Source organism: Meriones unguiculatus, chromosome 10, assembly GCF_030254825.1.
Source record: "Meriones unguiculatus strain TT.TT164.6M chromosome 10, Bangor_MerUng_6.1, whole genome shotgun sequence".
In the NCBI taxonomy this organism is placed as follows: domain Eukaryota; kingdom Metazoa; phylum Chordata; class Mammalia; order Rodentia; family Muridae; genus Meriones; species Meriones unguiculatus.
In genome coordinates this window covers 108,388,433-108,505,539 of record NC_083358.1, presented here as the reverse complement: position 1 = coordinate 108,505,539, position 117,107 = coordinate 108,388,433, and the positions used below count along the sequence as shown (strand labels likewise).

The 117,107-nt window shown below is 47.4% G+C and overlaps 3 protein-coding genes and 1 pseudogene across 4 annotated transcripts; 2 read left to right on the top strand and 2 right to left on the bottom strand.

Moving 5' to 3' along the window:
• The first annotated feature begins 7,162 nt into the window (after positions 1-7,162).
• Pdzk1 (PDZ domain containing 1) lies at positions 7,163-34,716 on the top strand. 2 transcript variants are annotated; one of them, XM_021656139.2, is made up of 9 exons: positions 7,163-7,320; positions 23,467-23,678; positions 24,718-24,964; positions 27,192-27,328; positions 27,542-27,737; positions 28,276-28,472; positions 32,388-32,615; positions 32,983-33,267; positions 34,142-34,716. In XM_021656139.2, the coding sequence occupies exons 2-9, from the start codon at positions 23,469-23,471 to the stop codon at positions 34,193-34,195; spliced, it is 1,554 nt and encodes a 517-aa protein (XP_021511814.1). In that variant the 5' UTR covers positions 7,163-7,320; positions 23,467-23,468; the 3' UTR covers positions 34,196-34,716. The 2 variants fall into 2 exon arrangements, with proteins under 2 accessions (XP_021511814.1, XP_060249026.1); XM_060393043.1 differs by lacking the exon at positions 7,163-7,320 and adding an exon at positions 10,598-11,004.
• Gpr89a (G protein-coupled receptor 89A) lies at positions 34,717-73,989 on the bottom strand. The gene is made up of 14 exons (XM_021656140.2): positions 73,817-73,989; positions 63,286-63,345; positions 62,045-62,148; positions 57,487-57,593; positions 56,850-56,951; positions 55,216-55,336; positions 54,069-54,149; positions 47,910-48,019; positions 45,903-45,991; positions 45,104-45,196; positions 39,053-39,148; positions 37,166-37,255; positions 36,418-36,483; positions 34,717-35,532 (listed from the first exon to the last, which is right to left on the bottom strand). Exons 1-14 carry the CDS (start codon positions 73,856-73,858, stop codon positions 35,326-35,328), a joined length of 1,368 nt encoding a protein of 455 aa, XP_021511815.1. The 5' UTR covers positions 73,859-73,989; the 3' UTR covers positions 34,717-35,325.
• Positions 73,990-86,525: 12,536 nt separating this feature from the next.
• Gja8 (gap junction protein alpha 8) lies at positions 86,526-87,848 on the bottom strand. Its single transcript, XM_021656147.2, has one exon. The coding sequence runs from the start codon at positions 87,846-87,848 to the stop codon at positions 86,526-86,528; it is 1,323 nt and encodes a 440-aa protein (XP_021511822.1).
• A 16,958-nt stretch (positions 87,849-104,806) lies between these two features.
• On the top strand, positions 104,807-105,801 carry LOC110560316 (glyceraldehyde-3-phosphate dehydrogenase-like; annotated as a pseudogene).
• The last annotated feature ends 11,306 nt before the right edge of the window (positions 105,802-117,107 follow it).

Genomic DNA, 117,107 nt, shown 5'->3' with positions numbered 1-117,107 from the left:
AGGTGTGTAAGTGGCAAGTGAGCATTTGAAAAAATAATGCTAATCAGCATCCACCGTTAGGGAAATGCAAATGAGATGTTACAGCCATTCGGATGATGACTGTCAAAATAATAAACAAAGGGACAAACCAAGTGAGGATGTGTAGAAACTGGAGCCTTTGTGGGCTACTGGTGAAAAAAAATGGCGTGGCCATTACGGAAAACAGCATGGGGCTGGTGAGCCGGCTCGGTGGTTGAAGGTGTTTGCGTTCTGTAGCAGAAGAAGATGGAAGAAACTGACTCCCACACGTTATCCTCTGACCTCCACACACGCATTGTGGTGTGTTTGCGTGTGTATGCACACGCTCATAAATACATGCAATAAGTAATTTCAAAAGAAAACAGTATGATGGTTCCCTAAAAAAAAAAATCTTAAACATATGACCCAGCTCCCACTTCTGAGCATACACCCAAGAAAATGGAAGTCAGGGCCGGCGACGCCTCAGCAGGTAAAGATGCTTGTAAGCAAGCATTAGGACCCGAGTTGATGCAGTGAACCCACATGATGGAAGGAGAGGGTTGAGCCCCCAAAAGCTGTCCTCTGACTGCACATGCCAGCCCACACGTACATACAAGGAAGTAAAAGTGAGTGAATGCAGTAAAAGCCTTACAAGAAGGGGAAGTGGGCTTCGGCAGATCCCTGCAAGCAATCTGCTGACTGCCCAATGGGTGAGGAAAATTCCATCTACGCATATGGTGGGGCATTGTTCCCAAAGGAATCCTGACACTACAAGGATGCACGCTGAGAACGTCAAATCACGAAAGGCCAGGGACCCCCTAGTCTGTTTGTAGGAGGAACCCAGAGAAGCCACAGCTAGAGACAGAGACGGATGGCAAGGCCTAGGGAAAGAGAAATGGAGGGTGCTGTGCAGAGCCACCGAGCTTCAGTTTGGGAGAATAACAGCACTATGGAAAATGAATGCTGATGACAGCTGCCCAGCAGTGCAGAAGCACACGATGTCACTCAGTTCTACACTCAAATATCATTACATTATGTATTACATTATTTAAAGATTCTAAAACGTGAGGGCATGAGGTCAAAGGCCCTCATTAAAGTACTCGTGTATGCCATGCCCTTGTTGCTGGGTTGCCAACGTAGGTCCTTTCTACTTTAGAGTAAGGCCAGACAAGGTCCTAAGAAAGCTGGAGCCGGGCACAGGAAGCCTAGGGAGGGTCTTCTGTTATTCCAGCATACTCTGAAATGTTTGAAACTTCCTGCCTCTGACTAGAGAGACCTCTCAGAGGCTAAGAACGATTAACTGGCCAGTGACACACACCTTTAATCCCAGGGTGGTTTTCAGAGTTCCTGACTACCCTGATTGGGGGAGGGGCAAGTTCCAGAACATACAGGACTACACAGAGAAACCCTGTGTAAAAACTAAGACGAACAAACAAACAAAAAGCCCAAAAACAGGTGTGCACAATAGTGCGCACCTGAAATCCCAGCACTGGGGAGGCAGAGGATGTGAATCACTATGAGTTCGAGGCCAGCCTGGTCTATAAAGTGAGTTCCAAGACAGCCAAATCTACACTGAGAAACCCTGTCTCAGAAAACAAAAACAAAACAAAAACAGAAAATCAACAAGAACATGCACTGCTCTTGCAGAGAACCTGAATTCAGTTCCCAGCACCCACACCAGGTGGCTCATGACTCCCTGTGTGATGCCAGTTCACGGGACCCTCAGAGACCACCAGGAGACGACTCGATGCAATTGCAAGAGAGCTTTATTACGAGAGCGATCGAGCTCGGGACCCAAGTCTCACTGGTGCAGCAGTAGAGAAGTGGGACCCCAAGCTCTGAGTGAACAGGATTTTTAAAGGGAAAGTCTGTGAGCAGGGGGTTTCCATGGCAGCAAGCAGGGGGGCACAAGTCTTGGAGTTACAGAATTGGGTGAAGTTTAGCAGGGCAGGGTGACCTTTTCCGAGGCACACAATCACAATGGCTAAGGCATATAATCACAGTGGGTAAAGCATATAGTCACAATGGCTATTTTTCTAAACCACATCTGAAACATTGGGGAGAATTTTCCCACCCGATTCTCAACTGATTCCCATTGATTATTGCCAGGGAATTTGTCTCTATTTTCTATGAAGCATTTATTCTGTATTATTTCCTGGAGGCTGTTGCTAGGAGAGTTAACTTTGTTCTCTGCCAAGTGTACATTCTGCGATATTTCCTGGTACCTGAATTCAGCTCCCAGTCAAGATGGTTCTTTACTCAGGGTAACTACCCAGGCTAACTTAAACTCTTCACCTGTAATTCCAGCTCCAGGGATTCAACACCTTCTTCTGGTCTCCTCAAGCACCTTCACTCATGTATACAAACCTACACACGCACACACATACACATAATTAAAAATAACAAAATAAATCTTTTAAAAAAAATCATCTTTTTGCTGGGCGTCATGGCACACACCTTTAATCCCAGCACTCAGGAGGGAGGAGGCAGGCCCTGTAAGTTTGAGGCCAGCCTGGTCTTCAAAGCCAGTCCAGGACAGTCAAGGCTACACAGGGAAATCCTGTCTTGAATAACAAAACAAAAATCATATTTTCTTATAAGGCATGATGGCACACAGCTTTAATCCCTGTACTCAGAAGGCAAAGGCAGGCAGATCTCTGTGAGTTCAAGGCTCTGTGAGTTCTCTCTCTGGTCTACAGAGAGAGAGACTGTCTCAAACAACAACAAAAGGACAAAATGACTCCACAAACCTCTTTCCTAACCTCATGTCACATACATATTCAGAGAAGAGAAGCAATCCTCAGCCAGGAAATCACCACACAGCTAAGGAGCCTGAATCGCAGCCGAATCCCAGAAATCAGCTGAGCATCCTAACCACTCGTTTGCCCACAATACGCTGCCCTGTATTCAGATACTATGTAAATGGATGGTTATAATATCATTAAATATTAATATTAAAAGGAAAGCAAAGTATGCATGTCAACATGGCTGAATCTCACCAGTGTTTGATCGAAAGAAATAAAACACACACTTTTGTGTGAAAAAAGCCTAGCTAGCTTTTTTGACTATTTTTTTTTTTTTTGGTCAAGAATCTATATGGATATGTGTAGGTTGGTTTTGGGCTTTCTAACATACTCCATTGACTCATTTGCCTGTCTGATCCCAAAGCCATATTGTAGTAAAAGCTCCCAGAGCATAGCTTTGACGCAGAAACTCCTTCCTTAGTTGACGTTGAAAAACAACTGTGTGCACATTCACACTGGAGCGTGTGTGTGTGTGTGTGTGTGTGTGTGTGTGTGTGTGTGTGCGCCACGCATGCTCACGGAGGTCAGAGGACCCTGGAGTTGGCTCTCTCCTTCCACCTCTCTCTTTAAGGAGTTGGAACGCTGGCCGTCAGGCTTGAAGAGCAGCTGCCTTAACTAGCGGAACCATCTCACTGCCCTCCTTCCTTATGCCCCTTTTGATTTTTAAAGCTAGCTTGTCCAGGTTCAACTGAAAATGAGGGAAATTTCAGTGAAAATACCAATGTCTGTCTGTCTGTCTGTCTGTCTGCCATCTATCTGATAGGTTTGGAGAGAACTGACATCTTTCCACTATTCAGGGACTTCCAGCTCAATGATATTCTATAGTTTTGGAAGGATGCTAGAATATGGATCCCTCCAGCTTCCGAGAGTCTGGGCAGCGTCAGGAGATCTGGCCCCAGGCAAGTTGCTCCAGACGGGAGAAGCCTCACTTGCCCACCCTAATGGCCTGCTCGGCTGTTGCCAACCTCCGCCTGAGCCTCAGTGACGAAAGTATTAGGAAATGGTAGGATTTACTTTTCTGCTTCTGACCAGTTGCGTAGGATACCTCATCGCCAGTGGGCAGAATGTCATTCACAGTGCCCCAAACATCTGAAAGCCCGGCTTACCAGGATGATGAGCTATGAGCTATTCTAGAAGCTCTTCTCCGTTGGGATTTCCTGGGTTGCTTTCAGCTCCAAGATTCAGTGATCCTAAACTTGCTGGGTTTTAAGGCACACACACACACACTGCCTGCTCATTCATTTTCATGTAGGTACACTGTGTGCTTAGAAGAGAGCTGAGTCTTGTAACCATGAGGTAATGTTATTCACTGAACATTTGCTAGATCTGAATGTCTGGACGGCTACACCGGTCTTCTGGAAGTTGGAGAGATGGCTCGGTTCTCAGGAGCATGCAGTGCTTTTGTGGGAGACTGGAGTTGGTTCCTAGCACCCCCAGGGGGTGCTTACAAGCGTATGTGACTCCAGCTCTAGGAGTGCCCTCTGGATACTGCACAAACCCACATACGGACTTGCACACACATCACATAAAAAGGAAGAATAAAATCTTAAGTCTTCTTAACCTTCTGAGCAGTGCTCACTGCTTAACAATATTATCCATTTTTTGCAGATGAAAAAAGCTGGATCTTTAAGGAGGAGGAGTAACTCTGAAATGATAAGATAATTTTTATTCTAGAATAGACTTGAAGACCTTCCCTTGTTAAGTTCATAGAAAATACTGGAGACAATAATCAAATTTTTTTTTCCAAGTTGATAATAGAACTTCGAGAGAAACGAAACTCTATAGATTCCATAAATGAAGAGAAAGATGAGAAGCAGTGACTCTAGGGAGCTGAGACCTGAAGCCTGACGCTGTAGAGAACTGAGGCCTCAGGGTTACACAGCGAGTGTGAGGGGGATGAGCCAGGTCACTGGTAAGATTGATTCAGTGCTCCACTCACACTTGAAACGCAGTACATGGTAGGCTTACATTCTGGGCATTTAAGACAAAGTGAGAATACTATAAACCTTAGGAGCTGGAGAGATGGCTGAACAGTTAGGAGCACTGGTTGCTCTTCCAGAGGACCCAAGTTCGAGTCCCAGAACCCAGATGGCAGCTTACAACCATCTCTAACTCCTGTTCCAGGGGATCTGCTGCCTTCTTCTGGACACCCTGAACATCAGGCATGCATGTGGTGTACAGACATACACGCAGGCAAAACATAAATAAAATAAATCTAAAAGAAAATACAAACGTCTGTCCTTGAGGAAATGTATTCTGGTAGGAGAAGGAAAGATAACGACACAATGTGTGTGCTGAAACATGGAGAGTTGGTAGACAAAATGGAACACGAACAAAGAGATCAGTAAGGCAACAAGAAAGTGGCCATCTTGGCTCAGATTCTGGGAAGAAAAAGAAATTTCTTTGGCAAATTCCTAGTCACAGACAGGCTTGGATGATGGGTGGAGAGTAGAGGTGCTGGGGCTGGGCCATGGCTGTCATGCATTCTCTCCTTAATGAAAACACCAAGGTAAGCAATTAACACACAGAAAGAGGTTGTTAAGCATTTCTTTACTATCCTAGGTGCTGCCTAACCAAAGGTGAAGCCCCCAACCTGAACCGAACAAACAAACTAAAGAAGCCATTAACGATGGCGTTAGGAATCATTTTGATGCTTGCCAGGGCTGGGCCGTGGCTCTTGGGAAGAGCTTTAGGCCAGCAGAGTAAGGCCTTCAGTTACATGCTCCACTTTGAGAAGCAAATCACCTCCCACGCCCCAGGTTACAGCCTGTGCTCACAGCTCTCTATCTGTAGGACTCTACAAACCAGACCTTCCACTGCTCACCCTCAAAGGTGTGTGTGTGTGTGTGTGTGTGTGTGTGTGTGTTAAAACCCAGCAAATTTAGGACCACTGAATCTTGGTGTTGGAAGTGACTCAGGGAATCCCAACCCTGTCTCCCTAACAACGGAGACTGCCTTCTAGAAGAGCTGGAAGCGCATCAGCTTTGAGATGATGAGCCCCAGGAACTCACCAGCCCCTGCTCAATACACCTGGAGAAGGCAGAGGAGGCTGAAGAGACACACGCTATTCCAGACAGCAGCAGACCTTATCACAGCTGTAAACTCATCTAAGAAGACAGGGCGGAGTCCAAGGCTGGGTCCTCTGTCCTCCTGGTCAGGTGATCCTTGGCAGGGTGATTAAGGAGATGATCTAAGCTTTCTTATCTAGAAGATGAATATCAGGTCACAAGAAGAGGGCTGAAGAGAGTAATGGACGCAAGCTCACACAGGGCACATAAGAGAGAAACCTCCCAGTAGGTCTCTATACTCAATGGAGGAGATTGCTCAGCTCAGACTCACTTATAGGTTCCATACTAACATTTTATATACTTAGTGTGTGGGGGCAGGGCCTGTGTTTCACCCATAGTGCTGTAAGAAAGATAATACACCCAGATCAAACACCTGGAAATTGAAAGTCAGAATCTGAACTCAGGTCTTCTCTGGAGTGGCCCAGTCTACTCTGATGCTGTGAAAGTTATATAAGAGGCCAAGAGAATACAGCCTAAAGATGGAAGGCAGTCAGATGTGCTATGGCAGCTCTGACATCAGTTAAAACTTCTTAACCACGGGCTTAGGTTACACCTGGGTTGAGGGCGTAAGCCAGGACCCAGGGAAGACAAATGGCGGGCTCTTCCTGAGTAGAAGATAAGGCCACCCAGTCGGCATAGCCTGGGGCTTGCCTCCTCTCACAACTGTGGGAAAGACTCCTGCCCTGAATTAGGAGTGTGGGCTGAATCCAGGTGAGGATGGTTTGTGTGGGTGTGGCTGATAGAGATCAGCTGGCCACAGAGGACCTTCTGAAAATGCCTTCCACTGGCCAGCTGGCGTCTGGAGAGACCGAAGAGTGTGTGAGGAGGAAGGCAGGTTGGAGAGCAGAGGCAGCCATCCGGAGAGGCGGAGAGGGGAGGCAGCACTAAAGAAGCCAGGACTTCTGTGCTGCTGACCCCGGCGAGCTGGTAAGTGAGAGCTCCCGTGGCAGGGGGAGGTAGGACCTGTCCGGCTTTGTTAGGCTCTTGGTGGCTTTCTGGGTAGGAGTTGCTCTCAGGGCTGCCTGACTGTGGAAGATGGCTGGAGATTAACTCAGCCAGAGCCTGGCTAGGGAGGCTCCTACTGGGACTGGGGATTGGTTGGGTGTGACCCAGTCCTCTGTTCACTGGACAGAACTGGAAAGGCTTAGGCGCCGCCTCTCCAGCTGCTGTTCCCCCCCCCCCCCCAAAAAAAAAAAAGCCCTCCCATTCCCACATTGTTAGGCCAGGCTGGGGCTGGGCTTGTTTTTGCTGAGGGCCCTTGAAGGTTTCTAGCTCAGGACCGTGCCACCTAGTAGGGAGCAGGACAGAGGTCACTTGAACTCAGACCACAAGTCCCTGTTAAATACATCAGCTTTTAAATCAATCTTTGTTCAAAGTCCAGTGAGTTCTAAGACTAGCGGTGTTCACAGCAGGGAGAACTCCCGGTGGCCGAGTGGATCCTTCTCCCGTAGGTATGGAATGGCTTCTGTGATTGCTACCTGGGCCGGAACCACTCTTTCTCTTTTCTTTTCTTCTAGCAAGGGGTTTGGGGGAGGGGTGAGGCCTTTGGTAGTGGCAGCTAAGGGTGGTGAGGACTGTCTTCCAGAGGTTCTGCAGTCATTCTGCTGGAGATGGGTGGGCTCTACTTCATGAAGGCCTTGGTGAGCTGCTGGCTTCCCTCCAGGAATCATAGGAGATGGGGCAGGAGAGGTGCGGGGGTGTTGTATGGAAAGAGAGAGGTCACAGACCTCACAGGCCACCAGGAAGTTTCTCCGGAGACCTTACTACCCAAGCATTTTGGGGGAGATTCTTCCAAAGGCAGCCAGCCCCTAAAACATACAGCCTAACCTAACTCCTCAGACTTAGCCATGAGGAAAGCCGTGGATTCTTGGGCTGCTGGAGTGGATTTTGAGGTCCTCCAGGCTCCCTTTGGGGGGGCGTCTCTCTACCTCTGTCATGTGTGAAGCTGAAATGCCTGTTACTCTGAAGTTTTTCCCCAGATGGTTCTATGTGTAGGCATGTTTGGGAAGAGCTCGTTTCCCTGGCATCAGGACCTAAGGGCCCGTCAGTTCTGCAGACTCCTGGCCTGGGTTGTTTACGGGTATGAAGACTCTCAGGGTAGCTTTGGTGCAGAAAGCATCCTCCTGCATCTGTAAGCCCCAGGGCCCTCACTGCCTCAGGCCACTGTCCTCCAGTCACACATAGAGACATGCATTCTTTCAGTGTTCACACAACTCAGCGGCGCTGGATGTGTGTGCTATGGCTGAGCAGACTGTTCTCATCTTTGAGTCTATTAAGGTCTCCGCCTTGAGAGCTTGATGCTGCTGCTGTGTTTGTAAACCACTTGGTAGGCAGCTGCTGGGCACCCCAAGGAGAGGGCACGGGTCTGGGCAACCAGTGCCCAAGTGAGGTCTCGAATCATTTATGACAAGATATGTTCCTTAGCTCAATCTTGTTATTTGTCGAAGGAAAGCCAGACATCATTTCCCAGAGCTTGTTCTGGAAGAGAAATTATAAACGGGAATGTGTCTGAGGGAACTGAAAGTACAGATCTAAGATGCTTGCTGTTCAGATGAGTGAATCCAAACGTGCCACAGAGTAGCGGTCGGGAGTGGCAGCCACAAAGTTAGCAGGAGACCGTGTCGTCGAGCCTCTATTCTCTCCCCTACAACTAAAGGGAGCTGAGATTTGATGTCCACCAGGGCCCTTTCACATCAGGTGAATCTGGGCTTTGAGGAGGGCTTCTTTTGACTTGAGGATTAATGGAGATGTTTCCCTTCAAGGAGGACTTCCTAAATCAAGCCTCCCTCCATCCCATCACCATCTCTTATCCCTCCATGGTACATGTTACCAGGAATCCTCGTTCATCTTGTCAGGTGTTAAGTTTCAAGCTTCTTGCCGAGTTCCTGGGTCTCCGTGCCTGGCTCAGAATAGGTGCCTCGATGTTCAGGTGGATGGAATTGGTGTGGAGGGAAAGGAGCTGGGACAGGAGGCTGAGGAACTCGGATACTCCATCAGCTTGTCCGGATGTAGAAATGGACTTCTCTGCTCACATCTTGATTAAATGACTCATAATTTCGCATGGAAGATGGGTAAGAGTGGTAAGATGGGAGACAGGCAATTTCCCTTCAAGCTCTCAGCCACTCCTTTCCTTGGTTCTTCTGGAGAGACTGCTAAACTTTTTTGTTTCTGGTTTTTAGAGACAGGTTTTCCCTGTGTAGCCTTGGCTGTCCTGGACTTGTTTTGTAGACCAGGCTGGCCTTGAACTCACAGATCCGCCTGCCTCTGCCTCCCCGAGTGCTGGGATTACAGGTGTGCTCCGCCATGCCTGGCTCACCCAGCTCTGCTTAGTCTCCTTGCCTGGTAGGCCTCCTAGTAAGTTCAGTGTGCACGGTGCTCTCGGAGCCTGTTTCTTTCCCACACGAGGAGGGACTCGGGTCTCGCTGTTGGGAAGGTTAAATGCTTACGAATCGTACATGCCAAGTCACGATGGTCTTTAGTTCTCTGCAATCACGAACATCACAAAGGAGAATGTAGGAGGCCTGGCACTGGCAAGAGGTGTGCAGTGGGAAGGATGACATCTTGCCTACTTCATAGCTGCTCTAGGTTTGAAACAGACACTGTATTTATAGGGCTGGGTGGAGCCACGGGAACACAAAAGTAAAAAACAAAACAAAAAACAAACAAAAACCAGGAGTAGCTCATGGAATCCCCACTAGCCGTACAGCATACTCGTGTAGCTTGAACATACCACAGGGAGCTCTGGCGCCCACTCTGAGAGAAACAGCCAAAACGTCATCTGTAATTTTCAGGTCTGACTCCAAGGCGATTCACTGTCTAACTGACCCATTTCCTTTCTCTCATCCTGTTTATACGTTGAGGTGATTCTGAGCCATTCACTGTTCATGAAGATAATGTGCGCTCCTCTGCCTTGGGTGGGTCTCCTCCTGCCATTCTGTGTCGGTCCACAGCACAGTGTTCTCCTGGGGGCTGGGGAAGGAACCCAGACCTCACATTAGAATCTACGCTCTGCATACCTGGACAGGTGAAACCAACTTAAGCCTCCATTCTGGAACCCTCCCCTGCCCCATGAAATCCCTCACTAAGTCTAATTCCGTACTCGGAAATAGTGCGCAGCCTAGGAAGGACTGTATGCGTTTAATGGAAAGATAGCACAATTTAACTAAGCCGCTGTGTCAGTGCTGGTAGCTGCGTTTCGTAACTCTGTCCACTGGATTCTGGGTTCTCCAGAGGCAGGGCAGTGTCTTGCTTGATCTGGGTTGAGCCTGACACCTGCCTCCTAGGTGCTCAATATGCCTCCTAGGTGCTCAATATGCCTTGATGGGCATGAAAAGGTGCTTAAAGATGGCGTGATACGGACAGAGTGTGTTAGTGGCGTAAGGATGGGAATGTTGGCTTGGACCTGGGGAGGCCTGGAATTCACTCATGTGGAAAAAAATCTTTAGTCAGCACCTCCTGTGAATAAGTAGTCAGCATCATCGGGGAAGGCGGATCGCGTGGCATGAGCAAAGGGCAGACTGGGCGTGGGTGGTCATGCAGAGCTCGGCGTAGTCTCCTGAGGAGCAGCACTGGGTACTGAGGGAAACGGAGCCCGGTCCTCTGCAAGCCCAAGTGCCGCATGCCTGAGCAGGGATCTATGCTTATGTTTTTTTGATTAATGTTTTAGATGCTGACCAGTAAGACAGCTTATCTAGAGGCAGGAGGACTCTGCTAATAGACTAGGCGTGCGAAGAATGGGAGTAGGTAGAAATACATGCTCAGGGACTGGGTAGAATGCCAACCCAGCATTTACAAGCCCCTGGGCCTGACCCCTGGGCTCCGTTCCCAGCACCACTTAACCCAGCTGTGCTGGTACATGCCTGCAATTTCTACTCAGGAGGCACGGCAAGAGAATGTAAGGTTGAAGGGGAGTTTTCAGCCCGGGCTACAGGAGATTCTGCATTAGAAAAGAAAAACCTTTAAGTACCGTATAAAACAAGGTGCTGATTTGGGGGAAAACCCCCATTATAGCTGACCTTCAAGAGGGTTTAGCTATTTGGGGTACCAGTGCCATCGGCAGCGTGAGGGTGTCCTCGAGGGGTGCCTCTGCTTTCACACCTTTTGTCTCCATCTCTCTCGCAGCTCCTGAAACTTAGGTAAGCAATAAAGTGTGGAGGGCATTGAGTCAGAGTATAGTCCAGAACATCATTTATGGAGCCTGGGGTAGCGAGGATTCCAGGCTCCAGCAGATCAAATGACCTTTGGTATAAGAAATTCTATTCTTTATCAGAAAAGTGAAATAAAAATTACTCACGGGGCCTTGCCATCGCAACTCTCTAGATAATTCTCAGTGGCATGCCTCCATGAATTCCTGCATTTTGAATCTATCCCCGGCTAAGACCAAATAGCTGCTGTCACAGTGGGGAGGTTGAGTTCGTAAATCTGTATTTTAGGATCTTGCTTTTCCTTCCGTTTTGGTATTAGCCACTTACATACACTTGATTGGTTGAATTCACATAGATATTGCTTTTCAGAGGAGGAGCCCGAGTGGCCCAAGATCTGACCCCCGCACCAAAATTGTGAGCCGTGCTCTGGGTAAGCTATTTTTGAAGCATGAAATCAAAGTGGGTTTGTGTCTTGCTGGCCACAGATTCTATGTCAGAATCAGCTGAGCTACAGTAGAGTCCCTTTCTTTCCTGTTCTTTCTTTCAGTTTTTGTTGTGGGTATGAGTGGTCTGTCAGTATGTAGGTACATGCTTCAGAATACAGTAGTTCAATTATAGATCGTGGTGAGCCATCATGCGGGGGGGGGGGGGGGAGGCTGAACCCGGGTCCTCTGCAAGCAAGAGCAGCGAGTGCTCTTAACTGCTGAGCCATCTCTCCAGCCGTACAACTTGATGTCTTCAGTGCCCTTCGCAGAACCAGCCCCGCTGGGCCCTGGCAGAGACGGCTGTGCCCGTCTCAGTAGGAAGCCCTTCGCCGGGGTTGGCTGCACAGGGCATGCACAGCCTGTCTACGATTTTGGACTCGACCCCCACACACTCTACCAACTGCATTTTTTTCCTAACAGGAGCCTGGCAACGTCTGTTCTTTCAGGTCACATAGGTGTCAATGCAGGAGGAGCAGCCTTCCTGTCAGGCACATGTGGGCAGACCTCCTGGGAGTGTTGCTCTTGTGGAAGTGCTCAGGTTTTCTAGCAAGCATGGAGGCCAGCGAAGGCGGATTAGGTCCAGACTGGATGTTTCCGTATAGACGCTGCTCCCCCCACCCCCTTCTGCCTTCTGAGGCTCTGCCCTGGGTTATATAACCGAGGACCCTTCCGCGGGCTCAGTGACTAGGTTAAACATTAGTCATGAGCTGTCCTGTGAGCCTTTACCTTTCATTGAAGCCGTTTCCTGGAGCAGGCATTTATGTGGGAGCCTGTGGGGAGAGGCTCGCAATCCCCGTCGTTCTGTTCACACAATCCATCTCTAATTATTACCAGATAAGATTAGGGTGAGTCTAGGTACTTCTGTCTATTGGTGGTGGATTACCATGCTTGCCTAAAGGTCCTGCTACATCCAGACTGTCACACAGGTACAGACTGCAACACTCAGGCTGTCGTTTCTGGGGCCAAGGCTGACCACATTTTCCTGCTGTGGGTGGAGTCCTTGTTTCTCCTCCTTCCTTTATAAAATCTCTAAACTTCCATGATGCTCTCCAGTTCAGCGGACCTGTTCCCTAAGCGCTCCCAGGTGGCCAAGGTCCACACACAGGCCAGATGTCAGCGTGTAAAGTAGTGCTCTGCTCGCTCCAGCTTCTCCATCCTCACGTGTTCTTCAGGCCCCTCTTGCTGGCTTCCGCTTAGGGCTCTGTTGGAGCCTGTTGACCCACAGCACTCCCAGGTACTCCTGCGTCAGGGAAAGTCTCGGTCTGGTCTGAGCAGCTCACCAGGACAGAGGCACCTGTTCTTCCCAGTGGCTGAAGTGGGAACAACAGTTCTCGAGCCTGTGGGCCGTGACCCCTTTGGGGATCAAACGACCCTTTCACAAGGTTCACATCTTAAATATGTATCAGATATTTACATTATGATTCATAACAATAGCAAAATTACAGTTTATGAAGTAGCAATGACAATAATTTGGTGCTTGAGGGTCGCCACAACATGAGGAAGCATATTAAAGGGGCACAGCGTTAGGAAGGCTGAGGACAGGGCTGCAGCAGGCCATTGCGTCGGGTCACGGCTCTCACAGAGGGGCATTGGCTCCTCAGACACTCTGGATTTCAACATTCCCCGTGGAGTGTCACTGTCTCCATCTTCATCCTCGCAGTTCGCAAGGCGTTCCCCGGGACTCAAAGCTAGGTAGACCTAGGCCTAACTGTGGTCCTTCCTGATGTGCCCCACTCAGAGTAGGAGCTGTGGGGAAGTGGACATAAAGCCACGCACTGCAATAAATGACTGTGGCTACAGGATTCCATTGCTGGAACCACGCTGTTCTAAGGAACTCGCATGACTCCTTACCTTCTCCGACCCCAAGTCTGGTATCTTTGTTGGGCAGTTCTGGCTTGCTCTTTGGTTGCCCAAATGGGTACAAATAATGAGTTTCCTGTTGCAGCTGGGTGCTGTAGGAGTCTTTAAGCAATTGGAATCTGATACTGGTGGATCCCTATGTCCAAGCCAGCCAGGTCTACACAGTGAGACCCTGCCTCCAGAAAAGTTTCCTGTGGAAATGAAAATGCACCCAAACCTTTCTTCCCACTAACCGCTAACAGAAAGAAAAAGTTGGATTGCTTTAAATATCCAACAGCAGGTAGATTCCTTGGAAAAGACAGAATGATGGAGCTGGGATTTAGGGAATGGTCATCCCCCGCTTCCTTCCCTCAATCCTTCAGGCACAGGATGGTGGCTTTTCAGTTTCCACAATCCTTCAGGGAAGAGGATTTGGCCGTTTGCCCTGGACCTCTCCTTCATTTACTTTGAGAGTACCTCCTTAGGCCCTCCTTGCTCCCCAAACCCCGACTTCCCAGCTGCTCTTCCGGCTCTTCCTCACTCTTTCTAGTTCACATTGGCCCCCAGTACCACCCGGCTCTGGGCTGATCACCACCAACCAGTGTTCCATTTCTAAAAGGCAAACCTCAGCCAGGGTAAAAGCTACTTTTACTCCTTCATCTTTTTTTCCTTTGCGCTGGTGGTCAGGTCCAAGACCTCAGCATGCCAAGCGCACGCTGCACCCCTGGTCTGCACTCCCCCCAATCCCTTTCCTGCTCCTGGTGCCCATCGTGGTGAAAATACCTAGCATGATAAGTCATGCTGACCGAGCTACGTTTTCCATGGAAGCTACATAACCATTTAAACCTAAATTTTCTGCAGATTCCTGACTCCCTGAGGTGGTGTAGCAGGAGTAAGTAGTGATGTAATATGACTTGTAATACCTCCAGACGAGGCTGCACACAGACTGCCGACACGGGCGCTCAGGTCTGTTCGGGTTTACATGCAGTTCTTCAAAAGTGTGAAATGGATGCAAATTCTTTTAGAAGATGGGAGCATTTTATACAAATCTAGACTTTCAGATTCCTCCAAGAGCTGGGCAGGCTTCGTCGTATGGGATGTCGTCTTCCCTTGTGGTGGTAGGCGGCTGTGGGTGTCCCCAACATCCAGCAACAGTGGCCCCTTGTCCCAGGTACCATCACTGACTCATCTATGTGACGCTTTGTTTCCACAAAGTTCCTAATTTTCTCCATCTCCAGCTGCTTTTCAGGAAGGACTGAACCCGACCCTGTTTCCTTCTTTATCCGATTTCCCTCCATTTCTCCCTGCTCATCATTTCCTGTGTTTACCATCTCATCCCACATCCTGACAGTTTCCTTAGGGTTAAAATGAAAACATCTGGCTAGGCATGGTGGTACACACCTTTAATCTCAGCACTTGGGAGGCAGACGAAGGCGGATCTCTGAGTTCAAGGCCAGCCTGGTCTAAAAGGTGAGTTCAGGACAGCCAAGGCTACACAGAAAAACCCCGTCTAGGTGTCTGCATTTTCTGCTGCTGTTCAGTATCTTCTTGCTTCTCTGGACTTCTGTTTCCTCAGCCTGGTGGCCTTTCCTGTTTTTGTTTCTCTCTAGATGGCACTGTAAACTGGGCTTTCTGCTCATGATTCCTCTCTGCTAGGAATTCCTCAAGGCTCTATCCTCATCTCTCTTCCTGTCACACTGTCACCAGGGGCTTCACTTGGCACATCCATTGCCCTGGACCAAGACTCCAGGCTCCAGTCCACCATCACTGGAGCTGCCAGAGAATGTGTGCTGTGGCCCCTGGTTCAAGCCCACCACACACCGACTTTGTCACCCGGCTCCTCAGTTGTACCGTTGCGCTTCTCTGAAACAAGGTTTCACTTGTCCTCCAGGCTGGCCTCATACCCATGCTCTTCCTGATAAGCCTCCCAAATGTGGGGATTACAAGCGTGTGTCCCCACGCCTATGGAAAGCTCTGCCATGCTGGCGTCCTTTGAGTCCTTCTTCGTGAGGCAGCAGGTGATAGGGCTGCCATCATGGAATTCTACAGGCAGGTGTAATTCTACAGACTGCCATTTTCTCGCAGGTCGAGAGGCCAGAGTACAAGATAGAGACATCTTTAGGACTGGGCCTCTCGGGCATTTTCCCTCGGCTTTCATGATGGTGACTTCTTGTGACCTCCCATTGTATGTGTGTGTGTTTCGTTCTGTGTTTCTTTCTGTGTGAGGACATGCCTGGTGTCTTGCCGCCTTTCATAAGGGACATCAGCCCTCCTGGATTTGGTCTCGTCCTCATGATCTAATTTTACTTTAGTGGCCGCCTTAAAGTTCCTATCTCTAACTGTGGTCACATTAGGGATATGGTCAATGTTGGGGTTCAGAGGCAGGGCTGCCAGTCAGTCCATACCAGAAAGGGAGTCCTCAGCTGGCAGGTGGGAACAGACACCAGAGTTGATGAGTAGAATAAACCGAGTAGGGTAGGACATTCCAGGGGAGTTATCAAAACTGGCCTTTGTGGCGAAGCAGACAGGCTAAGGGAGTGTCTGGGGAGTACCTGTGTGGGAGTGAGCAGGGCCTAGGGGAGGGAGCCGTGTGTTACCCTGACAGATATACTGCTACCCTGTTGCATTCCTGCGGCAACCCCGTTCCTGCAAGCCGGGCCTGGCAGTGTGCACGTGGCAACACCTGTGTTTTTTGCACCTGCTCTGCCTGGTGCTGTCTCTGAGTGGAGAAATCTGAAGGGCCAGGGCTGAACAAATGCAGGGTTAGCTTAGTGCCCTGTTCAGGTCCTCTGCCTGCCCTCGCCCTCTTCATCCTGCTGTCTCAGTTTCTAGGCCAAGGCCCTAATTGCCTGCCAGTTGACTGCAATAGCCTTTTCTCTGGCCTGCCTCTGTTCTAGGCCAGTCCACCCACCATTCCTGAACCCAACTCTGATGGTACTGTTCCTCTGTTTAAATGTGCTGAGAGCTCCCCATGCACCATCCCGCTGCAGCCAGATACCCTGGGCTGGAAATAAAACTCTGCCATGCCTGCCACCTGCAGACTGATACAGTTGGTGCAAACACGTGAATTGGGTGTGGGGTGAAAAGTCCTAGCGAAAAATCGAAAAAGTTACCTTTGTGATTCTTTGTTTTTGCTTTGTTTTTCAAGATAGGGTTTCTCTATGCAGCTTTGGCTGGCCTGGACTCACTTTGTAGACCAGGCTGGCCTTGAACTCAGAGATCTGCCTGCCTCTGCCTCCCTGAGTACTGGGATTACAGGCATGTGCCACAGGCCCAAACTGTGTTTGGGATCCTAGAAGTGATCAGTTCTCCTCAGGGTTTCTTAGACTTGAGTGCAGCTGGGTGAGGGGAGGGGGCGTGGCATTAACTTTTCTTTCTTTTTTTTTCCTTTCTTTCTTTCTTCCTCTCTCCTTTCTCTTTCTCTTTTTTTCTTCTCTTTTCTTTTCTTTTTTCTTTTCTTTTCTTCTCAGCCTCAGTGCCAGGATTAAAGGTGTGTACCACCAAGTCTGGCTAGCTTTTAAGGCAGTTAGTTTTTGGGCTGGCATCAAAGCTCTCTTAAAACCTGTAGTGTAAATAGTTTTCATCTGCTCAATTCTATGTCTGTCTGGCTCATAACTGCTTGGAACTAGTGCGTGGGGAGGAAGATGACAGGACCAGACCTTAGGTTGCTGTGTTCCTGTACAGGGCACTGTGGTCAGCCGCCCACTGTAGGCACAGCTGGACCCTGAGGGCTGCACAGGGTGACCAAGGGCCTCTGCTAGCCAGGCCTTCACCTTGGCTTACAGGAGCACAGGTGAGCTCTGGGTAACTGTTAATAGTTCATCCAACCATGACATTTCTTCCGTGACCCGTGAGAGTTGTGCCTGAGTGGGGAAAAGAGGAGCTAAATAATGTGGGGCGATCTCAAAGGTCAGTTCCTTTACTTGTGCCTGGAGATTCTGTGCCTGAAGATGTGGGGTGGAGACCAAGTGTGTGTTTTTAAGGTTCTGTGTAGGTGATTCCGAGGAACAACCAGGATCGAGATCCAGTTTGTGGGTGACCATGAGCATTGAGATGATACCCTCACCTAACACTGAGGTCACTTATTTTATGTTTTAACTTTACGAGTATGAGCCTTTTGCCTGCATGCATGTATTGTCTATGTACCACCTGCCTGCCTGGTTTCCTTGGAGGCCGGAAGAGGACAATGGATCCCCTGGAACTGGAGTTACAGACGGTTGCGAGCTGCCATGTGGGTGCTGGACACTGAACCCGGGTCCTCTTGGAGAGCAGCCGGTGCTCTTCACCACCAAGGCCCCTCTCCAGCCCATGCACTAAGCTTTCACATGTATGACTTACTGCTGTGAGCGGTGCCTGACGGTCACTGGGTTTTTGCAGTTTAGACCGGCCTATGTGCTCACACTGAAGGAGGCAGCTGCAAGTTTGGCAGGGCCTGACAACTCCTGGGGGTGAGGACAGGGTGCTGGGATTCCTGATGATCTTACATCTCTAAGAATTGCTAGTTATGTTCCTTCCGTGGGGGAAGGATTTGCCTGGGACAAGTGCCAGTGTTAGAGTACAGGCCAAAGCGAGAACAAACTCCAAATGAAAATCAAAACAAGCTCACAGAGGTAGCACAGGACTGTGTCCCGGTGCTTGGGAGAAAGAGGCAGGTGGGTTTCTGTGAGTTTGAGTCCATTCTGGTCTTGAGAGTGAGTTCCCAGGACACTGAGGACTACATGGGGAGACCTTATCAAGCAATCTGTCTGTCTTTCTATCAGCATATCAGTATAGAGATGCTCACAGGAGTTAGGCAAAAAAACTGTTTGTTTACGTGTGCCTGTGCACGTGACAGTGGGGTCAACCCTCAGTGATGCTTTTCAGACCCCGTGCCTGGAGCAGGCTGGCCGGCCAATGGACCCCAGGAAACCGCCCGTTTCCACCTTCCCAGCTCTGGGGGTTACACGTATTTACCACCACACCAACAGTTTTCGGGGATCAAACTCGGGTCCTCATATTTGTAAGGCAAGAGCCAGCACTCATAACTGATTGCTTCTGTGTCCTGGCTTTTGCTGTGTAGACCAGGCTGGCCTTGAACTTGGAGATCCCCCTTCCTCGGCCTCCCAAGGGCTGGGATCAAAGGCGTGCACCATCACCCCTGGCTCCTGTGTTTTTGAGCAGGAAATGTTGGGGGACCTCATGTTCACATTTGTGTCTGGAGCACAGCTGTTGCTCCTGCCAGGCTCCCATTGAGGTTGAGATTTCCAGATCCTTTCCGGAGGTCACGGAGCTGATGTTCAAACGGCTCTGAACAGCTCTCTGCCCCACTTCTGTCTGGGTTGTGGCTCATGAGCATTCTTGCTTGTGACATTTCCACCTACGATAGAGGTTTTTTTTTTTTTTTTTTTTTTTTTTTTTGCACAGAGCAGGCTGGCAGGACAGGCAGGCCTTCCCACAGGCCCCACTGTATCAGGAACAAAGAGATTTCCTCCACATAGCTGTGTGAGGGGAGCTCTGCAGCTTCCAGCCCCAGACACACAAACTGAGGCCGAAGCAAGACTTCCTTTTATCCATTGCCAACTAAGCTGGACCTCGTGACCTTGACCTCTATAGGCACAGCTCTGACTTCCTGCTTGCCCGTGCAGGAGCTGGGGAAGGGGAATATTACCTGAGGCTGTGCAGTCACTGTGTGGATGGTGAGCAGAGAGGCCTCGGCCTGCCTTGGCCTTGGCTGTTTTCTGGCCCTGTAAGTTATTTCTTTTCTGTGGGAAGAGCCTAGTAGTTTGGATCCTTTCTACTCTGGCACCTGGCAGAGGAGCCTCTTAATGCTCTGTGTTCCTAACCTCATCTTCCTCACTTGCAAAATGCACTGAGCTTTTCTTCCAGACCCAGGTATATCATTCTTTCTTGCTAGCAAGAATCCCATTGTTTTGGAAAAAAAATGGAGTCTAAAGGTGAGAGTCTAAAGAGTGAGGAACAAATGCCTCTGAGTGTCTGCTTGGCCAGGGCCTTGGTTTGTTTTCCCATAGACAAATAACTTTCTTGCCAAGAATTCACTTTTCCAGCCAGGCGTGGTAGCACAGGCCTTGAATCCCAGCATTCAGGAAGGCAGAGGCAGGAGGATCTCTGTCAGTTCTAGGCCAGATCTACAAAGTGAGTCTAGGACAGCCAAGACTACACAGAGAAACCCTGCCTTGAAAACAAACAAAAAAATATTGATTTTTTTTTTCCATGTCAGTTCAGACAGGGGTCATGGCTTCCTTTTTACCTTCAGTATTTTGATGGTGGGGAATAGAGCCACTTTGGGATGCCCTAGGATCTCCAAGTCTTCACTGATTACCTGTACACCCACCATGGAGGCCTGGCCCTCAGATTTCCTCAAGGAGTAGATGGACTGGGGGCTGAAGAAAGAGGAAACAGATCCTTAAGCACAATGTCCTGCTGCTTAGGCCAAAGCTCGGCGTTCAGAAAAGCCCTCGTGCAGCAGTGACACAGGCATGCTAAAGTGGACACCCTGTCTGATGTAGGAGCCACATAAAACCAGGATGTGGTGTAGACAGAACCAGGAGTGGAGGGGGCTGGGGCAGGGCCCCTCACGTCAGAGCGAATCGGCTTGGCGTAAGCCTGCGGCAGGAAGAGTTTTATGCACCGGGTTCCACGTGAGACCGGGCTCTGGAGTTTGAGGTGGCCTGGCTGGGGCGAGGCGCCTGCGGCTGGACGGTCCGGTGTTGGTCCGTCAGCGGCCGGATCACGGTAACGCTGGGCAGAGGTGCAGGCAGCAGCCCCTCCCTGCGGGCATGCTTGCCATGAGCTGGCTCTAACCGAGTCCAGCCACGGCCGTGGGAAGGGACGGTGACCTCATGTACCCACCTCAGGTGCAGGTCTCGCCCTTCTCAGTCTGGCTGTTGAGAAACTTTGAGCAGAGCCACCCAGACAAGACGCGGCTCGAGACTGCCTAGAGAGAGTGAACTCGGCTCTCCTCGGCCTGCTGGGCTTGGAGATCTCCCATGAGAGGGGAGATCGTACCCCGTACAGCCCCCTCTGGGGAAGGGAGGGTGCATTTCATCTTTGGACTGCAGAGGAGGAGAGGAGAATCCTATGACAGTTGCCATAGGGTGTGAGGCAGCTGAGTTTTAAGGCGGGTTCCTTAAAGCTGAACATTGATCTGTTGACCAAAGCCAGCCCCTTCTCCTGAGCACACAGACCCCAGCAGCCTTTGTTCTGGTTGCAAAGGCACACTTTGAGTTGGAAGCATTTGCACAAGGTTGCCCAGTGTTTGCCGGAAGGCACCTGGAGGCTTTGACGGCCACCTTCCAGGCTTCTCGGCCCCGTGGAGTTGAGAACTGACAGGGGTCTAGAGAGAGGACCCCTGTCCTCTTGAATGTGGTGGGAAGCGGAGATGATGGGTGCAGGCTGAGCAGAAAAGAGCAGCTAAGAAGTTGAAGTCGGAACAGCCTGGAAGTGGGTGCCTGCAGGCGAGGAGACCTGGCTGGCGATGTCTGCCCTTGGCCCCTTCCTCCCCAAGGGACCTTTACTGACCTGTGCCTTTTGATGTGGGAGAGCTGCTGTGCTCTTTTAAGGTGTAGGTGACAGACACTGGAGTAGGTGCTTTACTTCTCTCTCCTCTTGATGGGGTCTGTTTTTTTTTTTTGGGGGGGGGAGGGTTGACTGCATGCATCTTCACACCCAGCTTCACAGAGAGCACTTGAGGAGGCCGAGTGACAGGTGGAGAGGGCCCTCCTTGCCTGCTCCTGCTGCCCGTCTCTGTGGGCACCAAGGTCAAAGGTCTTGAATTGCCACAGCAAGCCTCTAGGGAGCCTGCAGCATATTCTTCATTTTGCTTCTCCCGTGTCTTTATACTCACCTCTTCCTGTTCTCCTTGAGCAAAGGGACATGTCCCCAGGTAGGAGCAGGGATGAGGGGAACATGCACAGGGCTTACCCTGAAGACACCGGAAGACACTGGCTGCAGCCATATCGGCCCTTTGTTTCATGTGTGGGCCTCTTGCTGGTCTGGCCCCCTTCCTCCCCACCCACCTGTCGTGGGTCAACAGGAAGGGCAGGATGGGCGCCTTGGGGAGGAAAGCCCTTACCTGCCATTGGAATGTTTTTGTGGGCATCCTTACTTTAATCTGACTGGACACTCCTGGATGACCTACAGCCACTTCCTTTCTCCCCACCTCAGTTGTTATTTCACAGTTTCGTGCACGGAAGTCACGTATTTTGATTGTATCTCCTGGTTACCCTTCTCCCCTCCACGGCTGAGCCTCTTCCTTCTAGTCCGCCACCTACTTTCACCTATCTTTTGTTACTCCACTTAAGGTTGCTCACATGAGCCCGAGCGCATCCATCTTTCCTAGAGGTTGCCTAGTGTTTACCGGAAGGCACCTGGAGGCTTATCAGCCAGCTCTGAAGCCTGCCTTTGTTTTTTGTTTCTTTAGCTGTTTGAAGCCTGCCTTGCCCTGCCCTGCCCTGCCTCCCCCTAGTCCTGTGCTTCTTGGAAAATCATTTCTCCAGGGAGCCATCCGTAGTTCTCCCAGTCCATCCCTTCTTCCCAGAGACCCTTCACCGTGTCATCTTGTGCCGCTCAGTTCTTCTGCAGCATGACACACACTGCATTTTGTTTTACAAATATGATTACAAAAAAAATTATTCTGCCAAGTTTGAAAGACAGCCTGAGGTTACACTTAATCATGGATCTATCCTCAACATCTAGAACCTGAAAGGCTCATCAGGTATCTGAGCGCAGGTGCGCAGCTTGGAGGTGGATGTGGGCAGCGCTCTTGTGAGAATGTCTTTTCCTAAAACTTATCTATTCACTTTACATCCTGATTGAAGCCCCCCTCCTCTCCTTCTAGTTTTCCCCTCGCACACCCCGCCCCCATTCTCCCCTCTTCTTCTCCTCAGAGAAGAGGGAGGTCCCCTCTGGGTTCCAGCCTGCCCTGGTGCATCAAGTGGCTGCAGAACTAGGTGCATCCTCTCCCACTAAGGCCAGACAAAGCAGCCTGGTTAGGGGAACGGGATCCAAAGGCAGGCATCAGAGTCAGAGACAGCCCCCGCTCCAATTGCTGGCGGATCCACATGAAGAGCAAGTTGTGTATCTGCTACATATGTGTAGGGGTCTAGGTTCAGCCCATGCTTGCTCTCTGGTTGGTGGGTCAGTCTCTGTGAGCCCCACGGGCCCAGGTTAGTAGACTCTGTAGGTCTTCTTGTGGAGTCCTTGGCCTCTTGGCTCCCTCAGTTGTTCCCCCTGAATTCCATAGGACTCCCTGAGCTCTGTGCAATGTTTGGCTGTAGGTGTCTGCATCTGCTTCCATCAGCTGTTGGGTGAAGCCTCTCAGAGGAGTTATGCTAGGCTCCTGTCTATAAGCATAGCAGAGTATCATTAATAGTGTCAGGGGTTGGCTCTCTCCCATGGAGTGGGGTGTGAGAATGTCTTAATGGGGGCTGGGAAGGTGGAATCATTCCTCAGAGTGCTTGGGACCTCATAAGGCCTGAAAAAAGCTAGGCATGGTGATGCGTGTCTGCAGCCTCATTAAAGAGGCAGAGATAAGGGCTGCTGGACCTGCTGGCAGCTCTGTGTGCCGACACGACCTCTGATTTCTTTCTTTTTCAAGATAGGGTTTCTCTGTGTAGCCTTGGCTGTCCTAGACTTGCTTCATAGACCAGGCTGGTCTTGAACTCAGATCTGCCTGCCTCTGCCTCCCGGAGTGCTGGGTGCCACCATGCCCAGCTATAACTTCTGATTTGTAAGCACATGCGTGAGCACACGCACACGCGCACACACACACACCAGCTCATGCCCAAATGAAACCTATTATTTTGTATGGTAATTAAAGGAAGGTGGATTGGTTTCTTAAACATTCCGGATCCCTCTTTAGGAGGGCAAAGTTGAGTTTGGTTGGGGCTAGTGAAGCTAGAGCATCTGTGTTGAGTTCCCGGCTGAACACTAGGGTCTGAGGGTGAGGTAAAGAGGCCAGCCTTGAGGGATGGACCCGGAAATCGTGAGTATGGTCTATACAACGCTCCCTGGAACGGAACCGGACGGAACCGGACGAGCAGAGGCGTGGGCTCTGTCTGCAGGTGCTCCGGGTTTCATGCTGCAACTCGGATTCCTTGCCCGTGGATTTATTCACTTGTCTTTGCCACAGAAATGGCCTCCACCTACAACCCCAGAGAGTGCAAACTGTCCAAACAGGAGGGGCAGAACTATGGCTTCTTCCTGCGCATCGAGAAGGACACGGAGGGCCACCTGGTGCGAGTCATCGAGTCGGGGAGCCCAGCAGAGAAGGCGGGGCTCCTGGATGGGGACCGGGTCCTCAGAATCAACGGTGTCTTTGTCGACAAGGAAGAGCACGCGCAGGTGAGTGGACCGCCGGAGTTGTCCGAGCATCTCCCCAGCCTCCATATCCCATTAGACTTTTGGGGAGCTGAGCCTCTTCTGGCCGCCCCCAGCAAGAATTCATGATATTTTGTGTCGGACAGCCTATTTGCTTATAAGTAACCGAGAACTGTAAAAATCACTGCCACCATGGCTCAGTGGACAAAGGTGCTTGCTGCTAAGCCTGGTGGCCTGAGTTCAGTCCCTGGCACCTACCTGGTGGAAGAAGAGAACCGATTTCCACAGGTTTCCACATGCATGTGCCGTGGCACGGGCCCTCTTACGGAACCGATCAAGCAATAGATTGAGGTTATACTAGTGTCGGGCCGGAACATTGCCCGTTTGCTGTGTGCTAGAAATTGTGCCAGACGGTTTTATCCTGGAAACCTATTAGGCCCTCGGCGTAGGCCTGTCCTGTGAGGCATGTGTGATTGCTCAGATGAGGCAGCCATGTGTAAGCGACCTACTTGTTAGCCTTCACGTAGTGAATGTGGGGGAGGCTGGCCTTGTCCCATTCCGTTCTCCTTTGGCTGCACCACGCTGCTCCCCTAGACCTGGGGCGCACGGCCCGCTGGGCTCCCCAGAACAGCGGTTCTCAGCCTTCCCGATGCTGCGACCTCTTAATACAGTTCCTCAGGTTGTGGTGACCCTCAACCATAAAATCATTTCTGTCGCTACTTCATAACTGTAAGTTCGCTACTGTCATGAACTGTAACGTGACTATTTGTGCAGGATATCTGATATGTGACACAAGAGGTTGGGACCCACAGGTTGAGAACAGCTGCTCCAGAGCATTCATCTCTGGGACAGACCAGCCCTCATAAGGGCTTCCTGGATCCCCACAGTGCCTGGGGCCCAGTGTGACCCTCCTAGATCCTGGGAGTGTTAGGGTGACAGCGTCGGGTACCCCTCTGCCTAGGGTATCTTCAGGGACACAGGATGAGCATCCTCCTCCTGCAGTTGATGGGGTGGGGGGTGCGATCAGGGCAGCGTATCCCTACCACTTCCCCTCTCTTGCCAGGTGGTGGACCTGGTCAGACAGAGTGGGAATTCGGTGACTTTGCTGGTTCTGGATGGAGACTCCTATGAGAAGGCTGTAAAAAATCAGGTGGACTTGAAAGGATTGGACCAAGGCCAGAAGGAGCCGGCTTTGAACGACGGGACAGCAGGCCCCGTGATGAACGGCGCGCTGAAGAACACCCAGCCTCGGCTCTGCTACCTGGTGAAGGAGGGCAGCGGCTTTGGCTTCTCTCTGAAAACTGTCCAAGGTGAGCTTGGGTGGGGCTGACCAGTCGCCTTCCGGAAGACGGATGTTGGTTAGTGGCTGCTTCTCTGCAGTTGCTATGAATGCCCGCAGCGACGTCACTCTCTCCCTTCTTCTCCAGCACGAATCTTTTCTCTGTAGTTCTACAAAGAGAGAACGACAGCAGCAAGGGCTGAGTCGGGGATGGGTCCTCTCTCCCTGGTGTGTGTCAGGCTGGTCCTTTGAGTTCAAGGGCTGATGCCTCCTCATTGTGCTCGCTTTTGTGGTTTTTCGAGACAGGGCTTCTCCGTGTCGCCTCGGTGGTCCTGCATCTCGGGCTCTAGATCAGGCTGGCCTCAAACTCAGAGGCCCACCTGCCCCTGCCTCACACGTGCTGGGATTAAAGGCGTGAGTCACCACTGCTGGCTTCATTGTTCTTCTCTAGCTCACACAGAAGATGGAGGGGAGGCAGGGAGGTTGTTTCTGATGAGTAAGACTGATATCTCCTCTCACAGCCCAGAGAGGCCACGTGCTGATTCACTTCTTCAACAACACGTTGAGCTTCTTGCCATGTTCCGACCCCGGAGTTGCTGAGGCCGAGGTCTAAACCCCATCCTCCCGTGACAGTATAGTAGTCTCAGCTGAGGTCCAGTCTCAGCTTTCCTCAGATGTGTCCCTGTGAGGGGGGAGTCCCAGAGGTCCTGTTTCTGTGGTTTCAGAGGAGCACACCAGGCTGCCCTGTTGGCTGGAATATGGGGCCAGGCTAGCTGGCTGGCTCCATCATTTATTGTTAAACAGACAGGTAGAAGAGGCTGGTAGGCTCAGAAAAGATGCTGGCACCTAATTAATCGCCTTTCAGGAATTAGCTCTGTTATGAGAAGGGGCCAGGAGGTGAGTTAAATCGTCAGCTGATCCAAGTGTTGCCCCGCCCACATCTCTTTCTGCTACTGGGGAGGCTGATGGTAGGCGCAGGCATCATAAGTCAAGAGCTGGCAAGGCCCATCACAGAGGGAGCGGCAGGGAGGTGTGATCGGATCCTTAGCCTGAACGTGTCATCCTTGTGTTTTAATGGGCAACTGGAGGACTGTTCAGCATTCACGGAGGTGGAGTAGAAGGTCCTCCTACTCCATACAAGTAACGGATGTGGCTGTAGAAAGCTAGCTTCGGTCTAGATGGAAATGTCTAGTCTAGTGTCTAGAAAGACTTACTAGCACTCCTACAGCTGGACACCCAATCCACACCACACCCATGCTCGTGCTCCTCCTCTTCCCCCCCTCCTCTCTCTGATCTTGGTACCCTGTGACAATGAGGCTTATGGACTCCTGTGTGTGGTGCTTGGTGAGAACCATTTAAAGGGGAAGGAAGGGAGCAGATGACTTCTCACTCTACACAGGAAGGCAGAAGGACAGGCTGATGCCGGGTGGGGATGGATCAGTACTTTCTGGTTCAAGAGGCCAAAGGCAGATATAGTTATTTTTAAAGCTTATGTTGGCTGTATGAGTTTGTGTTTGTGTGTGTGCTTCTCCTCCTGCCTGGGGGACTGTTTCCCAGCAGCCCACGAAGGCAGGAGGGGCAGGAGGCGCAGAGCTTGAAAGACCAGCCAGCACAGTGGAGATGAAACCCTCTGGGAAGCACTTGATGGAGCTAGTTCAGCTTTAATCCCAGAGAACAAAGGCCGTGTACCCACTGGGGGAGGGGCTCCACGGAGAGGTGCCGGTTAAAGCTGGACACTTCAAGGACGCTTGATCTGCGGGAAACAGTACGCTCCAATCATATGAATGGGAACACGGTACCTAAGTCTCCTACGGGTGCAGGGAGGGGAGAGCTAGCAGGGAGCTGTGTCAAAGGCCATGTATGTCATCAGGCCCTTCTGGGGAGAGGGATCCTGCATCTTAATGCCGAGCTCAGAAAGGCTATCCTGACTGGGAGGACCGCCACAAGTCCTCCAACAAGCGTGAATACATGCGTACCGTGCTGAACGCATGGGGTCCCGGGGACACCCTGCAGAATCAGTTATGCTCCACTGTGAGGACACGGGACTTGAACCTAGGCAGTCAGGCTCGGCATCAGGTACCATCACCCTCCGAGCCGTCTCACCGGCCTGTCACCGCGAGTCTTGCTCTCCCTTCAGACTGAGACACTCTCTTCAGCCCAGCAGATAAGCGCCGAGCAGCAGCTGAGGCCGACTGGCAGCTCTTCCCTGCGAGACGGGCAGCATTGCTGCGCAGTAGACTCTCGCTCTCTCCTTCCAGGGAAAAAGGGTGTGTACCTGACGGACCTAACGCCCCAGGGCGTGGCCAAGAGAGCCGGCGTCCTGGAGGAGGATCGCTTGATGGAGGTGAACGGAGAGAACGTGGAGGAGGCCAGTCACGAGGAGGTGGTGGACAAGGTACGCAGGAGACCGCGCGCCTCCCACCTGCCTCCCCCTGCACCCACCGGAGGCGACAGGAGGGTGGGGGCAGGGAGGGGTGCGTGCGTGCTGGGTGGGGAGCCGAGTCGGGGGCGTGGGCAGCGCTGGTGCCCAGGCCGCGTGCCCGCGAGAGCCTTCCCCGCAGCGTTGTCTGGGGAGGCCGCTGCCCCTCATCCCGGTGTCCCGCCGCAGGTGAAGAAGGCAGGAAAGCGCATTGTGTTCCTCCTGGTGGACAAAGACACCGCCAGGCGCCAGTGCGAGGAGAAGACGCAATTCAGGAGGGAGACGGCCAGTCTGGAACTGCTGCCCCACCAGCCCCGGGTGGTGGTCATCAAGAAGGGAAGCGACGGCTACGGGTTCTCTCTGAAGGTGGCCCCTGAACAGAGAGGTGAGGCACCGGGACAGCAGCCTGTGGGTCCCTCGTCCGAGGCCCTGCATCAGCTTGTGGAGCAGTAGGGGCTGGGCCTTGCTTGTTGGGGCACAGGCTGTGACCCCCCAGACCGGGCAGTGCTTCAGAGGCCGCAGCCTTTGTGTTCTTCACTCCCTCCCTGCCTTCTGCATCAGGGTCTCACTGAGTATGGACTGACCTTGAACCTGAGACCCCTGCCTCCACTTCTCTAGTGCTGGCCCCTGTCCCTTCTGTGGCTTACCTGCCTGGTAAGATGGATGGCTGCGAATATGCCACAAACATGCCAGGAACCTGCTAGGACCTTGCTCAGCCTGCCACTTTGTCAGAAGCGAGCGTCAGATGCTTTAGCGGCCCGGTGGGCTCCGAGAGCAGGCCACAGGGTATCTGTAGGCCCTGGGGTGCAGAGGTTGGGGGTGGGCCTTTATAGCTATCTCGTCAAGGTCCGGGAGCCAGCAGAAATCCCGGAGCTTATTTTGGGGGGCTTTTCTGGTGACTTCTCTTTGTGGCGGGAGAGCAGGTCAAATCGTCAAGGACGTAGAATCTGGAAGCCCAGCAGAGGCAGCCGGCCTGAAGAACGATGACTTGGTAGTCGCGGTCAACGGCCAGTCTGTGGAAGCCCTTAGTCATGACGGTGTGGTGGAGATGATTAGAAAGGGCGGGGACCAGACGGTGCTCTTGGTGGTGGACAAGGAGGCGGACAGCCTCTACAGGCTGGTAAGTGCTTCCAGCAGCGCACGCATTCATGCACTGGGGCTGGGTCCCTTCACCCACTCATGCATTAGGGCTGGGTCCCTTCACCCACGCCCGCCAGCTTTGGGCTCAGTTACTTTGTTCCTCAACCTGAAAGAGGTCGTAACAGCCATTAAGGCCAAATCATGGCTCAAACTGGTAGTGGCAGGAGAGTGGCAGGAATTCCGCACTGAAGGATTTGGATGTGTAGGTTAGCTGAGTTACTCTTGCTGATTCTGGGATCAGCTATGAAGAACAGGAATTTGAAACTGGAAAGAGGTGGCCTGGGCTTCTCCAAGCTGGCACAGGCGTAAACTGATTGAGTTTTAGCTTCGTGTGTGTGTGTGTGGGGGGGGAGGTCTGAACGCATGAATATGTGTGTGCATGCAGGTGCCGAGGTTCTCCTGGAGCCGGAGTCCCAGGAGGCTGTGAACCACCTGCTGTGAGTACTGGGAACCGAACTCCGGTCCTCTGCAAGGGCTGCGTGCTCTTAACCGCTGAGCCATTTCTCCAGCCCTGATAAAAGGATGTGATGTTGTTGGCCCCAGGCTTCTTCAATCTTGAGTAAAGATCCACAAAAGTTTATTAGCTTGTTGTTGATGCCAAACCAAGCTCTCACCTCAGAGTGATTAAGGATTATTTTGGATTTACTAGTTTAGGCAGTCATGGTCCAAGACCATAGATTTACCTCATAGGTTACCTCAGGTCCACATTCCAACGTGGAAGCCGTTCAGTGGATTTTTTTTTTTTAATAGTAACAGAACAAAGAAAGGTATAAATCAAGGCTTGAAAAATACATTTGTGGAAACATCAGAGAGGCAGGTTAGTCAGGCAGATACCTTAGACACTGTGACAGCATTTAGCCCGTGGTTGGCAGGGTTACCTTTTAGGTTGGTACCTTCCAACTGTTTATCAGGATGTTGAGGTGGGCAAGGAGCGGGTCTTTAGGCCTGGGCCTGTCGCAGCCTCACCCCATCAGTCATGGAAGCTCTAGTCCTTGGAGACACTGCGGTGGGCCGGGAATCCGCCGCCACGCTGTCCCCAGTGAGCACGGTAGAAACAGGCTTAGGGAGAGCGAGCCGATCAAGAGCTGCACTCCCTCCACACTCTGTGACAGCCGTTTGCCTGTGTCGAGGCTTTAAAAAACTTTATTTTTAAGTTATGTGCATACGTGTGGTTGTGTGGGCGTGTGCGTCCACAAGAGCAGGTATCCACATCCAGAGGAGGGTGTTGGGTGCCCTGGAGACGGAGGGAGAGGTAACAGTAAACATCTCATGTGGGCGCCGGGAACCGAACCTGGGTCCTCTGGGAGAGGTGGGCGCTCTGTAACTGACATGTCCAGCCCCAACATTAAGGCTGTTTTATCAGAACTGGGATTCAGTGCAGTTTAACAGATGTCTGGGGCCCCTCGGGCTGTTGGCCACACAGACAGACGGCCGTCTCCTATGTGCTGCATAGTAATGGAAGCTCCTGGGTGCGGCAGGGAGGAAGGTGGTGACACCGGGGCCACGCGTAGACATCAGGTGACCTGCTGAGGCACCCAGCCTAGCAGAGGCTCAGATCAGTATTTGAACCCAAGTTCTCAGGCTTGATTCATTAGACCATACGTGTTCTCCCAAATCTTGATTAGATCTTTCAAGATACTTTTGTACACGAGATTAAAGGATTAATTGGAAAACAGAGACTGCCTTTGTTATCTAGTCGAGTAACCATACCCAGAGAATACTAGCCCGAACAGAAGTCTGTGATGGCGCACATGCACACAGACACACTTCTTACTTGTTTCTCTCCTGGCTTACCACATTGAGGAAGAGACGCGTACATAATGAATGTATTTTCAGAGGCTTTAAAGGAATGACGGATACCTGATAGGACGATGTAAACAAGGGGGCTGGGACTAGAGCTCCGTCAGGAAACTTCTTGTATGAGTTTGATCTCAGCGCCTTCATGTGGTGGTGTGTGTGCTGTAATCCTAGTGCTGGACAGAAGGGTTCCTGGGGCCCAGGCTAGTGACGATACAAGGTAGGAGGACACCCAAGGTGGTCCCCTGCATACACACGTGTACAGGTACCCACGAACACACACCCTCCTAGTCAGATGAGGAGGAACGAAAGCAAACAAGAACACGATGCTTTAAAAATCCCATTCTGACTTGAAAGGAAGTTGTTGGAACAGGAAATGTTGAACATATTTGATAACTCAAAATGATTTAAGGTTATGTAATCGGCTGTTGGAGGTAGCCACCTTACTGCACTGGGTCTGAAGAGCCACGGAGGCACTGGTCCTGAAACCGTGGGTGAGCTGCCCTGACAGGACTAAATTAGTTACTACTTAGAGCACGTGGGTTATGCTGTACGGTGATGCTGGCCTTGAGGGCTTTGCTGTAATTCCTGAAAATAAAGCCTGATAGAGTATTCACTGAATGACGTCAGTGTAGCCTGCCCCGTTAGGCTAACACACGGGGAGAGCCTGCCCGCTCACAGGCTCTCTTCACAGGTGGCTGTGGGTGGGCTGTGGTGGGGTGGATCTCTGAGATACAGCAGCGAATAGCCAACCACTCCCCTCAGGGGCTAGATGCTAGAGTACTCAAAAGGACGGATAAAAGGCCTTCCTGCTGCTCCTTCCATGCTGGTGTGCTTTGACACCAGCAGCTGGTCCCAGGCGCAGACAGCTGCTGTGCCTGCCAGGGACAGCGAGTCTAGCCTGCGTTTGTGAGCATATTACCGAGGGCCATCCAAGCGTCGAGCCGCTGCTGCTCTCCATGGGGAGCAAGGCAGACGAACTGCACGGCTCATTTCTGCTGAGCTGCTAGAGCGACAAGGCAGGCAGTGTTCCTCCCCCCTGCTCCAGGTCCTGTTTTCTAACAAATGTCCTGGACACCTGTTGATCTCAGCTTAACTGCCGAGCAGGTCCACAGCTCCACAGCACACCCAAGTCTAGCCTCTAACTCAAGCAAAATCCTCACCCAGCTGAGTTTCACTCTATTAAAGTGATAACTTAAACAGTCAGGGCTAGGGATTTAGCTTAGCTGATAAGGTGCTTGTCTCAAGAGGGAGGGCTTGAGTTTGCTCCCCGGGGCGTGTGCTGAAACGCTGAGTGTGGAGGCAGCAACCTGGAGTCTCAGTGCTGGGGAAGCAGAGAAGGGCATCCTTGGGGTGTGCTTGGCAGGCCAGGGTGAAGTCCTGGACGAGCCTCCGGCCATGGAGACCTGTCCCCGGAGCTGGAAGTGTTCCAGAGGATAACTGCACAAGGCAAAAAGCAGGGAAGTAGGACAAGCACAGATGTCAAGGATGGCACGCACAAGCACAAGAATAAAACGAGTTACATTTCCTGTTCTAGTTCTGTCTTCACGGCCATCATTGCTCTCCTCACAGCCATGAAAGTAAGAGGGACCGGAAGTACTTACAGACGGGGGTTTTGTGAGAGAGGTGCCGGAGATCGTTACAGTAAACAGAGAAAGCTGAGCAGCCCTGGGGGTGGTAGGTGGCTGGGGGTCCACTTCTGCTACCGAATGTGGGCACCTCCTGAATTATCAGGGTGTGGAGTCTTCGCTAGTCTCCAAAATGTTTAGTTTCTGTAACGTGCTTGGAGACCATCTCGCTCAGGGGCAGAAGAGCAAGGCTGCCGTGGGCCAGCCACTCGGAGGCGTCTCCCCAGGGTGGGGGAGTGTGGAGTGTTCGGTGATTTGCCTGCTTCTGTGGAGTTAAGCTAGTAACGTCAGATAGCGGTGGGATCTGGTGTAGAACTGTTTATACCTTAGGCACAGGCATGTGCCTGTGTTCATGGCTGTAATGAAGAAACCTTAGAATCTATAATGGAGGAGGAACAGACATGTGACGGCCATCACATTCAATGAAGTGTAACGGCTCATAGGTGAATTTTCTGCTTTCTTTTCAAAAGGCTCATTTTTCTCCACTTCTCTACTGCCAAAGTCAAGAACTGCCTGTTGGTTCTGTCAAGGAAGCCCCACCTCCCATCGCTGCTCCTCCGGAGGGCTCATGCTCAGACACTCCAGAGGATGCCGGAGGTCAGAAACTCAAGCTCTGCAGGCTGATTAAGGACGACAAGGACAGCTATGGCTTTCTCCTGAACGCCTTCTGGGGTCAGCCAGGCTCCTTTATCAAAGAGGTAGGGTAGCTGGCTCCAGCAGCCCAGCCAGCAGCCATTAGGGTCGGCGCTTTCAGCGCCAGCCGTGAGGGCCTCCCTCCTCCCCACCCCCGGCTGTGCTACTCGCAGGCTTCTGCATGTGTGTCCTGGTGCCCGGACCCTGGAGGGCTGGGCCGGGAGACCGCCTGTAGCTCTCGTGTTGGGATCCTAAGATGGGGCCCTAATGCCTTCAGCCCAGCACTTGCTCAGTACGGTGCTTGGCCTGGTGTGCAGCAGCGGCTCACTGGAGCTCAGGGGCCGAGGTCCGTCAAGGAGAGAGGTGTGCTGAAGAGGGAGCTGCCCCGGCCGTCAGCTATGTTCGGAACTGACACTCGGCTTGTGTCCACAGGTACAGCGGGGCGGCCCGGCTGACAGGGCGGGGCTGAAGGACGAGGATGTCGTCATCCAGGTGAACGGTGAAGATGTGCAGGCCGAACCCTATGACAGTGTAGCCAACAGGATCAAGAGCAGCCAGGAGGTCACTCTCTTGGTCTGTAGAAAGAAGGCCTATGCCTACTTCCAAGCTAAGAAGATCCCCGTGTCCTCCGTGGCCGACCCCCTGGTGGACTGCTCTGATGGCAGAGGAGAAATGTCAGCGGAGTTGGAGCGTGACTCCCACCTAACGAAGGAACGAGTGAGTGGTGGCTGTGCCCTGTGACCCGCTTCCCTGGGCGGCAGTCCCCATGCTTCCTGCCTGGGTTTCCCAAACAGTAGCTAACGCGGGGTCACCGGCCTGTTAGGGTTTTGTGAGGAGAGGAGGTAGTATGAGGACAATTGTATTGTCTTCTTAGAAATGTGGCCTCATTGTGGAGTCCAGGCTGGTCTAGAACTCGCAACCCTCTCTCCTCAGCCTCCTGAGCGCAGGGACTGTGGCACGTGGTTATTTTCTTAGCATGAGGTAGGCAGCCAGTAAGTAAAGAAATGAGTTTATCAAAATCATGATGGAGACTACCAAAAGCACTAGACTCAATCATGCAGAACGAGTTCCGGTTCTGCCACAGCCAGTCCTGGGCCAGGGCGTGTCCTGTCTCTGCTTCAGCTTCCACTTGTGAAACTGTGTGCAGCTATCTTCAGGGTAAAGGTATTTGAACCGTGTCTGGCTCCACAGTGAGGAAGAACAAGGAGGTGGTTAGAAGCTCTGTATGAAGTGAAGGCAGGCATTACAATGATTTTTGTCGGAAGAAATTTTTCTGCTCAAAGACTTGAGTTTCAAAAGTGAAATTTTTTTTCAAGTCCATAAAAGGAAATTTCTGGCAGGGCCTCTGAGAAGTCTCACTATGCCTTTCCACTGTATTAAATCTACCTAGTCAGTTATGAGTATAGCGGACTTGTTGAAATCTGATCGTGTATATGCACATATATAGATTCGTATGTGTATCTACATAATGAGAAACTCGTTTGTGATGGTAGTCTGGAAACCAGGCCCATCTGGAAGTGCACAGCTCTCCCTGACAGGCTTGCAGCTCCTGCCCTCCTGCTGAGGCAGACCCTTGGTTTTTCCTTTACAGACTCCCAGCACAATCTCGAATTCTTCTTCCAACTCTGAAGACACAGAGATGTGACGAGAACGGTGGTTTCCTCTTTCGGGTCCAGATCTGCTTCTCCAGGAAGGAGGTGTGCTGACCCGAGACCTCTGGAATTATCTGTCCCCCAGGACTGCCTGCTGTCACAGGGCACTATTGCAGGTGGCTTATTTATGCTTAGCCTAGCTGGAGGGCGGGGCCAGGTTCTTTCTCTGTGATGTTTTGCAAAGTGCAACTTTCCATTTCTGTTGATGAAACCTTACTTCTGTAGGCTAGACACCTGGCGGTGATTCCCGTGCAGGAGTGTGTGTGAGTGCTGCCAGTCAATTATCAAGCCGACATCCTTTCAGAAGTACGCTTTTGTAGCAAGGCAGTGGCTAAGCAGCATTATTCAAAGTGCTTTTCAGTCCTTGCAACTTCCCTGCTGGCTACTAGTATCTGAATTTGAATAGTGCCTTTGTTCTGTATAAACATTTCATGCTTTTTCATTTGCTTCTAGAAGCCCAAAACCTGACAAAATATACACTGTGACCTTAGAAATAAAAGACTTCCAGGCAAAATACGTCATAATTTTCTTGTGTTGAATTTGAGTATTTAAAAAAAAATCCACACCTTCCTTTTATTGATGGAAAGCTCATGTTTCAGAACAGGGGAAGGCCACATAGTGACCCCGGGACTGCAGGACACTCCCTCTTCACTAATTTAAAAGAAAATAAAAATTGGCATACCTAAAACCTCTTCCGGTAAAATCTATTTCAGTTGCCTATCCCTTCCCCAGAAAAGAACAGACAACCCTTTGGTTATTTTTAGGATGGGGGAAGCATTTCACAGACCACAGTGGCATAACTTGAAGTGGCTCTCGAGAAGTGAACTCGAGGCGAGAGTGCCACAGACGCTGATTTCACTGACATTTTTCAAGGGAAGCTGTCTGCTGAGAAGCTCCAGGGTCTCATCCTGCCCTGCCCCTCACCTCATTCCGCACAGTCTGAACCACACGTGCTCCCTGCTGAATGCTGCGCGTTTTCTCCTCTGGTGCCTTAGTTGAAGCTGCTCCTGACTGCAGTGTCTCAGGAAGAAGGCATGTGCTAGAGACAGAGCAGACCTCCATGGCTACGTCTGGGTCCTGGCATTCCCACTGGGTCTTTATGGCGCCTACAGTGGCTCTGTGCTCAGGGGGCCACATGTTTCTCTGGGGCCTGTTTGTGAGCCAGATACAGGAACAGTATGCTGGAGAGGGCGCTGACCAGGAAGATGACATCGAACCAGCGGTGATAGAAATTGAACTGGAGCTCTCCCAGGACCTCTGTGATTATGGTGCGGTATTCAGGGGGCATGCTCATTCGGATCAGCAGCACGGAGGACACGAAGTACATTCCCTGGGGAGTTGAGCCAGTCAATTCACAAGTTATTCTGAGGGTTTGTGGTGCAGGCCAGGGCAAACTTTAATTTTAAAACTATTTTTAAAAAATGATTTATTGGGGCTGGAGATAGCGCAAGGGTTAAGACTGGTTGCTTTTTCAGAGGACTTAGGTTTGATCACCAACACCCCAGGGTGTCTCACGACCTTCTGTACCTCTAGTCCTGGTGGTGGGGTTTAAACACCCTTTCCTGGCCTCTGTGGGTATCAGGCACACACGTGGCGTGTATACTTACATGTAGGCCAAGCACTCCTACACATAAATTCTTGGAGTGTTTGTGCGCACAGGTGGGTACCTTCCTCAGTGTGCGTGACATCCGAGGACAACTAGCCAGGGTGGGTGCTCCTCTCTTCCACAGTGTGGGCCTGGGTACTGAACTCAGGACATCGGGCCTGGAGGCAACCCTGTCAGCCCTGAGGAGGCCACTGTACCAGCCCAGCTTAAACATGTAAAAACCCTTCTGGGCTGAGGCTGCTCAGTGTTACTTGTACAGGTAGTTTTTGCAGGTAACCTGGCTGGTTCCCAGCACACACTCTGGGTGGCTCACAACTGCCTATAACTCCAATTCCAGGGGATCAGGTACCCTCTTTAGACTCAGATTTATACACACAAGCTCATAACTCCTGACGGAACCAAAAAAACCCAAAGCCCAAACATTTCTAAGCTGGGTGTGGTGGTGCATACCTGAAATTTCAGCACTTGGGAAGTAGAGAGAAAAAGATCAGGAGTTCAAGGCCACTGTTTACTACCTAGAGAATTTGAGGCCAGCATGGACTGTATGAGACCTTGTCTCAAAAACTCTCCCCAACGTTTGTAGACATAAAAGTAGGTCAATAAACTTACCATTATCTGTGCTAACAGCAGGACAATGACATTGGAGGACTTGCTGCTGGAGATGGCATAAAAGAACTGTTAAGAAAGGGAGAGAGGTGAGCACAGGTGCAGCAGGACTGCTGTCAGGAACGACACTCTATGCCTGACCTTTAATAGCATCTCTTTTATGGCGCAGAAAGCACGGGAGGTTCAGGCTACAGAGAGCAACTTAAAATTCAAGTGAAACCAGCTTCCACCTGAGGTGGTGGGGGACTTTACGTGACACAACGAAGGAGCCCTCTGCTGTTCAGTTTCAGAAACTGATGCCCTTGACATCATTAGTGCCAGCCCAGCCACCTGCAGCTGTCATGGGGCCCTGAGCTCGGGCCAGTTTGGGCCTCTAGCAGAGAGGCCGCTCTTCCCCACCATGTGACCTGCCTTATGGTGCTTGGAAAAGAGCCAAGTGCTCTGCTCCCCGACTTCCTTAGCTTCCTCACGTGATTCTCAGTCATTTGAACCTTGAATGTCTCCGTCATTTTTTAAAGTATCTGATGAATACCATGTGCCAAGTTTGGTCCTAGATGATAGGACATATCAACAAAAAGAATTGACCCTTTATTCCCCTTGGAATGTATCTGTGGCTGGTAGGTGTCATACTTTACCTACAACTTACTGAGAAGTTCAAGTCTTTATTTTTTGTGTCATCTGAGTTGGTCAGGCTGTTGCTGAGGATCTAACTCGGGAGTTGTATTAAGTTTAAACGTGGTGACACACATACCTTGGTGAGAGTGATGAGCAGCCCTCTGATGGATGTGACAATGATTATCCCAACCAGAATGAAGGAAATATGTTGAGACCAGAACTTCACCTGCCACCAGAACAGGAAGAACAGGCCATTACATTTCCGGGCAGCGCCCAGGGCTACCGTGAATTATGCTGACGCTGGCCCCCTGGCTGAGTTTTGAAGGAAGCACCTATAGGTGGGGTGCCTATGGGAAGACTGCATTGGCTCCCTTAGTCAGCACACTGAATCGAGTCCTAAGGGTCAGAGAAGGCAAGGACAGGAGTGAGAGGACACTAATCCCCGAGAGCCCGCAGCTGGTGAGGGGGGCCTACCGTGAGGCAGGCAGAGGGATTCGGAAGAGAGGACCCAGCACTGGGAAACCTGATGTTTTCAATGCCACAAATGAACGCTTGTTGAAGGGGTTCTCAGTGAATTTCACTTGAACCACACACAGTGGAGCTCTTTCTCCCTGCACTGTGTGACAGGAAGAAGCAGTTTTGGGAACCTGGGCTTGACCGTGCTCAGGTGTGTGAGGCCAGGGCTGCGGCAACATCTAAAAGTCTAATTCAGGATTCGGGAGCATAAACACGGGGGCAGGAGATGAATCCCAGCGGGAACAGATACAAGGGAGCCCTCACTTCTAACAATGTAGCCCTGTAAAGAAGACATTTGTTTTGGGGACAGGATTTCACTATGTAGCCCTGCCTAGCCCAGAATTTGCTATGTAGACCAGGTTGGCCTCGAGTTCTGAGATTTACTGCCTCCTCTCCTCAGGGTCCTACTCCCAGGGAGCCCAGAAAGCATGGTGAACTTTAAGTGAGAAAACCACACAGGCATCAATAATAAAGCACATGGGCTGCTGGAACTACATGACCTGAAGGAAAAGATGCCACCCTGTCACACGCAGAAAGAACGTGCTGTCCACCTATCAACAATGGTCCTTTAAGGGCTGGAGAGATGGCTCAGACAGTGAAGAGTGCTTGAGCTGAAATTCCAAGTACTCCTGTAAAAGCTGGGCATGGCCACATGCGCCTGACACGCCAGCACTGGGAGCTAGGGATGGGCAGATTCTGGGAACGTGCCAGCCAGGGCAGCTCAAGTGTCAAGTTCAGCGAAAGCTCCTTATTGAAAAGCAAGGTAAAGAGGAGCCACGCAGCAGACTGACCCCCCATGCTATCCAGTAACACCCTCAGAAAGAACAAAAGCATCGTGGTGTTCCTTCAGGACTGCAGCTCAGTTTGACTGCTCACTTATCTAGCTGCCCTTGAGATGGGGACGTGCTCCGCTGAGATGGGGGACCTGGGCAATGCACACCCTCATCCCAGCTCAGAGGAAGCTAAGTCCACACCAGGACAGAGAGACGCAACACCATCAGCCTGAATGACGTCATCTGGAAAACACCTAAAATCTGAATAAAGACACTGAACTTGAGATAATGTGTGTTTATGCCTGATGTTATGAAATAGGGAGAAACAATTTAAAAAACAAACCCTACTTTGTATATGGATAACAATTCAACTTTAGTCCAAGTCCACCTAACCTGACTGGTAAAGATTGTTTCTTACAGAAGAAATAATTTCTGCTCTATCTCAGAACACTGATCTACCAGTAGATCAAAGGTGAGTGGTGAGTTTGAAGAGGTCACTGAGTCTGCGGAGAAAGATCTGCGGAGAAGTGGCAGTGGTAGCTAGCTGTGGGCAGGCTGAGGAGGGCTGCAGCAGAAGGGCAAGCTCACAAAGTTCAGTACTGGCCACTGCCTACGGTTCGACAACAGGAAAGCTAAACCTGGCTGTTTACAAATGTCAGGAGTTAAAACCTGAGTGTCTGGCTGTGGCTGGATAAAGCAGAAGGAAACGTAAACCAACACCCAGAATGGCTTACATCAAACTGGATCCCCAGGTAATTCACGGTGATCTCAATGCCTCTGGTGACAGGGTCAGTTTTCCCAACTCGATCAAGAACAATATTGATGGTTGCCTGCAGAGACAGAACTTTACATTAGAACCTGCCAAGCCTGAAGGCCTGACTCTGATGCTGGGACCCACACGGTGGAGGGAGAGAAGCAACCCTGTACAGTGTCCTTTGACTGCCACACATGCCCATGTCACATGTGCCTGAACACACACACACACAAAACAAATGTAATTGAAAATTTAATTAAAAGCTAAAACGATTCCACACAAATTAATGAACCTATCTTACAGGTTGATGTTCGCCAAAATACAATTTAATTCTCCTTCCAGTCTAAACCATGAATGGGAAATCTATTTTGTCCACTCACATACACAGGCAAATAAGCCTCTATTTATTTTCTATAAAGAGCCAAGGGCAATAAAGCATATGCATTCCATGATTCAGAAGTCAGGAAGTTAACATTCTGGTAAATGAAGTTAGAGTGTGAACGCTGTAAGAGCACAGACAAAGGAATGTGGCTGTTGAGCTAACGAGAACACACGGAATGAAAGTCGCCCAATTAATCCCAGTGGACACAGTTTAAAAAAATAGGAAGGTAAGAAGAGGTTTGACAAATGCCATGACAACAGCCACACGGAGCTTTAAATCTAGCCATCAACCCACTAAATGTAAAGAGTCTAAATCATGGGTCAGCAAACCCAACCTCTGTCATGTGACAGCAGCCATGACAATAAAGGAATAGGTTTGGCTCTGTGCCAGTAAAACCTTATTTACAAAGTGTTGGCATACTGTTCTTTTGGAATGTATACACCTTACCCTGTTCATTCAAATGCTGATTTCTCTCCCCTACTCTCTGGTTTCAACCCAGACATTGCATTGTGATACTTATTCTAAGCATCACCTGTCTCAACTTTGTGTAAACATGCCAAAATAAAACAACCAGCCACAATGTTGATCAATGGAGAGGAAGGAATAGGTGGGAGAGGGGAGGAGCCAGAGGACAGGAAGATGTGGGAGGCAGAGGAGAGAGAGAGAGAGAGCAGAAGCTGGGAGAGCAGAGACTGGAGGAGCGGTCTTGGAACAACATGGAGAAATTGACCAGACCTAATATATCACAAAAAGCAAGTATAATGTGGGAAATCTGAATGGTAGAAACAACGTGGGCTTGGAGGTTTAGGATGGAACAACTATTGCCCAGCATTGTGATCTAGGTTAATTAAATAAAACCCTGTCTCTGTGTGGTGATTTGGTTATACAGCTGTTTAGGATTAACAGCAGTGTTACTAAAAGATCTATCTATAGTAAATATTAATGATTTATACAACAACAAAGGCAAAGCGGAGCTGTGTTCTGTGGACCACAGGCTGTTAATCTGTGGTTTAAACACAGCAGTTAAATGGCAGACTGTCAAACTGAATTAAAAATAAAAAACCAAAACCTGACCATAGTGTATGTTGTCTATAAGAACTTTAAACATAAAGATACAAACAGATCAAATGGAAAAGGCTGGGAAAAGATTTCATAGCAGCATTAACCAGATAAAGGTGAAGTGTCTCTATTAATATCAAATAAGCACTTCACAGCAGAGACGTTGCCAGCGCGGTTAGAGACAGAGAGGGCGTGAAGTGATTCTAGACGTGTACAGCTGATAAAAAGCTGCCGTGGAACCCATGATTATGCATCTCAAAATGTCTCGTAGAGAGGAATTGCGATGAAGGAGCACCTGAAGCAGACGGTGACAGCTCCTCCCCCTGAAGTGATCACTGCTCAGCACACCTATAGTCACAGCATCACACTACCGCACACAGTCTGCAAGGACAAGTCAATCAGAAGAGCAATCAAAAGGCATGAGAGCTGACCGTAGTGGCACATGCCTGCAATCCCAGCACGTGGAAGCCAGAGGCAGGTAAGTCTTTATGAGTTAAAGGCCAGTCTGGTCTACATAGTGAGCTCTAAGTCAGCCACGGCTACACAGTGAAACCCTGTCTCAAACCAAAATCCAAAAAGTGGTGGTCAAAAAATAAACAACAACAAAAACAAAGCTTCAAAGTAGAGGAAGCAGAGCACTGGGGAGAGGCTCAGAAGTGGAGAAAGCTGGCTGCTCTTGCGGAGGACCCAAGTTTGGTGTTCAAACTATGTCAGTGCCTCACAACCACCTGCAACTCCAGCTCCACAGGAGTCCAGTGCCCCTCAGCTCCGCAGGAGTCCAGTGCCCCTCAGCTCCGCAGGAGCCCAGTGCCCCTCAGCTCCGCAGGAGCCCAGTGCCCCTCAGCTCCGCAGGTACCTGCACACACCCCCCTAAAAGGAGTAAAGATGGACCCTAAAAATACAATAAGCAAATACTGATAGGAAAACCAAACCAAACCAAATCCAGAGACTTAGATTTGTTCCCTTAATAACTGACAAACTAAGAAGCCCGGGCCTGGAGAGACGGCAGCAGCTAGAGCACTTACTGCCTTGCAGAAGACCCAAGTTCTGCCCTCAGCGCCACAGCAGGCAGCTCACAACCTCCCGTAACTCCAGTCGCAGGGGATCCAAACCCTCTTCTGACCCCCATGAGCACAAGCATGCATGTGGTGCAACGTGCAAGCCAAATACCCATACATGTAAATAAATAAAACTAGAGGAAAAAAGTCAGAAAATTGAAAAAGGAAACCTTAATGATACAGTGGATCACCATTTATGGAACATTTTAGGCAATAAAGACTGGAATGTTCTACAGATGGTCAATAAGGCATTCTACTCAGGGGAAGGTAACACCCACTATGCTGAGCTTAGTTGACTGTCTATTCAAATTACAAACCATATGTTCTTAGTACATGGAATCAAATAGAGAATGATATTTGGAAGAACTCCAGATACTTTTTGGAGGTAGGGTCTCAAGTAGCTCATGGTCTAGAGCTCACGTATGTAACTGAGGTCGACCATGAACTTCTTTCTGATCCTCTTGCCTCCACCTCCCAGTTACTGGAAGTTATTTTCTCAGATGGGGGGATGAAATGAGAGCCATACCCAAGCTGTATGAGTACACAGCTTGGGCTGAGCCTAGAGTGTTTCTTTCTCTGTTCTATATGTCCTTAGGTCTAGGCCTAGAAGCTTCTAGCCTCCATACAATCTAATATTTTTGCTAACCTGAATGCTGAAGGCTTCAGCTTCTAGCCCTGCTTCTGCTAACCTAGGCCTAGAATGTTTCAGACTCCGAGACTTACTGCTAAATAAGCTCACCCTTTCTAGCTCTTCCTGAACTCTCTTTGCCTGGTTCAACTCAGTTGTTCTGGCTCCTCTCCAAGATGACTGATTCAAACTGGCCTCTCTTGGCTTCTCGCCAATTGCTCTGCTTGGCCTCATCCTAACTTTGGCAATATGTTCTAATCTTATGGCTCCTTATCATTCTCTGCCTCAATCGGTGTTCACCTGTGTCTAGCTTGTTCTCTCTGTAGCCTGTCCCAGTACACACTGCCACACACACTACTACTCTTCTCTCCCTGAGCTGCTCTTGAGCAGCCTGCTTCTTGTGCTGTTCTTGTCAGAGTTGGGCGTATCCTATCTCTGGATCATCCTGTCAAATCTTTCTCTGGTTTGTCACTTTGCCCTTCAATTAGACACTTTCAAACTTGGCTACTTCCATGTTTGAACCTTACCTTCATTGTTAGGGATTAAAGGTGTGTACTAAGGGTGTGTCTGTATTAGAGCCAGATCATGCCATAATCCAGGGCGTCTCTACATTCTGGCTGGAGCATGTAGACCTAGGGCTTTGGTTGTGAGCCCTTGCCAGAGGAGCCATGTTGCTGGATTGAAATTCCTCTACATGGATGCATAGGCATGTGCCACCACACATGGATCCCACAATGCTGAGACTTGAACCCAGGGCTTTATGCATTCTAGGCAAGCACTCTACCAAATGAGCTACATTCATAACCCCTAGATACTTTATCACATACTTCTAACTGCACTGTGACAGAGAAGAAATCGAGAAAAATCAGAAAGCATTTGGGATTGACAGATGTACACCACAGTGAAATGCAGTCAAAATGGCACCTAAGACATTTACAGCAAAGAACACCTTTGTTGGAAACATCTCTAAAGACCTTCATTTTCATCATAAGAGTTGACTCCAAACAACAAACGAGAGCAATGAAGGGTGCACACAAACCAGTGAAACAGGAAGCAGAAAAACGTTAATGAGCCCCAACTGGATCTCTGAAAAGATAAAAATCAGTAACACTCTATGGATCCAATAAGAAATAAGAAAACGAGGAAAGCTGTGAATTATCAAGATCAGGAAGAGAGAGACGACCTCACAAGCATTAGGAGGGTACGACAAAAGACAAGGGCAGTGAGACGGCTCAGCTGTAAAACCTCTTGGCTGCACAGCCTGACCATCTGAGCTCAAACCCGAGAGCTCACGTAAAAAGTCGGATACAGTGGTGCACAGCTGTGAGCCCAACACTCCTGCAGGAGGGGAGGCAGAGAATCGTCTGGATACACACACCAGCAGAAACAAGAGACTGTCTCAGTACAAGGGAACACTCATAAAAGTCCTCTGCAAACACATCAGTGAGAAACTCAGAGACCCCAATTTTTGTCAGTGTCACATTAAGGAAAGATATCAGAGTACTTCTCGGAGTGACTTAACCTAGACAGCCTGAGTCTGAATTCTCCACTTCTCTCCCTTGCCTTTCGTCTCTCTGTAGCTTATGGTTTCTGGTCTACCCTTTGTAGGAGTCTGAATTTGTGCCTGCCTGCCTTTTATCTTGTCCCTAACAAGGTCTTTGCTCTGCATTTATTGAGCAGCACAGAAAGCCTCACATGGGAAAGGAATTGGGGATATTCTACAAAAATTTCTTTTTCCCCCTTCATTTTTTGAGACAGAGTTTCTCTGTGTAGCCCTAGCTGTCCTGACTCCCTGTTTGACCAGGCTGGTCTTGAACTCACAGTGATTTGCTTGTCTCTGCCTCTCAGTGTTGGGATTAAAGGTGTGCCCAGCTCTCTACAGAAACTTTTAACAGAGATTTATAAGAAATTGCATTTTATTGACTCCAACAACTGCAACACTCAAATGTTACCAAGCAGTCTCTTTATGTTGCTTTCAACATATACAGTGAGTATGCATTTCATATGCTTTTCAACTTATTTGCTGCTTTCGACAAATGACTATCACAGCACAGATACAAACACACATGCATTGCTCTCTGGGTCAGGGGCAGGGAAGAATGCACCAATGAAGACTGCAGCTATGCATTAGCTTAGTTTATAAAAGCTGGTTACACGGGAAACTCAAAGCAAGTAAGGCTCGTTGTTAAATGTTCTCTTAAAAGCTGCTCAAGCAAGCAAGTCAGCAGTCTTAGGTGATCTCGCGGTGCATTCCTGACTGGGCTGTAAGGCCCACCACAGCTGTAGTCTCTTAGAATGGAAGAGGTGTTTTCATAACGCTCTGTCACCAGTCTTCTTACGTCCTCACATGTGTATATGAAGTGTAAACACACACACACACACACACACACACACACACACACACACGGGAGGGGGTTGAAAAATAGAAGTGCTGTCTGCTGACTCAACCCCATGTGGAACTGAGCTCACGTGTTAGTCAGGCCTGTGCAATGTATGCTACTCCCGGGAAAAGTCGCCCAACTCCAGCCATTAAAAACACAGCTGCTGGCCAGAGCGTTCAGTGGGGGAAAGTGCTTGCCGCTTGCAAGCCTGAGGACTCAAGTCTCATCCTAGAACCCCAAGCTGGATAGGACACCCTGAATCTGTAATCCCTGCACTCCTCTGCCAAGATAGGAGTGGATTCTGAGAACTGCCTGAAGCCGGCCAGCTTGGCATCCTCAGCTTGTAGCTGCCCCAACACAGTGGAAGGGGAGAACTGACTCCTCAGAGTTGTTCCCCGAGCTCCACATGCGAACCTGTGCTCACACATAACCTCACTGTTAGTAATGAACACTTTTTAAATTGGGTTCATTAGTATTTACTAATAAACAATAATAACAATAATTATAATAACAACATACATACCATGAAAATTTTCCAGACACAGTAAATAGAGAAAAAGTAACCCAGGAAGTTAAAATATTTCCCCTTGAATGTTTTGGAGTATTCAATTCTTTCCTAAGGAAAACCAAACACAAACGTGGTTTTAGCAAAAGGTAAACATTTTCAGCAAGAGTTCCTACGAGGCGGAGTCAACGTGACACACACACGCTAACACATTAAAGTGATGCTGCTAGGGGCCGACCCGTGCTGCGTGCTGACTTTCAGCCAGAGGCAGGGCAGCTCACGTCTGTGAGCTTCCTGTCTCCACAACTCTTAGGAATATGTTCAAACCTTCTCCTTACAGTTGAGAAACTGGGTCTCAGAGGTTCAACAACTCACTCAGGGTCAGTTGGGCTCAAGCCTGCCCCCAAAAGCACCCTCTACCCTCTACCTGGGGACTTAGGCTCAGAAAAGGTTAGGGTAGTCTGTGTATTTAAATCATACTGGATTTTAGGTGTGCCTCTGGAGGCCGCCAGTAAGGTAAGTACCCGTCACTTTTGTGACTGGGCTAATCTGTAAGACAGTAATAGCCAGGGGAGACCACCTTCATCCAGGCTCAGCAGGAAATGGAGTGGCCAGCCTCCCTCCTGTTCTTTGGCTGAGCAGGTTCCAGGAATGACTTTTGCCAGCCACAGGAGTGATTCCATAAACAGTAAGCCTCTTTTGTAAAGCCAGTTGGCTACCTAGAAGCACTGCCTGCTCACGGAGGACCAACAGGCCCTGAGGTCTCATCCTCTCTTCAACCATGTGGGCAAACCATAGCTGTCTCTGTGCTCTGTACCTTAGTAGCATACAGATCAGCTGTTTCCAGAAAAAGCTGTCTGCTTAGTTCTTCCAAAGCATCTACTTCCTGTTGGATAAGAGTCAGATCTGGCAGAAAGCGGGCATCAAGGTTTAAATCGCAGACACAATTCAGGAAATGGTGGGAAGAAAAGATTTGCTGTCTTATAGGGCAGAATTGGGAACTGCCTGTGTCTTTAATTTCCCACCTCAGCCAGTACTCCGCTTCAGTGCAGCATTCCCAGCCCGGCAGAGGTGTGAAGGAACGCCCCATGAGCATCTGCCAGCCAGAGTCTAAGACAGTTGCTTTCACGGGCTTGTTTTTTGGTTTATTTATCTTTTAAGTCAAACTCAGTCTCCCAGCCTCAAGCAGCGTATGCCACCAAGACCCACAATACAGCAGTTTTACGTTACCCGAGTGACACCGTTAGGGAAAGGCACCCGGCACCGTGGTCCCAGCCCCACCAGGCTGGGCTTTAGGAACTGCCGCCTTTAGTTCTTCCAGAAGCTTCTTTTACTTCCCACAATCCCAAGAGACAGCTGCTACCCATTTCTCAGACAAGGAAAGAGGCTCAGAGAGGTAAAGGGCTTGCTCCACGTATGTACCAGCCGTAGATGCACAGTGCCAGCCGCCTGCAGCGGAGCCCATTCTTCCACTGCCAGATGCCACCCTCAGTGCCTCTGAGAGGAGTGCCACTACTCTCCCATTAAAGAAGCAGGAGCTCGGAGTGCTAGAAGCATCTTGATATCTTGTTGATGTAGTTCTTAACCTACACTTGGGGTTTTATGTGTTTATTATCTTTAAAGTAATAAAGATATTAAGACAGTCGCAGTAATTCAAATCTTCCTTCCTCTGTGAAATCAACAAGCGCCCTTCACTTCCTCCCCTCAACAGCGGCTATCAGCAAGGCCTATGGCACTCAGCATCAGAGAGCAATGGTCACAGGTCTCTGGTTCTCTTGGATAGAGAGTTAGTGCCCCAAGAGGCTAGACTCATTGTTAGTACTCTGCCTTGAAAATGGACACAAAACAAATGCTGCAGGGGTTACATGTTTTTTTTTTACAGAAAGAGCTTACTTTTAAGTTCTGTGTATGTATGTATGTGTGGGGGTATATGAATATGAGCGCAGGTGCCCTCAAAAGGCTAAGGCGTTGGATCTCCCTGGAACTAGTTACAGGTGGCTGTGGGTCACCTGACATGGGTGATGGGAAATGAACTCAAGTGCACTCTCAGTTACTGAGCCACCTCTCCAGCCCCTTACCCGCTCTCTTCTCTCTGCTGCAGTCACCCTGGCTTTCCCCCGCCTAATTCTTATCTGCAGCCACATCAGCATGTGTGCCATGACCCATCACGACAGTCTGCACCCTTCTCCACACAACTTAACTGGGTGAGGAAGAGGAGTATGTCATGTCATCTCTGCCTTCAGTTTTGACCTCAGCCTGGGGCTGGGGGTGGTAACACACAGATTTCGTTATCCCCCTTATGGGAACTAGTCAACCTCCAAACCAGCCGGGCCAGAAGTAATCTATTAACCCAGTCACGCTGGTTTCTTAAGGATGTGGAGCTACTTGAAATCTGTGTGGGCACTAACTGGGTTAGGAGGGGTCCTTGCTACCACACACGGGAAGCAGCCGCTGTCCTAGGGAGGCACTGTGCCCTGTGGTATCGCAGCCACGGGAGACAGGACAGCACAGCAGAACAAGTTATAAAGCAGAGGATAGTTCTGGCCCTACATTTGCACAGGTCACCATGTGACTTCACCTCTCTGGGTCTGTTTGCTCATCTGTAAAATGAATGACTTGATAGGTTCTCTCCAGCTCGGAGACAATGCTTTTGTGGTTAGGTCCAAGCATAGGAAAGATGATGGCCCCGCTGTACTTCCTATGACAGTGCTAGCCAGCGGGACCCTGGTGCCGTCAGGAGCCCTCGGGGACTAATCCAGCAATACTTTTTTCCTGCCCCTGGTCCAGAGTGGAGGGGAAGAGTGAAGCAGAAGACAAAGGATACTTTCGCTTCCTGGGGCTGATGCAGTAACGCTCTTGAGCATGCCCCAGATTCCTGACGGCTTGTTCTGCACCTCCCCTCGCTGGAACATGGTTCTCCGTGCCATGGCCATCCTGAAATAAAGAAGACAGGAGCCAAGTAAAAAAGTGTGACATGCAGCCTCATCTCTTTACCTACCAGTGTCGCAACTGTGTCTCCGCTGGTTCAGGCGTTATGACATGTGAGGACAGGCTCTGCCAATTGAGAGCCGAGAGACCTACAGTTTACTTTCTCACTCTGAACGGTTGTAAGGATTGATGAACTAACACTGTCAACCGTGTCCCACCATCTCTTAATATCATTTAACCAACAAAGTAGCTGACAAATAAGAACCAGGTACAGAGGAGGAAGACAAGGAAAAGTGGATGATGAAAAGGAAAAAGGAAGAGCGCTGGAACTGGAGTTCTAAGGGTTAGATGCTGTCTGACTCTAGGGGACTTGGCCACGGGTCCTATGCAACCACAGAATGTGCTCTTCATTGTTAAGCTCCAGCCCAGTGTCACCATTTTTGAGTCATCCTAACTGTATATAGTCACCTTAGTGTGGCTTTAAGTGCAGGCCACTCCTGCTGAGTGTCTTTCCATGAGCCCAATGCCATCTGAATGGTTTCTGCCCATATTATGATCGTACTGTTGTTTTGAATGTGGACTTTGGAAATTTTTTCTTTTTGAAAGTCTATATAGTAATCTTTTCCCAAATACTTCCTCCTGTCTGCAGCTTGTCTTTCCTTCTTCTTTATAAAGTCCTTTGTGACGCAAGTTTTAATTCTGGTGGAGTCCAGTTTGCTCACATTTCATTGTATGGAGTGTATTCTGGGGCTAAGTAATTAGAATTTTTGCCTGTTTTTAGGTCTCAAAAGATTCCTTAAAATTTCTTAGTTTCATTCTGTACATCCAAGTTCAAGGTCTGTTTTGAATTCATCTTTCTACATATTGTGAAGCTCAGATTTGGATTTTTTTCAGGAGAGGAGATCTACAGATTTACTGTTTCAGAATCATTTTGTAAAATACTCATCTCCACTAAACTTTTTCTAAATTTGCAGTTTTGTTTTATCCCTATTTCTTTCACAAACTGTTGTGTTTTTTTTTTTTTTTTCCTCATTCCTTTGAATGTATATATGCTAGTTGTGTTCAAATCTTGGCTAACTTTTTTCTTACCTCTTTTATTGTCTGTCCTATGAGACGTTCAGTTCTATAGGGCAGAGAACCAGTACCCAGCATGGAGCAGGTATCTGGCAGGTACTTCACACATGTCAGGATACAGCAGATGGCAAAGCACTGTGCAAACATTGGGGGGGAGGGGAGGCACAGACTCAACAGTTCTTGATGGGTTTCAGTTAGAGATGCTATTCTCCCACCCTTGCTCAGATGTAGCCATTTGAGGACTGAAATCTCAGGACAGCACTGGTTTGGACAAGGCTTCTCAGAGCTAGGTCCATGCGAAACCTCTCTATTGCCTGGGACATCAGCTGAGGAATGGGAAACCTGGATGAAACCACACAGGTATTCAGGGTACTGGGAGCAATCGGCCTGGCCAGAAGCGTCTCTAAGAAACCTGCCATAGGTCTACTCAATTAGCATCATGAGGGCGGGTACATTTCTGTAGTTCTGGCCTTGGCATTTCTCCACCGACTTGAGGAACCTAAGCTGAGGTTTATTTTTCCCTCTTCCTTTTTGGTTTTTTGAGACTGGGTTTCTCTGTGTAGCCCTGGCTGTCCTAGTACCCAGCATGGAGCAGACCAGCATGGTCACTTTGTAGACCAGGCTGGCCTCAAGACTCACAGAGATCCATCTGCCTCTGCTTCTACCTCCTAAGTGCTGGGATTAAAGGTGTATTCCACCACTGCCTGGACTTTTACTTTTTTTTTTAATGTTTTATTCTTTGTTAATTTCACACCATGTACCCACTGCCACTCATCTCCCTGTCCCTTCATATCTGCCTTCCACCCTTGCAACCTCCCCCCCCCCAAAAAAAAATCTCACTGTGGGAGCTGTAGTGTGTCACAGTGTGTCCCACAGTGTACCCTTTGTCCATACTTTGCTCACAAATGTTCACTGCCATGAGTCCCTGGTCTGATTCAAGAGCTGTAGAGGAAAGTTTTGGTGTCGTTAAAAACTCAGTTATGTAAACATGCTTTTGTTTATCCCAGGTGTGGATAAGGGGCTGCTCCAGACTGTCCACAACAGCAAACTGCCTCCTGCAGCTCAGAGGGGGCACGGTCTTTGCCAGCTGGCGATAGTTTAATTCTGCAGACTCTGGAGAGGGAGTAAACGCCAGAGCGAGCTGGGAGTGGGAGTGGGGTTGGCTCCAAGGAAGAACATGGCTGCTGCTTTTCCTGTGCTGCTCCTGGTTGCTGTTGATGCAGTTTGACTAGAAGCTGGAGATACCCTGAAATGAAGATTGGTCTTGCCCCAAGGAACGTGACAACCCTAACCAGCAGGAAGTAGCTAAAGAGAACTACGTCCCCTCTCCCCACTAACCTTTCTCTCCTACCTGGTGTTGGGGTGTTGAGGGGCAGGGAACGAGAGGCATAAGAAACTAAACTAAAGTAGAGTTTAAGAACCAGGGCCTTAAAGGCCTTCAGCTACACCATCAGTGCTGGATCCTCACAGGGACTCCTCTCAGATACCCTGTTGTTGCCATGTGTCATGGAGATCCTATGGCTTTGGATTATACGACCAGCCCCTTCAGTACATCTATGAGGTAGTTATTGGTGTGGCCCAACACAGAGCCCTAGATCTGCTTGCTGGCTCTCCCGTACCCACACCATAGGCCAAGCTCTCCACTGTGGCCTGGCTCGCTCACCCAATGCTACTGCTGGCAAGGGGCTGTAGGCTTAGAGTTTTCAACAAACCTACTTTATTTAGGGTTCTTAAATGCTTTTACCTCCCTACCAACCCACTGACCAGAGGACGGGGAGAAAGAAGATTATTAGGGAAAGGGGGTTGTAGAACTTTTTAGATGTAGTTCCTTGGGGTGAGTCCACTCTTCACTGTCTGGATACAAGCAGTCCAGTCCAAATGCCAACACCAAACAGTAACACGAAACTGCGTGACTCCACTGAACTGGAACAAGTCAGCGAAAGCCCCAAGACTAGGCTGTTTTGCCCTGAGAAGTTCTCTGGAAGGTTTATCTTTGTGAAGTGAAATGTCAAAGAACGAAGACCAGTGAAGTAATATTGATCCAAAAAGTGTTGTCTTACTGTCTGTGGGCTTCTATATATCTTCTCTCCTCAGAGTCCATCCATGGATGTTCTCAGCTGGCCAAAGTCACGCCCTTCAAATGAGACAGCTCACAGCAAAACATCACATGCCCTCTCACAAGACAGCTTCCAGCAAAACATTATGACACAACTGAGTCTTCAAAGAAACCAGGAACTTCCACTTCAAGGGGCAGACTCAGCTCTCCTGCTCTCATGCCTTCGGGGCTGGCTCCCTCGCACCCACGCCAGCACGACCAACTATATTGTGCTGTCCAGGTGAGGTTCAGGCCCACTCTCCCAAGTGGTGCAGCAGGCAGGGCTGTGCCAGCTCTCCCACTCTCATGCCTTCGGGCTGGCTCGCCAGCAACTCCTACAAGCAGGGCCAGCTCTACTGGTGCTGTAGAGGTACAGAGAGGTACAGAGGTACTGGGTGCTGCCCAGGGAGGTACAGAGCCTGTTCTCCCAAGTGCTGCCACCAGTGAGGGGCAGGGCTAGCTCTCCTGCCGGTCACAGGTGGCGAGGGGCAAGGGGGTAGGAGAGGTATCTCTCCCTCGTCCATGCCATTCCATAGCAGACAAGTTGCGGGGCCAAATCTCCCAAGCTCACACCCTTGGGCTAGCTTACCTGCACACCCACTGACAGAGTCAGCTCTACTGTGCTACCCAGGCAGGTGCAGAACCTAAGTGCTGCAATGGCTAAACTGCCTGGACCTATTTGGAGTTAGTTTCTTTCCTTCATACTTTTTTTGTTGTTGTTGCTGTTGTTTTCTGAGACAGGGTTTCTCTGTGCAGCCCTGGCTGTTCTGGAACTCAACTTTGTCCAGGCTGGCCTTGAAGCCAGAGATCTGCCTGCCTCTGCCTTCTGAGTGCTGGAATTAAAGGCGAGCACCACCAATGCCTGGTGGCTGGAGTTTGTTTCCTTTGCCCAATTTGTATGCTGAAATGCTCACAGGCTATTTCTTTACAGCCGAGTTAGAGTTCTGGATGGAGACTTGCTCTGTGGATGTATGTGACTGCTGAATCTTTCCCCCCTGAGAACGTACCTGCAGACAGCTAGCTCACCTAGGGTCTGGCTGGAAGTCCATGGAGCCAGCACCGGCTACTGTTTCTGCTTAGGTTCACCTTTAAGCTGCTGCTCCTTTAGCCTGCTCTATGACCCCCTCCTCCCACCGCCTGACCCCTCCTGAGCTGAAGCTTCCCTGAGTCAGTGCCTAACGAAGGACAACATCAGATTCTGTGGCCCACTTTATGACCCACTCACTGCGGTTCTTTCCCTACAGGATCTCTCCCAAACTTCTGATCTCCACGCCAGTCCTGAGTTCTACCTTCTTATACTGCACTCCAGAAGGCTTTTTCTTCCTGTCATCCAAATGCGTGCCCAGCACGCACAAACTTTGGGCAGCCATTCAAAGACAGAGAAAACTTGCCTATCTAAGAGGCATGTGCTGTTCAGTAAGAAGCTCCGTGGGCTCTTTGGTGCTTCCTATGTGCCAAGCTGTTGAGTGGTGAGGAGGGATCTGGGGGGAACGAACATTTAGATTGTGGATCTTGGTCCTCTAGCATCCTCCAACACTTGACTTTTAATTTCCAAGTATTCTGCTAATCTGAACTCCAGATTATTAATAAGGTTAGTATTGGTCTTTGCTAGGTATGACCCACTGTTCTTAGAGTCTCATTGCATGTGACAGGCTTCTGCCACATAGTTCACACTCACTAATATGTACTATGTATTCTAGGCAGGCTCGGAACTCCTGATCCTGCTACCTCTGCCGCACACATGCTGAGCTTACAGGCATGTGCCAGCACACGTGGCTTATTTCTTCATTTAATTTTTACATATTAGGAAACAAAGACACAATGCTAGTTCAAGGTCAAATTATAAGGTGTAGACAAAAGATCCAAATGCAGATAGTCTGATTTCAGAGGGCTTTGTAGGTCTACTGTGACACAGATTTCTATAAAAATGCCACTTTGAAAACATGTATTTTAGAAGTACGTTTTTGGGTAATTTTTATGTAGCTTTTCACTTTGTTTTATTCTTCAGACTGGAACATTCTGTTGTGGAAGAAAGGGTCTCGGAGCTATGAGGTTCAGAAGTAAAGACTCAACGAAGTCTCTCCTACAGTTTATAGAAGTGCTGAGCAGCTGCTAGAAGCAGGAGAGAGACAGAGAGAAAGAGAGCGAGAGAGAGAGAGAACAGCTGCAGGGCTGGGGCTCCCGTGTTGGAACCTGCATGAGGTGCCATCCACACTGTGGGTTTTCTAGTGACGTAACTGCCCGAGTCACTCATGTTCCTGTAAGTATTTCAATAAATCCACAGGATCACCAAGCTGGACTTGGGTGACATCCTTTCTCTGCTCTCACTGTACTCTCTATCTGGGGTAGACCAAAAAGCAAAAAGCAAAACAAACAAACCACTATAACAGAAACAAAAACAATGGCTAGAAGACTTAAAGGATTCTTGGGTAGTTGGAGAAAAAGAAGTTGAAAAAAAAATCCAAATCAAGCAAGGAAAACTGTAAAGCTATAGGACAACAGCCTTAAAGTACCCATCCTTGTCCTCTGCACAGTGACATTGAGTAAATGTGTGAAAAAACAAATGAGCATGGTGGTGCCTTTAATCCTAGCACTTGGGAGGCAGAGGTAGGCGGATCTCTGTGAGTTTGAGGCCAGCCTGGTCCAGAGAGTGAGTCCAGGATAGCCAAGGCTACACAGAGAAACCCTGTCTCCAAAACCAAATGAAAACAAACAAAATCCTCCAAATACCAAGCATTATTCTAACAATTTATCTAAAGAGAAATGTTAAAATTCAGAAAGTAGAACTTGAGAGAGTCTTCTTCCTCTGAGGCGAGAGTAACCCTTTCTATAATGAAGAAGAGAAGAGAACCTGCCGGCTCTCAGGCCCTCTGGGTGTGGCCTCACCTTTTCTTTTTGCTTACAATCATGTCCATGGTCTGCAGCAGTCGCCGCTCCAGTGCAAGGATATCCGTGTCAGTCACATTTCTGCAGTGATTAAAAAAAAAAAAAATTATTGACGATTTGGGGTCCCACCCTGGGACATCATGCAAGCCATCTGGAGAATCACAAACCCCAAGGGCCAGCTTTTCTAGAAAACATTAAAATGACTCCATTAAGCTAAGATGCTTGTACTGTCACCTCTTATAGCAACTTTTTTCTCTTGTCCTAGGGCAGCAGAGGGTAGCCTGTGCTCTCAGTCTTTCTTATCTTTGACCTAGATATATTTAAAACATATGTTTAGTGGCTAGAGCAGCAGTTCTCATTCTGTGGGTCATGACCCCTCTGGCAAACCTCTACCTGTAACTATATTTACATTATGATTCATAAGAGTAGCAAAGTTACAGTTATGAGGCAGCAACTATAATAATTTTATGGTTGGGGTCACCACAACATGAGGAATGGTAACAAAGGTTTGCAGCATTAGGAAGGTGGAGGACTACTGGGCTAGAGAGATTGCTTGGGGTTACGAGTACTGGCCACTGCTGCAGAGGACCTTGGTTCCCAGTACCTACATGGTGGCTCACAAATGTCTGTAAGTTCCAGAGCACCCGAGGCTCTTTGTGGGCACCAGGCATATACATACACACAAGCAAACACTCATATACCTAAAATAAAAATAAAAGATGCTTAAATTGGCAGTGTCTTCTACCATTTGACGTCCAGGAGGAAGCAGCGTCCTGGAGGTGGGAGAGGTTCACACTGCCGCCCACTGGAAACACGCATTTAAACAGTGCGTGCATGGGGCATGGGACTTGCCACTCAGAAATAAACAGCCAGATGTGATGGCACATGCCCCCAATCCCACTGTGCAGGGGGTGAAGGCAGGAGAACCCAACTTAAAGCCAGTTTGGGCCACCTGCTGAGATGCTGCTTCAAAATAAATGAAAACAGGAAACGACTGGTTAGAAAGCTTCAGATAAACACCCATGGACACAGAGGAAGGGAAGACTAAACAGCAGCCCTGGATCGACTATGTGAATATTAAAGATGTAGCACGAGACACACATTTTCCAGTAACAGTGAAAAAGGACAGAGACAAAGCATGTGTTACCTGAGGAAGTAGGACATGTATGTGTACGGGCAGTTGACAGCACCAAATCCGGAAAGCAGAGCCATGAGCGTCACCCCGATCACGCCTACCCGGCTGATGAGCTGCTCTATGGACAAGATTCCTGAAAGCACCAAAGCCATTAGCGCCAGGCGATACGCACAGACCGCTTCCACCTGTGCTACGGAAGCAAACCCTGTATCCACCAGCATCTTACACAGCCTATTGCAGCTTCTGTTTTAGATTTATGAGTATTTTGCCTGCATGTGTGTCTGGTACCTGTGCAGGTCAGAAGAGGGCTTGGATCCCCTGGAACGGGAGTTATGGATGGTTGTGAACCACCACATGGGTTCTGGGAACCAAACCCAGGTCCTCTGTAAGAGCAACAAGTGCTTCTAATCACTGAATGGTCTCTCCAGCTGACAAGCGTATTTTAATTATTAATGGAGGCTGCTGAACTTTGCCTTTGTTTATTATCTGAAATGGTGAAACAGATACTGCTATTTTATTTTAAAATGTAATTAGCTACGCTACATATGCTTCCATTTAAATTGTTTTTAATACTTTAGTAATTTATTTGTTTGTTTGTTTGCATGTGTTTGTACTACAGCGCACATGAGGTTAGAGGTCAACGCTCTCCTTTTGTCGTGTGGATCCCAGGGTGGAACTCAGGCCATCAGGCTCATACCTTTGCCCACAGAGCCATCTCATTGAACGGCTATGTGCTTTAAAAAAACTATGACCCAAACGAGGGAAAAGTTTTCTTTCTCAAATCCAAGCTACCAGGCGATGCGTCCGCACGCCAAGATGCTGGAGGTGTGGCCGCCTGTAGGCACTGGTGCACCCAGCATTCCTCCCAGCCCTTTTCTGGCTTTTCCTCCTGCACTATGGGATCTGGAAAGCGCAGGGTTCTTTTCCTTCCCAGATGTTCCTGAAACTAAGGCTCAAACGCTCGGAGTTTGGGTAAACTGACATGCCCACCTGAGAAGCGACCGTGCAGGGCGGTGAGAGCCGTGCAGAGGCTCGCTGAAGGTTCAGCAGTCAGAGCACCTGCTGCCAGGCCGAACAACCGGGGCCGCCGGCTCCACGTGGTAGAAGGAGAGAGCTGGCCCTCGAAAGACGTTCTCTGACTCCACACGAGCACCATGGCACCCCCACCCACTCACGAGCGTCAAGGGAAAAGAGACAGGGCCGACCAGGGGCATGCTCTTGAAGAGAAGAGTGGCAGCCCCCAGGCCCTCCTTTTCTGTATTCTTCATGAAGGGCACTGCTTCCTTTGCCATGTGCCCTCACTATAATGTACTGCCTTGCAACAGACCCAGAGGCAGCAGGGCAACTGACCATTGACTGAAACCTCCAGAACTGTGAGCCAAATCAGTTTTTCTGCTTTTTAAGCAGATTAACTCTTGTACAGTAACAGAATGCTGACTGGCATTCTATATCATTGCCCTGTCATTCTTACGCAAACAAACTGGCATTTGATGCCCTTAGAAAGAAGGAAAACTTTTGTTTCAAAGTCAAATGCTTCTAAGAGAAATAACTTGCTCTATTTCCCACAATCCAAAGTTTAAAAAGTTATTATTACTCTTTTAATTAGAAAACTAAACAGCCCTTCTTCCTACTTCCACTCCACTCACCATGCTTTGGGCTGAGGATGGGAAAGGGGTCTCCCAGCTTCCAGAAGAAGTACATAAAGGTCAGCCATACGAGACAGGAAAAGAGCAGGCGCTGCTTGTGCACTGAGACAGGGAAAAGAGACTGTCAGGGAGGACAGCTACTAAGCAGCTTCATCACAAATATGAATGATGAATTAGTATGAGTGTGGATTTAGTATGCAAATGCTGGGACTACACAATGCTTGGCAAAGCATTCTTCCCACCATCAGAGAACCCTTTTTTTTGTAAGAAACATTTCATATTTTAGTTAAGAATGTCTTCTCTTATCCAGTCTTTAAAAATGTTTTCATTTATTCTTCTAAAACTTCATACAATATATTTTGATCATATTCTTTTTCTCCTTGACTCCTCCCAGATCCTCCCCTTCCTCATTAGAAAAATGTTGCTAAAATTATAACGTGGACTGAGTTCAAGGAGATATTATAGTAGAAGCAGAAATAACTCTGGCAGGAGACACAATTTTCTCTTTCAGACAGAATTCATTTTATGACTGCTTCAAGGTGCGATGGGTCCCCAGACACCAGTATAAAGGAAATACAAAAATAAGGCTCCCAATGCACCCCCATCTCTGTGCTGACATAAGAAGGCAAATACTCACACAGTTGGATGTTACTCACGACAAAGTAACCAATGTAGAAAGGCACCATGAAAACCAGGATGAGCAGAATTACACACAAATTCATTTTCCAGTGAAAATAACGGGAGCTGAAATTAACATCAAAGACATTTGGAGGCGAGGCCAGCACTCATTTGTGTAGTATTCCAAAGACTCTTGCTCTTGGACCCTAAACCAAGTACAAGCCATCTAGTCAGCCAACCAGGCTGTTACACCTTTAGCTGGGCACCTTCAATCCCAGCACTCAGGCGGCAGAGGCAAGAGAATCTCTGTGAGTTTAAGGACAGCCTGGTCTACATACTGAGTTCTAAGACAGCTAGGGCTACAGAGAGATACCCTGTGTTAAAACACACACACACACACACACACACACACACACACACACACAAAATGGTGGCTCCTGCTTATAATCGCAGCATTTGGGAAGAGGAGGCAGAACTGTGAACTCAAGGCCATCTTAGGTGACATCATTGAAACCTTATGTCATAAAACAAAAGCAAAACCAATAAAACAAACTATATATGAATTTCTGAATAGTACGTGACCGTCTTTTTTTTTCATGTGACCATCTTAACCTGAAGTTTCCACCTTTAAAAAGAATGTTAATGTTTCGGTCATGTTCACAGGCAATACAGATAACATGCACACACCCCCTAAATGTAGTAATAATAACAGAATTACAGGAAAGCTTGATCCTACACACCTATAATTCCAGCCTTTGTCACACAGTAAGTACGAGGCCATCCTGGGCTATGTGACATCTGTCTTAAAGCCAAGCCAAAACAGTGCCGGTGAGACAGTGCAGTGGGGCAGGGCACTCGCTGCCAGGCCGGATGGCGTAAGTGTGAGTCCTGGAACCCACAGGGTGGAAGGACAGTGTGACTCTCAAAGCTGTCCTCTCGCCGCCACACCGAGGAAGGGACCTGTGAGTGCCTCTCCCCAATTATAAATGCCGTAAAAATTAAATTAAAAGAGCTAAAGGAAAATAAATGTTAACAGTAATTCTGAGCAAAAGACTCAGAAATTCTTTTGTATTTTGATCTTAAGCTCCGACATGGAAAACTTTAATATTTATAGAATGTGTTTTCTCTATTTTTATGCAGGTATGATGGCACATAGCTTTAATCCCAATACCCAGGAGGCAGAGGCAGGTAGATTCTCTGTGAGTCTGAGGTCAGCCTAATCTATATAACAAGTCCCAAGCCAGCCAGGGCTACATAGTGAGACCCTATCTCAAAATAAATAAGTAAAAAGAAAATAAGCTTTAAAATGTAGCACTTTTGACAACTGCTTTTGACAACAGTGTTTTGGAGAAACAATTTACCCACTTGAAGTGTACAATCCAATGGCCTTTAGTATATTTGCAGATTTTTGTAACTATCACCTTAATTATTTTAGATATTTTCAAGACCCCATAAAGAGACCTTGTAACCACTAACAGTCACTTTTCATTTCCCCCTTCCCCCCAATCCTAGGAAACCACTGAAGTCAATAACTGAAGTATTTATTTCTATGAACCTGCATCTTTGGACATGTCACATGAATGGAATCGTACCATATGTGATCTGTTGTTGTGCTGAGCTATTTTTACTTAGCACAGGCTTTGCAAGGTTAATCTATGTTACAGCATCTATCAATAGTTCATTTTTTTAATGGTTGAGTAAAATTTACCCCATTATTTATCAATTCAGCAGCCAATACATACATGATTGTTTTAACTTCAAACGATTATAGTAGTGCTGCTATGGACACTTGTGTCAGGTATAACACGGCCATGCTTTTACTTATTTTCATGCAGAGATGGACTCGAGTGGCTGGGCCACATGCTGAGGGACGCCACCGCAGCACTGCTCGCTGCCCCAGCAGGATACACAGTCTAGTTCTGTCTGGCTCTAACACCACTTGCTGCTGTCTGTCTTTTTGGTTATAGCCATCTTGGTGGTAGAACTATGACACTGTGGTTTTGAGTGGTGTTTCTTTGATGGTTAATGACACTAGCCATCTTTTCATGTGCTTGTTGGCCCCCTGTCTATCATCTTTGGAGAGATGCCTACTCAGACCTTTTGCCTGCTTTTTGTACTTTGTTCTCCTCTTTCCCTTTTGTGGTACTGGGGGTTGAACCCTGGGTCTCATGCATGCTAGGTGACTACTCTATATGTAACTAAACATCATGACCTTTGTATGCTTTTTAACTGCACTGTTTTACTGCTGAGTTGTGAGAGCTCTTTACATGTCTTAGAAATAAATTCCTTATTAGGTAGGTGGCTTGAAATAATATTCTCCTCTTCTTTGGAAGACTTCGTTTTCGACAGTGTCTTTTCAAGTTTCTAAGTTTAAGTTCAAGCGTCGTTACAAAAAAGTGTGTAAATGGTTGGGTAGCTTGGTAGGACGTAGAAAACACAAAATAAGTACATAAACTGAGGGAATAGGTTAAAAAAAATGACAATAGTAAAAGGCAGCTAAAACTAGGCTAGTCCTGACGGCTGTTATGAAACATGAGTTCTGGAAACTTGCTATGGGTGGGACACAAATTAAACTCTAAATTGTCTAATAATCTATGTAAAATAGATGATTTGATCACACAGATAAATCATAGTGTCTATAAAAAATTGGTCATAATTACACCAATTTATTACCCAGATAATGAATTTCCCCAAATATTCATACAATTTCACTTCCCAATGTCCTGAATGATAATATCCTTTGGAAGGAAACCTGGATGGCTTAGAGGGGCTGTCTGTTTCCCCTATTCTAGATGGCGGGCATCATGAACAAAGAACCCATATGTAGCAATGGGTTCTACACATATAAGTCAAGTGTAGATGTGCTTGTTTGCATTGGCAGCTTTCTGCTCTCTGAATCAACCCCTTAGAAGATCCAGAGAGGCAAAAGAGCTACACAAGTTCTAGGCAATCTAATCTACCCAGGTCTTCAGCAGGCTTCTGGAACATGCTAGGAGGCAGCAGGTTTAAAACCGGAGCATTACTGACAATCAAAAGTCAATCACAGGGCTGGAAAGATGCTCAGTCGTTAAGAGTGCTTATTGCTCTTGCAGAGGACTCAGTTCTGTTCCCAGCACCCACATGGTAGCTCACAACTGTCTATGACTCCAGTGCCATATGATCTGATGCCCTCTTCTGGCCAACCTGGGTACCAGGCATATACACGGGACATGTACATGGATGTAAGCAAAACACTTACACACACAAGAAAAGCTAATCACATGTTTTAGCTGGTCTTTTGAGCTGAAGATAAAGTGATGTCCTCTGAAAAAATAAAAATAAAGGATCCAAACAATACTCTGCATTTGAATAGAATGCCACACACTCTTTACTTGGAGGTTAAGTCAAAGGAATACTCAGAGTCAGGGTCAAGACTCTCTTTTGAAAATCCTCACTATTCTGAACCTAGTGAATGCAAGATAGACCATGTGATCAAGGTCCACATTTCTGTCCACAGCTGGGCCAAATGTTAGTGTGAAGAAACAGGTGTGAGTGCAGACATGTTTCAGCCTAAACAAATCCGGTCTGGAAAATGAACCTAAAGCGGAAACAGACTTCAGCGGCTCTCATTCCTGCACTCTAAAGTAAACTAAGGAATGTGAGACATGTGCGCCAAAGGGAGATGGTTCCTAGCTGTGCAGGACTAATTCTGAGTTAGAAGGTCGGTGGCACAGAGTACCACAAAGAGCAGCTGTCTTCTTCCTGCTACTGCTGCTCAGACCAACGGGCAGCAAACTAGGACCTGCACCTAGCAATTTTACAGACGATGTTTCCCTGGGCAGAACCGAGCCCATCTGTTTACACACTATGGCTGCTTCTGCTTCCCAGCCACAGTGGGTGTGATGGTAGACACCCTGAGGCTTAAAAGCGTGAAATAATTACTATCTGGTCCTTCATAGAATTTGCTAATTCTACTCAGAGAGTAGTAAAACATCCATGTTGTAATGATACAATTTGGCAAACAGCATAAGAATAATGCCTGTCCATTCTCCACAGCTCGTCCGACAAGGTCGGGACTATTAAAAGAACAAGTCTGAAAGCAGGGGGCCACGGTTCTGCCACCAACCCCCAGGAGGGACTTTTAAAAACACACTTTCAGAAACATTCTCAGTTTAACTCACTTGACTATGTGTAAAGTTAACCAAGGTAGTTAAAACAGAAGGACTGGACACCAGTCTTCTGCGAAGTCCTTAAACGGCTGAGGAGTTTCGATCTTTTCAAGTCGTAGGCCACGTTTGCCGGGCACGAGTAGAATTCAGTCAGACAGTCTAATAAACAGCGCTGCTAGGAGGGAAGGCTGTCACGCTCAGCAGGCTCCGCAGAGCTAATGGGCAGGGCAGTTATTCCCTGGAGGTGCACAGTCTTCAACAAACCTGTCACTAGGGGGCCACAGCCCACACTTCCGGTGGGCGCTGCGGCTCCCAGGACTGATCAGTGTCCACAGGCCGGCAGTTTCCACCAGGAGATCCAGGCGAACCTTCTACCGTAAATGAAAAGCAGCACACTTCGGAGGAAAGGGAAGGAGGGCTTGTACTGACCTGCTGTTCAGAACTCCCAAGATTTCAAAGATGATAAGCTCGAACATGGTGCAGGAAAAGGCGAAAGTCACGGAGAAGACCACCTGCACCACGTACTGCCGCACCTGTGGAAAGCCACGGCAGCCGGTCACTTCCGTGCGCATGGGTTCTCAAGCCTCCGCAGAGGGACTCCGGCTAAATCATGGCTGCCCTTTTCCAGAATCTTCTTGTGGTGGGAGAACTGAAGGCACGAGTAGCACTTAGGCTCCCAATGTCAGTGACCGAAACAAAACAGATCTGCATGCACGCTTAATGCTAAAAGGACTTCTTCAACACTGCAAAACTCCTATCAGCTCTGGAACACTCCTGAGAGGTGATAGAGTACTGAGCTACAATCCTGGGTTCTTCCAGACTGCTCCCCAAATCCTTAATACAATACATCTTAATATAAAATACCTTAGAAATGCCCCAAGTGTCCAGATAACTAAGTAATGAGAATTAAATTAGAAATGTTCATTACAGGATGTGGTTCTTTTTTGAATCTGAGACTTAAAATAAGAATCAGACTAGCTCTGGGATTTGGGTATTAACTTAAACTTGAAGGCTGGCAATTGCAGGCTGAAAGGGAACTTCCGAGGCATTAGAAACGTAAGTTCCTCCGAAACACATGCATCTGCAGTTGTGTGTGGCCCCAACAGGACTAAGGAATGACCTTCCCTGCTCTTAGCCGTATAACTTTTTTTTCTTTTAAATCATCTTAACCAGTAGGGCCTGGTGGTAGATGCCTGTAACCTCACCACTTAGGAGGTTGGAGCAGGAGGATTGCTATGAGTTAGCGGTTAGCCTGAGCTATAGTGTGAGTTCCAGGCCAGTCTGAGTTACACAGTAAGGCCCTGTCTCAAAAATCTATATTAAGTTAGTAACAGACAGACAAATCAGTCTGTTACCAAGGCCTGCATCACATGTAGTTCCATAATTGCACATCTTTGTTTTGTATCTGAGGAACTGCACACAATCTATTATGTGTGTGTGTATGTGTGTGTGTGACAAGGTTTCTTTGTGTAGCTTTGGCTATCCTGGACTTGCTTTGTAGATGTAGACTAAGCTGGCCTTGAACTTACAGATAGCTGCCTACCCATTTCCCCAAGTGCTGGGATTATGGGCACGCTCCACTGTGCCCAGCTCACAATGTATGTTTTTAATGGAATCATTTTTCTTATTCCATTCTAAACAACCTACAGCATAAAATGGTTTCTTCTCACCTCGTAGTCCTTAAACAATTGGCGCATGAAGAAAAGCCACCCGAATCCAAAAAACAGTATCTAGGGGAGAAGAAAGACAAAATGTTAAGATAGATCTTCTTTTCCCAATGCCATATAGAAACTATTGTATGATAAAATGTCTGCTAACTAGAAAGTTATTTTTAGAGATTAAAAATGAGATCCACTTTTAACACTGGAAAGACTCTTACATGCTTTTAGGATTTTTAAATTATTCATTGTATAGAACAAATTTTAAGGGGGACAAAAAAAAAGGAAATACATATATTTTCCTATAATGCTATAAAAACAGTTTATAAGCTAGCAAACCAGCAAGCAAACAAGGACTCCGATCAGCATCAGGCTGGTGCCATGACCAAATGCCAACTGAGCAAACCGTGAAGCTTCTAGCTTGAGTGGAGCCATTATCCCCAGAAAAGGATCCTGATGTGTTTACGCTCCACCGGCTCTCCCGAGTGATCGCGCAGTGTCTCTGCTGTAAGACTGACTCTACTTACCTGCCTACCTCTTATGCACATGTTCAGGAAGACCTGGCCAATCGGCAGTTTCCTTCATATACCAACGGGATTTGCTAGCAATATCGCAGTGTAAGCCCTAGTGGACCATGCCTCGCCTACCCAGTGTATCTGTACAGCCAGCTGTCTCCACGGAGAATACCTATACCCTGCACCCATGTTATGGCTTTCTCCTATACTTTTTTTCCCCAACCCCTTACTCCAACACCTTCCAAAGTTACAGATACTGTAAGAGCTTTAACTACAGAATGCGCCGAGCATCCAGGGCCGGTCTTCCCACTGTTCTGTTATCAAAGCACACACAGTAAGAGGGCCACTGTCCAAGCTTCAAGTAACATAAAAATGGGACGACCACAGATAAAGACACCGCTACCCAAAAAGAAGCGAACGCAGCGGGTCCTGCTGGCCAGTCCGACCTGTGCTTTCACATAGTGCATATGAACACACAGAGACTATGACAGCAACACGAGACCTACACAGCTTCAAAGCAGACAAAGTCCTAGCACGGAGGGGTGGAAGTGGACCTCACATCCCACCTGTAACCAAGAAGCCATCTGCAAGCGACACCTGCTGGAAAAGGAAAAGTATGTTTTCTCCAATGGAGGTAACTAGGTATATCAGCCACACTCCATGCTTTGTCTTGTTATTTTTTTTGTCTTATTGATTTTCTTCTTTTGAGAGAAAAAAACATGCTGTTGGGTGAGTAGGAAGGTGAGGAAGAGTTGGGAGAGGGGAAAGAATATGATCAAAATATCTGTATGAAAAAATTATTAAACAAAAAAAGAAAAAATTTGTGGTAGATGCGTCACATCATTAGAGTTCTCTTAGCAGTCTCTGTGAGCGCAAGGACTGCTGCAGTGTTCTGAAGTCCAGAGGCGGGAGGGGAGAGCCCACTCTGGCGTGGGGTCCTCCAATGAGAAGGGCACCAGTGAAGCCGATGCTGACAGCAATAGTGGCCACTGAGCCCCAGTCACAGCAATAACCAGCTCGAAGCAGGGCTTCTGTGAGATCCTGCTTCTGGGACTGTGAACCACATGGCACCATCTGTCTGTGTGGGCAGCATGAAGTGGCCCAACGTAGCCTGCCAGGCAGCTCAGAAAAGAAAACATGGACAGAAAAAAACCCAGACATTTTCTAGAAGTAGAAGGCAAACTGACAAGGAAATGGTTCACGGGTTGGATTTGGATGCCAAGGGCAAAGAATGTCCCCTTAGCAAGATGGAGTTTGCAAAAGACACAAGATGATAATAAGCATTCAATCCCCAGTCAATCTCACAGAAGTGACCCAAATTCTGAGTCTTTGTATTCTAAAGACAAAGATAGGTTTCAAGAGCCAAATGAGAATAGAATACTAAAAATGAGAATATTCAGCAGAAACTTTCCTCAAAAGTATTTGGATGACTTAACAGATAATGTACCCATCAACAGAGTCTAGACTCCAAGTCTCACTACCACCTCAGTCCCTAAGCATGCGGACTCAGGAAAGAGCATCAGCTGCAGCCCTCACCGTAGCTCACCTAGTCAGAATACGGAGGGAGAATGCAGACAGCTTTATAAAAAGCAGCTGCAAGAAAAGGCCTGTGCAGCAAGATTCAGAGCCACACTGGCTGCTCTGGGAAGCAGGCAGAGAGGCAGCTTTACTAGTTCCAGACCTCTGTTGTATACAGTGGTCACTGTGGCTTCTTCTCACGCTGACGACTGCTCACAAACCACACACACACACACACACACACACACACACACCAGAAAGATTATATACAATAAAGTTGGCTTTATCTCTGAAAAGCAAGGATGGTTCAACACACACAAGTCAATAAATGTAATAAATCGCATAAGTAAACCTAAGAACAAAAATCACATGATCATTTCAATAGACGGAGAAAAGCCTTTGACAAAATCCAATCTATCTTCATGACAGAAATCCTAGAGAGAGGACTGGAGAGAACATAACTCAACAGATGAAGGCTGTATGTGACGAACCCACATCAACCTCACTTTATATGGAGAAAGACTTGGCAATCCCATTAAGAACAAGAATGAGCTAGAACTGCCCATCATCTTCATTCTTTCTCAATACAGTCTGAAAGCATTAGCTGGAGCAATAAAACAAAAGACAATTAAAGGAATACAAACAGGAAAAGAAGAAGTCAAACTATTTCTATCTGCATAAGAAATGTGATTCCCGAAAGTCCACCAGAGAGCTCTAGAAATGATTAAAAATGTCAGCAGAATGGCAGGATTAGAATTAACTTACACATATCAACAGCTTTTCTATATATAAACAACACACCGAGCAAATGGTCACAGGCAAACTCCCATTCTCAATAGCATTAAAGAAAGGTACCCAGGAAAAAACCTAGCCAAGGAAGTAAAAGACCTCTACAAATAGAGCTTTAAGTCTCGGAAGAAAGACACCAGACTATGGAAAGACAGACCATGTTCAATGATTGGTAGAATTAATATTGTGAAAACAACCATTTTGTCAAAAGCTATTTGCAGATTCAATATAATCCAAATCAAAAATCCCCATCTCATTCTTCAGTGAAATACTAAAAAACTATCTTAACATTTATTTGAAACCACAAATGACTCTGGATAGTCAAAGCAATCCTGAGCAAAAAGAACAATGCTGAAAGGGTTATCATTCTAGACGTCAATATATATTACAGAGCTATAGTAGTAAAAACAGCATGGTACCGGCACTGAAACATGTAGGCCAATGGAACAAAATCAAGGAAAAAAGTGCTGTAGAGAAACAACAGCATCTTCAACAAATGGTACTAGGAAACTGGTGTTCACATGTAGATGAATAAAATTGGCCCCATTTTTATTGGCTTGCAAAAAAAAACTAAGGCTAAATGGTTAAAAGACCCCAATGTAAAACCTGAAACATGGAAAGTGCTAGAAGAAAACACTGACTGTATCCTACAAGATACAGGTGTCGGAAGGACTTTCTGAATAGGACTTCTTTGGCCCAGGGATTAAGGAAGGCAACTGAAAAGTGGGACTTCATAAAACTAAAACGTTTCTACACAACTAAGGAAAAAATCAACCAGGCAAAGAGGAAGCCCAGACTGGGACAGAATCTTTGTTAGTTGTACATTTGTTAGAGGATTAACATCTTGAATATATAAACAACAACAAAGACAAAACCTAAAAAAAAAATCCATTCTAAAAATGGGTCAGTACAGAGTTCTTGAAGAAATAAAGAGTTAAGAAATACCTCAAAAACTGATCATCACCCTCAGCAACTAGGGAAATGCAAATCAAAACAATTTTGAAATTTCATCTTTCCCTAGCAGAATGGCTAAGATCACAAAACAAACGCTGGAAAAAGGGGAACGCTCGTTTACCATTGGTGAAATGGCCAATGGTGCAGACATTATGGAAATTAGTCTGGAAATTTCTCAGAAAGCTACATCTACCATAAGATCCAGCTATACCACTCATTGACATAGACCCAAAAGACTCAACACCCTACTCCATGCTCATTCGTTCATTGCCACTCCATTTACAATAGCTAGGAAACGGAGACAACATCAATGTCCTTCAACTGATGAGTGGATAATGAAAACATGGTACATATATGCAATGGAATACTATTTAGCTGTAAAGAAAAAGGAAATCATGGAATTGGCAGGTAAATGGATGGAACTAAAAAATACTATATTGAGAAATGTAAACCAGACCAAGAAAGATAAAACATTTCTCTCTCATCTTTAAGCTCCTCGCTCTAAATCTTCATATATGTGAACATATAACCTGGAGGAATCAGAGAAACCAGTTAAGTAAAAAGGTACCAGAGAGGAAGAGAGCAGGATAGGAGAGATATGAAAGAGAAAAATAGTAAAAATGGGCTTTAATTAAGAAGAGGTCAACATGGAAGAAGGAGGGATAAAGCGCACCAAGGATGTTTGAGAAAGCCCTAGGAAAATGTTGTTTTATAATTACCTAATATTACACACAACACATATAAGCTTATCTGTCCATCCATCCATCCATCCACCCATCCATCCACCCATCCATCCATTTGAAATAAAATTATGCCACTTTGGCTGATATATGCTCCCTAAAAGAGCCATAGGCCATCTAACAAAAACCTAGAATCAGGCACAAGAACCCTCTTTTTGAGCTGTGGGCCAGGAAAGTCCAAAAGACTCCCCAAACAATACGAGCTGTTGTTGTTGCCCTTGATAAGCCCCTCAGAGGCGGGGGGTGGGGGCTCCACTGCTGAAGAACCATGAACTTTGGACACAGGACTCAGAAGATGTGAACTGTTGCTGATCTGAGAGCTTCATCCCTGAGGTAACTTTTATAGTACCTTAAGGCGGTATGTAAACTGCTAAGGGAGAAAAGCAACCAACAGTCCTACCCAGCTGTGATGCCTATGAACTACAACAATGATCAGCATGGCGAGATAACCCCAAAGGCACAGTAGTGGCTGGCACTCATATCTTGGTGGTAACCAACAGCTGTCTGATTGGACTTGAGGCCCACTCAAGAGGAGGAAAATCATGCCTGGTATGGTAAACCCAGGCGACCACCACTCTATTAGACCAATAAAATTCCTAACTGCATTCTAAAAACTTATTATACCCACAGAGAAGTATAGCTATCATCCATCATAAAAGCAGTTTTTCTTTAAAGATGACTGTGATCATCATAGCAACCCACAATAGGTCAACATACAGATAGCACTGATCATGGGGTGCCTGGCTCTGGTGGATACACTAGTATTTTTCCCATGTCTCCTAAAGTCAGCTTTCTTTTCTGCATTCTCCTGCCTAATCTATAGAAAGTGGTTTCTATCTTCTTATAAGATCTACTAGCCCATGATCAAAGGATACTACATTTGAAAGCTTCTATTCAAACTGGCTTCAGAGGCAAAAGCCCATGATAGTTGACAACATGGCTTTTTCAGAACTACCTATCTATCCACCTACACACACCTACACACACACACTCACACATTCATTGAAAAAAAAAACTCCTCTTTCCTTCTTGTATTTTCTGAGAATTTCATAAAAAAATTCTTTCATGCTTTTCCTATGGACTGTCACAGGTCAGCACAAACTACTCCAGCCTCATGTCCTTCCTGCCAACCAAACATTTACTTAGACACAACTTTTCCCGGTTCTGTAGACAGAGACTTCTGTGATCCTGGCTAGGAACTCCTCTCCAGCCCTCTCCCCTCACAACCCTAAGGGTCTTAGGATGCATTGTCCCTCTGGAAGGCCTTCTCTAGCCTCCTGACTAAATATAAGGCATTCTTTGTGTATAACCCTACTCTACTTTCCCTAACCAAGGCACTGATCACACAGTTTTGCAATGCCTAATGAAATATGTTTGAAGTTGTCACAATAAGGACCTTGTTTGGTTGGCTTCTCTTTGTAAATACTCCCTGTAAAAAGTGTCTAGTATTTCCATGTGTGATGCTAGCCACTAGAAATTCAAAGATGAGTAAGACAGTCATCACTCCCAAAGAGCTTACAGTTCAGTGAAGACACTAAATAAATAATGTAATATCGATGAGCAATGGAGGGACATGAGCCTGATACTGGAAAACACAACAGAGGGAGACCACACCAATCTCTAGGGTTGTCAGGCTTTCTGGAGATGATACCTAAGGCGGATGCAAGTTGAGGTGAAATTCTAATATTGTGTGCAAATTTTCGGAGTACTGCATTTTTCTACAGAGGTTCCAAGGCTTTTAATCATTAAAATATTAAAAACCATTCTCTTACAGAGTGAATAAGAGTCAGGTGAGTAAAAGGCAAAGGTGGTGGGGGCAGTAGGATAGATAGTTCTATAGCAAAGAGCATGAACAAGGCAGGCATACATGGTGTTGGCACGCACTGGCAACCACATGGCTGGATGGAACAAGACAATATTTATTAAGGTGAAGGTTTTAAAAACAACAATAGGGAGGCACTGGGTGGTGGTGGCGCACGCCTTTAACCCCAGCACTAGGGAGGCAGAGGCAGGTGGATCTAGATCTCTGTTAGTTCAAGGCCAGCCTGATCTACAGAGCTCTATAGCCAGGGCTACATAGACAGCCTATCTCAAAAAACAAAACAAAGCAACAAAAATAGGGAAGAGAAGCAGTAACTGGTCACCACGAGCCCAGCACACCACCTGAGGAGCTTTAACTATTGTGGAAAGGTGAGGATCATTGAGGCACGGTGAAATTTGTTTCACATAAGGGCAATGGTAGCTTGTGGGGTATTCATTTGAAGGAAACAACTCTAAGATGAAAAATGTTATTGGAGGGTGTTGGGGAAAATTCAACAAAACCCTGAATTAACACTGGTCACAGGCTTGGGAACTACTTTAGAAGGTGAAATCAGCAGGCAGTGTCAAGGATGACAAGAGCCAACCGAAATGGGACCTTAGGTAAGAGAAACAACCAAAAATTACATCTGTATGATGACACAGGGAATGGGAAGGAGAGAGAAGGACAGTTTTAATGTGCTCGCAGGTGCTCATATGACATGAGGCCATGAGTAAAGGTACCAACAGGGCAGTTAGGAAAAGGAGAGGTGTGGCCAGAGGGGTAACTTATGGAAAAAACAAACTGCAGCAACATCTGAAACAAAACAAAAACCAAAAAAGCAAGAGGGATGAGACCTCAGATAAGAAAACCAAATAAAAATGATGATTGGATGATGAGACAGACATGGAATAAGGACGGATATATAGCTTTAAAGTGTTATTACGTTTTACTGACAAAGCCCACAAGGACTTTTAAGTTACTTGCACATGAACCAGCAACCACAGCTGGCATGGTTGCCCCAGCGTGCAGTGTGGATGCTTAGGAAGCAGAGCAGGATGATCCTTTGAGCCCAAAGGTTTGGACAACATAGTGAGAGCCTGTATTAAAGAAAGAAAAAAAAAAAAAAGCTGGGCATGATAGCGCATGCCTTTAATTCCAACACTTAGAAGACAAAACAGAGGCAGGTGGATCTCTGTGAGTTCAAGGCCAGCTGAGTCTACAAAGTGAGTTCAGGACAGCCAAGACTACACAGAGAAACCCTGCCTAAAAAAAAAAAAAAAAAAAAAAAAAGGAAAGAAAAGAAAAGAATTGAGAATTTATTATAGCCAGGATAAATATGAATTCTGAAAAGGCTATAGAGGGAAAAAAAAGCAACTTCAAATTTTTTTTTTTTTTCAAATAAACTGGAACCTGCATGGTTTATTTAAAAAAAGGAGGGGGGAACAGTTTTACAATTGGCAAAGTAGACCCTTGACCTTGGACTGAAAGTGCACTAGGATTTGTGCATGTACTATGGAACTGATAAGTCTTAACAGCTGAGCTGATGGCTCAACACAAGCTAGATGACAGTTGCTTTTATGAAATGACTTCAGGTTTGGAAAGTAGGATAGATTAAATAAAAAACAAAGACAATGATTAGCAGAATAGTTATCAAGAATTAACTGGAAAAGACGCCTGTCTTGGATATTCATTTATGCTTCTGTTCACCAGACAATATGAATTAGCAATTAGTATGTGCCAGATGCTGGAGAGGCAATGGCAACCGAGAAGGCAAAAATGCTACTCTTGACAGATTTACAGCCTGCAAAAGAGATAACAAGTAATTACACCACGGTATGGTAGCCCACAAAGGGCGTGAGTGAAGGGTATTACGCCGACATGAATAGAAACATCGATCTATTCTAGTCTGGAAGCAGCACTCAGATATTCCACTCAGATATTCCAACTGAAATCTGAAGGCTGAACAACAGTTGGCCAGGAGAAAGAGAGAAAGGGATGAGAGAAAGATTCCCAGAAATAGAAAAGAGACTGGAAATTTGAAGGCACAATGGCATAGCCAGGTTAAGGAACTAAAAGAATCTTAGGAAGTCTATAAAGTACAGAGAAATGACGTGTTGAGTGAGGCCAAGGCTGAAGGTCAGGATCCTAATGTAAGGGGCTGTGCAAGACATGTGAGGACTTGTGCTTTGTTCTGCGACATGACAAAAATGTCTGAGGTACTAAGTTTTATAAAATTTGATTTTATTTAGTGTGCGTGTCCACGTGTCTGTGTGCGCAAGCATGCACACAAAGCACAAAAGAAGAAGCCAGAGGACAGCTTTTGGGGGTTGGCTCTCTCCTTCCATTGTGAATACCCAGACTCTAACTTGTGAGGCTTGGGCAAGTGCCTTCACTGGCTTAGCCACCTCACTGGCCTGAGATGACAGGTTTTGATATGAAGCCTCTAATTTCATTTCAGATAAACCTTTCAGTTCATACAGAACAGGAAAAATGGTGTATGAGCTGCTTTTCCAGTTAACTACACTTCCCTATGGAGGTGCTTCTTATTGATGCAAGACTTAATAAGTCTCCACTCTTTGCCACCAACTGAGTCAGATGCTAGGGAATATGTGAAAGAAAAAAAGATACTTGGATTTCATGAAGAAATACAAAACAGAAATGAGAAAGAAAGTGGCGGGAGTCAAAGGTCACTTTGGTTACTAATACGGGGCAAGAAATGTCTCCTTGAGGTGACATTTATATTTTCATTAATACTTCAAGGATGATAAAGTAGCCACATAACATATGGATATGGAATATTCGATACACAGGATTATTTGGGTTTTAGATCTCAGCAGCTTGGCCAGTTAAGTTTAATATTTCATGTGGATATAGTTGCAAAAGTTAAAGGTTATGAATTTAAGGCATAAAAGACTAGAAAGCCATGTTCTTGGGCTAACTTTTGAACTATATTCATGTTAATCCCACAAACAAAAGTGCAAGGCAGTTTTCTACTTACACTCTTGTTTTTTTTTTTTGTTTGTTTGTTTTGTTTTTTGTATTTTTAAGGTGGTGGGAACGGACACGGGGACTTAGCACCTTCTAGTCAAGAGCTATGCCACTGAGTTACAAGCTGGGTCCTTTGACATTTATATTTTTCTTTGGGAAAAAAAGCCCCTTAAAATTATTTTTCTTGAATTGGCACTGAGGCTGAAAGCCACTCTGTGTCGTTATCAAGGACAAGAGGAAGGTGTAGGGAGGTTTTAGCCAGAAAGGCCACGTGTCTTGAGTTTTGTGTATTTACACATTTGAAAATTCTGCTGGCAACAGAAACAACTGAAGGTACTTGAAAGGTATTACTTTTGAAAAAGAAAACATAGGAAAAGGAAAAAATAGGAAAAATGTTGTTACTGGTTTTCCTAAGAGGGCAATGTTCCGCAGAGGGAAGCATTTCTGTACAACAGTACAAACCCTAAACCCAAGAAGGTACCTCAGGAACTGTTTCTTTCACTTGCCATTTGGATGCAATGAAGAGAAATCTATTACTGTAAAGATGAGGGGGAAGAGCAATAATCAGGGGAAGTTTCTGCAGCTGCTGCAAGTCAAGCGTTAGTGAGTGCTCGAATATTGAAGGTGGGTACACAGCCCTGCACATAAATAGTCATATACCAACGCTACCATAAACACTATGAGAAAAAAAAAAATAACTCGGGAAACACGAATGATAGGAAAAGCTAGAGGCTCAGCAGACAAAGCCACTGGAGAGCAGGACTTGTCGGTGGTTTGTGCTCTCAGTTTTGTATAATCGTAGACGCCCACTGTCGGAAAGAACGGAGGTGGCCAACTGGGGAAATGAGGGTCTGCGATCGGCTAGGAGTGAACGGCAAGCAGAGGACGGAGGATGAGGTGTCACCACCCCAGACGGCAGAGTCGCGGAGGCAAACCCGTGGGCACCCGGATCCAGCCGAGCCCGTCCATGCCCAGCACTCAGCTCCAGCCGGCACGCGCCGTGGGCCTCCGGCCGGGAGACGCGCTTCTCCGGGCTCCGTGGTCCGCGGGCTGCCCGGAAGCCTCGGGGCGCCGCGGGAGCTGACCCTCCGCGGGGTACCGGCCCCAGCGCGGGCCGGCTGAGTCCTCCCCAGAGTCTGGGGGTGCACGCACGGTGAGGGACAGGACCACACGTCAGCCCTCACCAAGGGCTGCGCAACTGGCGGAGCAAATCCCCGCGAGGGCGGGCGGCGGCTCACCTGAGAGGTGATCATGATGCTGGAGTCGATCAGGAAGCTCATGGCGAAGCCTCGGGAGGCCCATGCCCAGCGGTCTACACCTGAGGGAAGCGCTAGCTAGGACCAACCCACCTGCTCCAGTGAGCGGCCTTTGCTCTAGCTGCCCGGGCTGGCGTGTCGCGCGTGACGTCATCAAGCCGCGCCCGGAGCAGCCAATCAGCGGTAGCGTCCTCAGCCCAGCAGGTGAGGGTGGGCGGGGCTGGAGGCTAGACTCCGCTTGACGGTCTGGAAGTGGCTGGAACGCGTTAAAGCCCAAAGCAAGCGTGTTTGAGTAGGCAGAAGGAGGCGAAGAGAGGAGACGCCTTGTTTTAAGGAGCACTGTCATTAAATTTAATGCTCATAGCTAAAAACACCGGGCTGAGAGTTGCGCGGGGCCCGAAATACATCCCTAGCACTGCAAAAAATAAAATAAAATAATAAATTAATGTAATGAGTTAGTAGTCTTTACGTCAGGCCGTGTGTTGTAAATGGTCCCAGAGTGCCAGGGAGCTGTGACAACTTTGTGTTCCTGGCTCCATCGCTCGGGGAAGCAGATATCTGCCTTCAGTGTGGCACTAAACTGTCATTCAAAGCTGTGGGATAGTGCAGAATACTGGGAAAACGTCATAAGCTTTTACTTAGTTAAAAAAAAAAAACCAACCAATCAACAATGTGTGAAAGAAGGGTGGACAGGTAAGATTCTTCTCAAACACAGCTAAGCACACTTCACTGGACTCTAATGAGACCACCGTTATAGTTGAGCGCGTTTGGTTGTGGAGGGCTGGAAGTTATATGAAGGCAGGTTTTAATTCAAAATAATAATCATTTAGGAGTCTGAAGCTTATTACTAGAAAGTAGTTTCACCTTCCCAACACAGACTGTGTGGCTATGGCTCAAATATAAAGAGAATTACAATTTTCTATCCTCATTTTGTGAAGGGTCAGTGTACTGCAATGGGGCTTGTTTTTGTTTGTTTGTTTTTTCCTCACTAGAACCCTAGATAGTCTTTATAATTCCTGTGGTCTCCTAGTCCAGGAAACTGGCTTCAGCTGTGGCAATAGCCCTTGGTGGGAGTGGCAGCAGTCAAAATCTGAAAGTGTGTGTGTGTGTGTGTGTTTTGCAGAAGGATAATAGCATATAGAATCTGAGTGCTCAGATAACCACAATATGAATAAATGAGAACATTCCCCCAGATCGCTGCGCATAAGAGATAGACACCTCTTTCTTTGATATGAAAGCTGTCTCATCAAGCAGCTTGCCCTAGTCATGGTTACAACTGTATGATGAAACACCATGGCCAAAAGGAAGTTGGGGAGGAAAGGGTTTATTTCAGCTTACTCTTTCACATTGCAGTCCATCATTGAGGGAAGTTAGGACAGGAACTCAAACAGGGCAGGGACCTGGAGGCAGGAGCTGATGCAGAGGCCGTGGAGAGGTGCTAAGCTTGCTCCTCGTGGCTTGCTCAGCCTGTTTGTTTGTTTTTTGATAGACTCCAAGACTACCCATGGAATGGGCCTCTACCTCCAATCACTAATTAAGAAAATGCTCGACAGGCTTCCCTGTGGCCCAAGCTTATGGAAACGTTTTCTCAATTGAGTTTCAGATAACTTTAGCTTGTATCAAGTTGACATAAAACTAAACAGCACACAGCTCAAACTAGCTGTCAGATACTCAGTCCCCGCCATTCAAAGCTGTGGGGTAGTGCAGAATACTGGGAAAACTCACTTTCAAGAATTATCACGCCTAATTAACCTGATATATATAATAATTTGTGAACAAATCTATATAATGTGTGAACAAAAGGAAGCACACGTAGAGATGAAATTTAACTTGAATATGCAAGTTGAAATTGATAAATGAAAGAAACAATAGAGATTGTTCTGAACCTCTGGGCCTGGGTGGAACAGAAAGTACTTCCTGCTCCAAGACTTATAACCTTTCTAGGATGGTGGATGCCAGCAAGACATTCACTCATTTTAGACAGGTACCTATCTTTCATGGCCTGTTGTTTAACACCATGACTTTGGCAAGAGAATCAGGCAGGTGAGTGAAATGCTGGTGTATTTCGAAGTCTGAGATATTCATTATTTGTTATCCTGATATACAGCCATACCCATTCATGTTTCGATTTCTACAAAATGTACCAAAGTGAGTGCTGTGGACCAAATGTTTGTCTCCCTGAAATATGCATGTCGAATCCCTAATGTAATGGCATTTGGAAGTGGGCCTTTGTTTGGTTAAATCTGGCTGAGTCATGACGGTGAAGCTCTCATTAATATGCCTGGCCCATCTCCCCTCTCTCCTCTCTCAGTTTTCCCACTTTTCCTTTTCCTCCCTGTGACGTGAAGATACATTGGCTTCTCGCACACCTTGCCTTTGTGAATGTTTTAACATTTCTTTTATCTTTTAGCTTGAGTAATTAATGAAAAAAATTTCCCTTTGGGGACGACTTTGCAGTTATTTTATGTCTTTGTACAACTGGGAATGTATTTTGTTTACTTATTTATCCCTTAAGTTTGTTTGTTCATTTGTGTGTGCACTGTGTTAGTGTCACAGAGTGGCTGTGGCAGTAGGAGGACAATTTGCAGGAGTCAGTTGTTTCCTTCCACCATGTGGGGCTGGGGATTGAACTCAGGTTATAAAATTTCTTTGCCATCTCACTGACCAGAGAGAGCCTTCTATTTTTTAATCTTTTCTATTTTATATATTACACTCTTTGTGTGATTATAAATAAATATATTATATTATAAAGAACCTTGCATTTTCTTTTTTTAACTTTTTTTAACTAAATTTTTATATTAATTACAGCTTATTTACTTTGTATCCCTCTCCCTCATTCCCTCCCAATCCCACCTTCCCTCCCCTCATTTCCCTGGCCCTAAGTCCACTGATAGAGGAGGTCCTCCCCTTTCATCTGACCGTAGCTTATCAGGTCTCTTCAGGACTGGCTGCAATGTTCTCCTCTGTGGCCTAGCAAGGCTGCTCCTCCCTTGGGGGGGAGGGGGAGGTCAAAGAGCCAGCCACTGAGTTCATGTCAGAGACAGTCCAGAGAGAGCCTTCTAATTGCATTGATTCTGAGTAAAATTTTACCTCTTTGGAGTTACTGGATTCTATTTTCATACTCAATGTCCTAGAGACATTCCATTTTTTAAAAATTTAAGATTATCACACGTATGATGTCATCAGGTATTTCCTCCTTTCCTGGTAACTTAATCTCATTATTTCTAGTTTATTCTCCCCCTGGTATTGTTGTGCCTAGGTCACAAGACCCCTAAGAGACCAACAGGAACACGAGTCCAATGCAAAACACACAAGGGTCTTTATTCAGGCTTGAGCTTGGGTCGCAATCCTCTCTGATCCCACCGGATGGGAGAGCAACAGCCAGCGCCAAGGGAACAGGGTTTTTAAAGGGAAAAACCTCAAGCAGGGACCTCTAAGCCTTAGCGTTACATGATTGGACAAAGGGTAAAGGAATGAAATGCACTTTGACCTAGTTGGTTAACAGCACCTGGCCAAACCACAGAGGAACAGCTTGCCAGGAGGAGCACTGGGACCCTGGGAACAACTTATGCTTTCTTAACCGACCCCGCTTTATCCGTCTGCCTCAGCTGCTGTGTCCAGCTGCAAGCTGCTGAGAACATTCTGCGGTTTTTCTCAGAACTTAAGGGTGGGGAACCAAGGTGCTCCAGGGACAAACTGACCTTGGATGGGATCTGAGAATCAACATAGAGTTAGTTCTGCTAAGTTAACCCTTTCAGTATTTTGAGCAGCCTGAGGGAAATGGCCAACAGAATGTGGTTGGGGTGATTGTATATGACTTCCAAGATTAGGTCACAAAAGATGTTGAAGATCCCTCCTTTATTTTTTGGGTCACTTGCTCTAGGCTAATCAGCCACCAGGTCATTAGGACACTCAAGGGGCCTCATGGAGAGGGCTGAGTAGAGGGGAACCAACTTGGCAGCATCAGGTTACTGCTCAGGTGGCCACTTGAGTGAGTGGATTCCTCTGTGGCAGTCAAGTCTTTTTGTTTGTTTTTTTTGAGACAGGGTTTCTCTGTGTAGCCTTGGCTGTCCTGGACTCTCTTTGTAGACCAAACCGGCCTCGAACTCACAGAGATCCGCCTGCCTCTGTCCCCCCAAGTGCTGGGATTACAGGCATGAGCCACTGCGCCCAGGCATCAGTCAAGTCTTTGAGAACCCCAGTCACCACCAGTACTGGATTGTAACCGCATGAGACAGCTCCAAGATGCTCCAGACTTGACCCACAGCGAGGCCAAGAGATAAGATGTCTTTCTTGTTTGGAGCAGCTATGTCTTGGAGCTATTATTACACAGTAATATGTAACTAATGTATAAGTCATCAGAAGTAATATTTTTACTGACTATTTGTGTGGAATTATCTGGGGCTCTATTATGAAGCCTTGATTTTTGTTTCTGTAGTGCTCACTAAAGCAAACACTATGAGGTTTTTTATTGTTGTTACAGGCACACTTAACTTCAACGTATCAGTTCCTGTAAACAGATCAGGATAGCTACTGTAACATAAATCCTGACATCTCCATGGATTTGTACAAGAAAGACTTAGTCTACAAACTCAGATAATGGGGACTGATAGGGGCGTCCTCTGATTTCTAGTCGTCCAAGGATGACATCTTCTTAGATGGCTTCCAAAGTTACCCTGGTGACAGAATCTTTAACATGATGGCTTCCATCTTCAGTATGTGGCCCCCAAGGTTTCTCTGATGACACCAGGAATTTATATTTATTTATGACAAAGGAAACCTGGGGCCTTTAGGGAGACACTCTCTCAGACGTATCCTTAGTGCTAGCCTGCTCTGTTTGTGTAGAGCTTGGCCAGTCATCTCATTCCTGCCGAGTGGACGTGATAATTCGCCCAATTATTCATCAGAAGTACTGAATATGCATTGATACACACGATAAAGTATCTGTCCCAGTAAATTAAAGGCATTAAAAATTACATGTATTTATTTAGTCATAGACACTATGACTCACTTGTAGAGGACAACCTATCCTTCCACCGTGTAGATCCTGGTTATCAAACTCCGGTTCTTGGGCTTGGTGGCTGGTGCCTTTACCCACTGAGCCAGCCCCAATTAAACAATTTGGTAAGTACCACAACAGAAGGGTTCTCGGGTATCCCAGGTCTTCAAAGGAAGTAGCAACAAACTTTGTCTTAGAATTTGTGAAATTTCACAAGCCAGGAGACACAGATCTGAAGAAACATGGCATTTATTTGATTCCGTGTACCAGAACTATCGATACTAGGTACTAGATGTTGGTTCCATCAGACTAAGGCAAATGCATGCTCAGAGATGTGGAAGACGAGGCTTCAGGGTGGTGTATCCATGTAGGATTGTTGTGCTGTAAGTCATCGGGAGCAACATTGAATTAAAAAAAAAAAAAAAGGAAAAGAAGACACTCTGGGGCAGTTTGGCAAATTGAAGGAAGGCTAAAAACAGTCTGAAAGAAAGAAGAAGAACCAGGCATTTCCTGGATGTCTAGATGTTCAAGGGCTAGTGCCATCACGGATGAATTCCAACAATTCTCAGTTTCTGTTATTCCACACATGAGGGACACTCTAGGGACTGTGTCTGATTGACCCGGTGAATCCCAAAAGCAAACCTCCACCCAGGGCATCAACTAAGAACCCATCAAGATGCCAGAGGGACGCACTTAGCAGCACTAGCTGCTCTTCTAGGTAACCCCAGTTGGTTTCTCAGCACCCACATGGTGGCTCACAACCCCCGGGGATCCGATGACCTCTTCTGCCCTCATCAGGTGCACGGACATACACGCAGGCAAAACACCCATATGCATCCGACAAAGGCAAGAAGAAAGGATGGTTCCTGTCGATAAATCACACTGTTAGGAAAGAAGAGGATACCAGCAGGTAAAAAGAGGTATTTTCTAAATGACTGGGCACAACTTATAAAGGGCTTTGTTAATCATGGTAGGGAGAGGAGACGTGATAAATCCCAGGCAGAAGCTTTTGACTAACCTACGTATACATTTATTTTCATACTTAATGAAATACTCTGTCTCTTGTTTACATTCTGAAGGGCAAACACGAGAACACATGCTTTCTTTTGCTTTTGTCCATGGGTAACTGGGTGTGCTCTGTGCTTCTCCTTGAGTCTACCAAAGTAGGAGAGGAAACAGCAACTCTGCTGACCTGGAGATTCTGCCCTGGCTGAATCCTATTCTCCCTCATTTCACCTACAAGTATCCTGGATCTGCCGAGCAGGTCCTTTGCTCAGTTTTTAGGAATTGCAAGCCAGTTCATTCACTATTAGCAACTAAATTGTATAAACCTAAAAATGGAACAGAAGGTAACATATCAAAGCTTATCACTTCCTAATTTGCTATTTGTCTTTTGTGCATGAGTCAGTTTTTCATCACTGTAAAAAACATACTGGTTGCAGGCTCTGAGCAAAGAAAAGTAGTGCTATGTAGCTCGCAGTGTGGGAGGTCCAGTGGCGTAGCGATTGCATCAGCTCAAACCTGCTGAGGGCTCTGTGGTAGATGGCAGACAGCAAAAGCATGTGTTGGAGTGAGCAGTCGTGTCTCAAGCCAGGAAATAGAGGTATCTAGGAGGGGCCACAGTTATTCCTTTTGTAACTACCGTCTTTGAGGAACTATCAGAATGTCACATTAGAACTGGGAAGGGGTCAGATGAGAACCACCATAGATCATGTGAGAATGACCTCATGCCACCAATGACCTAAGGACCTTCTTACTAGGCCTTAAAGGTTCTACCAGCTGTTAATACCAATACCTTGGGGGCCAAGCCTCTCATCACATGGACTGTTGGGGACATCCAAACCATAGCAGTGAGGTTATTATATACACTGTGCATTGCACATGAGTTGTGTGGTAGGGAAACTTGGTACTGTGTTACTGGATAGCTCACAATTTTGCTAGTGACATCATGCTGGTAATTCAAAATTGATAATGGTGGATGGACTTACATAAATCAAGAAAGGAAAACCAACACTCTAGGGCTTCTTTAACCTGGAGAGCGCTGTTAAACAATTAGTAGCATCCTACTCTTCCTTCCTTTCCCAGGACCCCAACCGCAAAAGAATAATAATTACAAACCGAGGCAGTCTTCCTACTCAATTGATAGAGAAAAAAAGCAAAGGTTAAAAGTCAAGTTAGTTTTATTTGTTTTGTTAACAATCTAACATGTACGCATTAGTTCTGACACAAGAATGGGGAGGGCTGAAAATACAGGACCACCATCCCAACGCTGCTGCTCACGAGAGATTTCCCGGTGAGGTTGACTTTGAATGCATCTCTTAGCTCATTTTTTACTCGTATTTCACAGGTGGAAAAGAAACCACATAGAGAAATCAACTCTCCAGGCACATTTCCGAATTTTTCTAGAATTTGTTTGCTGCCCTGGAAATCTCCAGGAAGCAGTGAGACTAGAGACTCTAGTCTGTTCCCCTTCCTCCTGGTGGCCACTGCTGACATTGAATGGCATCTTCTCCAAGGCTCTGGGAGCTGTACTGTCAAAAGCAGTGGTGACTGAGTTGTCGTTCATAGAATTTCTCGTCTTACTTAATTGCTGAATCTAGAATTATGTTTCCTTTATCTCCTCCCTTCCCCAAAGACACATTTGGTTATACTACAATACTTTCAAGAAAGGGAAACCTCCCTGTCTCTTCTGTCATAATTTCTAGGCACACACTACATCTCACAGAACATATTTACACTCGGAGGAGTTTTCCATCCAACCTATCCCTACGCTTTTTACCTAGACTCTGCTAGCTTTGGGCAATGGTTGTACATGATATGCATAAAAGGCTGGTTTGGAGTCAGAGGAAGAAGACAGGAGAGGATGGAGTGGGGTGCAAAGTGCTGTTGGAATGTGGGCTCATTCTTACCCCTCGTGTGCCCGTCACCCCCTCAGGAACTGAAGAAGGTGGTCTGCACTAGCCCTGCCCTTGGCCTTCTGTGGGGCTTCAGCTGAGCAGTTCTGTATGCTCTTCTTTCTCCTGCTTTGAGTCAGTCTCTGGAACTGACACATCCTTCTTTCTCGCACATGAGCTCTGGTAGATGAATCCTGAGCATCGCCTGCTGCAGGTTCTCATGTGATTAAAGATGTTCTCTGTAATGGGATTCTCAGACTTTCAGGACGTCCCGTTATTTTACCCATTGTCCCATGTCTTATCAGTCTCTCGGTTTAACAAGCTGGTCATTACTTGGGACTGATGAGTGTCATTGCTTAAGGACACTCTACAGTATGATCTTTACAGTTTGGACAATGCCTTCTTTCTTTTCTTTTTTACTTCCACATTAGCAGGTCTTTGAGAAGACGAAGTGGACCTTATAAAGGAGAAGGCTTCTACTCCCTATTAACCCACAGAAAACTGCCATAAAGGGCAGAGAAATGATAACTTGGCACCTCCAGAGTTAGAAAGAGGTGGCTGCCACATTTCTCAAATGTCAGCGAATATTTGTTCAATGCTGTGTTGGATGCATCGCCTGAATGTCAGGGGCTAAAGTCATGAAAACCAGATAATTTTTTTTTTTCACAAAGCCCCAAATGCTAGGTATTCCACAGACAAGCTTGACTGAACTTTGAGTGACTCTAGGCTTCCTGGTACAGACCCCCCTGATGGTGGAGTTAAGACTGCTATCAAGTCATTACCCCTTTCCTCTGGAAGGAGCCACACTTGTGTTATCTTGCTAGCCAAGGCATCTTTCATTGGTAGGACCATGTGCTCTGGGGCTCTATCTAATGAGGGACTGAGTTGGAAGTAAAGCTGGACCTAATGGAACCCAGAATCATCATAATCCTGGGGCAGCCATGATTATTTGTCCCCAAACAGAGCCCAGGGATGCACCTCAAAGGGCAGGACACACAGGTACCTCTGAATGGGACTTGACGGGAGCTATGTGGAAGCTGAAGAAGGGAAACCGTATTCTAACCCTGTCCCTGCTCATCATGTGCTCACCAACATTTTGTTGAGTCTCTTTTGAGGAAAGCAGTTCCTAGAAAGTGTAAACTGGCAGACAAGGGAGGGGGCAGATGGCAGCCACCCACCCGTTTTCTACCTCGTCTTACTGCTGTTGGAGGAACCTCTCAGAAGTGGCTCTACCAGGCAGGCTCCAGGTGTGACAGCCCCTCCGATACCCGAGGGAGGCTGGCAGTGCCACTGTTTGTTTGCGGACAGGAAACTGAGGTATAGAGAGGTTAGGGTGTGATAACAATGAGAACAGCCACTAACTGGCGAAAGTGAGAGGAAGTCCCTGTTGCTGGGCGCCTGGGTCTGTGTTTTCCGACCTGGACTCCTCTTTGTTGGGAAGAGCAACAGGAAACAGCAGGTCACGTGGGGGCCTGAGCAGGTGTGGGCAGTGAAGCTAGACACTGCTTCATCTGGGGGAACAACTCACTGGCATCCAGCCAAGACAGGAGGCCGGACCCCCCTCCCCCCCCCCCCCCCCCCCCCGCCCATCTGCAACTGGTTCCAAACAGCACTCACAACGTCATCTTAAAACAGGATTTAGTTTTTTTTTTTTCTCTCTTTCTTCTGCTTAAAATTTGGTCTTAGTTGAGGTACCAGGGATTGAACTCAGAGCCTTGAGAAAGAAGGTTCTTTAAAACCATAGTCATAATTGTCGGGGTGACAGGGCAACCTGTGGGGGTCAAGAACACTCTAGGTTCTCGGGCTTGGGTTTCTGTTACTGTTTTCAGGGTACACCACAGGGCTGTTATTGCCTGGCCGGGATAAGATTCCAGTGGCAACCAGAAGGTCACAGACTGAGAAGGTAAATGTTTTCTTCTGTTCAACTGTCCACTGCCTGATACCATCCTCCACTGAAAGTTTGTTACTTTGATTTTCTGGATAAACATATATTTAGCCCTTTTCTTTCAAATAGAGATTTCCTAGGTACAACCATAAAGAATAAACCAAGCCTTTTAGTGAAGTTATTTTTAAAACTGTTCTGGCTTAGAATGTGGCACCAGGCAATGAGAACACTGACTTCCATAGGGAAGAAGGGTTTTTGAAGGCTTATCCAGATTAAGTATATTAAAATGAAGGCAGAAATCAGAGGGTTGAAAAAAGACTTTTTCTGTTTGGGTGGTGTTAGCAGGGAGTATGGCTGGGAGTTTTCCTTGGTCCCTTGGTCTCCTGTCCAAGTCTCTGTCCTATTAACTTAGTTTTTCCATTTCCTTGACACATAGTCCATGAGGCATAGTTTTTCAGGCATGTTGAGCCTCTTGAAATTGTGATTCCATCACCTATAAAGTTCATACTAGAGAATCATGCATTTGAAGCACAAAAAAGTTACAAAAATCTTATAATGTTTAAAGCAAGTGTTCTGGCTAGTTTTATGTCAACTTGACACAAGCTAGAGTCAGTTTAGAGGAGGGATCCTCAGTTGAGAAAATGCCTCCATAAGATCTGGCTGTAGGCAAGCCTATAGGGCATTTTCTTGATTAGTGATTGATGAGGGAGGTCCCAGCCCACTGTGTGTGGTACCATCCCTGGGCTGGGGGTCCTGAGGTCTCTAAGTAAGCAGCTGAGCAAGCCATGAGGAGCAAGCCAGAAAGCAGCACCCCTCCATGGCTTCTTCATCAGATCCTGCCTCCTGGTTCCTGCCCTGCTTGAGTTCCTGTCCTGGCTTCCTTCAATGATGGATGACAATGTGGAAATGTAAGCCAAAAAAGCCCTTTTCCTTTCTAGCTTGCTTTTTGGTCATGATGTTTCATCATAGTAATAGTAACCCAAACTAAGACAGTACATTTATGATTTTGTGTTGGGTTGCATTCATGGCTGTCCTGAGCTGGAAAGGAAGCCCATTATCATGAATTTCTTCCTTCTCTTTAAAAAAATCAGATAGCTAGGTATCAAGGTCACCAGTACCTGATTTTATTCATATCTATTATCTATCTATCTATTTATTTATTTATCTATCTATCTACTTATCATCTATCTATCACCTAGTTACCTATTTATCTATCTATCTGTATCTGTTCTAGAAATGAACTGACTGAATGAAATTGTTCCCTGTGTGAAATATGCATGTGTACTTGATATTTTTCCCTGACTGGACTCGATGAGGTGGGTTGGTTGAAGGCTTAGAGGGCGTGAAGCCTATGAGAGTCCGCTTTAGTCTCTGTTTCCCTTCTAGGGATGAAGCTTGGACTGGATGTTGACTGAGCACCCAGTTTGTAGGTGATAGAGTAAGATACTTTCCCCCTGTCAGTTCCCTGCTGGTAGCTTTCTGGTGCTCATTCTGTCTGAGCAACGCTCGAGAGCAGACTCCCTCAGGACAGGCCTGTGGGCAGACATCCTCCAGCTTGGAACTGGTCATGCTCCGAGCACTGGTATAAGGAGACGCAGATTTTAGGCTGAATACTGATGTTGGAAGAGGGGAATTTTAAAAAAGGATTTTTGTTGCTTCAGGGAAGAAAACTGCAATCGGGCTTGAAAGCCTAAAGCCTTTTTATTTTACAGGCAGAGGTTTGATAGCTTGCTCGCTTTCTCTCACTATGCTCAGGGCAGAATTCTTTCCCATACAAAGGCTCTATTGCTTTAAATCCTGGGGACGGGGGACAGTAGCCCAACAGAATGGTCAGCCAGAACTCTGGGCATCTCCTGGTCTGATGACTTAAAACATTTCAAAGTGGTAAAATAAGGTTGGGAAACCACAAAAATAGGCCAAGACCAGAGAGGGAGGGAGGGAGGGAGACAGACAGAGAAAGAGAGAGAGCAAGAGATAGAGATAGAGAGAGAAAGCACAATTCCATAGCAAATCTGGGCTCATTAATATAAAGTGATATTGCAACTTGATACTACACAGGTTAAATTTGGATGTATTTGCATTTGGTCCACATATTATATTTAAAATTAAGTTGCTAAAATTTCAATTATATTTTGAATTTCTGGTTTCTCATAAAAAACAAAAGAAAACAAAACAAAACCAGATTTCCAGGTATCAAGGAAAACATTGCTGGAAGTGGCTAGCTGTTGGCTCGGCTGTCCAGCTTTCCTGACCCTTCTTCTCACAATCATATTAGAGCAGGGCTACTTTTGTTATTTAAATCACCCGCCTGGGTCCTGTGGGCTTTGGAGTTTGACATCACTCATGTAGGGTCAGTGGCTTCTGCTAAGGAAGTGCTGGGTTCCCAGAATCTCATCTGAGTTAGTTGGCTTGAGAGAGGACTAGTAAAAAGTTATGAGGTAACCACAATTCATAGCAGACATTCTCACAGCCGGGCTGCTGGGTGTTGCATACAAAATCAGATTGCTCATCGCCCCACACAAACTCGGCTGCGGTGCCAAGGATGAGGATGCGGAAGATGAACAGCACCGTGAGCCAAACCCTGCCAATTCTGACCTGATGGGTTTCCATGGAGAACTGAGGAGGAAAGCAGGACTCTTCCCTCTCCTCCCCCCCATAGCAGTTGGGATAGAAGACCAGGGCAGGTATATGAAAGTGGGAACTTGACTAGGACAGTGGGTTTACCTTGATTTCCGTACAGGGGGGAAAGGCAGGCCCCTAGTTGTACAGCGTGCATTGTTCTAGAACAGCATCTATCCAACCAGGGGTAGGGCTGACCCAAGGGACACAGAAGACTCAAAGTATGTTGGTACCAGCTGTTTTTTATCTCGGTCTGTTTTAGCTGGAGGTGGGGTAACTTTCTTCTGCACCACGTCATATGGTGAGATCATCCGACCTGGCCCTGCTGCTGGCTTTGCTCAGCCTGCTCAGGGGTCTATTGTCGTCGGTCGTCAGCTCTGGACAGAGTGAAGGCGCCTTCTCCGCTGGCAGCCCTTGCTTGGTTACCTTTTCAGCTTCCAGCTCTTCTTTCTCATCATTCTTCCCCACTCCGGGGGTCTCTACTTTCTCCCCATCTGGCACTGCAACTGTCTCCTGCCCTTCCGGGGTCACCTTCTCTGCTTCCTGTTTCTTCTCTCCTCCTTCAGGTTCCGCGGCATCCTCTACAGGCGGCTCCTCCCCCTCCACTTCCGGGGCCCCCACCTGAGCATAGGAGGGCAGTGTCTCCTGGTAACCCCGTGACATGTCTGCCAGGGGTCCTGTGCCGATCTTCTCCTCAAACTGACTGAAAGGCTTGGCTGAAAGTGGGCTGGTCTCCACCATTCCAACCTCCGTCAAGGGGAAATAGTGCGATACAATCTTCTCTTCTTCTAGGAGCTGGTAGCCCTTGGCTTTCTGGATGGAGGAAACGGCAATGGAGTGGAGGGACTTCTCAGCAATCTCCCCCAGCGGTTGCTCCACGGGCCTCTTGAAGGCAGACCGAATTCCCTTCATGCCCAGGTGGCTCATCTCCATGATGTTGAGGAAGAGGGACACAAAAGCGACAGAGAGCATGAACAGGATGAAGATGGTTTTCTCAGTGGGCCGAGACACAAAGCAGTCCACCACGTTGGGGCAGGGCCAGCGGCTGCAGCGATAGAGGGGCAGGATGCGGAAGCCGTACAGGAAGTAATGGCCCACGATGAAGCCCACCTCGAAGAGGGTCTTGAAGATGATGTGGCAGACGTAGGTCCTTAGCAGCGTGCCCTCCAGCCGGAACTTCTTGGTGCCTTTGCTGCTGCTGCTGCTCTTCCTGATGCTGGCCTGGTCTGGGGCGATTGGTACCCTCTCAGCCCCGTTGCTGCGGGACTGCTGGCACAGCTCCTCAGCCTCGCGGTCCTTGCGCTTCTCCTCCATGCGGACGTGGTGTACCGCATACCCCACGTACATCAGCGACGGAGTGGAGACGAAGATGATCTGCAGGACCCAGAGGCGGATGTGCGAGATGGGAAAGGCCTCGTCGTAGCAGACATTCTCACAGCCGGGCTGCTGGGTGTTGCATACAAAATCAGATTGCTCATCGCCCCACACAAACTCGGCTGCGGTGCCAAGGATGAGGATGCGGAAGATGAACAGCACCGTGAGCCAAACCCTGCCAATGACGGTGGAGTGCTCATTCACCTCCTCCAGGATATTTCCCAGGAAGCTCCAGTCACCCATTGCTCACCACCTAGGAAGCAGAAGGCAAAACCTAATTGGCCACAGTGCAACCCTGAGATGGCCTCTTCCCTAGCTCTTGGGGTGCCCTTTCTTTCTGAGCTGATGGAACACTTGCAGGGGTCAGTAGTCTCTACGGAGTGCCTTGTCTGTGTGGACTACCGCTACGAGATGAAAGGGATCTTCACGTGTTGAGTACCAATCTATAATAGGGTTTCTAATGACACCTGTTCTCATTTACTCACAAGTCAACTTGAGAGGATCCGTGAATAGTGTCTGTAAGGCTCCTAGACTTTACTGTGATTTACTGTGGACCAGAATTAGGAAGCTACGGTAACATAAATTTAAATCAAGACCACAGCTTGACGGAAGACTCGCGAATCGTAACGCTGTACTTCCGGCTCCCAACAGCATTCTCGTGTGAATGAAAATGTAAATAGCCACCTTACTTTGGGCTGTTTTGGAATATGTAATGATCACATATATGGGGAGAATTGGAGGAGAAGGAATACCTTTTATAGACATTATTTTATTTATCTTAATCCTGTTAGGCCTTAAGCTTTCTGATGGCAGGGATGTGCCTACTGCATTTACTCATGCGTGGTCAGCTCCTACACACACAGCCCGGCACATAGGACTTCATATCAGGACTTTATAAACCAACTTGCTTTCAAGATAAAAGAAAATGGGCTTTCAAGGCTAAATAGGTGGTCTAAGATCAGATGGCAGAACACCAGCCGTTTCGTACCTGATCCCAAAGCTTGGCTTCTCAAACCATTAGGAAAAACTGCCTGCAGTGTAAGCTATGTGTTTCTCTGGCTTCTATAGCCCTAATTTATGCTTTCTTTTCCTGAGGTTGAGAGCTGGAAACCCCTCTTAATAGTTTTACAAATTGAGGGCAGTATATTTTTATTATTACTCCTTTAAATCCCAAGAGCAGAGCTAGTGGTTTAGGAGGGAATTACATTACAGGGAGTCCACCAGGACACGTCCAGTGTTTCACAGAATGAATAAGCCACAGGGTCAGTTACAGGTGGTTGTTTAAATACAGCTAGAAATTTGTTCTGTAGGAAAAATACCATTAAACACAATAATACACAATGCCCCAAGCACAGCAGGGCCTGATGGGAAGAGGACTTGATTGAGGGGGAGGTGCACAAATTGGACCACTCATTCAGGACTATGATAAAATGGAACCTCCCACATGACTTTAGGTCAGTTGTCCCTCCAAGCTGGCCGTCTCTGGATCTGCAGAACTTCCTCATGCCTGTGCTTAGGTCAAGGCAATAGCTCATGTCCCAGGGCCCTTCCCCTGGGTTTCTTCTGGCCATCATCCAGAAATAGATGGGCAATATCACAGTTGGGCTATCCGTCCAAGCACCAAGGCCACACATGAGGCAGATCTAGGGAGGTCTGTTTCTTATCAAATAGTTCAACCCTAGCTTCAGTGTATACTAATCTGATAGCTTATTATTATCATGTACTTAATCTTACTATCTTAGACTAGGGCATTCTGAAATTTTGGGTGTATCTTCTATGCCCCACCACAACTTAGCTCAAAGGCCAGCATAGTGTCCTTTGATCACCACAGATGCCCGAGGATGGGGCTGAGAGTGATGTAATATGATTTAAGATCGGAAACTCAGCTCCCAAGTAAAGACAGTTATCACAATTCAGGGACGCCCCTTGCCTTCTTCCTACATGGCAGTAATGAGGGTAAGAATGCACAGTAAATAACAATCAAGTTTATAAAGTTTAGAATCAAAAAGACTTGGAGGGAGAAAGACAAAGGGAAAGTAACCCTCCCCGTACATGGGGCAGATGAGGCTGATTTTGTGAAACACCCTGAATATAAACCTTAGAGCGGTGACTCTGAGCACACAGTGTCCTGACACATGGTAGGCATCCTGAGTGTAAACGCTGCACCAGTGACTCATAACACACAGTGTCCTGACGCACGGTCGTGGCCCAAGACCTTCCCGACAACCAGGTCAGTCATTTCTAACTGAAAGCCGGAGCAAAGCCGTGGCCTTCGTAACCCATCCCACCACATTAGAAATGTTTTGGGTTTTGATTTTTTTCCCCTTATTGTCTACTAAGAGTTTTGTGCTAAGTTACAGGCAAACCATAAATTAGAACAGAGTCATTTTACTTGCACGGCAGTGAAACACTTCCGCTCTGGAGACCAGAGCATCTAGCAATGCTGGGGGAAGTGTCCAGGTTATTAAAATATGTCTTAGATTTATTTATTTGTGTGTGTAGTATGTAAAGGTCAGAGAACAACTTTTGTGAGCAAGTTCACTCTTTCTATCTCTCTCTTTTTCTGGATAACTGAAAATGTTTTAATAAACCACTAATGAATATGTTTAGATATTAAAAGAATTATACCAGGAGAACATTCAGAAGAGAAACCCATCTAAATTTTACATGGAGGATTTGCTCATTGCTTAATTTACCTTCCCAACCTGCTTGGTTATTACAGTAGCGAAACTCTTGACAGAGAAGCACGTAAGTCAGAAAACAGTGTCATCATTAAGTAAATTATAACATTCATGCAATTGTTTAATACAGTAAATGCTCAAATGTGTAAGACTAGCAAAAAATAAAAATCCTGATTTTTTTTCACAGTCAGTAAATATAGGGCAAAAAAGTTTGTGCAGTGAAAAGATAAATAATCCAGTAAATTGGAGAGTATCATTACCAGGTAATTAATGTCAGTAGATTGAGAGTTTATTTGAACATGCCTTAGAGAAGATATCAAACAAAATTAGGAAGGCCAGAATGGTCAATTTTGGGGAAGAGAAAGGAGTTCTCAGCAAGAGAAGAATAGGAGCAGATGTGGGGTGGGTGGTAGACCCGAGTTCTCGTCTGCCGTGTGGGTCTCTGCGAACATTCTCGGGTCACCAGGCTTGGTAGCAGGACCCTTTCCCTAACCTTTTAATTTTAAAGAAATTATTTGAAAAATGAAAAAAAAAATATGTGACGTGTATGGGTGTTTTGTCTGCATGTGTCTGTGCATCACTGAGTGCCTGGTGCCTGAAGAGTCCAGAAGAGGATCCTGATCCCCAGGGACTGGAACTACACAAGACTGGGAGCTGCCGAGTGTGTTAGAAATTAGAGCCAGAGCCTCTGGAAGAGCAACAAGTGTTCTCACCACTGAGCCATCTCTCCAGCCATTTTTATGGGTTTGAATTGTCTTTTTTTCCTCTGCATTGAGCTACCCATGCCAGGCAGGTGCTGTAGGGCTCAGTGATCCCCCAGCCCTGGGCTTAACTCCCAACAGTGAGAATTTAAGCAAGTCAAGTCACAGGTTGCAAGCTGCAGCGTGGAGAAGGCTGAGCCAAAGGAACCGTTCACTTTTGTCATCCTCTCCGATGTAGTTTGCTTGTGCAAGCGGAATGAGCCGACCTAGTACAAATGGAAAATAAACTGATGTTTGTTTTCAAGCCTCAGCCCCAGCACTTCAACGTATGCCTGGCAACTTCCCACTCAAGAATTGTAGGGAGAAGTGATAATTGAAGCAATAACTTATGTCAGAGTACCCATCTCTTTCCTCACAGTGATGTACACTAATGTGTCCCCTGTCCGTCTACCAAACATAATGAGCACCATAAAATATCACACAGCTGCCTACTCCTTGTTTAAAAATAAGAAATGGTCCCGGTCACTAAACAGTGTCTGTAGTCTGACTTCACCATCACTTGATTAAGAATGGGGGCAGGGCTTTAAGACCGAAAAACTTAAAAAGGACGTAATTTCAGATTGGAAGTCATCTTTAAACCGAACACTTTTAGCTTGGTGAGAAATTTACCTTATCGTTCCCTTCATTACAGTCACATTTTTGTCACAGGCTGACAAGATTTTGCCTTGAGCTAAAGCAGATAGATCGATCTACAGTTTGAGTGAAGAACTATTGACCCTGTGGCTAGGGAGGGGCAAGCTGAGAGGTTAAGCGAGTCTCGGAAAGTAGCCTGCCTAGAGAGGCCGAGCTCAGACAGTCCTCCCACTCCAAACTCCAAGGGCATCTGTGGGTCAGGGGGGCCTTGTCCTGGGCTTGAAGAGGCGCAGAAGCACCCATGCTCACGAGTTTCTCCAAGCGTCAGTGGGCCACTCACCACTCTGCTTGGTGGTGGGGAGTAAGCGTGCCTCCATCTTTGTCGGCAGAGCCACTAGGCAGCGGCTCTCGCCAACAGACAGCAGAACCCAGGAGGAGTTTTAGGATTGCTAGCCAGATCCATCCCTGTGCTCCACGAACGGTTGTAACACTGCAGACTCTGAACCCTGCTTCCCTTCCACCCAGGGCACTTAATTCCCACTTTCCCATATCAGAGTTGTGAGTGGAAAACAAACAAACAAAAAAACCATTGGTCACTCAAATGCTCGTCTATGTCCCCTGGGTTCCTGGAGGTGCACTCATCCCTTTTGAAGACAAAAAGGCCTCAAGAAGCCAAGAGAATCCAAGAGTTGCCACACCCGCTATATCCCAGCACTCTCCCTTCCAAAGCTCTGCGAATCTTAGATGAACTGAGAGAGGATTTTCAAGGTCGAGCTTGAAGGGCCTCCATCTCAGCCCAATAATGGAACTTGGTGGCAACTTTTTTTTTTTTTTTTTTTTTCTCAGAGAAACTATGTACGGCCCGGATCATGCTGGGAAAGGAGCGAAGGGGAAGCTACGGTCTAACGTCACCCAAGGAAAACTTGCCGGTCTCAGTAGCGTCCCGCGGAGAAAACAGGTGCTGTCGCTCTCTCTTGGTGCTCAGCAGTAAAATGGCAACTTCGGTGTTTTCCCTTTGCCACCTAAAAGCTCACCTCCCACTTCTCTACCCCGCCCCTACCGTGCTGCACGACTGAGCAGATATGACTGGATCGGTCCCGATGGGTAGGTTTTACTGTCCAGCAATATTTTAAGCTCCCAGCCAGACAGCTTTTATGAAGGGAGGGATGTTTGGGAAACAATGGGAGGGAGAGAATGGGAGAGCTGCGCTGGGCACCCGGGGGAGGTAGAGGGGGGAAAGCTGACGTGGGAAAGCTTAGCTGGGGCTCCTGCAGGCTCCAAACGTCTCTCTCGGCTCCAGACCGCTCTTCCACGGTGGGCTGTCTTCAGCTTCTTGCAGAGGACAGGTGTGTAGGCTTTTCCCAGGCCTTGATGCCATCATCTTGGAGACTCTGGATGATGAAGGCAGAGTAAGAAGTGACCGCTGTGTGGCTTTCAAGTCAGCCTGCACGAGAGTGACTGGTTCTTACCAAAAAGACTACTCGTATTTCATCCTCCGCTGGGGTTTGATCTTCTGACCTCAGTACACAGCCTCCCTGAACTATGCTCCCCAAAACAGTGGCATAATGAATATAGTTCTCAGTCCCAAGTGTGAAATACATACCCCGAGTGGGTCAAGGAAAACACAGAAGCCCCCCAAAACGACACAGGCTCTCGCCATTCTTCTCTGCTAAGCTGGAGCCTATGTTCAGACTACCGAGACACCACACACATCGTAAGGTAGAGAGAAAACAGGTGAACACTGAGATAGGATCCCTCCCGTGTTGGCTAGCAGTAAAAGCATAGGGTGCTAAGCAGGATGCTGTAGGAGAAAGGGTGATTCATGACGACCCTGTCCAGCTCTGAACCCCATGGGACAAAAGTCCAACCTGCTGGGCAAAATAGGCCTGCCTCACCTGTACCAAAGTGGCTTGACCGTGCTGGGGGTAATCAAATGCTCTCTGATTGGAGTGTGATGGTGGGGGTGGGAGGCAACAGTCCATGCCGCGTACTTTAAGCCCAGCTAACAACCGAGGTCTAGGAGGACTGCCAGCCCCAGCGGGGAACTTAGTCAACTGATATGTAACTAAGCCAACAAAGCGGCAAACTGTCTTCTAAACATCTGTGCTTCTCCCCACAGACAAAAGCTGATCCTAGAGAAGCCTCTGCCTGTAAACAGCATTGGTGAATCCGGAGACCCACGGCCTCCCATTCTCAAATGGTTCACAGCTGTGGACCCAGCCTAGACAAGACAGACATACCACTCCCTCCAAAGCTCAGGGAACACTGAATCACAGACGACTGGAAGTATGCAGGGCCAGATGGGGTGAAGTGCTATGAATCGCCTTCCTTTTTGTTAAACTCTCAGCAACTGGAGCTACCTGCATTGGGCCCCCATGAGACTGTCCCTATCAACTGTCAGTCAAGGAAGGAGGAGGAGGAGCTTAAGGAGTTCTACCTTTTATCTCTGAACTATTGGCTACTGAGAGATTCTGAGCGAGGGCGACCATTCTCTTTGTTGTGTACCCACTGCTGAATGTACCAGCTCCCGGCAGACAGCACCAAACCCATGGCCGTACAGACAGCTGTGGGTCATCTCACTGGGTCACAAAGCAAAAGGAATAGTCATGAATACGAGGGTGAGATTTGTGGGGAGGAGTGGTATGGAAGGAGATGGTGGGAAGGCAGGGGTGAGAGTGGCCAGCATGTGTACATGTGGGTAATCGTCTCAAAGGAATGTAATGAATAAAAAAGTAAACTTTGGACTCTAAAGGGCTTGGGTATCACTTGTCAATTTTGTATCATTTCTTAGAGTTACAGGTATCTTTGAGAGGCCGCAGTTGAGTGGAGGCAATTCACAGAAAGGGTTTCCCATTTTCTGTAAATGATGGCTGATGTTTTGCTCTCCAAAAGGATCTTGGATGGAGTATCACTATGGCCCCATAAAGAATGACACTGGGAAGCCAATGTAGAGGGCACAGACATGTGCTGTCTGAAATCCTCACCCTTTCCAGTATCTGGGAATAGCTATTACACAGCTATAAAAGTGACCGTTGTGACTATTTTTTTTTTCTCAATGAAAGGTTTAAAACAAATTCTTTTCTTTTTAATGATATGTTATATGGTGTGTGTCTGTGTAGGTATGCTTATGTGTGAGAGCAGATGCTCATGGAGCCCAGAAGAAGGCACATGAACCCCCGCAGCTGGAGTTAGAGGTAGTTGTGGGCTGCCTGACATGGGTGCTGGGAATGAATTCTGAGTCCTCTGTAAGAGCAGTATGTGCTCTTAACCGTGTTTATTTTTGTCATTGTCGTAGCTGTTGTTCTTGAGACGTAATTTACCTCAGTTGTCCAGGCTGGCCTCAGAGGTGCAGTTCTCCTGCCTCAGCCTCCCAGGGAGCTGGGAGGATAAGCAGCCACCATTGCTTGTAATCACAATTTGGGCTATTTTATTCCACAAATTTACTCGTGGAAATAATGAAGCAAAAAGAGTTGGTATCTGGATCCTTTCAGGCAACATCATTGCACAAATACTCAATTAAACAGGAATTAAGGGTAAAGCAGCCTTCCCCAAAGTGCAGTGCTTGCTCATGACCTCCCTCTCACTTCTGGTCTCCCTGCTATTCTCTGTGGCCTCGGGCATGTTTCATCTTAACGGTGGCAGTGCGAAGGAGTGACGTCAACCTAGGTGAGCCACAGGTTCCACTTTCCTTAACATTTCCCTATTTACTTCACAGTTATGACTTCAGAACTCCCGAGTTCTGGAGACCTGCATGTACTTGGGACATTGCTTTCTAGGGCATTCTGCCATTGTCGATAGATAGGTGGTCAAGACTGTCCCCACAGCATCAGTGAGGTGAGAAATCAGAAGTGAGAGGGGAAGAAAGTTATTTCTGAGACTAACATCTCACAGGTTCACCCCTGTAGTTTTGCTTTCTCTAAGAAATTCCAGAACCTACAAAGCTTGTCTTCACCTGTCCTGGGTGACCATAGGACCTTGGCTAATGTGGTGGTATCCAGTGCCATCTTGTATGAACGTTTGTGGAGGGCGTATTTGGGTAAAGATGGACAGAATGACAAATAACTCTGATTGCAGTATCATAGGTTTGGAACATACCTCCCTTTCCTCCTGTTTTCCTTTCTCTCTTTCATCTTCTCTCTAAATGTTTTCCTCCCCTCTTTCTCTCCTCCCCTTCTCTCCCCTCATTTCCTTTTCATTCCCTTTATTTTTTTTAATACAGGTCTCTTCTGTAGCCCAAGTTGCCCAGAACCTATTATGTAGCCCATGATGGCCTTAAACTTACAGCAGTCCTCCTGCCCCATACTCCTGAATGCTAGGATTAAATTGTGATGTTTGCTTAGCTTTCTAATTTAGCACCTTCTTTGCTTATTTACTTGGTTATCACAGAACACTCTACAAACAAATGAATTGCTTTTTTTTTCTGTTCTGTTTGTTTTTGAGAAGGGGTGTTGCTTGCCATGTAGCCCAGGCTGGTCTGGAACTTTGATCCTTCTGCCTCAGCATCCCTATGAGCTATGATTATGTGTACCGACACTCCTGGATGATTAATTTTTATTGTCAGTTCTAATTGCAGCTAAAAATCCCATGAAAATCTCAACACCCAATCTCGCACTTCCAGAGACAAATTTGGAAAGAGGTGGGGAGTGAGGCTCACCTTAGCGTTGCTGAGAAAGTTCCTGCCAGAAACCAGAATTGGTCTTGTAGTTCCTTCAGTGGGAGGCGGAAAGTCTGCTCATGAAGGTTGTCTTGCTTCGGTTTTTCTTCTCTTTTTCTTTTTTGAAACAGAGTCTCACTGTTTAGTGCTGGCTGGCTGGGAGCAGCTTGCTGTGAAGACCATGTTGGTCTTCTACCTCGCAGGGATCTATCTGATTCCTCTGCCTGCTGAGTGCTGGGATTAAAGGTGTGAGCTGCCACCCTTGGCTTTATTTGATTTCTAAATCTCGAAACACCAGAAGTAATCTAAATTCAAAGGCAAATTTTAACTTAAGCCACTTAAGTAGCGGAGCTCTGCTGGCAGAAGCAGGTAGCAGGAAGGTTTTGGGGCCTGAGGAAGCTACACTCAGTCCGTCCCTTTGGAGACTGGGAATAGAAGATGAACAATCTCTCAGCTTCTGCTGTTCTGCTGTGTACGGGGGGGGGGGGGGGGGGGGCTGAGATACACCACACAGGGCCGTGTGCAAACCAGATCACCTCCCTGGATATTTCTTCGTGACTTAGTGAGCAGTATCTGGACACTCAGACAAGTACCCGTTGAGGACCCACCCGTGAGGCTGAGTGGGATGGGGGGAGGAGGGCGGTGCTCAGATAGATGTCATTGACAAGGTAAGCCTTGGTAAGCCATGAGGGCATGGGCAATTCAGCATGAAGGCTCTAACCCGCAGAGATCGTGGAGGGGCTGAGGCAGAGTGGCAAGGGCAAAAATGTTGAGGGGCGTAAATTTTAATATTTCCTGATTATTTTTCTTTAGTCCATGGGCAGTTGCTTACTGGAGTCTGCTCCAAATTCCATCAACATCAAGAAATGAGATATGACACTATGTCCAACAGGTGACGGGCCCGTTTCTTTCTGCCCTAGATAATGTTAAGCAGCCACTTTGCCGGACAGGAGGAGATGGATGAGACCTGGTCCCTACGTAGTACATGGAGTGTGCAAAGGGTCCTCTCACATACATCTGCTCTGCAATGAGGCTCAGCAGTGGGAAAGGAGAAGGAAACCAAACCGAACTGAACCTAACCGAACCAAACCAAACCAAACCAAACCAAACCAAACCCTGGGTGTGCTGAATCCTGGACCTGCCTGTCATTCTGCAGAAAACGAACAGCAGCCTGGTGGATATCAACATCAGGAGTGAGAGGTCTCAGCTCCTAACCGGGAGGGAACAGGGCTGGCCTAACAGTCGAACCGACGTGTGTAAGTGAGCCCAGTGCCGGCCACCCATCTCTTGATAAACGGTAACCGCTACCGTTGACTTTGCTAGGGAGAAGGTCGGTGCCTCTGGAGGGAGATTGAGGTTCTCTGCTTCCCCGGCGTGGGAATCAGTGTCTGCTTTCTCTAGCTTGTGCTGCCTGCGGAGGACCAGGCTTCATGCTCTGCCCTCCGTGTCTTTCTTCCCTGGCATCTTTGGTCTTAAGCCAGATTCCTCACTATCAGACCATTTGGCTGAAATTCAAGGGCTCCTATGCCCTGAGGGACACAGGGAGGGCTGGAGGGGGAGCAGGGGGTACTTTCACTCTAGAGAGGATTTCCAGCCCAGACAGTTGTCAGGGCAAGGCGGGGCCCTCTATTGAACAGAGCAGTTCATGCATGAGAGCCGACCGTGCCAATTCTATAGAGCACGACCCCTCGGCCCAGCCCTCTGCTAACAAAGTTATCTTTCCCAATCTGCTTAGGCAGAAGGGGGGCACACTTCCTGTCCTTGTGCTGAGCTTGTGAAACAGGCGGGACCCAGGCCAGAGCTGGTCTGGCTCACAGCTCCACCCCAGGCTCTGAGTCTTGGGTTCTCTCAGCTGTCCCATTGCCACCTTGGGCAGAGCTGGCGAGGACTGCAGTGGTCGCCCTCTGGTCACCTGAAGGCCAGAGCATGTCTCAGAGTTCTTAATGCCTCGGGGCAGTGTATAGAGAGGGTACCAGAGTCAGGTTCTCAGACAGAGGGTAGAGAAGGGCAGGTGCTCATGTCAGTGGTCTCAAAGTGTGGTCGCTACACTACCTCTGAAGTGTCGCTTGAGATAAACCCCCAAGATCTGCCTTAGACCCAGGGAATTAGAAACCCAGAATGGACTCCTTCAGGCTCATGATCTAAGTTCTTGACAAGACTCTAAAGTGTGTGAAATGCTGGGTCCTCTGATGGCCGTAGCCCGCTTCCAGGTTCATCCAGGACTGACAACATCTGTGTTTCATGCAGCCTGCTCCCACACCGGCTGCATTTCTAGAAGTCCTTGTGAAGACCTCTCTGCTGTTTCCCAGATGCAGCATTAGTGTACCATATACTTTCCATGTTCTTACCATGCACTTACCATATGTTTAATATGTGTTTACCATGTGCTTACCATGTTTTTACCACATGCTTACCATGTGTTTACCATGTGCTTACCATGTTTTTACCATATGCTTATCATGTTTTTACCACGTGCTGTGTATGTCAAGACTGTGGCATGCACACTTGTCTCTCCACCTTATCAAGACCCAGCAAGGTCTAGGTCCCAGGCACGGGAAGCAAAGGCAGGAGCAGACTGTCTTGGAGCTGCTCGGCTCCACAGCCCACGTCTGCCCTGGGCTGCCCATGTTGTCTCCTTTAACTGCATGATCTGGCTCTGACATTTCCAGGCGTCTGGGGTCTCTGACTGTCAGTTAACATTCAAAGAGCGGAAATATCGATGCTGTTTTTCTGAAAACCCAGCGTCACTGTGAACGTTTTCTAAACACTGTAGGCTTCTTCACATTGCACAGCCATATTTTCAAATGGGCAGGCATAAGGCACAAATAGCATACACTGGGGGGGGGATCAAACATATAGGTGAAGCCGTTCAGCGGCGAGGGACTCCCCATCCGAAGCTCCCACTCCTGTGACTGCCCAAAGCGCCTTGTGTGTGCCCCCAGGCCACCTTCTGTTCGCATGCATGTTGATGTGAAGGAGACCAGTGTGTTGCACAGGATCTCGTCACTTGCCATCTTCACTTACGTCCTGCTAATCTTCACAGTACGTAAAAGTCGACCTCATCTGGCTAATACTGAAATAACATTCCTGTCTTAGGAATTCATTCAGCCTGTTCTGAAGGCCTTTTCGGTTTGGGCTCCTCTCTCTTCCCCCTTTCCCTTCCTCTTCCTTTTCCTCCTCCTCTTCTTTTTTGCTGTGGTTCTGAAGAACCGGCATCACTGGGGACATTTTCTAAGCTCTGCAGGGTTCTCGCACCCACATTTTCTTTTCTGTTACGAACTTTTGAAGTAACATTTTTGAGTGTGAATCTGTTTTGAGCAAATGGAGGAAAACTTCTCGAGGCGGAATTAACTTTTCAGAAGAGATAGACTTGAAAAGTTGCTTAGTGTCATGATCACTTTTCAAACAGACCTCCTAGGTGCCAGGGTAGCTTTTAAGAGGGCACCTCAGCCAACGTTCCCACCATCCCTGCCATCCCCCATCTCAGGTTTCTGATAGATGGGCAGGAAGGAGCCTGTTGATTTGCATTTTCCTGATTACTTGAGGAACAAAATTATTTCTCGAATGTTTGTTGGTTATTTGTATTTCTTTACCTTGAAATAGTTTACTCACCGCTTTTTCGTGTGTGTGTTTTGGGATCTGTTCTTTCCTTGTTGGTTTATGAGCTCTTTTTATGGACTGCGGCTGCTTTTCCTTTTTCCACGTGTTGTAAAACTTCCAACTGATCATTCATCTTGTAACTTTGCTTTTAGTGTGTTTTGCTGTGCAGAGAGTTTATGTTTTTATCAAATCAAATCCATCTTTTAAAAATTTATGGTTTCTTGACTTTGTGCCCAGTGTAGAAAGGCCTCCAAATGTCATTAAAATTCAGCAAGCCGAGTTAGGAGCTTTTTGGTTTTTGTTTTCAGGGTAGCTTTCTTTTTCCACGTTTCAGCCAGATCTTAAAACACTGAATACTTTAGAGCTGTTGTGGTGCCTCTTCTCTTACATTTCAGTCTTCTTCTCTCTCTCTCTCTCTCTCTATATATATTTTTTTTTAACAGGGATGCATAGTTTATTTCTCATCTCACCTCCCTTGGCAACAGGTTCCATCATCACCACCCTTTGCCCTGGCTCCTTCCTACTTGTAAGGCAGAACGTTGAACTTGGGGATTCTGTGTCTGATGCTTGTCTCTCTATGGCTCTAGATCTTTGAGTTATACTTGTTTCAGAGAGAGAGAGACAGAGACAGAAACAGAGAGAGAATGCCCCCTCCCCCCCATTTTGAAGGCATCTACCCTTTCTACAAAGAGGGAGCTTTGCAAGATTTTCTTAGTTGGTTGTCTCGGTATCTCTAAGATCGTTGTTGGGCCTGCAGCTTCTCACCTAGGAGCAACACTGTCTAAGCATCTAGGCTGACCACCCTTTTCTTCTTAGGCAGAGTCTCTGTGTATCCCTGATCGGCCTGAAACGGGCTATGTAGGCTAGGGTGACCTCACAGAAATCTCCGTGCTCCTGCCTCCCCAGAGCTGGAACTAAAGGCATGTTCCACCGCCCTTGGCCTAAACCTCTTTGTTTGTTTTTTCAGACAGGATCTCATGTCATTGGTTTGGAACCGACTGTGTAACTGAGGGCGACCTTGAATGCCTAACCCTCAGCTCTTGCCTCCACCCCTCAAATGCTGGGATTATAATGCTGCCACCTGTGACCTCATTTCAGTCTCTTATGCCTCAGTGTACATGGTTGTACACCAGAGACGTGACCCCCAGAGATGTCCACATTCTAATTCCTGGAACTCATGAGGGTGCTGATACCAATCTTGATAGCCAAGTCACCTTGACATGAGGATTGTATTCTTTTGTGAATTTACGTGTGCCCATATGTGTGGACTTTCTGCGTGAGCATGAGGGGGAATGTACACATGTCTGCACATTCATGTGGATATCAGAGGCCAAGTGTGGGTGTTATTCTTCAAGAGCCATTCCCATGTTTGTTCAGCCAGGGCCTGTCACTTGGCCTGGGGATTCCTGATTAGGCCAGGTAACAAGTTTTGGCTTCGTGCCATCTCTGTCTTCCTAGTGGGGGGATTACAAGCTCACGACCTCATGCTTTGGGGATCAAACTCAGGTTCCTACACTTGCAAAGCAGACACTTTTCTGATTAAAGCTAATGCCCTAATGCAGCCTTGGTTTTCTTCCTCCTCTTCTCTCTGTAGTTTATGTATGTGTGCGACTCTGTGTATCTACTTGTGTGCACGCACGTGGAGGTTAGAAGTCAACATTCGTATGTTCTATTACTGCTCTCCACCTTTCACCTTTCTAGGGCATGTCACCGAACTTGATGTCCACCATCTGCTTAGATGGGCCACCCACCAAGCTCCAGGGCTACAGGCATGTGACATCACACCCAGCTTTATATGGGTGCTGGGAATCTGAACCCAGGTACACTGGGGCAGGCATTTTACCTGCCGAGCCATCTCCTGATTATCCTCAGAGGATGGATGAGCCTCATAACGTCAGGGGTCCTTAGATGGAAAAAGGGAGAGAAACAAGAGGGAGAGAGAATCAGGAGAGTACAGAGGGGAGCCCTCGAGAGGTCGCTGATGACTTTGAAGGTAGGCTAAAGTCAGAGGGTGTGAGCAGCTCCCAGAAGCTGGGGAAGGCAGGAAAAATGGTGCCCTCAAGCCTCTGGACAGGAACAAAGGCCTCAGACCCATAACCTGAACAATTGTGGGGCAACAAGTCAGTGTTTTGAGCTACTACATTTATGATGGTTCTCTATGACAGCAACCAGGACCTAATACAACAGACATGGAACATGGCAGCTGATACTGCCATAGGCGTGACCACTGGAGCCATGCTTGTCACTCTCGGGCTGCAAGCCCCACATTCTTCTCCGAGCCTAGGAAGCATTTGCTCTGCAGAAAGCAGCCACACAGTCTATAGAAATAAAACCCGTTTAACCTCTGATTGGCACCAGGCTCACAGATCCCCACACTTTGCAAACTCTGGTTGCAATTGCTCTTCCTAGAATCATACTCAAGTCTAGCCTGCAGGTGCGCGTTGGCTGACATTCATGACAAACAAGTGCAGGCTCGGAGAGACGGACAGAAGGGAAGAAAGGAAAAGCTCGTCTCTCTCTTTTACCGTTTCATTTTTATTCTGACTCGTATGAACATTTTGAATGTGACAATATGTTTCTGGGGGGATGTAGAAATAGAGGCAGGAAAACTTCAGTGCCTGTGGCTCTACCAAGCGGGAAGGACTTCCGTTTCCTCACTTTTGAAGAGGGAATAATGGCAATCAAATGGGAACCGCTGAATGTAGTTCCTAGGCCCCAGGAGACTCTGAGTAAAGTGACTGTTCCTTGGGATCCTGTCATTTGATTCGGAAATGACAGTGAGGCATTTCACTGAGGGGCTGCTAGCTAACGCTTCAGAAGCAAGCGCGAGGTCAAGCTGCAGTTCTACCACTAGATGGCGCCATCAACACAGCCAGAGGACCAATGACTCAGCCTTGAGGTCTCTCTGGACTAAGTCTAACTATTCTTGCAATGTTCCAGAACAGTTTCTTTTTCCTACTTTTTTTTTTTCCTTTGATGTTCTGTTGGGGATCAACCCAGGGTTTCATCCATGACAGGAGATCACTCTGCTATTTTCTGCAGAACTTTTTTTTTTTAATGTAAATTTTATTACAGTCAGAACTTGTCTTAGGTCATGGGGTCTGGTAATCAGAACAGTCTTTCTGAAACAGAAATCTAGCCATGTCCTTCCTGAACTTAAGCCTCTCTGTGGCTTGCTCTCAGTAAGTCTCTCGTGGTCCTGCTGGGAGGCAGCTTGGGTCCTCTCTGTCTGTTACTCCTTCGTCTATGACCCTGATAGGGTCCCCACTGCCTCCTTCTCCTTGCCTCCAAGCCTCTGCCTATGCAATTCCCCTCCATTGAATTTCCCATCTCTCAGCTCTGACGGATCTCTTGAGGCCCCCCTTAAATGTTAGTTTCTCCAGAAAGTCTCTGCTGACCCTTCAGTTGTTTTGTTCACCCATGGCATTGCTGAGACAGGAGACACATCTTAATCTAGTTTATGAAGCCCTAGCAAAGGAGAGAGCCTGAGCCTGGGCATCTGAGAGATGAGAGGAGAGAAGGAAAGGCCTTCTGGGTGGCAGAGACAGAAATCGAGAGAGGACAATGTAAGGTCTGAGGAGCCAATTTCTTGAACTGGGGCACATGGGAAGTTTCCCAAGGTTTTCTTCTAGTCCCTGTAGGAGACTGGGTGTGATTCTTCACCCCAGAGACACTCTCACACTGCCTGTCGCCCTCCTTGCCTGTGGCCAGGATAGTTGAGTGGTCTTGAAAATGGCTTGCTTCTAAGGGTCATTTTGACTGACCTTCATGGTGCCGGAGGCTGAAGGCCTAGAGCATCTCATACACCTAAAGGCAATGGTCCTAACAGGGGTGCCCCCTGCCAGAGAGATCAAGGGTGTCCTTGGCCTGAGATGGGGAGGGAAAGCACAGGATTTTAAAAGAAACCCTGCATACTGCATTTCCTTCCACCCCAGTCCCCAGGCATCTAAACAATGCCTCTCCAGGCAGCCTGGCACAGCTGTCATAAAATGCAAGTGAAATCGGTATCTATGGAAACAGCCAGGCTCCTAGCTTCTTTTTGCCTGGCTCACTCCCTTGCCTGTGGCCAGGATAAGTCTAGACCTCAGGCCCTGCCCTCAGATGTTGGGGCTGCTTCTGGGCTCAGACCACTCTCTTCTATCCACCTGATTCTTACTCTCTGTTAACAGAGGCAGGGGAGCAGCTTCGGGGAGGGTGGCTGACTGGTGGAGCTTCAGGGGTCCAGACACAATTACTGTGATGATGATTTGCCTGCACAGACACAGGGAAGGCAAATGGGAGCTCCTTGAGGCTGGTCCTGACTTGGCCGTTTCATTCTCCTGTCTTGGCTCTTGAGAAAGCCCAGCCCATTACCTGGGGTAACCCCCCAACTCCTCTACCCACCCGATGTCTGCCTGTGATTTTTCCAGTCCTTTCTCTCTTCTGCCAAATTAATTATTTATTAGAGGTTTGTATGTGATGGGGCTTGATTTAAGAGGTTTACTTACTTATTTATTTGGCTTTAAAATGAATGAAAATCCGCCTGCTTTAACTTGGCAGAATGGCCCCAAATAAGAACAAAGATAGATTTTTTTTTTCTTTTCCTAATCAGCCCTGATCTACTACTAAACCATGAGGATTAAAAAAAAATCCTCCCCCCCCCCGGCAATCTGAATGCATTGTAGTGGGCTGCAGAGAAGTCAGCCCTAAAGAGCGCTTGCAGAGGACCTGGATTGGGTTCCCAGCCCCATGTGACTACAGCCATCACTAAGTCTGGTTATAGGGCACGCAGCGCTCTCTCTGGCTTCCAGAAGCCTCAAGCGTGCATCCAGTGCACTCATGCGCAGACATAGCACACACACGCACACACACACACACACACACACACACACACACACACACACACGACAGCTGCATCTTCTCATGCAGTGCCAGCCTGGTCCCTCAGACCAGATGGTGAAGGTCGGAGTGGATGGATTTGGCCGCTGGTTAGCAGGGCTGCCTGATCATCCGGCAAAGTGGAGATTGTTGCCATCAATGACCCCTTCATCGACCTCAACTACATGGTCTGCATGTTCCAGTATGACTCTACTCATGGCAAGATCAACGGCACAGTCAAGGCTGAGGACAGGAAGCCTGTCATCAGTGCAAGCCCATCACCGTCTTCCAGGAGCGAGATCCCGCTAACATCAAATGGGGCAAGCTGGTGCCGAGTATGTTGTGGAGTCTACTGGTGTCTTTACCACCATGGAGAAGGCTGGTGCCCACTTGAAGGGTGGGGTCAAAAGGGTTATCATCTCTGCCCCTTCCGCCAATGCCCCCATGTTTCTGATGGGTGTGAATCATGAGAAGTATGACAACTCACTCAAGATTGCTAGCAATACCCTGCACCACCAACTTCCTAGGGCCCCCTTCCCCCAGCCAAGCTCATCCATGGCAACTTTGGCATCGTGGAAGACCTCACGACCACAGTCCATGCCATCGCTGCTACCCAGAAGACTGTGAACGGTCCCTCTGGAGAGCTGTGGTGTGATGGCCGTGGGGCTGCCCAGAACACCATCCCTGCATCCACTGGTGCTGCCAAGGCTGTGGGCAAGGTCATCCCAGAGCTGAATGGGAAGCTCACTGGCATGGCCTTCTGTGTTCCTACCCGCAATATGTCTGCTGTGGATCTGACATGCTGACTGCAGAAACCTGCCAAATATGATGACATCAAGAAGATGCTGAAGCAGGCATCTGAGGGCCCACTAAAGGGCATCCTGGGCTACACTGGGGACTAGGTTGTCTCCTGTGACTTCAACAGTGCCTCCCACTATTCCACCATTAATGCTGGGGCTGGCATTGCCCTCAATGAGAACTTGGTAAAGCGCATTTCCTGGCATGACAATGAATGTGACTACAACGACAGGGTGGTGGACCTCATGGCCCATATGGCCTCCAAGGAGTAAGAAGTCCTGGACCACCCACCCTAACAAGGATACAAAAGCAAGAGAGAGGCCCTCGGCTGCTGAGGAGTCCCTGTCCCGACTCAGCCCCTGACACTGAGCGTCTCCCTCACAGTTTCCATCCCAGACCCCCAGAATAGCAGGAGGGGTCCAGGGAGCCCTACTCTCTTGAATACCATCAATAAATCTCACTGCACCTCGCCCCCCCCCCCAAAAAAAAAACCCAAACCCACCAACAACAAATCACATTGGAGCATTGTAGGTAGCTATGTCTTATTTATGTGTAAAACTGGCTGGAAAGGCAGAGGAAGTGAGGCGCTGTCATTTGGACCTCATCATTCTGACAAAAGCCATTTAACAGCCAGAAATGCTAAGGGAGTCAGGAAGTCATTTCGGCTTCAACAGCATGCCATCACCTCCTGCCTGGGCCAATTTGGCACAGTGCTGAGCCCAGACCACTAGGGGGTGATGCTGCTTCTCTCTCTCTCTCTCTCTCTCCAACATGTAGGATGTGTCTAGAGTCTGAAAGAGTCAGGTGAACTCTTTCATCACACCAGAATACACAGGCATGGGTTCCCAGGAGGAGCTGAGGGAACAGGGAACGCAAGGCAAGAAGATGGGGCCGGGAATGGGTAACTATTCACTGGCCACAGTTCTAGACTTCCGGTTCTCCTTCTCTTTGTACTGGTGGCCTCAGATGACCCACAGGGGTGGTTGCTGCTTTTCTTCTTCCTCCTCCTCCTCCTCCTCCTCCTCCTCCTCCTCCTCCTCCTCCTCCCCCTCCTCCTCCTCCCTCAAAAGCCCCTCTCATAACCAGAATTTGTTCTATCACCCGCTGCGCTCAAAACCCAAATGACCAGATCCAAGTCTAATATTCTCTGCTATGGCCCTCCCCTTACCTCTCCCAGACTTGTCTGCACTCCTGCTGGTCCCTCACAGATCTGCTGTGCCCCTGCCTCTACCAGGGGTGACAGTCAATCACAAAAGGGCAGAAGAAAATGTAGAGAGTGTAGGTTCACGTCAAGGAAAAAGCAAAGGGGGGAAACCACTGAGATAGAGAGCAGGAGACGGAGATGGAAACAGCCCCGGGATGTTTTGGTTAGGGTTGTTCACAATCCACCCTAAAAGTGACACCTGAGACTGTGTGAATTTAATTCACAAACCTGCCAATCAAAGACAGAAAGGACTACAGGAAGCCTCTGCTGCGGAAGCCAGGGCTGACTGAGTTCGAGCACTGTGGGAGCCTGCAGCCAGCTGCCAGCTGTCCCTGCTGGGCCTGCCCCCCAGCGCCTCTTTCCTGGGCACTGAGGGGAGAGCCGAATCAACAAAGACTTCAGGTTCCGGCAGTCTTCTCTTGGGCTCGCCGTCGAGTCCAGCGAGTGGCGAGTCCTGAGGAAGTATGCCCTCAGTCCAGCAGCTACGTGTTCATATCCTTCTGACCAAAGTCTCCCGGGGAGAGTGCAATGAGACCGAGTTGGCTCACCGACGTGGCTTAGTGTCTTCTGTATTCTTGTCTCCGACAACCGGCCAGAACCCATTTCCTATCTGTGGGGAACAGGGCTAGGACGACACCGCTCCTTTATTGAACAAAAAGGAGTTGTGGGGCTTGTAGACTGTGCCACCAGGGGAACCGGGCCTGGAGCCAGAGCGAGAGAATCCCCAGCTTGAGACAGGAGTAAGGATGGATCCCTGCCTGCTCTGTGCCTGCGTGGCCTGGCACATGCAGGCCCCCACCCTTGCAGTTCTTGAGGAAGTCATGTAACCCAGCCCCTGGAATTCCTCTCCGTGCAAATGAAGCATTCCCAGCCCCCAGCCCCCGCCAGTGATGGGCACTCCCCCAAAAACCCCTACCCGCTCCCCCAAGGTTTACATAGGCCTTGCTCCTCCTCTAAAGAGCGCTGTATCACCGGAAGGGCTATGTCGTTAAAACGCTGTAACTCCAGGAGAGCTGTGGCAGAGGAGGTTTCTCCCTCTGGGCGTCCACTGCTGGCTGGGCTCCTGCAGACCAACTTGCCCAGTGAAGCTTCGTTCCTTCGGGTCCCGCACCCGAACGCTTCGGTACCTGCGCGCTCCGAGGGGAAGAAGCAGGGTCCGGGCTCTGGACTGACAAACTCATTCTTTCAACATTTTAGTTTTTGTCATTTGAGGAGGAGAATGACTGTTATGGGGACCTAGCGACATAATCTATGTGAGGAATCTTTGTAAAGGGCTGGCTTTTACATGGTTACTGTCACTTTCCCAGAATGCAGTGAGGGTAGGGGCTGGGGAGATAGCTCACGTTGTAAGGGTGGAGACCGGGCCTGGCTCCTCAGAACCCACGCAAAGCTGGGTACATAAATCTGTAATGATGGTGCCCCTAAGCCCAGACTGGAGGTGGAAACACAAGCCCTGGACGTTTGCAAGCCAGCTAACACGGTGAGGGCAGCAGGGAACAAGAGATCCTGTCTCAGGCGACGTGGAAGGTGAGGACGGATGCTGGAGTCTCCCTCTGACTCCCATGTAAATACTGTGTCATGTACATGCCTTGCACCCACACGTATGTGAGTGTGTGTGAACACACCCACATACCCCAAATAAATTTATAATTTTTTAAAACTTTATTTTAAGCAAGAGTGTTTTGCCCACATGTGTATATGTGGGTGATGGGAACCGAACCTGGGTCCTCCGCAAAAGCAGCAAGTGCTCTCTCTCGACTCTTGAGCCCTCGCTCCAGCCTCAGGAAGACGTGAGTGCATCGTGAATAAACGGCTAAGCCGGCTGCTTCACGCCTGCACTTTGCCATTCTTGCCATACGAGCTCAGGAAAGTTGGTGGAGTGCATGTGTCTTAGTTTCTTCATATTTAAAACATACTTTAGGGTCTGAAGGGGTGGCTTGGTGGTAAAGACTGTGTTTAGCATGCACAGGGCTTGGTGTTTAATTTGCAGCATCTCATCTAAGCCAAGGGCTGGAAATACAGCCAAGCAGTTAAGAAGACTCGCTGCTTTATCATGAGGCCTGGAGTCCGGATCCCAGCACCCGAACGGTGCAGCCTACAAATACTTGTAGCACCTGCTGCTGGGGCTCTCACACCCTCCGTAGTGGTTTGAATGGGGATTTGAGTGCTTGGTTCCCAGTTAGGGAAACTGTTTGAGAAGGATTAGGAGGTCTTGTTGGAGGAGGCGTGTTACCGCCGTGGGCTTAGGGGTTTCTAAAGCCCACACCATTCCCAGTTCGCTCTCTCTGGCTCGTGCTTGGAGATCAAATTTATAAGCTCCTAGCTACTGCTCCCGTGACATGCCAAGGTGTCTGCTGCCGTGCATCACTAAAGTCCCGGACTCACTCTCTGACGCTTTCTAATATAAGTGGCCGTGTTCACGGTGTCTCTTCACAATAGAAAAAACAAAAATGTCAGTTAAGATTCCCTCTCCTAAAAACAAAAAACAAAACAAAAAGATTCCCTCTTCCGGCCTCTGTGGGCACCGGCACACACAATGGGCACACACACTCACACATAAGCGCTATTTTAAAAATCTTAAAAAGATAAGTTTGAAAAAGCAGTTCAGTAGTAACACTCACACCCTAAGGTGCGTGTGAGAACTGCATAGCCCACGTGCACAGAGTATCACAACGGTTCCTTGCACACAGCAGGAACCCAGGGAAGTCCATTCCTCACCCACCGTAGAGCAGGGACCCAGATCATCCAGGATCCGCCTTTAGCCCTGGAAAGCCATGATGTGTGCTTAGCAGTAGAGGTACTTTTTCATCCTTACTTTGTACTAGGAGGAATCTGTTTTTGTTGTTCGGACAGCTGGTTGATAGTAGGCACAGGGGCTCCAAACCTGGCCAAGGGAGGCCTGATCAGTCCACAAGAAGTGCTACACAGTTCAAAGCAAAACTTATTTTAAGGCACTCGTGTGGTGCTGTTCCAACCGCGGTCCTGTATGGTTTATCTTTTACTCCATGCCAACTTTCAAAGACCTTACTGTCACACCATTTATTATTTTTTTTAAGGTGTAGAAAGAGATGAAGGAGACAGATTCTGTGTCTTACACAGAGGATGCAAAGGAAAGGCTCTATACTCACACAGTAATTTCATTTAAAATAAAAGTTAATCAAAGAAGTTTGTAGTATTGCCTGACAGGTCAGGTTAGAGATGCTGTTTTAACATGTCATTTCAGCGAATCTAGAGTAAGGCCAGAAATAGAGCCCATCTCAAGGTTTGGGTTGCATATCTTTGACTATTTATTTTTAGAGTTACTGCCAAGAAGATTTGAAGAAGAAAAAAAAATAAAGAAAAGAAAGAAAATGTCAGGGAGAATTATTTTTTAAATTTTTTTATTTTTTATTTATTAAAATTTATTCATTTTGTATCCCAACTGTAACCCCCTCCCTCGTTCCCTCCCAATTCCTCCTTCCCTTCATCTTCTTCTCCCATGTCCCTCCCCCAGTCCACTGACAGGGGAGGTCCTCCTCCCCTTCCATCTGACACTAGCTTATCAGGTCTCATCAGGACTGGCTGCATTGTCTTCTTCTGTGGCCTGGCAAGGCTGCACCAGCCCTCAGGGGGAGGTGATCAAAGAGTTCATGTCAGAGATGGTCCCTGTTCCCATTATTAGGAAATCCACTTGGACACTGAGCTGCCATGAGCTACATCTGTGTAGGGGTCTAGGTTATCTCCATGGCCCTTGGTTGGAGTATCAGTCTTAGAAAAGACCCCTGGGCCCAGAGTTTTGGTCCTGTTGCTCTCCTTGTGGAGCTCCTGTCCCCTCCAGGTCTTTGTATCTCAGGGAGAATTATTATGAATAAAATCATTAGAATAAGGGCAGTGCACTGTTAATTCTAAAAAAATGTGAGGAAAATTAATCTCGAGAAACAATCATGGCTAACAACTTCTATTATCATATAATTTATTAACTTTTATTATCATATAAATTATTAATTAGACGTAATAACACATTTTGATCACACTCAACCCCGGTTATTCTCTCTCGCCCCACTCATCCTCCCGCTGAGCCCCTCCTCCCCAACTATTCCTCTTCATGCCTTCAGGTCTTTCTTTCTCTGCGACACAGTGAGTTTGATCGGCTTGTAGAAGCATGGGCGAGAGGTTGTTTTCAGGGTCACAGGAGACTTACTAGGTACTACACCAGTGAAGAAAGTGACCCTCTTTCTCCCAGAAACCGCTAACTGCTTCTAGCTTCTCTGGAAGGGATGCAGCCTTATGGATACCTCTCCCTTCCAAGATGGAATGCTGACAGGACCAGTTTTGGGCTGGCAATTACAGCTGTGTGAGTTCATGAGTGCAATGGCCGCGCCATGCTGGAAGACAGCGCTCTATACGACTGCACTCAACTTTTTCTCACCGTCCTCCCCTCTCCCCCGCCTCCCCCCGTGGTGTTCCCGGAGCCTTGGAGTGGGGTATGTGGTACAGATGTTCCCTTCAGGGCTGAGCGTTCTAGAGCCACTTGCTGCCACCTGCTGTAAAAAGAAGATACCCTTGCCCAAGCTGATCAGTAGTGATCTGGTGTAAGTAAAAATATCTAGAAGGCCCAGGGTCCGAGGATTGTTCAAGGTTCCTGAATAAACTGCATTGAAAAAAAAATATCTAGAAGGTGATTTGATGAGCACACATCTGCTTAACAAAACAACAGTGATGGATACCCAACCTCCACTGCCATCCCCACCCCCACCGGGCCTGTGACGCTCCCAGCCACAGAATGGGAACCAGGTGGACCAGGTTTATATTCCAGACTTGAATTTCCAGCTGTGGAGTAGATGTCAAGTCCGATCAGAATGTGATTGGTTCTGCCCATATCAACCATGCCATTATTAGGCCAGTGGGCACACCTTGCCGGGCGCATTGGCAGTGCAGCATTGTTGCTGACTTGCCTCCACCCCCGCACACCATCTTTAGGAAGCACGAAATCATCAGGGAAGTCCCAGCTTGATTTCTCTATGTCCTGAAACCAAAACTCATGGTGCAACAATTGTCTAAGTAAATCTGGCTACATGGAGGTGGGAAGAAAAAATATTTTTCTGACTTCTTAAAAGAGATAAGGATTCATTAGCAGGGAGGGCTAGAGGTGTCTATGGTCCTTTTCTGATTACCTGTGAAGTCGTTGCCTGGATTTTTCAAAACAATATTTACTTTGGGCTTTGGAAAGTGTCATGATGTTTGTTTTGGCAATAGATTAACTTTCCAGCTAAAATTTCAAAGTTATTAAAATATTTTATTAATAATGAGTATACAAATGCCATATCTTATTTTCATCCAACAAATATTTATTAAGTACTTACTTTCTATAGAGACATTGGCTTGAAATACAATGGCAAAAGCCAGTCATGGTGGTGCATGCCTTTAATCCCAGCACTCAGGGAGGCAGAGGCATGCAGATCACTGTGAGTTCAAGGCCAGCCTGGTGTACAAAGTGAGTCCAGGATAACCATGGCTACATAGAGAAACCATATCTCAAAAAACAAAACAAAACAAGACAAGATAAAATGAAAGAAAGAAAGAAAGAAAGAAAGAAAGAAGGAAAGAAAGAAAGAAAGAAAATGGGGAAAGAATTAAACATGGTCCTGTCCTCTTGTAGATAGCCATTCAAGAAATAATACACATATACAAATCATTAACTCCTTAGGAAATATACAGTGTGTGTGTGTGTGTGTGTGTGTGTAATATGAAGGCCCTTATATACATGTGAAGACTGAATAATCCCGTATACCATCCATGTCTGGATTTGGGTTAGTTTCTGAGTGGGCATAAGTTTGCTTCTATGTAAAGCCCGGGGTACTGTTTCTGCCTGCATTCTCCTTCTCTTTAAAATTAATTATTTTAAGTATTAGTTAATATTATTTCTTGATTGTCAAACCATAACTACATATATTTATAGAGTATGATATTGTGTCTATACACTGTGCCATTATTAAATCAATACAATTAAAAAATTTCATCTACTTCTTTATCACTTCTCCTGGTGATCATTTGAAATCTACTCTCAGTTATTCTGAGGTGGCCTGTACCATATGCCCTCGCTGACTGCAGTCAGCCTTCTCTGTAAGAGATCTTGAAACTTCTGTCTCCGTTAAACTTCCTCCTTTTTGGTCATAGTCAAGATATGGAGACAGCCTACACGTCCAACAGTGGCTGAAGAAAGTGCGGAGGAAGCTGAGCATGGACGTGCACATCTGTGGTCCCAGCTACCCCGAAGGCAGAAACGGAAGGTAACTCTCACCTGCTGAGGTCAGCACCAACTTGGAAGCATAGCAAGACACAGTCTCAAAAACGAAACAACAGAGAAGGAAGATGTGATACAGACACACAGAACACCAGTTAGCCTCACGTGGAGTGATAGCCCATCATTTGTCACAGCACAGGTCAAGATGGAAGACATTGTGCTAACTGAAAAGAAGCCAAGCAGGGAAAGACAAACATTGCACGAACTCACTTAGAATGTGGAATCGACAAAAACGGAACCGAGAAACAGAGAGGGAACGACAGTCTCCGGAGGCTGGTGGAAGAAGAAAGATGGGAATGAGGGCATGCGGTGGTTTCTCTTTTGAAGGGGGCCAGTTTTCTTCTCCAGACTCTTCTTGAAGAGTGAGAAGGGCTCCTGAGGGCCGGAAGTAGTTTGAGAAGTGGTCCAGTCACTGGACCAGAGAGATCAGCACAGCTCTCTGAATACATCAGCTGGTGATGATTGGTAATCTGACAAAAAAAATTTTTTTAAAAAGGAATACAATTTATTGATCAAAATTATGAAGCAGAAAGGGAGGGCTGCTATCTACCTCATGCTGTCAGGGACTAACAGTCTAGTTCTCATTAGTCAGTTACGGTTTAAGGGACATCAGTGTTGATTGTGAGCATTAATTTGATGAAAACTGAGAAGTCAACTTTCTACTGCACTTATTAAATATGTACAATATGGCTGGCACCTTTATGTATATCCTTTCATTTGCTCAGCCTGTAAGATCTTTAAAGTATCTCATTTAACCCCATTTTACAGACAGCATGTGCAGGCACGCGCACACGCACGCACACACACACACACACACACACACACACACACACACACACACACATGCATGGTGCCTGCAGAGGCCAGGAGGAGGCGAGGGATCCCCTGGAGCTGGAGTTACGGATGGTTGTGAGTCACCCCTGGGTGCTGTGAACAGAACCTAGGCCCTCTGCGAGAGCAGCAAGTTCTCCAAATTGCTGACTCATCTCTCCAGCCCTTCAACATCATTTTAAATTCAATATCTTTTTTTTTGGTCTTGAAATGAGAGGGCGGTGAATAAGATGTCTTCTCTGAGATGGAGTGGAGATTTGCACTTTCACATGTATATCAGTTAAACGGGAGTCAGTCTGGGGAACTCTTGGATAAAAGAGCAGACATGCCAAGACTGGCAAATACAGAAGAGCACAAAAGACCAAGACCCACGGGCTCACAGAGGAGAAGACACACGATTTACAGCCACACTGGGACCATTTCTATTTAGAGAAGCCCGACGGCCCCCTTCAGGTCTCCTCCCTTCCCACTGGTAATGTGAACTTCTGCAGGTCAGGATTCTACCGTCTCTGCCACCTTTATGGCTCCCTGTGTAATTAGATCCAGCGTTTTAAGAAAGAGGGCTCTAGCAGATATGCCTCATGGTTTATGCATAACCCAGTTCCTTTCATGTTCCTCGATAGAAATTTATGCTTTTAAATTGCATTTTGGAGAGCCCATTGTAACCGTTCCCGAGGTTGGAAATTTCCTGATAACAAAGCCGGTTGGCTGCTGTTTTGTTGACTGCTGAAGGAGACCTGGAGAAGAGGCGGTGGGAGAATGGTGTAGCGAGAACAAGGTAAGGACATTGGAATTCTTAGCATCTGGTGACTTTTGATTTTAATCTCTCATCTGGTGCTGGCTGTTAGAAATCATCGCACTCGGGGTTTTTCAGAGAAACGGATGGCTAGGATGGGTAGGTAAGTTAATAGATCGTTAGATATGTTGGGAACAAGCAAAAAAACAAAAACAAAACAAAAAAAAACCCTTACTCTAAGGACTGCCATTTCTTTTTCAGATTTCATTTAATCAGAGGGAGAAACTAAATTCAAGATCTCAGGTCCTGGGGGAACTGGGGGCTTCCCTTAGCTGAACAGCTTCCGTTATAAGGGAACGGTTGTCTGAGTCCAGACATCTCAGGGACAACTTGTAAAGAGACAGGTGTGAGTCCAGCCATTTCAAACACAACTTCTCCATCTTGCTGGCAGGTCAACTAAGTTCATGTTCCCAGGCCCAGGAACCTCCTCCCATCCTGATTGATAGAAACTCCCCTGCTCAACCCCTCATGTCTGTGGACAACGGCACAGACCACCGTGGCTTTATGGTTTGTGCTATAAAATGTTCCTTCAGGGTCACAGCTCAGCTCCCGGATCTGTTCCGAGGCTTGATTACAATAAATTCTTCTCACCTGCATCGCCCTGGCTTTTGAGTTATGTTGTATTAAATGGACCCCACAACAGACAGGTAGATGAGTAGATAAATAGAGATAAATAGACGTGGCTTATTACAGGAGCCGCAACTAGCTCAAGTCATGAGAGAGGACCAAAACCTGGCAGAGTTCTCTAGTTCAAGTCCAAAGATCTGAGAACAACAGGAGCAGATGATGTAACTCCTAGCTCCTGGTGGAGGGGCTGAGAACAGAGTAGGTGGGATGGAGTGGGGTAGAGTGGGGTGGATTATAGCTGCTAGGACCTACAAGACTGTCCTGAAAGTCTGATGTCTGAGTAAAATCAAGGGAAAACATTCAGCCTTTCTTCCTTTTTTGTTTTTTCTACTCAGGCCTCAGTGGATTTGATGATGTCCATCCACATGGCAGATCTTTTTTACCCAGTCTGTTGACTCAAATGCGAATCTCTTCTCAGAAAACCTCACCAGACACACCCAGCTATATTTTATGAGCAATCTGGGCACCCATCAGCCCAGTCAAGATGACGCAGAATTTACCATCACAGAGATCAACCTGGTCAGTTCCTCTGAGTCCTCTCTAGCTGCCTTTTAGAATATTACATTTCTATTATTATGATTCTCCATGCTGCCATTTCTTCTCTTCTCGGAAACAGAATAGCTTTGGTCCCAAAGGGATCTTTTTTTCTCTTTTGTGTTAGTTTTAAGTTTAATGATTTCCATAATGTCCCTAAACTAACTGGTCTTTTTTTCCCACTGGCATAGTCAAGCAGAGTTCATGTTTACACTTATGAGATGATTAACTTAGTTTAAGAATAGGCTTATCTGGCCTTAATTTTAACTGAAGAACAATAGAAAGAATGACTACAATACTATAATATAATGCTGAATACAATCAATGAAAAAAGCTAGTACCACAGTAGGGGAATGCAGCTGACACATTTGTCTTAATATAGTCATTTGCTGGTCTAGCAAATATCTATATTGCATTATCCTGGACAAACTTGTTTGAGTATTTGCAGTGTGATAAGTCTAGTTTTCTGAAAAAAAAAATACAGAAGATAAAAAGAACAGATGACCTGTTGTTTTTTGGGGGTGGTCCATTCTGTCCATACCTGTCTTTATGGACTTCATTAAATTGCATGATGCTTTTTTGGCTAACTCAACAGGTACCGTCAATAAAATGTAAGTTCCTTGAAGGCATATTAGTTAAAATGAATATTAATAAAATTTTGCTGACCCTTAATTAAGTAGGGTAAGAAAATTTGATAATAAAACACAAAAGGTCAAATTAATTAGATCATTGAAACTACCAGCCTGCACAGTTAGTCTGAGGGATAAGTCCATCAGTGCCTGACTGATTTGGGCAACTTCTGGTGGCCGTTATTGGCTCCCATTTTTTTGCGCTCATATCCTGTTGGAATTTCCAGGGTAAAAGGAACAATTCAGAAATCTCTTGGTTGGGAGCATTAATTTATTGCCACAATTCAAATAGACATTTTAAAAACATCCTGGGATGCTAAAATGATCCTTTAGTTTCCTTCTGCTTAATCTACTGTTTCCCCTATTTTTTTCTCAACCCCCTTTCCTTCCTTTCTGAACTTCTTCTCTTTCCTCAGCTAATATGTGTGATGGACCAGTCTTGAGAGCGGGAGTTGAGCGAAGGCGGGGAGCCAGTCTCCAAGTGTCTGACATCCCGGAGCCATGCTGCTTCAGTCTGACTGTATTAGGCACGCAAAACCGCTTGTTGTTATTTGTCTCACTCAGCATCACTAAGCAGTGACAGGAACATCTTAGAGGGTTAGACAACAAAAATGTATAAATAAACCAACGAGAGAGATCAAGAGTTGGCATAAGCCTTGAGAATCTGGAGCGGG

Coding starts and splice junctions, on each gene's coding strand:
- Pdzk1 (XM_021656139.2), top strand. CDS start 23,469: ATGGCCTCCACCTACAACCCCAGAGAGTGCAAACTGTCCAAACAGGAG. Junction 23,679..24,717: donor ACAAGGAAGAGCACGCGCAG/GTGAGTGGACCG, acceptor CTCTCTTGCCAG/GTGGTGGACCTGGTCAGACA. Junction 27,329..27,541: donor ACGAGGAGGTGGTGGACAAG/GTACGCAGGAGA, acceptor GTCCCGCCGCAG/GTGAAGAAGGCAGGAAAGCG.
- Gpr89a (XM_021656140.2), bottom strand. CDS start 73,858: ATGAGCTTCCTGATCGACTCCAGCATCATGATCACCTCTCAG. Junction 39,149..45,103: donor GTGTCTGGAAAATTTTCATG/GTATGTATGTTG, acceptor CTGTCTCTGCAG/GCAACCATCAATATTGTTCT. Junction 36,484..37,165: donor TGCTCATCACTCTCACCAAG/GTATGTGTGTCA, acceptor CTTTCTTAACAG/TTCTTTTATGCCATCTCCAG.
- Gja8 (XM_021656147.2), bottom strand. CDS start 87,848: ATGGGTGACTGGAGCTTCCTGGGAAATATCCTGGAGGAGGTGAATGAG.